Raw genomic sequence first — 144,179 nt, forward strand, 5'->3', positions numbered from 1 at the left:
TGGTCATGATCTCGGGTTCATGGGTTCAAGCCCCGCATCAGGCTCCTTGCTGACAGCTCAGAGCCTGGAGCCTGCTTTGGATTCTGTGTCTCCCTCTCTCTCTGCCTCTCCCCGGCCTTGCACTCTTTCTTTGTCTCTAAAAAAGTGAAACATTAAAAACAAATTTTAACAAAAAATGCAGGTTTTGATTTGGTGACTCCAAGGTGGGGCCACATTTCTAACAGGCTCCCAGGTGAAGTGATGCAGCTGGCCGCTGGACCAGAGCTCTGAACGCAAGACCCTAGACTCCAGAGCCTAGATCTCTAGAGCCTAAACTGCAAAATTTCTTGAGGTGGGAAATAGAAAGGAAAACTAGCTGATTTAGGAGACAGTCCACAGTTGCGATGCTACCTACTTCAAATGCTTGTCAATGATTAGCTTAGCTTTCTTTTTTTAAACATCCTTTCATTCAGGAAACATGCAGAGTGAGCCTACTGGGTGCCATGCTTTATTTCGGGTGAGGAATTGGATGGTGATGAACATTAACTGAAACGCCTAAAATTTATCCAGCCTCTCCCTTCCCCTAGGAGACTCCAGATATGCCTTAAAACTAGACAGTTTTTGGTTCAAACAAGTGAATGTAGCATCTAACCGTCTCAGTCAGTGTCACAGGCACAACAGGGAACATTGCAGGGAGGGGGGTGCTGGAAATAACAATTTCATCAAAGGCAAAAACAAAACATTTTTTTTAAAGGTAGAGTTGGTATCGTTTTAGTGATAAAAGGATCTTATAATGAATATTTGTGCAAAGGGTTTTGAGCTTTCAGCTCCGAGGGGGGAAAACATCTAACCTTAACATCACCAAAATCTTTCCTTAGTTTTAAAGAATTTTTCTTGGGAGACAACCTTGAGGCGGGTAATTAACTTTACCTGGGAAGAAAATTGCAGTTACTATTTTATTTTAAAGGGTTCAAGGATAAACAAGTGTCACCTTTTCAGAGGTGGAAACGCAGGATTTGAAGGAGAAGGGTGCTGTGAGCGCTTGAACAGCCCTTACCTCGCTTCTCCTTGGGAACCGGCTGTGTGAAGGATGTACGAAGCTGCTTCCAGTACTCAGCCTCCAAGAAAAGGTGTCCCCTCCTTGCTGTCCCCTCCTCCAAGAAAAGGTGCCCGGCAGAAGCTCCCACAACACCTGCCACTCAGATTTGTCTTTCTCTTGCGCCCATTGGCTGCGGCCACCTCTCCCCTCTGCTGTTTTCTCTTCCCCTTTCCTTTGCCTGGTGGACTTTCACTTCCCGGGCCCTTCTGACAAGCTGCACCCAGCTGCTGCGGATGAACTGTCCCCACGCTTCCTGCCCTCCGCCCCGTGCAGCCCACGCAAGGTCAGCCCCGTGCGGGAGCACTGCTGCCCATGGAGCCGCCTTCTGGGCCTGGCTACCTGGGCCTCCACACGCGCATCTTTCACCAGCAAGGAAGTGAGAAGTCAACACCCTCCCAGCCACACGCCCCGGGAGGCCACCAGCGGCGGCAGCTGTTTGCCTCCCGCCCGTTTTTCCGGGAAGCTGGTTCCCGGGTTGGCCCCCACCTGGTTCAGCGCTGACACCCATCCTCACTGAGAAAGGTGCCCTGGTTCCGCAGCACGTCTCCAGCCTGGACGCCCGGCCCGCCCTCCCCAGCATACACACACACCACTGGCGTGGCCCAGGAGCCGCAGTTGGTCTGAACTTGCCTGAGGCTCCATGGGTTAGTTAGAATACCAGGCCGACTCCGGTCTTAGCCACAGTCCACAAAGGCTCCTTGGCAGGGGTTCTTTGTGCAGGCTTTGACCCAAAGGCCCAGGAATGCAGGCTTATGCCATCCTCCCTTACAGCTGCCCTCCATTCCCACTGCTCCCCCAGGAGCAAGTCCCAACAGATTCTTCGGCCAAGGAAAAGGCCATGTGAACAATCCCAGGCCCAGGCCCAGCGTTTGCCTGCCGTCCTTCCCTCCCTGCCTCCCTCACCATGCCAAATCCCATCGGGAGGCCCAACTCTCCCCTACCAACGACTCCAGCCCAGCTGATCTCACCAGCCACTCCACTGACCCTTGATTTCCTAATGTCCTGTTTACTTTCGACTTTATTAACAGACAGTAGCATAGAAGTGGAGATTACAGATGGGCTTTGGAGTCAAATGGACATGTATTCAAATCCTGCTTCCATTGCTGTGTGTTCCTGGGCAAGTTACTGAACCTTTCTCAGCTTTAATTACTTCCTCTCTTAAAGTAGGTATCATCACACTTGTTAAAAAAATGTTCTCCTCCGAAGATTAAAGGCAAATTCTCTCATCCTACAAAAATATACCGAGTGTCTGGTGTTTGGCAGGCACTACTGTGGATGACAATACCGTGGTGTACAAGGCAAACTCCTTGTCCTCAAAGAACTTACGTTCTGGTGGATGACTGACGATACACCAATAAACCTGTAGCCAAACAAACAATACTAGTGATAATTACCATTAAAAAAAACACAACATACCAGAGAGAGTGATTAGATTTGGAGAGGGTGGGGAGTAGTATTTTAGATAGGATGATTAGGGAAGGATGTCTGAAGAGGGGACATTTGATCAGGGCCCTGAATGATACAAAGAAGTGAGCTATGCAAAAATCTGGGGAGTGCAGGTGTAAAGATTCTGAAGCAGAAACGAGGTCGATGTGTTCATGGAACAACAGTAACATCAGCGCAGCTAGGGCAGGGCAAGAGAGAGGAGCAAGGTAGGGGATAAGATCAGATAGGTAATATGTGGGGAGAAGCGTCAGCATGTGGTCAGTGCTCCATACATTCCAATTATTCTTAAAGGGGTCTTGTTTTCCTAACGAGGCTATATACTCTTTGAATGCACTCATTCATTGGAAAATACTGAGTGCCTACCAGGTGTCAGTCACTGTGCTACGAGATAGGAATATAAAAACGAACAACACAGATGTGGGAAAGGAAAATGAGAAAGTGAGCAGGGTGATTTGCAGGGTCAGAGACAGCTGAGCCTAGCCTACTGCAACCTTAGGGACTGAGCTTGGCTCAAGGGCGTCCTGATGCTTGCCATGCTGTTGTACAACATGCCCCAGAAAGTGCCCAGTGAAATCATTATCTGAATATTAAGGGATGGAAAAAGAGATACAGGTAAATATAAACCAAAACAGTTCCAGGGTAGTAACTTTCATATCATCTGAAAGAGACTGTAAGGTGGAAAACATCATGAGGGACAAAGAAGATTGTATATGCAGTGTAGGTCAACTGAATGACTCAATTAGTGAGCTCGATCTAATAGAGAACTTTGTACTCAACAAATAAAGAATATACATTTTTCAAGAATGTATGGAAGACTCCAAAGATCAGTCATGTACTAGTCATGCGCTTCAATAAATTCCAAAAAAATCCACATCATTCAGGCCATGTTCTCTATCATAATACAATAAATTTGGAAATCATTAACAAAAGAATACCTTCAAATTCCTAGAAGTCTGGAAATGAAAAATTCTATTAAATAATAGAATAAAGAAATGATCATACTGGAAATTACAAAATATAATAAAAGCACCGTGTGTCAAACTGTACATAGCTGGTACATAAAAAGGATTTGTAGAGTTATATACATTTAACAAATAAGAAATATTGAAATCAAATGAGCCAAGTGCCCCGTGCAAAAACCCCAGAGAAATAAGCAGAAAGGAATAAAGATGGGGCAAAAATCAATGATAACGAGGCATCAGGGGAGAGGGGAGAAAAGCAGTACACATGAATAACAAAACTAAAAGATGATTTTTTTCAAAAGACTCCTGAAAGTGACCATCGTGCCAAGATCAATAAAAAGCAGGAAGATATGCAAGTAAATAGAACACCAAATAAAAAGGAAAAAATAATTTACAGACAAAATAGGCATTTTTTAAAAGATTATTAACTACTATCTGCTAATAAATTTGAATACATTGATGAGAAGGGTATACAGCTGGAAAAACAGAAAATACCTGTTGACACAAAATTTTAAATAGAAAAATAACCGTTAAAAAATTTGAAATTGTCATGAGATTCCCCCTACTCCATCAGATATAAACATATACACACATTTGCTTATTTTAAAAATCAATGGAAAACTAAGTCATAAGAAATCGTAAAATCTACTTAGGAGGAAAGAGACAAGGAGAGAGAAACTAGAATTCTCTAAATATACCCGGTTGCGTGAATTTTACTGTAAAACTACGTAAATCTTTAACATAATTATGAAATAAAATTAAATTAAAGTTAAAAAGCAATCCCTAAAATGTGAAAACAAATTGAAACAGACGAACCTGATTCTGTTTCAAGTTGGTGGCACACAAAGGAGCTATTCCAAGTGACTTTATTTATTTATTTTTATTTTTTGTAGAGTTTATTTATTTTTGAGGGAGAGAGAGAGAGAGAGAGAGAGAGAGAGAGAGACAAAGGTGAACAGAGAGGGGCAGAGAGAGGGAGATACAGAATCTGAAACAGGCTCCAGGCTCTGAGCTGCCAGCACAGAGCCCAACACAGGGCTCGAACCCATGCACTGTGAGATCATGACCTGAGCTGAAGTCAGACACTTAACCGACTGAGCCACCCAGGTGCCCACCAAGTGACTTTAAAACAAATAACTTGACTCTATATCCCTAGCAGGACATAGCCTGAGGACGAAAGAACTGCAATACAAACATAAGCATACACATAAAAAATCTCTAAAAATTATTTTTGATAATCACATTGGTGGTAGAGGTTTGATATCATGGTTTCTTTTTATGTAGGCTTCATGCCCAGTCCAACACAGTGCTAGCCCAACATGGAGCTTGAACTCATAACTCTGAGATCAAGACCTAAGCTGAGATCAAGAGTCGGACCCATAACTGACTAAGCTACCTAGGTGCTAGGGAGTTTTAGTATTATTATTCTGAGAATGCTAGTATGTATTGCAGGATAAAGGAAATGAGTAATTTAGGTTGGTATTATTGAGAACTGAGATTTCTGACATGACAGAAAGGAGATATAGGGGTTACATAGATGAAGGTGTGGAGTCCTGGATTTGAACTGGAAGTATGTGGTAGGCAGAACTGTATAATGATCCTCACTGAGACAAGCCCTTGTGAAATCTCCTCCCCTTGGGTGCAGGCAGAACCTGGGAATATGATGAAGTGTCATTCCTGTGGTTAGGTTACGTTATAGGGCAAAGGGACATGATAAAAAAGGAAAATAAAGTATTGTACAGATATAATTAAAGTTCTGGGAGTGCCTGGGTTGCTCAGTTGGTTGGGCATCCGACTTTGACTCAAGTCATGATCTTGAAGTTCATGAGTTCGAGCCCCACGTCAGGCTCTGTGCTGACAGCTCAGAGCCTAAAGCCTGTTTCAGATTCTGTCTCTCTCTCTCTTTCTCTGCCCCTCTCCCGCCCATGATCTCTCTCTCTCTCTCTCTCTCTCTCTCTCTCAAAAATAAAAATAAAAATAAAACATAAAAAAAAATTTAAAAACATAATTAAAGTTCTGAAATCAGTTAACTTTAAATTAATCAGGAATATTATCCTTGGTGAGCCTGACTAACCAGATAGCCCTTTAAAAGAGGATCTACGGGGCACCTGGGTGGCTCAGTTGGTTGGGCGTCCAACTCTTGATTTCGGCTCGGTCACAATCTCACAGTTTGTGAGATCGAGCCCCGCATCAGGCTCTGCACTGACAGGGTGGGGCCTGCTTGAGATTCTCTCTCTCCCTCTCTCTCTACCCCTCCCCAGCTTGTGTGTGTGCTCTCTCTTTCTCACTCTCTCTCTCTCAAAATAAATAAATAAACATTAAAAAAATAAAAAGATAAAAGAGGATCTAGAATTCAAAGACTTTAGATGGCAACCCCTTAGATGTGATTACTTTTAATTCAGAAAGATAACAGACTTGCTAACCACCACTGCAATTTGATACAAATATAGAGGAATGACCAATTTAATGCCATGAGAAGAGAGTTCAAGGATTGGAAGGAAAGAGATAAATGTGTTATTGTCACTTATATGGAAAACCCAAGAGAATTAACAAGTTATCAGATCTCACACAAATTCACAAAGATTGCCACATAGCAGGGCAACATATAAAAATCAATAGTATTTCTGTACACCTTCAAATTCCAGTAAATAAGATACCATTTACAGAGTTATAAAACTATAAAATATGCAGAAATTAAATTACCCAGTAATGTACATAAACTATCTGGATAAAAATGTAAAACTCAATTAAAAGACATTAAAGAAAACCTGAATAAATGAGAACATATTGTATGTTCATTGCTAGAAGAGCTTAACGTCATAAAAATAGCAATTCTCTCAATTTTAACCTATAAATTAAATCTAATTGTATTATAATCCTACTTGAAGAGAATTTGACTCTAAAATATATAGAGAATTAAATATATATGGAAGAACACATATCTACAAAGAGTTAAGACACATCTCAAAAGAAGAGTAAAAGGGGGGATGCACCCTACCAAATAATGAGACATATTGCAAAGCTAGAATAATCAGCTGAATGTTGAATCTCACAACATATGCAAAAAAAAAAAAAAAAAAAAAAAAAAAAAAAAAATCCTCTAAGCAGATTAAGTCCTAAATTTGAAAGAAAAAAATTGTAAAGCCAATGGAAGGAAATGTGGAAGAATATCATTGGGACTTTAGGGGTGGGAAAATTTTCTTTTAAAAGATGCCAAATGTACAAATTTTAAGGGAGAAAGCCATAGATTTGATTAAATCATATTATTTCTGTCTTCTAGAGGCCACCATAAACACAACTAATAGGTGACCAAATGGGAAAGCTTATTTGTAATATTCAAAGTCAACACAAAATAAAGATTTATATTTTAAAAATCCTAAGATAGCTCCAAGGAAAATATAAGAAATCTAACAGAAAATAAAATGAGCATAGGATGTGATGAGGCAATTCACAGGAGAAATCTGAATGACTATCAAGTCTCCTAAGAGATGTTTAAACTCATTAGTAGTCAGTGAAATGTAAATTAGAGCTAAAATACCACTTTACACATCTCAGATTAGAAGAAAGAAAAAGGAGAATCAGATAGCATTAACTGCTGGCAGTGACTAGGGCACAGGACGTTTAAGGTGCTCTTGGTGGGAGTGTAAATTGGGCAGCCATTCAGGAGAGCACTTGGCATCACTGCTTGGAAACAGGAGTACGTAGCCTTCCAACCCCGCAGTTCTGCTCCTGGCCTTATCCTTTTTCCTTTATTTTATTCTATTCTATTTTATTTTTTATTTTTTAAAATTTACATCCAAATTAGTTAGCATACAGTGCAACAGTGATTTCAGGAGGAGATTCCTTAGTGCCCCTTCCCCATTTAGCCCATCCCCCCTCCCACCACCCCCTCCAGGAACCCTCTGTTTGTTCTCCATATTTATGAGTCTCTTCTGTTTTGTCCCCCTCCCTGTTTTTATATTATTTTTGCTTCCCTTCCCTTATGTTCATCTGTTTTGTCTCTTAAAGTCCTCATATGAGTGAAGTCATATGATTTTTGTCTTTCTCTGACTGACTAGTTTCACTTAGCATAATACCCTCCAGTTCCATCCACGTAGTTGCAAATGTCCTGGCCTTATCCTTAAAAGAAACTTAGGGCCATTGTAAGAATCAAGTGAGTAACACTCAGGAATCAAGTCAAATATTTGTTCTTTTGTTCCATCCTTCTTGGCAAACTCTTATTTCCAAGTGGCTCTTAGACAATTTTCACCTGGAAGTTGAAAAAGGTTGGCAAAAAGGATCTAGAAATGCAATTTCACAAGCCAACTGATTGTCAAAGCTAACCCTGTTGTCAATCACTTCCGCGTTAAAACTTCTAGGAGCAACAACACAGTATACCCTATGGGTATCTCACAATTTGCTAAGCATTTTTGGATGTGTGATCTCATTTCAGCTATTCGATAATTCTGTGAGGAAGGTGCCATAACTCATTTTCACAGATAAGAAAATAAAGGCTCAGCAGATACAAATCCAAAGAAGTTTCACAGTTACTACCCAGGAATGTCAGAATTTATATTGGATCAGATGACTAGGGAGCACAGTGCCTTCTTAGGCTATAGTTCTCTTTTGGTTGCAAAACAACACAATTCAGTAGGCACTACTGAGGGAGGAAAGCCCCAAGGTGATGAGGAAGGCTTTCATTTCTACCCAAACTGCAGCTGCTCTTGTCTTAACTTTCCTGATCCAAAGTCTCCCAGTTTTCCTCACCCTGTTCTCAGCATTGACCCCACCTGTCCCCACCTCCCTAACCTCATCTACCATCATCACTTCCTCCCTAGGCCTCACTTAGCAGAAACCACCACCTATGTAGGTACCACTGTTGCCTGAAGGGCATTTGCATTAACAGGATCTCAAAAAAATTCAAAAAGGGTGATGGAGTAAAATGGTACAAATAAAAAAGGAAAAAAAATGCCAAAAGAATATACAAATGGCCAAAAGCACAAGAAAAGAAGCTCGATAGTAATAGTCATCAGTGAAATGCAGGTTAAAACCACAATGAGGGGCATCGGCGGGCTCAGTCAGTGGAGCATGTGACTCTCAATCTTAGGGTCAAGGCTTCAAGCCCCACATTGGGCTTAGAGCTTATTAAAACACACACACACAATGAGCACTGGGTGTTGTATGGAAACCAATTTGACAATAAATTTCATATATTGAAAAAAAAATAAAATAAAATAAAACACACACACACACACACACACACACACACTGAGATAGAGCTTATTAACACACACACACACACACACACACACACACACTGAGATACCTCTTTGTGGCCACCAGGATAGCTAAAATTACAGAGGTTTGCTGTATAAAGTATTGGCAAGGATGTGGAGCACTTGGAATGTTAGTAGGAGAGTAAAATGGTACAGTCACTTTGGGAAACAGTTCAGCAGTGTCTTAAAAAATGTATATATGCATTCATCATATGACCCAGCAATTCGACTCATAGATATTTACCCCCACCCCCACATGAAAACATAGGTCTTCACAAAGACTTGTACACCAATGTTCATAAGTAGTTTTATTCAAAATAGAACAGGAAATAAGCCAAATATCCATGCATGGGTGAAAATACAAACAGATTGCAGTAAATTCATTCAATGGTCTCCTACACAAAATGGCAAGATTAATTGATGCATGCAAAGACATGGTATGTGGGCCACCCAGTTTGGGCATCTATATATTATATACAGTTAAATAATTAATGATGCTTGTATATTTGTGGTTTGGAATATTTACATTGCAGTTCTAGTATTAGCTAGCATTCCTTGTGGTATGTCTCAAATCTACCTAATAACAATTATGTGGTATGGTAGCATGAATAATGGCTCAACTATGTCCATGACCCAATCCATGGAACATATGAATATCACATTATATGGCAAGAGAGACTTTGTGGGCATGATTAAATTAAGGATTTTGAGGTGGGGAGATTATCCTGGATTATCCTGGTGGGCCTTGACGTAGTCACAATGGCCCTCTCCAAAGGGACACAGGAAAAGTCAGAGTAGAAAATGCTAAGAGGATGCAGGAATGGCCATAAGCTAAGGAACACCACTAGAAAGCCACTAGAAGCTGAAAAAGACAAACAGATTCTTCCTTCAGAGCCTCCCGAAGAAAGCAGTCCTATCAACTCCTTGATGTTGGTCCATTTGAATTGATTTTGGGCTTTTGGCCTCCAGAACTGTAAGACAATAATCTCATGTTGTTTTAAGCCACTAAGATTTTGGCAATTTGTTACAGTGGCAACAGGAAACTAACACACTTGGGTTACTCATTTACTATACAAGTTACCATCTGTCTCTCCTGTAAATTCTGCTTGCATTGGTTTGAGGGGGGAGCCTAGGCATCTGTTTTATAATGGGCCAAGGTGACTTTTTTTAGTTTATTTACTTATTTTGAGAGAGAGAGTAGGAGCAGAAGAAGGGCATAGAGGGAGAGAGAGAGAGAGAGAGAGAGAGAGAGAGAGAGAGAGAGAATCCCTCTAACAGCTAACAGTGCAGTACAGAATTTTTGAGAAAATTGCCCTGATGTGGGGCTCACAAACTGTGGGATCATGACCTGAGCCAAAAATAAGAGTTGGATGCTTAACCAACTGAGCCATCCAGGCACCACCACCCTTTTTTTTTTTTTTTTAATGTTTTATTTATTTTTGAGAGAGCACAAGCAGGGGAAGGGCAGGGAGAGAGACAGAGGATATGAAGTGGGCTCTACACTGACAACATCAAGCCCGGTGTGAGGCTTGAATTCAAGAACCATGAGATCATGACCTGAGCCAAAGGCAAACGCTCCACTGACTGAGCCACCCAGATACCCTAAGATGATTTTTATCTGCAGGTAAATTGGAGAACTACAGCTATAGTGGACTGTGATAGCCCAGCCAAATTTCTCACCACCAATTTCCTGATAATAAACTCCATGGGCTGTGATTTGGGTGTGAGCACAAGAGCAAGAATTGACCAGTTCTGGCACTCCATTGCCTTTGAGCCTTAGACTGGTCCACAGGCAGACATATGGCCTACACTAGCCAATCACAATCCTGTGTGAATTTATACACGGAAGCCATATTCCTTCTTTGTGCTGAGATTGCTATGCTAGGATGGAGCATCAGTTTGCCCTTCCTCCCTGACTAGGTAGAGGAAGTCCTTCTACATTAGCAAAGAGATAATAAACAGAGGGGAGCAGAGCTAAAAATTAGAAGGAGAGAGAGGAAAAAGCCCTGATCTCCTTTGAGCTCTGGATCCAGTTGTACCTGATGCTGGTAGCATGTCTGTTCTTTTGACTTAAAAGAAATCAATTAACTTCTGTTACTGTTTAGGCTCATTCAGTTTGGTTTTGGTCCTCTGAAACATAAACACTCCTATCATACTTGGGTGTTACATAAAATGGGTCCTTTACACTGGCTTTCTCTTCACCAGTTTCTATCCCCAACATCATATGCTTCATACCTGTCTATGCCAGTTTATACTTATCTGGTCAGGATTTATACACAACTTGCATTGAGATTTTAGTCATTCTGTCTCTACCACTCAAGCTAACTCCTTTACAGTATAAATACTTTCCATCAACCACATAGAAGCAGTCCCATTCAACTACAAGTTCAGGCTACTTCTCTTTCCACTTTAATCCTGCTCCCTCTCATCTATTCAATGACAAGAAATTCTGGGATGCTGGCTTTCTTCCAGGGAAAACAAACTGCAAAACTCCTATGATGGCTTTTATTAAATGTTCTGTCTACAGAACACCTTCTGCAGTCACATTACATGGGGTTTTATAGGCATCTTTAGCCTGACATGAGAAGCAAAGAGGTTGAGTGCTGACTAGAAGATTTTCCCTCATCATTCAAGTTATTTAATAGATGATTGCTTTTGATCTTTCAATTCCAAAGTTTCTCAGTTCCAGCAATGCAGTTAAACACTGTTATCTGCAACATTTCCCTAGTATAAATCCTCATTGTCAGGGGGATGAGCCTGTAGCATTTACAAAATGGGACTGACCAAGGGAGGCCTGGGCTTCACTGAAGGCTCACACACAGACCATCCTGGAAAATAATGTCTGGTCCTTAGTAGAGTCAGGCTGTAAAACTTGGTGGAAGAAAGTGGGAATTCCTAACTTTTTCCTCTGCCAACAGATGGAAAGGGCACTGGCTAACAGTCAGGAAACCTGAGGATAGCCTTGGCTCTGCCATTTAATACCAGTTAGTAAATTTAGGCAACTCAGTCAATACCTCTTGATTCCTTTTTTTTTTTTTTAAGTTTATTTATTTTTGAGAGAGAAAGAGAGAGAGAGAGAGAGGGAGGGAGGGGCAGAGAGAAAGGGAGAGAGAGAATCCCAAGCAGGCTTCATGCTGTCAGCGCAGAGCCTGATGCAGGGCTCAATTTCACGACGCTTAACCAACTGAGCCACCCAGGTGCTCCAACACCTCTTGATTCTAATTTCTTCATCTATAAAATGGAATTCATCATACTCCCCTGCATCAAACGACATATGCAGATGTTAGGGTGCCTAGGTGGCTCTGTCAGTTGAGCATCTGACTCTTGATTTTGACTCAGGTCATGATCCCAGGGTCGTGGGATTGAGCCCCACATTGGGCTTTGTGCTATCAGCGTGGAACCTACTTGGGATACTCTCTCTCTCTCTGCCCCTCCCCTGCTCATGCTGTCTTTCTCTCAAAATAAATAAATAAACATTGAAAAAAAAGATATACAGATGTAAGGTATTATTATGCACTATACAAATGTAAAGTTTAATTACACTGCCCTATTCTTAGACATCTTTATTCAAATCGGGGATTGTAAGATTCTGACTATTCTAATTACAAAGATTGAAAAAGTGAATTGCTTCTCATAAATCAATTTATTTAATATCTATATGTTATAATGAATTAGGAATTGCCATATACAGAGTACCATCAAATTTGGAACACCAGTTAGGATATTACTCTATGCAAATGACTGAAGATTCGAAGTATGGATGCACATGACAATGTAAATAGATGCTACACATTTCTGCAAATGCCTAAAAATGGTCTTCAGCAAATGCTTCTAAATTTTCTCTGGATTACAGCTTTCGAACAAAACAAAAACCCAGTGGATTTGGACCAGAGATCTCTAAACCTTCCTCCACCCCCACAACTGTCTTTATTTAGTCCTAAATTTAGAGCAGATGGAGAAACCAGCAAGCAAGACAATGCCTGCATCTGCTAATAAATTAATACTGCTGAGCCAAGCAAATGGATAAAACTTGAGCAGTCTCTACACGTTAGCTATAAAGAATGCAAGGGCCCCTGCTTTTGAGGCATTTATAATCTATATAACTTAGACATAATATTGTTTGCTAGCATTGATTGAGGACTTACTATGTGTTGGGCACTATGCTTAGTGTTACACTCATATCAACTCATTTAAGCCTCCCAATGACCCTGTGAGATGGATACTATTATATTACCCAGTGTACAGAAGAGGACAATGAATCAGAGATTAAGTGATTTTGCCCAGAATCACATGACTAATGATACAGTTGGAATTTAAAAGAACACTCTCTTAGCCATCATGCTAAACTGCTCTTCTAGAAAGACACAGATAGATAGAAGGAATAGATTATCCTATAACCTCATTTAATATTTACCATATACTCTTTATTATTCTATATTATATTATATTTTATTTACATATATCATTTATATTATATGACTGATGGGCTAGGATTATATTATATTATATTATATTATATTATATTATATTATTATATGACTGATGGGCTAGGGAGAGGGAGAATAGGGAGTTGTTGTTCAATAGGTATAAAGGTTCAGTCATACAAAGTGAAAAAATTCTAGAGGTCTGTTGTACAATAGTGTGTTATTGGTAATAGCAATACTGTAATGTACAGTTAAAAATTATTAGGGCAAGTTTATGTGTTTATTGGGTTTTTTTACTATTAAAAAAAAGAAAGAGGGGCGCTTGGATGGCTCAGTTCTTTAAGCGTCCAACTCTTGATTTCAGCTGAGGTCATGATCTCAGGGTTTGATGGATCAAGCCCCATGTCGGGCTTTGCACTGACATCATGGAGCCTGCTTGGGATTCTCTCTCTCCCTCTCTCTCTGTCACTCCCCTGCTTGTGTGCTCACTCATTCTCCCTCTCAAAATAAATTAATATGGGGCGCCTGGGTGGCGCAGTCGGTTAAGCGTCCGACTTCAGCCAGGTCACGATCTCGCGGTCCGTGAGTTCGAGCCCCGCGTCAGGCTCTGGGCTGATGGCTCGGAGCCTGGAGCCTGTTTCCGATTCTGTGTCTCCCTCTCTCTCTGCCCCTCCCCTGTTCATGCTCTGTCTCTCTCTGTCCCAAAAATAAATAAACGTTGAAAAAAAAAATTTAAAAAAAATAAAAAATAAAAAAAAAATAAATTAATAAACATTAGAAAATATATATCTTGCTCTGAGAAAGAGAGAGAGAGAGGAAGGAAGAAAGGGAGGGAAGGAGGGAGGGAGGGAGGGAGGGAGGGAGGGAGGGAGGAAGGAAGGAAGGAAGGAAGGAAGGAAGGAAGGAAGGAAGGAAGGAAGAATAAAGCCTGGTCCATCAACTGATGAATAGCTAAACAAAATATATATCCATACAAAATGTATGCATATATCCACAAAATGTGTATCCATACAATGGAATATTTGCTGTTCAGACATAAAAAGAAATGAAGTTCTGATACATGGATATAGCATGTGTGAAACTTGAAGCATGCTAAGTGAAAGAAATCAAGCACAAAAGATCACGCATCGTATGATTCCATTTATATGAAATGTCTAGAATAGACAAATCCAGAGAGACAGAAAGTAGATTGGTGGTTGCCTAGGGCTAGGGGATGGAAAACTAAGGGATGATAGCTAATGAGTAAGGAATTTCTTTTTGATGTGATGAAAATGTTCTAAAATTGATTGTGGTGATGCTTGTATAACCCTATGAATACAATGAAAGTCATTGAATTGTACACTTTAAATGAGTGAATTGTGGTATGTGAATTCTATCTTAATAAAACAAAAATATTTTTTTAATTACATAGTGATTGCATTAGTTTTCTATTGTATTATTATTGCATAACAAAATACCATAAAAGCAGCAGCTTAAAATAACACCCATTTATTATCTCACCATTTTGTAGATGAGAAGTCTGTGGTGGGTAGAGGGGTTAGGACTACTGGCTGAGTTTTCTGCTTAGGGTCTTGCAAGTCCAAAATTAAGATATTAGTAGGACTGGGTTCTTATCTGGAGGCTCTGGGGAAGAAAATGTTTCATTCATATTGTTGGCAGAATTAAGATACTTGCAGTTGTAGGACCAAAGTCCTGTTTCCCAGCTGGCTACTGGCAAAGCACCACTCTCAGGTCATTGAATGTTGCCCTTTCCATTTTCAAAGCCAGCAATGGACTCTCAAATATTTCTCATGCTTCAAACTTCTCTAACTTACCCTTCTACTACTAGCCAGAGAAAATTCCCTGCTTTCAAATAACACCCCTGATTGAATCAGATCCATCCAGATAATTTCCATATCTTTTTTTTAATGTTTATTTTTGAGAGAGAGACTGAGTGTGAGCAGGGGGAGGGCAGAGAGAGAGGGAGACACAGAATCCGAAACAGGCTCCAGGCTCTGAACTGTCAGCGCAGAGCCTGATGCGGGGCTCAAACTGATAATTTTCATGTCTTAAGGTCAATTGACTTGGGACTTTAATCATATTTGCAAAATTCATAGCAGTACCTAGATTGGTGCTTGATCAAATAACCAGGAAATAGGAATTAGAACTCTTCCTAGAATCTTTTCTTCAAAAAATATTCCCCCCTTTTTCAGCTTCATTGAGATATAATTGACATATAACTCAAAAATGTTCTTAAATTTTCATTGATGTATAACTACATATAGAAAAATACCTAAATCAGAACTGAAAAGCTTGATTATTTTCACACCATAAAGGCACCCATATAACTCTCACCTAGACCAAGAAACTAAAGATAAATTTAGGGATAAATGACATTTTTCTAACACTGAGTATTCCAAATTTATTAACATGGTATAAAGTTCCATGTATTTGAGTCTTCTTTAATATATCTCAATAATGTTTTGTAGTTTTCAATTAAGTTTTGCGTATCTTTCATTAGATCTTTTCCCAGGGTTTTGTTTTTGTTTTTTTGAAGATTTTTATTTTTAAGTAATCTCTACACCCAACATGGGGCTCAAACTCACAACCTCAAGATCAACAGTCACATGCTCCACCTACTGAGCCAGCCAACTGCCCCTATTCCAAGGTTTTTGATAGTTTTGATGCCCCTGTAAATGGCTTCAGTTAAAATATTTAAATCTGTTTATTGTTGGAATATAAAAACAAAATTGATTTTCCATACACTGATTGAGTATCCAGACATCTTGCTAAGCTCACTTACAATGGTAACATGTTATCTGCTTATTCTTTTGAATTTTTCTATGGACATAATCATATCATCAGCTAACAATAAGTTTTATTTCTTCCTTTCTACTCCTTATACCTTTCATTTATTTTTCTTGCCTTATTACACTGGCTAAGACCTTCAAGACAATGTTGTATAGAAGTGGTATTAAATGAGCACCCTTGGGGCGCCTGGGTGGCGCAGTCGGTTAAGCGTCCGACTTCAGCCAGGTCACGATCTCGCGGTCCGGGAGTTCGAGCCCCGCGTCAGGCTCTGGGCTGATGGCTCGGAGCCTGGAGCCTGTTTCCGATTCTGTGTCTCCCTCTCTCTCTGCCCCTCCCCCGTTCATGCTCTGTCTCTCTCTGTCCCAAAACTAAATAAACGTTGAAAAAAAAAAAAAAATGAGCACCCTTGTCCGTTTCTCACACCACAAGGGGAGCTTTCAATATTTTATTACTAAATGTATATAATATTTAGTCTATTATTTTGTGGATATATATCAGATTAAGGGCATTCCTTCCTGTTCTTAATATGCTAAGAGTTCTTATCATATGAGTATTAAATTTTATCAAAAAAATCTTGTATTTATGAAGATCATCTTACCACTTTTTCCCCCACTTATTTTATTAATGTTGTGAATAATATTGATTTCAAAATGTTAAATAAATCTTCCATTCCCTGAAGAACAAACTCCTTTTGTCAAGATGTCTTATTCCTTTTATGTAATACTGAATTCAATTAACTAATTATTTTCTTTAGGGTTTTCATGAGAGAGATTAGACTATAATTTTCCTTTCTTTTAATGTCCTTTAGTTTTGGCATCAAGGTTATGTTGACCTCATAAAATGAGTTGGGAAGTGTTCCCTCTTTTTCCATTTTCTGGAAGTATTTGTAGGAGAAAGGTATATTTCTTCCTTAATTGTTCAGAATGATTCACTAGTGAAACCATGTAAGCCTGGATTTTTTTGGGGGGGCAGGGGGGAGGCGGGCAGGGTTTGGAGGTTTTTTGTAAGAAGTGTTTCTTACCACAAATTCAATTTCTTTAAAAAACAGAAAATTTGAACAGTCCTATATTTTTTCTTATGTCAGTTCTAGAAAATTTTGTTTTTTAAGGAAGTTCTTTTAGCAATTTTATCTAAAATAGTATTTTAGATTTAGTATTAGTATTTAGTACTTAGTAAATAGTATTCTAATACTAATCTAATAGTATTCTTAGATTATTCACTAATCTAATAGTAATCTTAGTGAACAGTATTCTTTTCACTTTTTAATATTTGTAAGATCTGTAGCAATGTCTCCTTCTTCATTCCTGATATAGGCATATTGTAAAGAGTATTTTCAATAATCTATCATTGGATCAACTGATGAATGGATAAATAAAATGCAGTGTATCCAGGCAATGGAATATTATTATTTGGCTGATACAAGCTACAACATGGATACATCTTGAAAACATTATGCTAACTGAAAGAAGCCAATCACAAAGGACCACATATTGTATGATTCAATTTATATGAAATGTTAAGAATAGGCAAATCTATAGAGACAAAACAGATTAGTAGTTAGAAAGTAGATTAGTGGTAGAAAGTGGTTGAGGGCTATGAAGTTTGGGAGGAAAGTGGGAGTGACTGCCAAAGGGTACAGAGTTTCTTCAGGGGATAATGAAAATGTTCTACAATTGATAATGGTGGTATTTACACAACTCTCTGAATATAAGAAAAACCGCTGAATTTCATGGTATGTGAATTGTTATCTCAATTAAGCAATTTAAGAAATCTATCATTGGATAGGTCAGATACTCCTTGATCTAGACTTGATTAGATCCTCCTTCAATTTTGTTCAAAGCAACAAATTAGAAACTACTTACCCATTTTGCAAAAGAATTTGGTACCTAATCATTCATGTTTTAGCCCCAATGCCAATACTTCAATTTCCCCCTTTTTTGGTATCCTGGAGCATTGTGAAGTGGACCCAGAAAGATACTGTGCCTACACTAGTTATCAGCAAGATTGATTTTAGGAAATCCTTCACATGGAAGCTTGCCTGTGTATCCTTAGGAAAGTCTTTTCATGTCCCGAGGGGTACAAATATCCTAGTTTGAAGACCACTGCAGTAGGCTATGCTGCCTCTTAGTAGAGGCATGTGGGACAAAAAACTGTTTTCCAGTATCTACCAGCTGTATGAAGATGCGTTCCATAGCAAGGCCCTTTGTGGTCAATTAGGAACAGCATTTGGGTTGCTGACCCAGACATAGGTACTTCTACAAGGTCAGCTCCAGTCCAGGATGTTTGACAAAGATATGGTCTCATTCAGACAAACCTATGATCTCTGGAAGCCACAACAATGTCAAGTACAACCTAGACAAAATAACCTTGGCTTCATTTGGCAACAACAAACTAAATGTTGCTTAGCTCTAGCTGAGGTTGCCTGAACAGTTTCTGGCAGTTACAGGGGGATTTATATAGCTGGGAAACTTGATCTCTTGCCTTTCCCCTTTTACTTTTTTGTGGGCGAATTTAATCTTTGTACCTGCCATGTCTGCTGAGTGTATAATTAGCATGCTGACATCTGAGCAACAGTGTTTCTCAGCTTTATTTAGGAATGGAAATATTTTTTACTTTGGGTCAACTTAGGCACCCCCCTCTACTTCCTTATTATCCTGGAGATGACAGGTGTTTAATCCCTAGAATATTTCTGTCAAGGGCACAGAAATATGTGTCCAGACATTAGCCAAAGTTGCCCTCTCCTTTAAGATACACATGACATTGGCTCAATACCTCTCCTGCCTCCCCACCCCATGGGTTACATAAAGGTCAATGCCCTCCTTACAATTTTCTGAAAATTCCTGGGAGACTTAGGCTGTGTTCACCTCTGACTCCAGCTCCTGTCAACTGTGTTAGTTTGGGGTTGTCTCACTCTCACTTCTGCTGTCCCTTTTCCACCCAGGTCAACACAGTCAGGGAATTCAGAACCTGTTCTTATTTGGTGTGCAGAGTTGAGGAGAGATTACTCAAATCCTATGTGTCTATCAGACTTCAAAGATAGTCTGGGGGAATTGGAGGGGCTTACTCCAAGCAGTGCAGCCACCATAAAACTGAATTATCACCCATCTGTGTTTTTAAGGTTCTCCCCCAGTTTCCTTACCCTGAATGGGGCTTAGCCTTCTCTCATTCTTTATTACCTTTGTTCTGACTTTCCTATGCCTCGCAAAAGGCAACATCCCAATTTCTTAGGCACAAAAACTTTTTTCCAACCTTTTCTCTGACTCTAGGTATCTGTCTGCATATCTTAGGACACAAGCTAAAGCTTTAGAATTAGTATTTATAAGGATTTGCCTCATTAAGGTCACAGACAACCATTCTATTCCTCTCCAGTTTTAGTTCAGAGAGTAACGGTGGGGATTTTTCTTTGTTTTTAGTATTGATCAGGAAAAATCCCTAGGAGAATGAGGTGTTGCATCTTAATAGAACAGGATGGCAAGGAAAATTGAGCCAGTCACTATTATTTATTGAGCGCCTAGTATGCTCCAATGAGCTAGGAGCTAGGGCACAAAAGGCAACAAAATCAGACACAGTTCTGATTGCAGTGTTAGTGGGAAAAAGGAACGTTAATCAAACACTCAAATAAACAAAACGAAAATATGAGCGACAAGCACCAGAAAGGTGGGGGTGCAGGTGCTTCAAGAGTTAATATGCCTCCTGGTGGGAAGTCTGAGAGGGTCTCTCTGAGGATGTGACTGCAGAGCTGTGATCTGAAGGCCCACTAAAGGTTATCTTGTGGGGAGGAGAAAGAACTTTCCAAGTGGAGGTTGGAACAACAGAAGCCCCTAACAAAGCAAAAGAAGGACCCGTGGCTGGAGCTGCAAAAATGAATGGCACTTTGGAGAAAGATTAGGTTGGAAAGGGTGTTAAGGCAAGGCCATTAAAAAGTTTCAAGTAGGGGATGCTGGGCTCAGATTTGCATTTTGCAAAAAAAAAAAAAAAAATCACTTTTCAGTAGGGAGAATGGATTGGATGTTAAAAAAAGCTTGAGAGAAACTGTCGAATACCTGGAGCAGCCATGTGGAAACCAACAACTGATACGATTATTCTACTCTGAATATTTATGTGTTTCATATAATTTTTAAATGAAATGAATACATATACACATAAATCATTCAGAATAGCAAACAGTATTTTATTTTTTTTTTAATTTTTTTTTTCAACGTTTATTTATTTTCGGGACAGAGAGAGACAGAGCATGAACAGGGGAGGGGCAGAAGAGAGAGGGAGACACAGAATCGGAAACAGGCTCCAGGCTCTGAGCCATCAGCCCAGAGCCCGACGCGGGGCTCGAACTCACGGACCGCGAGATCGTGACCTGGCTGAAGTCGGACGCTTAACCGACTGCGCCACCCAGGCGCCCCCAAACAGTATTTTAAAAATAACAACTGATACTCGTACTATATTAGGTTATAAAAGTCAGTAGTCCTCTGATCATTCCTCCTCATACCCCTCTCACCTTCCACTCAAGATCCCTTCCTCCACTCCTAACTATTCATCTGGTATTGACTACACCCCCCCCTTTATTATTAGGAGACTATATTTTTTTACCTTTTAAAATGTTTACTTATTTATTTTGAGAGAGTGAGCAGGGAGGGGCAGAGAGAGAGAGAGAGAGAGAGAGAGAATCCCAAGCAGGCTCTGTGCTGATAGCTCAGAGCCTGACACAGGGTACGATCTGATGAACTGTGAGATCATGACCTGAGCTGGGATTAAGGGTTGGATGTTTAACTGACTGAGCTATCCAGGTGCCCCCTTTTTTCTTTTTTAATACAGCATGCTAAAAGCATTATTTATTTTTCAGTAGTTTTTAATTTTTATCTTAGAGGGAAAGAGGGAGAGAGTGTGAGCCAGGAAAAGTGCCCGAGGGGGAGAGAGAGGGTGAAGGGAGAAAGAGAACCTTAAGCAGGCTCCATGCTCAGCACAGAGCCTGACAGGGCTCAGTCCTGCAACCCTGGGATTGTGACTTGAGCCAAAATCAAGCGTAGGATGATCAATCAACTAAGCCACCTAGGCACCTCTATTTTCCAGTTTTAAACACTGTTTACTTTCTACTTTGGAAGAAAAGAATTTCTTGATTTTACCCCATGTCCCACCATGCCCAAACTCTATTCTTATCCTGCCAAGAGTGAATATTCAAAGCATTACCAACATTTTCTTTTTATTCTTCCCAAATAAGAAAAAATATTGACTCATTCATTACTTGAAAAATCCATCAATCAGTAAGGACAGAACAAGTACATTGCGAAGACAAAAGTACTTTCCCTGTACATCGGTCATGAACACACTTAAAGCAGTAAGGACTTATACCCCATTAAGTAAAAACTGTTCAATTTTTTTAAGTTGGCATAAGAATAGTCAAGGAAATTATAGTTGAATTATACATGCTAGTTGAAAGACATAATAAAGCTATTTGCACTAGGAGGCAAAAATAATCTTTACAAGACAAATATCTTGGAAGAGAAGTGTTAGAAAAGTCATTAACTGATGAACTGTATAATCCACCCACTGACTAGCAAAATAGGCCTCTCTCACACTGCTGTGAGCTAGAAAACAGGTGGGTGATTCCTATGCAGAGTCTAAAACAACACTCAGAGGTTTTGGCCTTCCAATAAGTCAATCAATCCTAAGGAAATATTCAGAGATACAAAGATTGACACCAAAGAATCTTCATGATGGTATTATTTATACATAATGGAAAAGAATCTCAATGCCCCCCAAATAGGAAATAGGTTAAATTATGTTACATCTATAGAATGGAATATTATAATCATTAAATTCATGCTTTCAAAGAACAGTTAACATCATGGGACAATGCTCGTAATGTGAAATTAGAAAAACAGTTGAAGTCAACCTACATGTAAAAACATACACACATACATAAACATAGTATGTTTAAATTTTTTTTTTAACGTTTATTTTTGAGACAGAGAGAGACAGAGCATGAACAGGGGAGGGTCAGAGAGAGGGAGACACAGAATCTGAAACAGGCTCCAGGCTCTGAACTGTCAGCACAGAGCCGGACGCGGGGCTCGAATTCACGGACCGTGAGATCATGACCTGAGCCGAAGTCAGCCGCTTAACCGACTGAGCCACCCAGGCGCCCCAAACATAATATGTTTAAATATATATAAAATATCTACACACGCTCCATTTTTCTTTCTTTCTTCTTTCTTTCTTTCTTTCTTTCTTTCTTTCTTTCTTTCTTTCTTTCTTTCTTTCTTTCTTTCTTTCTCTTTCTTTCTTTCTTTCTTTCTTTCTTTCTTTCTTTCTTTCTTTCAGTGCATAGAAAAAGAGCTTTTTCACCCACTATGGTCAGACATCCATGTGTCTTAGAGGGCTTGCTAGAAATGCAAATCCTTGGGTTCCACTCCAGACCTACTGAATTAGAGGCTTTGGCATCACAGCCCTAGGACTTCTGCCTACCTACACACCCTTGTCCACCCACGTACTACCTTGTCTGCCTATATCCTGCCTTGTCCACCTATGTACTGCCTTGTTCACCTACAGCCTACCTTGATTGATACTGATTCACACCTCCATTTGAACACCAGTGAATGAGAAGTAGGTGCTTTCTGGGTGACAGAATTATGAGTAATCTTCTTCCTGGAATTCTTAAAAAAAATTATCTGCCAAGCATATGCTGCTTTTGTAATTAAAAGCTCATTAAAAGTATATTAATGAAGCATGAGTATTAGAAAAACAGAACAGATTTGGGGTCTATTTGGGCAAGTCTAAACACCTTTTGAGAATTGGAAAGTGCATTTTTAAAATTTAAAGCAAGCAGGTACCTATAGATCCCTGACAGAATGTCAGTTTAGAGAGAACAAACTGAAGGTTGATGGAGAGGTTTTGGGTGGGTGGGAGATGGGCTAAATGGGCAAGGGGCATTGAGGAGGGTACTTTTTGGAATGAGCACTGGGTGTTATACATAGGGGATGAATCACTGGATTCTATTCCTGAAATCATTATTGCACTATATGCTAACTTGGATATAAATTAATAATAATAATAATAATAATAATAATAATAAATGAAAAAAATAAATAGTTTAGGACAAAAAAGATACTAAGTGTAAAAACGAAATTCATTAACTCAATAAATAGTGCAGGTAAAAAATATAAATATAATAATTTTGAAAAGTATTAAGAAACAGTATTTTCCTGTGCTCCAAGATGTTCCTTGGCAAAAAGGATTCAGTGATCAAATAACTTTGGGGCACGATACATATTCTAATCCTCTCTTAGAGTCATACAACCATGAGCATATTATAGGCTCTGGGAAGTCCAGTATAATCTTCATTCTTAATTCTAGCTCCACAAATTCTTAGGATGTGTCCTACCATTAAGAAAAAAACTAGGGGCACCAGGGTGGCTCAGTCAGTTAAGCGTCTGACTCTTGATTTCGGCTCATGATCTCGTGGTTCATGAGTTTGAGCCTTGCACTGGGCTCTGCACTGATAGTGCAGAGCCTGTTTGGGATTCTCTCTCCTCTCTCTCTCAAAATAAAAAAATAAATAAACTTAAAAAAAAATTCTAGGCCAGGAGAGAGCCCAAGAATTCTCACTATGGACTGACAGTCTATGTTTGATCAATCTTACATTCCCATGGTCTCTGATGACTTAGACCACATACATTAATAGGGTCTGATTCTAAGGGCACAGCTCAAATCAGTTACCAAATAACACTTAAGAAAAACAAAATTGAGTGCCAGGCTACCAAATTAGAATCTGAGAAGGATTTATATATTTACTTTTGTTTACTAGTAGTCTCTACCACCAGACATTGAGCCTGAAATTGTGTCTTATATTCACTTATGTAGTTCTAACACGGTAAAGCCCGGCACTTAGTTGGTACTCAGTTGAACAGAGCACAACCAAACAGGTGGCCAAATTTTTTTAGACAAATGCAATAATGAAATGGGCTCAGCACAGGTCCTCAATATTAGGCCATATAGTTTATGCAGTCATGATATCAAGGCCTCATTTCATTCAATAAACACTTTTGAGTGCTTATGATGAGTGGGTACTTCCAAAAATGCAGAGGTGATTGGGGCACCTGGGTGGCGCACTCGGTTAAGCGTCCGACTTCAGCCAGGTCACGATCTCGCGGTCCGTGAGTTCGAGCCCCGCGTCGGGCTCTGGGCTGATGGCTCAGAGCCTGGAGCCTGTTTCCGATTCTGTGTCTCCCTCTCTCTCTGCCCCTCGCCCATTCATGCTCTGTCTCTCTCTGTCCCAAAAATAAATAAACGTTGAAAAAATAAATAAATAAACAAAAATGCAGAGGTGATTAAGCTACAGTCTTTAACCTCAAGAGCCCCAGGAGTATTACCAACCAGTCCCTGGTGTACAGGGTTGGGCACACATTAGGTGTCTAATAAATGCTTGTTTTAACTGAGTTTGGAAACCAAGATATGCTAGGCTGGTCAAACTTTGGTGGCCCGGGAGCCTAGAGTAGGGTAGAATCAGCAGTCAAAAGTTTTTGTGAGAGAAGTCCCAGAAAGAACCTAAAGGGATTTAACAGTATATACCATGACAGAATTTGTAAATATGTGTACTATGAAATTCTCTAGGTTCCTGCATGTTCATAGATGGTATGTGGTGAAACAGGACTGAGAAAGGGGTCCAAAACAGATGACAGGCCCCTCTACTGCAGGACTTCTCAACCTTTAAGCCATGTGCTATGTTCCTTTTATGCACTGTCTTATTTAGTCTTCACAGCAATCCTACACAGTAGGTCTCATTAGTTTTCCTAGTGTAGAATGAGCAAGGGGTACCTGGGGGGCTCAGTCAGGCATCCAACTCTTGATTTTGGCTCAGGTTATGATCTAACAGTTCACGGGTTCGAGCCCTGCATCGGGCTCTGCGCTGGCAACAGGCAGCCTACGTGGGATTCTCTCTCTCCTCTCTCTCTGCCCCTTCCCTGTTCTCACAACACTCCCTCTCTCAAAATAAATGGAAAGGAAAGGAAAAGGAAAAGGAAAAGGAAAAGGAAAAGGAAAAGGAAAAGGCAAGGGCAAGCTGAAGCTGACAGGGAGTAAGTAATCTGCACCAGGCCACAAAGGTACCACCATAAGGTACAGAATTGGACTCTGAAATCAGTCTTTCTGGCACCAAAGACTGGTTTGTTATCACTCAAGCAGTACTGTTTTTGATATATTGATGAGAACTAGAACACCTCCAGAGGGACATACAACATAAAGTGTTCCCCAAACTAATGTGATTAGGAAATCCTTCTGAATGAATCTATGCTTGAGACTAGCTTTCCATGTAACCCATTTTGAGAAACTGTCAAATGAGTCAGAGATAACCCCATGGCAGATAGAAGGAAGAAGGAAGAAAAGCTAGCTTATTGAAACTGTGCTCAAAGAATTATTAATTAATAGGGACACAAAAATTAAACTTCGGTTTAATAGATATCATTTCTTTACCTCCAGATTCATAAGTTCCAGTTCATGGCTCATTTCTGTCAAATAATATTTGACATAACATTCCAATCCCCATACCTTCATGTAGCTAGGTTTTTAATGCTTGCTGCAGAATTTGACTTACCCAGTAGTTCAATTCACATCACTAATTTTGATAAAGTATATTTACATTGGGAGTATAGGTTTTAACTTGCTGTGTATTTCAAAAGGCCTGAGATTTGCATTTTGGGGGGAGATAATTTTTCACTGTACAGGACTCAAATTTTTTAGTATCTAGCATCCCTGGCCCCTACTGACTAAATTCTAGTAGTACCCCTCTCCAGCCCCCGAGTCATTTTGACAAGAAACATCCCCATAATTTCTAAGGGAGTGGTATCACCCCCAGCCGAGACCCACAGGTTTACAGCAAAGCAGAAAGTTCCATAAAACAATGACTGAAGACAAACACCTACCTTGATCCTGCATTCAGTATTCCAGCAAACAAATACAGATTTAATATGCTACCTTCAATCCTGCATGTCCAATGTCTCATTACATTTCTCTGTATTCTAATAATATGAACAGATTCAACAAACTGCCAAAATACCATTTTTAGCCCAAAGGGCCAATCCCTATATACTGTGCCAACAACAGCGATAAACCTGGGCAGAAGCTAAGCCCAGGATTGCATGGGGGTACTGGCTTACACCTGAGGCAGCAGCCACAGAACAAAAAGTATACCTGAACAGGTTATCGTTTTGTCAAATTTGGGCTTTAAGAAGGATGCTGGTTTTTTTCTTTTTAAAATGGTTTATTATCCAAAAGCTTGCTCCCTGTCACTGCTGAATCAGCTCAGCAATGCAGCTCTATCCTTTTTTAGGGTGGTTAGGACCCAAATAATTTCAGACCAAAACTAGAAGCACAACCTCCAACTACAACAACCAACTTGGCTGTTGGCTCAGGAACATATTCACAGATATGTCAGTATGTATTCCAGAACCCGGGTTTCATTTCTTGATCGGAATGCCAATCACCATAAAGTCTTCTGCTAGAGTCACTTCTTGGAGATCTAACACTGATTCGGCTTGCTTTTTCAGTTCTACAATCCCATCTGTTTCTCCTTCTCTGGCCAAGGCAACTGGCTTGTACCTCTGACTGAAGTGAGTCAGAACTAGCCTCTTTGCTTGGCACAACTTTGCAAATGCTGCTGCCATCTGTGGTGTGCTGTGGCCGTGCTCCTTGGCTTTGTCCATCTGGGCATCATCTAGGGTCGCTTCATGGATCAACAGGTCTGCTTCAAAGCACAGCTTCACTCCTCCGTCACCCACAACCCCAGAACAGTCACCCAAAATGCAGATTTTTCTTCCAACAATAGGCTTTTTTAAGACATCTTGGGGAGAAATTGTAACTCCATTTTCCAGAACAACAGAAATTCCATTTTTCAGCTTCCCATAGGCAGGACCTGGCGGCACACCTAATGATGGAGGCAGATAACATCACATCATGGGAATGGAATTTATGACTTGTTAAGAGAGTCTGTTTTAACAGCACCAAAATGGAAAAGGCATCCAATTCTTTTCATAATCGTTATAAATATTTTACTACTTGTGGAAAGCTGGAATATTTATACATTTTTAAAAGTTCAGTGTTGGCTATTGATGTTAGTGATGCCCTAGTACTTAAAACATTTCCCAAGCACACATGTCAGATGAGTTTTAAGCTTTTAAGTCCCACTAAGACCTTCTTAGGGTCAAGCTATCAGCTTTGATTCTCGGCTGTGAACAGGAGTAACAGTTTTTGAGGCCGCTTTACTTAACAAGCTCATCTTTTGAGTAAATTTAACGAGTCCATTTAAATAATGACAAAGTACCTACAAACTGACTAACTTAATAAAAAAAATTGTTTGAGGGGATTGTTTGGATCATAAGATCAAGGAGAACTTCTGGCAATCATACATAATCTTCTTCGTAGGCAGGGGCAGTTCCATGTTTACCAAATTAGGTTTGGTAAAACTTATATTAATTATCTTACGTTAATATAGAACAACACCTGATGATCATCACTCTGAACAACACCTATAAACAAATAGAATGTGTTCGCTAATTCCAGCATACATCATATTTAAAGTTTCCCAATATAATAGTATTTCCACAGCTTTTAGATAATAAAAATACCTTTGGCCTAAGTCACTTTTCCTCATTATTTAGCATTTTGTTTTAGTTGAGAAGGAAGGAAGAGTTTGCATAAAGAAACAAATCTAGGGGCACCTGGGTGGCTCAGTCGGTTAAGTGTCTGAATTCAGCTCAGGTCATGATCTCAGAGCTTATGAGTTCGAGCCCCATGTTGGGCTCCGTGCTGACAGCTCGGAGCCTGGAGCCTGCTTCAGATTCTGCGTCTCCCTCCCTGTCTCTTTCCCTCCCTGCTCGCACTCTGTCTCTCTCTCTCTCTCAAAAACAAGTAAATTTAAAAGAAAAAAGAAACAAATCTACGGAAGATACCATCATGCTTTTTATAGGGTCTACATGGCCATGACAAGGAAGGTGGTGATGCTGGAGGTATAAAGGACCTGGACACTGTTTCAAGAGAGGTGCTGAAGATCCTCTCATGCTTGATGGCCTGGCAGGGAGGAGGTACACAGCCTCAGATGGGGCCCAAGTCTATCTCTGTATGCTTGTTTCCACCTATGATGAACCCAGGCATGTAAAACAATTGAGACATAGTATTCTGAACATCAAATTAATTTAATCAAGGTTGAATGAGTAGGCAAAGTTGATAAAGAAAGAAAATCCTGAAAGAAAGAAAAGTAGCTGGTTGCAGTTGCAAGGTTAAGAACTCTGGCAAAAATTCTCAGGCCAAAGATGTCACTGAAAGCATATTTCAAAAGGAAGACATGAAAAAATAAAAGCCTAGACCTAGGACAACAACAACCACCCTCCCAAGCAAGATAGCATTAGCTGAAGATAAGAGAGACTAAAAATGTGGATCCAGGGAGCTGAAGAGAAAAGGATTCAAGTATATATTTGGATTTTGGTCTGAATAGCATCTTTTGGCCTCAAGAATTTCCCTTAATAAGCAGACTTTGGGCAAAAGAAATAAATGGAGAAATGTCAGTTTCGGGCCTGGGAGAGAGGAAAGGAAGGTTATTATGACACTTCTAACAGCTTCAGCTAACAACAGCTCAACTGATAAGAAGAAAAAGAAGAAGAAAGAAAACCACTTACCGAGGTCTTTCAGTTTCTGTGCATTGAGTTTACCTGGTCGTTTCTTCTCTACGACTGAAAACCCAAAGGAAGGAATTCGGTGAAAGAGGCGAAATGCTTTTACAACAAACTGTTCATCATCAACCAGAAGGTATGAGTTTTCTTCTGAGTCTAGTAGGATAGTTCTTCCTTGTCCCTCTTTGGGAAGACTGTCTGTTTTATTCACGTGCGTAAATTCTTTTAGTTCTTCTGTTGGACACTGATCTGCTGTAGGCACCAGCTCATGGACCACGTAAGGGAAGACCAGCTCTGTGTGAGAGAGTTCCATGGTTCTCCAGATAAAGTCCCGAAGCCCGGCAGGGCCATAGATTTCAATAGGCTGTTTGGTAACCACAGAGCCACTCTGCAGGCTGATTGTGCAGAGGAGGCCAGGAAGGCCAAAGAAATGGTCTCCATGAAGATGTGTGATGAAAATCTTGGTAATTCTCCCTTTTGATTGAGGCAGAGAAAAAAATTTGGGAGTTTTTCCAGAAATAAAAACCTATACAAAGCTACTTGAAACATGTGTAACAACTTACATAGAAAGCAGCAAAATGAATTTAGAATTCTATTTATTACCATAAACGTATTTCTTTATATTTTTCTACATGATTTCAGAAGCAAGACAGGCTTTATGTTTTAACAAGATCTAGATGTAACTTTTTTCATAAAGCATCTTCAATTTACATAGTATTGCAGTTTTAAGAGTATTTTCCTACATATCTTCTTACAGAAAGAAAGGAAATAGAAAAAGAAAAGGGAAGAAAAGGGAAACAAAGAGTGTGAAAGCAAAGCAAAGCAAAGCAAAGCAAAGCAAAGGGAAAGAGGGGCACCTGAGTGGCTCAGTCGGTTAAGCGTCTGACTTCAGCTCAGGTCATGATCTCATGGTCCGTGGATTCGAGCCCCGTGTCAGGCTCTGTGCTGACAGCTCAGACCATGGAGCCTGCTTCAGATTCTATGTCTCCCTCTCTCTCTGCCCCTCCCCCACTCATGCTTTGTCTATCTCTGAAAAATGAATAAACCTCAAAAAAAATTTAAAAGACAGAAAGCCAGAAAGCAAGCAAGCAAGCAAGAAAAGGGACACAAAAAGTGTACCAAAATAGTTCACTTAAACTAGATAGGCCTCAAACGTCAAAAGCATCTGACAGTTACAGTGCCCTCTACTGTTCCCTCTGAGAATAAAAAATACATACCTCCAGCAAAATAAATGTTCCCCAGGCTCCAACTGGACCAATGCCTGAACCCAAAACTGCCGTGTAAGGACCCTCTGCACTGGACAGAGATGAATTAACCAAGACAGAGCCTGCCTGTCTGAGTGAGGTTGAAGGGGGAGGAGGAAAAAGAAGATGATGAAACAGGAGGGGGAAAGGAGGACGCAGGAGAGGAAAAGGGTGAAGAACCCAGAGGGAAGGTGGGCAACAGATGCTAAAATGTAGATCAGAGGGCAGATCTCCTACGGTATTATGTCAACGTACATGTGCCCATGCCTTCTTTTCAACGTGAGCTAACACAATGGCTTTTTCAGTACATATTGGCTTAGGTCGTAACTTGAATTCATCAATGGTAAACTGAATCTACTGCTGGTATGTGGCATGATGCCACATTAGCATTTCTCTGAGATGCGCCACAAGGCATTTTAAAAGTAACAATCCCAATTAACACAATTTTAGTATAACAGAGGCTTCTGCTCCTAGCTCATGGCCCATCTATTTCAAGTATTTGATACCATAAAAGAACAGGAATAGTTTATTGTAATGTGATTTATCCTGTGACATCAAGGCGAAAGTGTTCTCCAAGTAAGTCTTTCCTGAGTTAATACATCAAACCCAGGCCCCATGGCAGAGAACAACAGTTGGGCAGAGGCTGATCTGAGATCTGGAGAACCCTGAGGCACTCCAGAAGTATCCTCAGTATGCTCCTTTTTGTTTTCTCTTTTTAGTCCCTGTTGTTGCTGTCTTTTGACTTCTTGGAACCCATTCATCACCCCCCTTCCTGCTGTCTGAGCTGCCAAGACACACATAAGTGTGACCTGAGGCCTCTGCAGACAAAAGAACTAGATAACTAGAATGGCTATTGAGTCATGATCTCCACGTTGACCTTAAAACTGCCAAGTGAGACTTTCTGGGCCCTCTCCCTATCTGGTGTAAAACAAAGCCAAAACTGAACACCAAAACAATCTGTGAGTCCAAAGCAAGTGAGACAAATTAAGTAAGTCAAAATTGCTTCCCACAGTTATCACAGGTTCAGGGAAGACAAACATTTCATTTCAAGAAACTTGATTTCAGAAGGAGAAGGAATAGCAACCTCAATTATCAAATTTAGGGGATGCTATCAAATGAAGAAAGCAAAGTGCATGAATTTCCTTTCACTTGCGAACAAGAAAATTACAGGGGAATATGCCATCCATAGAGAAGTGGAATTCTAAGGATCCCCTAAGCGATGACACAGTTATACTTACTGCCATAGGAAAATATCTGCAATATATTATTGTTCAGTTGAAAAAAAAAAGGTTACACCTAGTATGATACTGTTTATGCAAAATTGTACACACACACACACACACACACACACACCAAATATACCTGTACCTTTAACATATATACATCTATAAAATATTTACCTATAAGGGGGATTTTAGGCTTTTTAAATATTTTTCTGCTTTGTTTGAATTTTTACAATGAGAATGTACACTTTTTAAAATGTCTTTATTTATTTACTTAAGTAACCTCTACACCAAGCGTGGGGCTCGAACTCATGACCCCGAGATCAAGAAGTTGCATGTTCCTCTCAGTGAGCCAGCTAGGTGCTCCCTAAGTATACTTTTTATAAACATTTTTTCATCATACTTTTGTAATACTTTTTATAATCATTTAAAAAAATTGTTTAACGTTTATTTATTATTGAGAGACAGAGAGACACAGAGCGTGAGCAGGGCAGGGGTAGAGAGAGGGGGAGACATAGAATCTGAAGTAGGCTCCAGGCTCTGAGCTGTCAGCACAGAGCCCGACGCGGGGCTCGAACTCACAAACTGCGAGATCATGACCTGAGCCGAAGTCTGTTGCTTAACCAACTGAGCCACCCAGGCGCCCCCTTTTTATAATCATTTTTAAGGGAAAAAGAAGAAAAGCTTAAGCTCACTCTTTAAAATTATGAAAGAAGTAAGACATGACAAACCTATTACTTGTTAATCAGATGCTTGCACATTAGGGCCAAGGAAGCTTAAAAGAAGTGTGTTTAGATAAACAGAGAGCACTTCCTTACGAAACTCATAAGAGGAGGAGTATAAGCTGACAGGGTTTCAATGAATCAAATAACAGGTCCACATTGGGTTGAAAGTAACCGAGACGAATTGAGGGTGCTGCATTCCAGTTTGAGACTGAGGGCTTTTGAAATGCTAAAGAGTCATAGATAATATTCTAGGATTACCATCTCACCCTCCTCTCTGAAGCCAGTAATCTTTTTAGCCAATACGAATTTAGTAAACTAAAGATTCCCTTAGACTTTATTTATTTTTTATGAGGCTTAGCTTTGCAAAATGTTTACTTAAAACATATATAAAATAGGTACAAAATATAAAATATTAGAGAAAGGTACTGTAACAGATAGACGTGAGGTGGTACCCATGGCCCCTGGCTGATGTTCATATCCTTTCACAATTTCTTCTCCTTGAGTGTAGGTGGGACTTGCAAACTGTTTCTAACCAGTAAAATATGGCACAGGGATGCAGTGTAATTATGGTGATTATGTTATGTTATAAGACTCCACCTTGCTAGCAGACTTGCTCTGGAGTTTCTTTGCCCTTGGATGGCAGTAAGGAATCGAGCTACCACAAAGGAGAAACCCACATGATCAGGAACTGGAGACCTCTAAGGGCTGAGGCAGCCTTAGTCCTGCCAACAACCTATGTGAGCTCTGAAGCAGATTCTTCCCCAGATGAGCCTCTGATGAGACCTCAGCCCCAGCCAAATACAGAGTGCAACCCAGTGAGACCTTGACGCAGAGAAGCCAGCCAACCCAGGCCCAAACTCCCTGACCCACAGAAACTATGAGACAATAAAAGCAGTAAGACACTAAATTTGTAATCTGTGATACAGCATTGGTAACTGACACAGGTATTAAATAAAAAGTAATGACTAATCCCCACACCTACACCTCTAGTACCCACACTTAACAGTTTCTTGTTTCTGTTTTAATCATCCCACCACCTCAACCCCTACTCTCTAAAATGGGGTATTACTGCCTCCACGCCAGCCTGCTCCTCCCTGAGAGTTCTCATGAAAGGAACTTCTGTGTGACCCAAGGCAAATAAAGTATAGTACCTGCTATACTAAGACCTCAGGGTCTTAGGCTGAACTGTATACACCTCAAGGCCACGAGTCCTAAGTGAAATGCATTAGTTCCTTCCTCCAACAGCTCCTTTCCTGTCTCCCTGTTTAGGTCTCAGACACCATCCTTGTAACTTGGAATAATCCTTCACTTCTTCACATCCTAGACATTCAGTCAGTCACCCACTCCCTGCTAAGTCTACAAGTATTTCTTAAATTGAGTCTCGTCTTCATCCCTATCCCTACACCCTCATCCTCTCTCTCTTCTCTCAGATGAATGCAACTGCCTTAACACTGGTCTCTCCCAGTACATCTGCCACGAGAAAACTCTGTCCCTAACACATAAATCAGACCATATCATTCCCCTGCTTAAAAACTTTTAATGGTTTCTTACTGCCAACAGAATAAGAAGGTCCAAATACCTTAGCAAACCACAGAGAACTTCATAATCTGCCCTCACTTTTTCAGCGTTTTTACCTCTCATTTATCCTGGCCAAACATGTCACTTCTCTCCTAGAAACTCGATTACTTCTTGCTCACTTTTTCTGTTCCTTGAAAGTCCATCCCTACTTTTCTCCCCAGAGAAACTTCTAATCATCACTTAGATCCTAGCTGTACTGTTACCATCTCTGGGATGCTTTCTCTGAACACACAGTTAACATCCCCCTCTTTTGTGCTCCAAACGTATTTAGAAAACAGATCCATTATTCTCTTTATCACATTACATTATGACTACTTACACATCAGTTCCCACCACTAGACTAAGAGATCCCTGGACGCTAGAACTAACTTTCTTATAGCCATCAATGCCACACACTGTGATGAATCAGAGGAATAATTTCAATAACTTCCAGTTAACAAGATGCAGTAAGTGAGAGGGACCATACTAAGTGCTGAACACCTTATTCATGCGTTAACTGATCAGATATTTACTAGGCATCTACTAAGGATATAAATGATCCTTGGGCTTACTTTATCATACAGGGAAAATACAGCGAACACAGAAACAACTATTTAAATAACAATTTTAGATATCGATGGTAAGAAGTCAATAAAAATAGCACAAAGCAGTAAAATGCCTGAGAAGAACGAGGAATTACTGAACTCCAGGGGTTCAGGGAAAGTCTCTGAGGAGATGGCATCTGAGCTAAGCTTTAACTGATGAGAAAGAAACAACCACACAGAAAGGGGATTATTTTATGTAATTTTTACAACACCCCTTTTAAGCTGACTTGAGTTGAGTTTCTATCCACGTTTTAAGATAAGGGGCTCAGTCGGTTAAGTTTCGGACTTCGGCTCAGGTCATGATCTTGTAGCATGTGAGTTCGAGGCCCATGTCGGGCTCTATGCTGACAGCTCAGAGCCTGGAGCCTGCTTCAGATTCTATGTCTCCCTCTCTCTGTGCCCCTCCTTTGCTCGTGCGCGTTGTCTCTCTCTTTCTCTCTCAAAAATACATAACATTAAAAAAAAAAAAAGATAAGGAAAATAAGCCTTAAGTTTGTTGATCTGCTAAGGCCAAAAGCCAAGACACTGCTGGGACTGCAACCCAGGCTGGCCTGACTCTAGGCCAAGGCTTTGCGCCACTGTACTCCTCAGTCTCCCTGGTGCTGGGCCTTTGCATGTTCATCTCCCCAGCCCAGCAAATCCCTCTACCTCCTTCAACGACTCACAGGTCACCTTCTGTGAGAGGCCTACCCTGATAACCTCACATGAAAAAGAACACCTCACTCTTCTGAATGTCTATTACTCTTTGTATCTTCTCGTGATACTGACAACCATCTCCTGGTGGAATCATGTACACTGTTCCTTTGCTTGCGTAGTATCCATCTAATATGCCTCATGTATCCCAACCCATCCTCCACCCCTAACCCTATATAAATCCTTGCTCTCAACATTTACAGTACGAACAAGTAGATAAAGTTCAGTGGGGGAGGCTGGATGCCTGAGGGTCTTCCAAACCTTGCCAGGGCTCTAGCACTGAAGTGGGATGCAACTGTGAGGGCTGTTTATGAGCAAAAGCCTCAAGGAGAGCCAAGAAAATGAAGCAGAGTAAGAGATAGTCTTGGTGAGAGAGTTGAATGCACACTAACCTGCTTTAAGTTGGCTTTTCATCAGCTGTGTCTGAGTTCCCTCCCCACAGTCAAAGAGCCAGCACTCGCCCTCACACCGAAGGACCAGAGCAGAGGCACCCCGGGTTGGGGATGGGTATGCTGCACCCGTACCCAGAAATGTCACATCCATAGACATCTTCCACCCTGCAATGAAAAGATTACCCAGGGATTATTACACATCACTGCTCGATATCACCAAAAACAGGTCGTTGTGAGATTTACTGTTCATTTATCTTTTCGTTATTCAGAAGAGACTGGGTTCTTATACAGAAATCCCAAGTAAGATTTGAACAACTCTTAGTGAGTTAAAACCACAAGTTACCAAACCTTGGATGGCTGCTCACACGTACAAAAACAAACAAGTTAAAAAACTGCCAGATCCAGCCAATTAAAAACTGTAATTGAATCCCAACTATATAATGTTCTGGAAAAGGTAAAACTATGAAGACAGTAAAAGACCAGTGGTTGAGAGTGGTTTGGGGGGGAAGGGAACAATGAATAGGTAGAACACAGGGGGAAATGGGTATTCTCATATGTTACTACTGGCAGAGGTGTAAACTGCTTTTATGTTTGGGAGCGCAATTTGGCAATATATATTACCAATAATGATGATGCTATTAACAGTACATTTTAACTCAGCCACCCTATTTTGGGGAATCGACCCTATAGAAATAAAGGACCTATGTACAATGTTTCTGGTGGTACTTTTAAGGTGGCTAAAATTTGGACACGGTCTGAATATATTTCACCAGGACAATGACTGAATATTTTACTGTACATTCCTACCATCAACTATTTATTCTGCAGTTAAGTCAGCTCTGTAACTCTTGTCCTGGAGGGACGACAATGAGAAAAGTTACAGATTTTTACAACATCACTTTTACAACAATGCCCCAAACCTCTGCATTTATATGAGAGAGAAAGTCTGTGTGTTAAGGATACACAGCATATTGTTAATATTGGTTATCTCAGGAGTGATTAAAATGGTGATGGTGGGGAGTGGTCATTAAGTTTTCTTTTAAATCTTTGGATTGGTTTTCATTGCAATGAGCAGCATCTGATGACTTTATTTTCAATGTTTATTTCATTTATTTAATACTGATTATTAAAAAGAAATGGGTCACAAGGCCGAACATACTTTTCTAACTACACATCACCGAATCTTCCTTTCCGTTTGGGGACACAGTCAGCCCCCCCCCCCCCCCCCCCCCCCACACACACACACACCTCACCCACACAGATGGTACATCTCTCCAATTCATGCACAGGCTTTAGGTTATGCTACTGTCCCTTCCATGTGTTACTCCACACTTCTAATTCCAAAATCAAGCATTCCTCTGATAATTAGGTAATTTGCAGAGGCTTTCCTGTTGGATTGCAGTTTGCAACAGAGATGGGAATAACACAATATAGAAAGTCAAACATTTTAAAAGCTAGTAAATGCAGAAGGAATAACAAAATATAATCACTCTGCAATCCCTAACAAATAATGGATCTAGGCCAATGGTACAGAACTCGAGAGCATATTAGAATCACCTGGAGAGCTTTTGAGACATATCAATAATTGGGTTCCATCCCAGAACAATTAAAAAGGAAATTCCGCAAGTGAGACATGTGTTTTAGTATTTAAAAAAAAAATTCTTCCCCTGTGATTCTAATGTGCAGTCTGTTTGAGAATCACTTAGTGAAAGGCTCATGGAGAACTATAATGGATGGATCAGGCTGACCTGAATTCACTAGACAATTAGTCAAACTTAACAAAATAAAATTTTATTTTGAAAAATTTCAAACACATACAAAAGTAGAGAGATTAGTATAATGCATTACCACATGACCATCGCCAAGCTTCAACAAGTATCAACTCATGGCCAATCTTGGTTTATATCCACCACCCACATTCATATCCAAGAATATTTCATAAGTATTTATCCAAGAATGCTTGTTTACATGGTATTGGGTACTCCCATCAGGAAGCACATGCTGTCTGAATGTCTCTCTTCCTGATGTTTAACAACCACTAATCATTGCCTGGGTTATTTCACTAGAGGTTGCCAAAAGGTGATATTCTCTCATTCCTTCTGAAGTTATTAGTTGGCATCCTTCTGTAAATCTCTGGCCAATTATTTAGTTACCCTGCAGTGCGATTTGTACAGAAAAGGCCCACTGACCAATCTTAACACCACAAAAAGAAACAAGACCTTATGTAACTCCTGGTGGGCTGCAATAGGAGGTACACAATAACACTATGAGGTTTTCTTGCCAAAAAGTAGGACCTGAAATCTGAAAAAACCTGTAATCTAAATACCAGTTTATTAAAGGACAACACAGGGATGGAAGAAGCAAAATCCAGTACGTAGGAAATGTTACAAATGAATAGGTTGCTTCAACAAGTAAAATACAGAGGAAAAAAAATAAAGAGGGATGGCATAAGGAGATTAAATGAAATATAAGAGATGTCAACCAAATGTCATGTGTAGCTTGTTTGGATCTGGATTTGGGCAGACTGAAAAAGAGAACTGGGAGAAAAAAGAGACAACTGGGAAAATGTAAACACTGACTGGATAGATGGTAACATGAAATGCTTATTAAATTGATATTTTAAAAAGGAATTATTGTGTTTTATAAACGCAAACAAGTATTTAATAGACAAAACGGAACATTCAGATTTGCTTTCAAATAATCTAGTGAGGTGAGCGTAAGAGTCACCCAACAGAGTTGGGAATTCGGTACAGTATCTTGTTTCAATGTGTGGAAGTTTCCACAATAAAAAGTTAAAAAAATGAGCCAAATGATCAAAACCCACCCAGTAGGTCGGAAAGTAATCAGAAATTACTTTATTTAATCAATGGTTCATGTTTTGTGGCATGCACCATTCTATGCACCAGGAATTCAATGTGACCAGACCGGATTTGGTCCCTGTCTTCTTGAACATAAAACCAGCCACTTGCTTTCTCATGGCTATGATCCACCTTGGACCAAGTGCACATTCCAGTGGAGAACACAGCACACGACCACAGTACTGTCACCTGACACTCCCGGCCAGTGGTTCTCGTCCCGGCAGGATATCCCAATCACCTGGTGATTCTGGGGACTCAGCATTGGGAAGGCTTCCCAAACGATTCTAAAGGCTGACGGGTTGAGAACCAGTTTGCATACAGGCAGCGCCAACCCTGCAATCACCCTGTGATCTAGGTAGGGCGCATACTGCCTTCCTCCATTTTGGAAATGAAAGAACCGTGGCCCAGAGACAAATAGATGCCAACGCCGAGTCAGGGCCACAGGCCAGGTCTCCGACCACCAGCGAGCCCAGGCTCGCCCTCAAGTCAATGTCAATTTCCCAAAGGAGGGGTGGGCGGGGGCTCCCGCCTTGGGGTGGGGGTGGGGGGGTGGAGGACAGACTAGGCGCGTCCTCGTTCCCGGGCGCTCCCCGGGCCTGGGTCCTCCATTCCGGCCCGGCCCTCGAGTCCGGAGGAAGCGCGCCTGCCCGCGCGGCTCGGCCCACAAGGCGAACGCGGACAGACGGTGGCGCAGACCCTGGCCCGCCCCTCTCCGGCGCTCCCCGTCCCACTCACCCACTACCCGAGGCCCGCGGCAGGAGCCGAGGGAGGCGCAGGCCCGCGGCAAGGCCCAGCCGTCCACCGGGCGGCGCCGGCGCGGGCGGAAGTGCCCCGCGGGCTGTGGCCGCGTGTGGCCGCTCTAGGATGCGCCGGAGGTCTGCGCTCGGTGGTGCCGGGCCTGGCCTGGCCTGGCCGCGTGGGTGGGTTCCGCACAGATGGTAGGCGCCTTCTAGGTCCGCGTGGGTACCGGTCGGCCTTCATTCGCCCGCACAATTCTCTGGGTAAAGGTGGTAGCGGTCACCTGTGAGGACCACAGCGCCCAAAGGAGAAACGTGTAATGTTTTCCAGCGTGCTCCCAAATGAGTGTTGTCCCTAATGCTTTGTTGCTGCGTATGTTTGTGTAATTTCTAGTCTTGCGCTGAAATAAATCTTTCTTTTAATCACTAAATCTAAACGTTTAAGCCTACGATGCCTTAAGAGAAAGCAATGTGCCTTTGAATCAGAGTTCATAGCAGCATTACTATAGATCCTGAGAACTCCGTTCTATTCCACTTTATTTAGGGATACACAGGATATCTACTTTCACACAAACATTGCTGGTGTGTTCTCTTTGTGCACAGCATAGCCTGCTGGACACGACAGCGAAAAACCCAGACTTGCTCTGTGCAGAAACTGCACGTGGTGATTACCACAAGGGCAAAAAACTTGGCTTAAATTCCAACTTAAAAAAAAAAAAAAAAAAAGGTATCTTAAGCTCCTATGCAGTGCCAGATGGCCCTGAGTTTTGCTAGACATACTTGAGATGGTCAAAGTATCCAACAGTTTCATAACAGGAATAGAGGTGCTGGGACTGTGGGGGTTTTGGAACTACCAGGAGAGAGGACTCAAGAACCCTTTTGCCCCACCCCGACTGTTTTATCCAATAGACCATGGCATAATTTACTTTTTGGCTTCTTCAAAGCCTTTATTCAAGTATTAATTGAGTTCCAGCTCTGTGGATGGTATTATTTTTGATGCTGAAATAATTTTTTGAGTATGTCATAGTCCCTGGCTTTAGGAGCATACACTGAGGCTGGAAAAATATGTCTTGGGAAGCCACCAACTCACAATATGAGGGAACAAACAAGAAGACAAAATGAGTGACAAAAATATAGAAAAAGAGAGATGACTAGATATGCAGTTAGTTAAGAAAAGGAAGGGTTTGAGCTGGGTCCAGTAGGATGGTTGAGACTTGGATTGGTATTTTGGAAAAGGAAAAAAATAAGTTGGATTTGGTCATGTGGGGTCTGCCTTAGCAAAGTATTAAACACCAGAACTTGAACTTTATTTATCCTGATACTTGCTTAGCTCAGGAGGGCCCAGGAAGACACACATCATTCTACAGCGAGGTCTTGGTCACAACTCAGCTATGGGTTACTCACAGCAGTACCTTCCATGGACTTATCTGCCCCAGAACTTCCTGCCTACCCATCAAGGATTCCTACAACTCCTCTTCCCAACTCTTCTCTTTCCATTAGAGAATCATGGGTAGAACTTTTTGCTTATTTTTAAAACTTTCCATTATGGGAAATTTTAAACCTATAGAAAAGTTGGGAAAATGTCTAATGAACTTTAATGAATAGTGATCACTCACCTTCAATAGTAACATCTGGTCCATCTTGTTTCACCTACAACCAACCCCTCCCCCTTCAAAAGCAACAAAAACCTGGATTATTTTCAAGCAAATTCCAGATACAATATTACTTTATCCATAAATAGTTCTATAGGCATTTAAGAATCCTCTGTTGGGGGGCGCCTGGGGTGGCTCAGTCAGTTGAGCACCTGACTCTTGGTTTCCCCTCAGGTTATGATCTCACGGTTTGGTGAGTTTGAGCCTGGCATCAGACTCTGTGCTGACAGCATGGGGCCTGCTTGGGATTCTCTCCTTCTCTCTCTGCCCCTCCCCTGCTCACGCTGTCTCTGTATCTCTCAAAAATAAATAAATACACTTAAAAAAAAAAGAATCCTTTTTTTGGTAAAGTCTTATTACTACATAATGATGATAGGCAGTTGAGTATATAAATATAAAAGATAAATTTTTTGTTATATGATCATAATATTATCATAAGGAGACAATAATTCCTTAATTTCAAATATCCATTCATTATTTAAATTTTCCTGATCATCTCATAACTTTTTGAGGCTCATTTGTTCAAATCAGAAAATAAAAATACACAATAAAAACATTAAAAATCTCTTAATGTTATTGTCTCCCCTGAAAAAGTTAGCAATTCCTTCATCTAATTTGTTAAAATACCCAGTTACGTATTAATATTATCTAATAACTGTTCAATGTTCAATTTTCCCTAATTATTCCCAAAGAGTCTCATATGTAGTTGGTTTGTTTGAACCAGGATTCAAAAAAAATGTTTATACTGCATTTAGTATGAGTTTCTAAAGTTTCTGTTAAACTTTGATGGTTTCTTTTCCCTCTCCTTTTTTCTTGCCATTTATTTGTGGAAGAAATTGGGTCGCTTATACTCTAGAGTTTCCGAAATTCTGGACTTGGCTGATTCCATCTCCATGTAACATGTTTCTCTATCCCATGCATTTCCTATCACATGGGAGTTAGATCTAGAGGCTTGTTCTAGGCCTTTTAGTGGGCAGAGCTAATAAATACGTATTTTTAAAAGTAAAATAAATCGGGGCACCCGGGTGGCTCAGTTGGTTGAGCATCAGACTTCAGCTCAGGTCATGACCTCATGGTCTGTGAGTTCGAGCCCCGCATCAGGCTCTGTGCCAACAGCTCAGAGCCTGGAGCCCGCTTCGGATGCTCTATCTCTCTCTCTCTGTCAAAAATAAATAAACATTAAAAAAAAGTTTAAAATAAATCATGAATTCATACTGATTTTTTCAATTCAGTTACAAGATTACAGAGTTTTTACTTAATTTGTTTAGTTTTATACTGATGTCACTTAAATAAAAAATCTTGTTTCCTTGGGACCCCTGGGTGGCTCAGTCAATTGAGCATCCGGCTCTTGACTTCAGCTCAGGTCATAATTTCATTGTCATGAGATTGAGCCCTGCATGGGGCTCTGAGCTGGACGTGGAGCCTGTTTAAGATTCTCTCTCTTTCTTCCTCTGCCTTTCTCCAACTCACATGAGCGCTCTCTCTTGCTTGCTCTCTCAAAAAAAAAAAAAAAAAAAAAAAAATCTTGGTTCCTAATGACATTAACATAATTTGATTTGGCTCCAGGAGAGTAACTTTAGCAAACCACTGTATATATCACAGTAGGTATATACAGTCAAAAACCTATTTTTAGGTTTCTTAAGAATTGTTTTTTTCAGGGCACCTTGGTGGCTCATTTGGTTAAGCCTCTGACTTTGGCTTAGGTCTTGGTCTCATAGTTTGTGAGTTTAAGCCCCAAGTTGGGCTCTATGCTGACAGATCGGAGCCTGGAACCTGCTTCAGATTCTGTGTCTCCCCCTCTCTCTGCTCCTCCCCAGCTCACACTCTGTCCCTCTGTCTCTCTCAAAAATAAATATTTAGAAAAAAGAAAAAAGAATTATTTTTTCCATGTTGTTATGCCACCAACCTGATATACAGTTAGATTTTTTACTTATTTTCCATTTTTAGGTACTGCTTTTTAAAATTTGTTTTAAATTATGTACATTACTTACATGGGTTCCAAAGTCAAAATCATATTCAGAAAAATATTCCTTCCTTCCATAGGTGACACTTTACTTTAAAAAATATTTTTAATATATTTTCTTAATATTTTATTCATTTTTGAGAGAGAGGGAGAGAGAGAGCGTGGGAGGGGCAGAGACAGAGGGAGACACAGAATCCAAAGCAGGCTCCAGGCTCTGAGCTGTCAGCACAGAGCCCAACACAGGGCTTGAACCCACAAACTGTGAGGTCATGACCTGAGCCTAAGTCGGGCACTCAACTGACCGAGTCACCCAAGCGCCTTGACGCTTTACTTTTCTAAATTTATTTTTTATTTTTGTAAATGGGGGGTGGGGCAGAGGGAGAGGGAGAGAGAATCTTAAGTAGGCTCTATGACCAGTGCAGAGCCCAATGCGGGACTCCATCCCACAACCCTGGGATGACCTGAACCGAAATCAACAGTCAGATGCTCAACCAACTGAGCCACCCAGGTGCCCTGGTGACACTTTATTAAAATCAGTTTTAGAGGAACTTCTAGTATGACAACATGAGGTGCCATATGGGCCCATTCCCCAGGAAAACTGGTTAAAATGATAAAAAAAAAATCACTTCAAGTCTCTGGAAATTGTCCCAAGGACATTCAGCAAATGAAGAAACATTTATTCAAAAATTCTACCAAAATTCAGCAGAAACAGTGAGAGTTTATAGTATTTGAACTGAGACCTGTTTCCCCCCTTTTCTCTCCCAAATCAATGAGACTGAACCTCCGCGCCAGACTGGCACAACCAATTTCACAAGACTCCTTGTCCTCCCAGCTCACAGTCAGGGGGCTGTCTAGTATATCGGTGTTTCTCATGCTGCCCCCAGCTACTGGTTGGTGAAGCTAAATTCTAGGCAAGTGTAGCGAAGAGGCAGGATGGAGGCTTTGGCTTAGATGTGGCTTAGCGAGAGTACAAGGGTCCTGATTGCCCTTGGCCTGGCTCATAAAGTGGTGGTTCCATGAGGGAGAGGCCAACCAAGAAGACCTGAGGTCTCTACTCCACTCCTCAAGGGCCCAGTTCCTAAATTGGGGATGTCACTGAGTGAGTAGCATGCCATTGTCTCCAGTTCCAGAGCCTTGGCAAAGATGTTTTGCCTGGGGGGAGAAGCAGACCTAAAATCTACCTGTTAGGGGCATTAGGTGGCTCAATAGTTTGAGCGTCCAACTCTTGATATGGGCTCAGGTCAGAATCTTACGGTCATGGGATGGAGCCCTGTGTTGGGTTCCATGCTCAGCATGGAGCCTGCTTAAGATTCTTTCTCCCCCTCTCTCTCTGCCCCTCCCCTGCTTGCACTCGCTGTAAGAAGAAAAAAATAAAACGTGTATTTTGGGGCACCCGGGTGGCTTAGTTGTTTAATGTCTGACTTCGGCTCAGGTCGTGATCTCACAGTTTGTGAGTTCGAGCCCCACATCAGGCTCTCTGCTGTCAGCACAGAGCCCACTTCACATTCTCTGTCCCCCTCTCTGTGCCCCTCACCCAGTCATTCTCTCTCTCTCAAAATAAACTTTTTAAAAAATGTATCTTTTAATCTCTTCCACCGTGTTAGTTTCACTTGCAATGGAGTGTGGAGACATTCAAGCTTAAGGACACTTACAAAATGAATGGAAATGATGGTGAAAGGGAACTGGGAGGAGATTGGTATCATTAGACATACAGGCTAAATTGTCAGCAGCTAGTTTTCCTAATAAGGGACAGTGGGCACAAGACAATGGAAGGAGCCTACCTGAGGTCAGAACAAAATTCAAACAGTAAGAGAAACTGTCCCTTCAAAGGAACTCAAATTTGATTGCTTTAGTCTGTGGGGCAATCTATGCCCTGGATATTGTTGAAAATAATAAAGCAATCAGCTGGCAATCAGAAAGCTTAACAGATTGGTATAGTTAGGGAAAGAGACAAAGAGAGCCCTGTCAAAACCACTGTCAGCTCAGGATGACAGTGGGCCTAAAAAGACTATGTCTCCGAAGGGCAAATATCAGAGGCTTAACTCTGTAGGCAGACGGGGTTAGGGGAAATAGGCTCCAATAAAAGAATCCAGCAGTCATTAAACAAATAAGCAAGCAAATAACATTAACAAGTTTCAGAAGTGGTAGGTGGGCAATACCCAGACTTGCTACAATATATTATCTAAAATATGCATTCTCCAACAACAACAAAAACAATGTGGGAAATATAAAGAAAGTGGAAACTATGACCTGTATAATAGAAAGCAGGCAACAGAAACCGCCTGTGAGAGTGACCCAGGTGTTAGATTTATCAGACGAAGCTATCCAAGTAGCCGTTATAAATATGTTCAAAGAACTAAAAGAAATCATGATTAAAGAAGCAAAGGGGGCACCTGGGTGGCTCAGCCAGTTAAGCATCTGACTTCGGCTCAGGTCACGACCTCATGGTTCCTGGGTTTGAGCCCCGCATTGGGCTCTGTGCTGACAGCTCAGAGCCTGGAGCCTGCTTCAGAGTGTGTGTCTCCTTCTCTTTCTGCCCCTCCCCAACTCACATTGTCTGTCTGTCTGTCTCTCTCTCTCAAGAAGCAAATACATTGAAGCAAATACATGTGAAAAAGCAAAAAGCATCAGTAAAGATGCACTCCTTGCAGCAAGTTATTTTTGGAAGGAAGTTCCAAATAGCACATCTCCTTGGCTACCACAACCCTGTATCAGGATACAAATTTCTTCCTCATTCCTTTTTAGTTATCTAATACTGAATGGATTATACTATAGTTTATTCAGTCAGTCTTCTGGGTTGTTTACAGTCTTTTGCTATAATATGTGTATAAGTTATTTTTTTTTTATTTTTGCAAGTGTATCTTTGACATAGATTCCTACAAGTGGGATGGCTCAACTAGTAACTACATGTATAATTTTGCTAGACAATGCCAGAATTACTGCTCTGGGTGTTGTGTCATTTGCCTCGCATTAGCAACGTATCAGAGTACCTTTATCCTGAGAGCCTCACCACCATTAATGTTATCAAAGTTTGGGGGTTTTGCCAACCTAACATCTTAGTGTAGTTGAAATTTGCATTTATCTTTCATGAGCTATGTTGAGTATGTTTTCATAAGTTTAAGGGTCATTTGCATTTTTTTCTGTGAACATTTTGTGCATATCTTCTGTTCAGTTTTTTTTCATTTTAATGGTCTTTTTCTTCTGAATTTTTAGGTGCTTTCTATATATTAGGGATACTAACTTTTTAACTATGAATATGGTGCAAATATTTTCCAAATTTGTCATTTGTCTTTTTACATCGCTTAACAGCATGAACTTTTGAGTCAAAAGACAGTTTCAGCCTGGATTTTTTGTGTCTGCTCTTGCCTCAAACCTTTGTTACAAAGGCTAAATGGTGTTTGTTGAAAATGCTTTGTAAAGTGTTATTCAAATGTGAGTCATTCCAAAGTGATACCTAGCACATCTAATAATATGATTTATACACGTAGGAGAAAGGTGCCTTCTCTTTTTTCTCTCATTCTCTGGTTAGAGGTAACCTTGATGTAATATAATAGTGGTCTTCTCAAATCAGTAAACTAACCTACCTATCATTACATCTACAACTGTAACTGACCTGAAATTAAGGGGGAAGGTTAATGACTCTAATCACAAATTGGTAAAAGCAGTGGGCAAGTTTCAGAGCCCACAAAGTGATAACATGGCAGACTCCGTGACTTTATTTTTATCATTCAAATTATATTTAGAAACTTTTTTGCTCATCATTCAATTATTTGAAATCAAGCACTGCTTAAACCTATATAGAGAAGGAGCCCCGAACTGGGTGAGAAAGAGATTTTGAGACTGCAAAATACATACACGACATGACCCAGCTCTTGACTTCCTCAAAGTATTGTTGGATGGGCAAATATGAACATACTTATAAGTAGTTGACATCTTAATTGGATGTCAATCAGAATTATTGGTTACAAGCATAGAACCAATTTTGGCTAATTTAAATTACAGAATGAAAGCAGAGTGGAGAGCCCACAAAATTGACAGAAACCATGAACTAATGCAAGCAGCAGAAACCACATGCAAGGTCTTGCCTCAGTATCCTCTTAGGGCACTGCCATTGACCAACCATCATTTGATACTTGACCACTGTTCTTGGCAGCCATGAGGTAGGGCAATGGAAGACCTTCCCCGACCAGCTTTGGCTTCCATAGAGGAAGAAAGCACATTCTATCTACCCTGCAACACTATATATAGAGGGGAGGTGATAAGTTCCGTGGAGAAAAATAGGGAGGAGAGAGAATGCTGGGGAGTTTGGGCTGCAATTTTTAAAAGGGTAAGTTAGAGGGGTGCCTGGGAGGCTCAGTTGGTTAAGTGTCTGACTTCGGCTCAGGTCACGATCTTGTGGCTCATGAGTTCGAGCCCCGCGTCGGGGTCTGTGCTGACAGCTGGGAGCCTGGAGCCTGCTTCGGATTCTGTATCTCCCTCTCCTGCTCCTCCTCCGCCCACACTCTGTCTCTGTCTCTCAAAAATGAATAAACATTAAAAAGAAAAAAAAGGTGAGTTAGAGAAAGCCTCACTGAGAAGTGACATCTGAGCAAAGACCTAAAGAAGCAAGTAGAGCAAGTAGAGAAGAAGCAAGAAGCAGCAAGTAGAGAAGATGATGTCAAGAATGTTCTTGCAGAGGATGCAGCAAATGCCAAGTTCTGTCTGGAGTTTGCTTGGGTGCTCAAGACAAGTATGGCTGAATTAGAGCAAGAGAGCAGGGAGGGTAGCAGGTGAGGTCAGAGAAGTAGGAAGTGGTGGTGGAGGCAGTGGTGGGTGATCACGTGGGACCTTTTGTGGCACCGTAAGGACTTCGGCTTTGCCGTTTAGGGTTTTGAACAGAGAAGTGACTCCATTTTATGTTTAAAAAGGTCACTCGGGGGCGCCTGGGTGGCTCAGTCGGTTGAACGTCCGACTCTTGATTTCAGTTCAGGTCATAATCTCAAGGTTCATGAGTCTGAGCCCCGCATTGGGCTCTGTGCTCACAGCACGGAGCCTGCTTTGGATCCTCTGTCTCCCTCTCTCTCTCAAAAATAAACAAATGTTTAAAAAAAATTAAAAACAACCACCACAGAAAAAGAATATATTTAAGGATAGAGCCAACAAGAATCACTGATGGATTTGATATAAGGTATGAGAGAAAGAGATGGGAGTCCAGGATAACTCCAGGGCTTTTGGCTTGAGACACTTAGGTAAAATTGGAGACGGGGAAGAGAAGGCTTGGGGGAGGAAGAACAGAAGTTCTTGGCCTGACCATTGTGGTCAGAGTGGCCCTGCCTGACACTGACGTCCTGTGAGCTGGGTAACGTTCAACAGGAGAAGACGGAGGCCTAGCCATGAGCTCCTAGCCACAGCGAGGCCAGCCAACGAGGTGGGGCCAGCTTCTGGATGTCAGGAGCTGCTGTTTCTCTCACCTTCTCAAGGTACCTGGGGAGATGGGGGAAGGGGAACTTGGGACATTCCCTTCTGTTGGGTTTTTCTATGAGACAGGAAGCAAGGCTGTCTGCCGCGAGTGGGGATGCAGGAAGATGTCCGAGGTCTGATGCAGGGAAGGTGTCAGTCACTGGATGCCCATCTTAGAGTTAGTGATGATGACTGAGTGAGCCAGCACGACTGTAATTTTCTGCAGCCACGTTCTGCTGCGTGGGCTGTGCTCAGAGTAGGTGAAGAGTAGTTGGCATAGCGTCAGATGCAAGAGGTCTGAATCCTGCCTTTGCCATTTTGGTAGCTACGTGACCTGCAGGGCTCTGTACCTGAGAGTCTACATCTGCAAAACAGGAAAAATAGTAGTACCTACACCTCGGAAGGTTGTTTTGAAGGTTAAATGAGTAAATAGATATCAGGTACTTAGAACAGTGCCTGGCTTAAGGTAAGCACTCAGAACGTATTAGCTGTTCTACCATTTCCCCCCTTTATCACAAAATCAATGTACAATCTTTCCTGACTTGGTGTTCTAACATTTGGGTCTTGCAATGTGTATGTAGTGGGGGAGAAGGGATAAGGAACAATTCTGTTAGTGCTATGATTAAATAAGGAGATAAAGTAGGAAGCTGAACAAAAGGAAAAGTTGGTGAGCATGAGTAGTGCTCCACGTGTGAATCTAGAGCTAAGCCCAGAGCGCTCCCAAGGGAGGTGTTCTGGGGTGTGTGTGTTTTAAGGTTTAAGATAATACCGAGTTTTGAAAGTGCCTCTAAAAACAAGGTCATAACACATTTTTTATGCATGGGAAGTTTTACTAAGAAAATACACACATCTCATTACAATTTATGTACCTCAAAAGAGAAAAAACAATTCACATCATTATGGAGTGTTTACAGATTCCTGAAACCATCTGTAATAAGTCAGTCTGGTAGGACACTCTACACAAGGCTTTCCCCTTAAACTGGTAATTCCCTTAAGCAATTACCACAAGATTATCCCATCCTTTTATCTTAAATGCACAGGTGAGAAAGGCTAAGCGGTCACTTTTGTAATGCATGATTCCCTTGAAATTAGTAATTCATGCTTGGGATGTTATCAAAGGGAACACAGTATCAATTGCAAAAATATGGTTTTAATTTCAGTTAATTTTAAAGGTCATTAGGCAAAGTATAATAAAACATTAGGCAGAAATGCTACTTTGTCAAATATTTAGCTAAAATAGGTCTCAGAAATTCCTTATTCCACACATACATTTTTATATTTCTACTTTTTAACTCTTAGCTTTTTCTCCCCCTCACCTTTTTTTCTTTTTAAGCAAGCTCCACACCCAATTCTAGACTTGAACTCATGACCCAAGATCAAGAGTCACATGCTCTACTGACTGAGCCAGCCAAGCACCCCAACTGTTCTCAGTTTTTAATGGAAGAAGTTATGCATATTATAGGCATATATACATGCCTATAATACAATAGTTATCAGTGTATCAAAATGTCATTGCCTCAAGATATGGAAATATATCTCACAATTCAAATTCACATTGGCAGAGGCACCAAGTGTATAAGCATTATTGAAACTGGTTTGCATAGCAGTGATAGCAATTGGTGGTTCTGGAAAGATTATCAAATCAAAAGTGTTAGTGAACTAGCTCTTGAGAATCTTTGATATAAGTTATCCAATTCAAAACCAAATCTTTTATGGTTACATCCAGTACTTAAAATGCTGAAGACTAACACAACAGTGTTATATTGTATTTGAGTTATATACGGGAACAAAGTAAAAATCAAGTAAACTGATAAAACACATTTAAAAGGACCTAAGTCTAATCTTAGAAGAACACGTGAGGAGTTTTCATCTGAAATAACAGTTCTTGGAGACAACGTATTTAAGATCCAGATAAAATCACCCGTCACAGAGGCCCTTCTTCCTTGAGAGGAGCTGAGGTTAAGAGCCCTGACTCTGCTACTCAACCAGCTAGGACCTTGCGCAAGGCATTGAACCTCCCTGTGCCTGTGGCCTTTCTAAAACAGGTGCAGTGACAGGAGGTGATTTGCGAAATGAAGTACGCTGACGCCTATTAGATGCTTACAAGGAGACCAGGTGCTATCCATAAAATTGACTTTAGCATTATTTGCTAACTGTACATACCTAACATGTTGGTGACATTCAATGACTGTAGGAATCAATGACTTATTAGGATATACACTTACAATCAGAAAAATGTACACTTAAAATGTACTTTGTACATAAATATACAAAGCATCCAAAAGTCATCTGGCTTAATTTGTATGTTTTATGCAACTAAATTATGAACACATTTCCTCATCATGTATCATAATATATCGTGTTACTTTTCTGAGAGGCACCATTTTCCTTATCCAAGAAGGGAAATAATTATTGTTTTAAAATCTAATCACCAGTTTACCTGAGTAACTCCTGGCAAGAATTATGCACGAAGAGTCATGTCCTAATCAGGTCCAGCTGAATGTATTAAAATTTGAAACAAAGCATTGAGCTTTTACTCTGCTTCCATTAAAACATTCTCATTTCAGGGGCGCCTGGGTGGCGCAGTCGGTTAAGCGTCCGACCTTAGCCAGGTCACGATCTTGCAGTCCGTGAGTTCGAGCCCCGCGTCGGGCTCTGGGCTGATAGCCTGGAGCCTGTTTCCGATTCCGTGTCTCCCTCTCTCTCTGCCCCTCCCCCGTTCATGATCTGTCTCTCTGTCCCAAAAATAAACAAATGTTGAAAAAAAAAATTTTTTTTATAAAACATTCTCATTTCAGATGAGGGGGAAGTTGTCTATAGTCAAATTATCTTGGCTATTTTAAACATTAAATATGTTACTTTATTTAAGCTTGGCTGTAGAGGATTTATTTCATCTTAACATTTAGATGCACATTAAAGTACAAATCACAAATCAGTTGAGAGCCAACGTAGATAATGATTCTGTGTTCTCTCCTATAAAGTCAGCAATGTGCCAGTCCCTGAATATGTGTGGTCGTGTTTTGGATGGAAACACGATATTGGTGCTATTTCACTGTTTAGGGTAGTCCCTCTAAATGGAATCCCAGCAGAGAGCTTTGAGATTTCTATCAGTGTCCTTAAGTGTTATTTACACTCAACAGAGAGGATTCCATTTTGGCGAATTCAACAGAACCCTGGAGCTGTTCAAGAGTATGAAGTTCTTTTTGAAAGCTACTGAGTGGCTTGGGGAAAAAAGCTACAGGAGTATTTGGATGAAGTGTTCTTTCTAAGGCAAGACTTTTCTCACTCCTCTACCACCCGTTTGAGTTTTCTCAGTTATCTGAGGGCAGTAAATATATTATGCTCTGTGCCCCTTAATAATTATGCTTTGGTCTTAATTCATTAGCAACTTCTTTGCAAAAAGGAGAATGCAGAATCTTATTTCTGCAGAAGCTGAAAGAAAAGACAAAGGATAAGTCGTATCATAAGGCAACCAACAGAGAAGAAACAATTACCCATTTCATTGCTAATCTTAAAAAAAATTTTTTTTTAACATTTATTATTTTTGAGAGTGAGAGAGACAGAGCGTGAGCAGGGGAGGGGTAGAGAGAGAGGGAGACACAGAATCGGAAGCAGGCTCCAGGCTCTAAGCTGTCAGCACAGAGCCCGATGTGGGGCTCAAACTCACAAACCGTGAGATAATGACCTGAGCCGAAGTTGGATGCTTACCCGACTGAGCTACCTAGGGGCCCCAGATAGCTAATCTTCATAAGTGAAAACTGGCTGCTAGGTTTTACTTAACAAGTTCATTTAAAAACTATACTTCAGGGTTACCTGGGCGGGTCAGTTGGTTAAGCGTCTGACTTCAGCTCAGGTCATGATCTAACAGTTTGTAAGTTCAAGCCCTGTGTCGGGCTTTGCGGTGACAACGTTGAGCTTGCTTCACATTTTCTGTCTCCCTCTCTCTCTGCCCCTCCCCTGCTCGCTCTCACTCTCTCTCAAAAATAAACAAACATTAGGACTTTTTCTAAAACTTAGAAAAAAAAACTATACTTCAGAATTGAACAGTATTCTACTTATATATTTTCAGAAAAATCTGTTTAAAAGTTCTATATTAATTCCTGTCCTTATAAACATCCCACAAAAACTCTACGTAAGTGGATGAAAACAATTACATGGAAGGACACATGTTATCTTTTTTTATATAAAGTATGTACTATATGAGCACTAAACAAACTGCACATCACACTCAAAACTCTGGAAGAAAGCCACTCAATGCCTTCTCTGTGCCAGCAGCCTAGACATCACCTGGGAGATGGTAAGAAATACAGACTCTCAGGCCCCACCCCAGAGCCACTGCATCAGCGGGAGCCATCATTTAGCTCTCCAGATAATTCAGATGTACACTTGAAGACAACGGTTGGGAGGCAGGGCACATGTGTGCCAGAATCCCCTGGGGACCTGCTGAAAATACACCTGCCAAGGCTGTCCCTGGTGGTCCAGGGGACCTGGAAGGAAGGGGCAGAGGCATATGTATTGTAAAGAAGCTTCAGGGTGGAGGTGCCTGGCTGGCTTGGTCGGAGGAGTGTGCCACTCTTGATCTCAGGGCCATTAGTTCAAGCCCCACGTTGGGTGTAGCGATTACTTAAATAAAAACTTAAACACACAAACAAACAAACAAAAAAGCTTCAGGGTGATTCTGAAGCAGCTTCCTGGTTAAGATATCATCCTTTAAAAAGATTTTAACCAAATCTCGAACATGTTCATCATTATACCCCTACTATTTACGCAGGCTGTTTCATACCATGGGTGCTGGTGCCAGATTAGAGACTGTGTTCTCACTTTCCCCTACTAGGTAGTGTCTGACAGACTAAGCTTACAGAATTTCTTCTCTATTCAAAAGAATGAAAATGACTCTCCACTGAGGTTTTAAAAATAATTACCTTCTTGTTAGGTAACAGATTCCATAGAAGGTCTGAATGTTTGTTTCTTTTCCAATTTGATGCCATAATGCCACCAACCCCCTTCCACTATCCTAATAGCTCCTGCCTAGATTCTTAAAATTTTTTCTTCAAAGTACATCCAGTAATTGTTACTTTGTTGGTAAATACTACATGAGAATAGGTTGCTTTTAATATATATTCCAACGTGTATTTATTAAAAGCAACCTGTTCTCATGTGTTACCAACCGCTATTTTACTGGTTATATGTATATAATTTCTCTTTTAAATAAGCAGGCTATATACCAGTTGGCCTTGTTTTTTCCTTGAAGTATAATTTCCATGAAGACTATACTAGAAAAAAAAAAGACTATACTAGACATATTTACTAAGCTTCGTAAAATTACTTTAATTCGGCATATGGTCCTACCTTCAATAAGCACTAGGCAAAAAACAGGATTTGTAATTATTATGCTTGTAATGTTAAACTCAAGATAGTATTTTGGGGGGTGATTTTGTTTTGACAAAGGTAACAAGAAAAACATAAACCTTTCATCTTTAACTAACAGAAACCAATTGTGACCTGGTTGCTTATTTTAGAAAACAGATTTATTTAACACACTTCTGACTTCACTCACCTGTTAAATGGATTAATCAATTGCATTTTTCCATACTCCAAATGGCAATGCCATTTCAAGCATTCTTAAAATGTTGAATTATATTCAAAATTAGTATCAATCAATCTCTACCTATAGATAGAAGGAAATATGAGCATAATAATTAAGCCCTTTTTTCCAAGGACCGTGGAGAGAAATACCAAATAATGTCCAGCCTTATACAAAGCTATGAATAACTTTTTGTAGTTAATATTCTAGAATGAGCATTTAAAAGTTCCTTCAAAGCAACTATGTTAGGCACACATAAAGTAATACTACTAATTCTCAAAATGCTTTTGGGTTTTGCTTTAGATCTCTCCAATACAGGGGCACCTGGGTGGCTCAGTTGGTTAAGTGTCCAACTCTTGATTTCCACTCAGGTCATGATCTCAGGCTTCATGAGTTCGAGTCCCATGTCCGCACTGACAAAGCAGAGTCTGCTTGGAATTCCCTCTTTCTCCCTCCCTCTCTGACCCTACCCTGCTCACTGTCTCTCAAAATAAACAAACAAATTTAAAAAACCAAAAAACAACAAACACCTCTCCAATACGCCACGTAAGAAAACTGGCTTCACTAGCCAATTGTTACCCATTTTAATTGGGATTAAAAATGGCATTTCCTGGTAAGAACACCAACCTTATTTATCCCCACTTAGATCTAAACTAATTAAATTAATTAAAAAATTAATTCCATCTTCAGTAGAGAGAGCTGTCACTAACGGTATTCAAAGGAATGTATCACAGAAACATTCCAAAATTATCTAAGTGATAAAGAGCACCATACTGGAATAGGGGATACAGCTTCTCCAGTTAAGTATGCTTCCTTTGGATGTGAAACATATGACTAATTTGTTAAGGGTCACATGATGTCACTTATAATTTATGCATTATATCCCTTCCTTTCAATCATCTAGAAATAAATAAAATGAAAATAGGTATTTTTCATCATAAGCAAACCTAAATTTCTAGTGGGCAATAAAATCGCATCATTGAAGCAAATTAAATTTAGGGTATTACCTTTATTAAATAAAAAAGTTACACTATGATTTTTATACACTATTGAAAACAATGACTATTTTGTTTATTTGTCTAAAGGCAGCAATACTTCCCACTTCTCTCTTATGATGTTAAAGCTTCAAATTAGGTCCAGAAAATAAATAACAGGGTAGATTTTTCACATTTCTCTAGATTTATCAACTCGAAAGGATTTCAGAGCATAAAGATAAAATGAGGCAGACAAAAAGAAGACTTGCAGATACTGACAGTTTGTCCTCAGAATTTGGTTAAATTTGGCTTCTTAAAATTCTATACTCCTATCTACAGAAGTAAATTTCGATTCTAGGGCTGGGGAGAGAAGATCATTATTATAATAGTAAATAGCGAATACTTTGGCAAGCAAGAATAAGAGCACAAGTGAAGACATTGATAAATACATTTGGAACATCTCTTTGATGTGGTATGAGCTACAAATCAGAATGAAAGCATTATGGTTATTTGATTGCAGGGTCCTGGTGGGCATTAACAATATAGCCAACACATCTACCCTCTACAGAAGTATAAATTCATGAAAAGAGTAAGTCAAGCAAAGCGGTGGGGGAGAATAAAACACAGGAAAAAACCATAAATTTGAGAACATTCTCTCTTTTTGTCTGAAAAAAACAGGTTCCCTGAAGCATGGAAAGTATTTCTCAGTGGGTATGCTTCTATTCTGTTATCAGGGGAGGGCTTAATGCAGATTCTGGCCAATCATAAACATCTGGCAGCAACGAATCATATTCACTTCGCCATATTCTTTCTCTAATGTACTTGGCCTTGTCCTCAGGTTCTGGGTATCGAAAAGCCATTTTGTTAGCATACAGGTATTCTGTAACCTGAAAAATAAGTAAGATTACTGTGTAGGCTCTGAATATCAACCTGATTGAGAGAAAAGGTACTATTCAAACACAGAGAAATGAATTTAGAAGAGTGACGTTTTTCTTTTTTCAAAATACAAAACAACATTACTTTGACTCATTTCAAACATTTGGAAACTATTAAAAGCTTAAAAGATGAAATAAAAATTATCTCCAATCTCACTGTAAGTCTGATGTGTTTTAAAGTCACCCCCCTCCCCAATTATTGGCATTTCCTTCATACTTCAATCTAACAAATAGTTTTAAGCTCTACTCTGTGTCAGTCAAGTCAACCTACTTGGGTGGCCTGCCCAGCCCATGTCCTTCTCCCTATTTTCAAATCGGGTGTAGGAGACTCTATTTCCTACCCACAGGTGACTGGACTCCAGTGAAAACCTAACCCACAATGAGCCAGGTAGTTTTTGCTCTAGAATCTGGATTAAGAGACACAGAAATTATTATAAATCAGGTGTTGGGCACTGAACTGTAAGGTCAAGTAAAGTTAGGGCTGGGACTTACACATGGAAACTCACTACCACCATCATGGAGTGCCAACCATGTTCTATGTGCTTTACATGGACATTTCATTTAATCCTCACAAGAATCCTAGGAGGTAAGTACTGATAGTATTATTTTCATTTTACATATGAGGACACTGAAGTATGAGGAGTTTAAGTAACTTGCCCAAGACAGTTAAAAGAGAGCTGAGTTTTAAACCCAAAGCATTCTGATTACAGATCCCAGGTCCTATACGGTTAAGCTAGATTACCTCCCACGTCACTTGGCTTGAATGGATTTCTGGTATTTGTAACCAAGTCACACACCATGACTGGTGATGAGGATAAACGCTCTGAGCCTCAATTTTGATGTAAAATGAGGTAGTACAAAAAGCTTCCTCACAGGATATAGCACAGTGCCTGTGAAATAGTCAATTCTCAAGTCACGGTTTCATTTTAACTTAAAAAACAATGTAGTGGCAAAGAGTAAAAAAATACTTAAACAATTACGCCTTTCTCCTCCTAGTCTAGTTCCCATTCTAAATGGTGATCATTATTGAAGTTTATTTCAGCTCTCTAAGGAAAAAACTTAACAAAAACGGAAGGTTATTAAAAATAAGCTTTCATCCCAGGGGCTCAACCTTCCTGTATTTTGCGATGAAAATATGTTTCAATTATTTTCTGGTCTATTGTAAGAAACATATTTGTACCCACGGAAAAGACCGGGCAAGGCAGGAGATCAGAGTGAGTTCTCCTTGGTCAGGTAGGCATGCAGTAGGTGACTGGTAGCTATAAAGAGATGCTCAGTGGCTGTGGGTTGGGGTGGGGGACAGAAACAAAGCACTGCCTAGTCTCCTGATCCCTTGTTCTTAAAAAGGAAAGCCTCAGTGAAGGAGAAAATTCTCTACTCTAGGGAAGGGGAAGAGACATGATCTGGGGGCTGTACTCCTGTGCCAACTCCTAAACACAGGTATCTCCTATTTCATACGACCTTTCATCTGGGCACGACGGTAACCTCTTGACTGACTGATACGTTCCCAAATCTTTCCCACGTGTAATATCATTCTATAAATTCTAAAGCTGAACTCTTGCCATCCTAGTTCTGGGCTCTAAAATCCTCAGTTGTTTTGCAACAGTAAGGTATTCAGACTCTTTAGTCTGGCATTCATGTATCTGTACAAGCTGGCCTTAAGATAACTTTCAAATCCTGTCTTACGCCATTTTCCTACCTATACTTTAGATTCCAGCTCAACTGGAGTGGCTGTTTTTATTTTTTAGGATTTTATTTTTAAATAATTTCTACACACAACCATGGGGCTTGAACTCATGACTCTGAGACCAAGAGTCACACACTCTACCGAATGAGCCAGCCAGGTGCCCCTGGATTGGCTGTTATTTCTTAAACATATCATCCTTTACTCTAATTCCCAACCTTTGTTTAGTTTATGAGTACTAAAATAATGCAAAAATAACATTTATAGTCAAAGGGGTAAAAATCTTAGGATCATTAGTATATAGTCAAAAATGTGGTTGATAAATTCCGCATCTAATCTTGATGTTTAAGAAAATTTTAGTAATCTGGGAATGAAGCCTACTTCTTTAAAAGGATGAAAGAATATTTATTTCAACCAAAAGCTAGTATCACATTCAATATTAAAATATAAGGATGTTCTTATCAACTGAGTTGCTTAAAACTGATCTTAAGGGTAAAAAAAAAAAAAGAGCAATACATATAAATTAATAATACAATTGCTTGCAATTGATTTAAAACTCAAAATTCCAAAAGAGTTAATTAAGAGACCATTAAAAGAATAAAAACTGGGGACGCCTGGGTAGCTCGGTAGGTTAAACTTCTGACTCTTGATTTCAGCTCAAGTCATTATCTCCAGTTCGTGAGATGGAGCAGCACAGGGCCCATTTGGGATTCTCTCTCTTCCTCTCTCTGCCCTTCCCCGACTCAGACTCTCTCTCTCAGAATAAATAAACTTAAAAAAAAAAAAAGAATTAAGATTGTTCAACCGACTAGTTATCAAGTAAATTCATAAAAATTAATACCTCCCCTATATGGCAGAAATGACTAGCAAGGAAACAGATATGGAAAGAAAAACTTTGTTCGTTATAAAGAACCCAAAAATTTAAATATCCAGGAAAATAAGTATTCAGCAATGTACCACATTTATAGAAGAAAACAACAAAATGATATTGAAAGACTTAAAAAAAAGAAAAAGATTGTGGTGAGTGAAAAGAGACACTGATGGGGAAGAAGAGTCAATACTAAAAGACAACTGTACCAATTTAATTTATAAGTATGATAGTTTCATACGTAGTTGCAGGGTTTTCTTTGAACTCAAAAACTGATCGAAAAATTCATCCAAAAAATGCACAGTTTAAACAAATCCTAAAAAACCATAATGATGGGAAGGAACTATATAGTATAAAATAATACATATTATATATGCCACAATAACAATTTTTTTTCTTAAGGTTTTAAGACTGTTTTTAAGTAATCTCTACGCCCAACTCACAACTGCCAGCTCAAGAGTCTGTGGGGCTCAAACTCACAACCGCCAGATCTGGAGTCACATGCTCTATCGACTGAGCCAGCCAGGCACCCCACATACCACAATAATTTTAACAGTGCCTAGTAATAGGCCAATACAGTCAGCAACAGACTCTCAAGATATGAGGACTGTATGTTAATAAAAGGACCATTCTCCATTAATTGGTGCTGGGGCAACTGGTTAACTACTCCGAAAAAAATGTTTCTCTATCTCACATCATATTCTAAAATAATTCTGAGGGGTTAAAAAGTTTTATGTCATTAAAACACGCAGGTAGATATTTATATGATTTTGGGAGTGGGGGAAGGCATTAACACCCATAAAGGGTGAAGAAACAATCCACAGAGTAGACACATCATTCCATAAAAAAAACTTTTGAAATATGGCATTCCACAAGTTAAAATAAATGGCAAACGGGAAAATACCTGCACCACAGCCAAGAGGAGGATCACGACACTTAATATATACAGAGCCTTTATGAGTTAGTATTAGAAAGAAAACAACCAGTACAATATAAAAACAAGCAAAAGTCGAGGTGACTAGGTGGCTGAGTTGGTTAAGCGTCTGACTTTGGCTCAGGTTATGATCTCACAGTTCATGAGTTCGAGCCCTGTGTCAGGCTCTGTGCTGACAGGTTGGAGCCTGGAATCTGCTTCGGATTTTGTGTCTCCCTCTCTCTCTTCCTCTTCCTCCCTCCCTCCCTCTCTCAAAAATAAATAAACGTTAAAAAAGGTTTTTAAAAACAACGAGATATAATTCTCCACCTATTAAGTATCTATGATTAAAAAAACACTAAGTATTGGCAAAAGTGTGGGAAAACAGATGTATTTCATATCTAATATGTACAATGTAAACTGATACTTTTTTCCTGAAGATATATGATGGTAATTCATATCAGAAGCCTTAGCATAGTAATACTTTTTGTTCTTATGATTAGACATTTATCTTACACAAATCACAAATGTGTGCAAAAATTTATCTAAGGATGTTCATTACAATATTTCTAACAAAATGAGAAATGCTTAAAGTCCAAAAATACAGAAATGGTTAAACAAATTATGATATACCAACAAAGAGAACACCATGCAGCATTATTAACAGTCATATAGGAGAATTACTACTGATTTACATGGGAAAAGGTTTACAATATACTTAATGGAGAAAGTGCAGTGAAGAACCAATTATAAAAACAGTTACAGGTGACTGCATGTGTGTGCAGATGTATGCATGTGTTTGGGAAGAAGAAAGACTAGAAGATAACAAATCCAGAATAATAATGTGGGTTACATCCTGGCAGAAAGAATATGGGTCACCTAAAATTTCTTCTTTGTACTCTTGAAATGTTTCAAACTTGTCTCTGTAAACTTGTGCTACTTGCATAAGAATACGCCATTAAAATTTATGTGAGGAGGTATAAATTAATACTTACCTTAATAGCAATGTTAATAGAAACTTCCTGAATATCAGCAAGTGGTGGGTAAAGTCTCCCTTGAGCTAGCTCTTTATCTGTCAATTGATTTGCCAGTGCCTGAAGAGAAAGACAGCATTTTACTTTTGTTTAGTTTAAATAACACAGAATAAGGATCTAATAAAATGGGAAAGGGGTTTGGGGAGCAGTAAATCATACAGGTATCATAATTCTCCTTACTTTTATCAGGAATATGCTTAAAGCACTGCAGAAATTAAAACTGTTCACCACTAAACAATAAATAACCAGATTTAAAGGCTTATTGACAAATTCTTCTTAATACATACAAAGTTTGGCATAATTACAACAGCTGCTATGAAAACAGACATTAAAATTTGTATTAACACGAGTTCTTCAAAACTCATATTGCAGTCTGGCGCTCCAAAAGGCCAGCACACTCCAAATAAACCAGTATTTGTCCATTAAAAAAATGAAGGTGCCATAGTATATCACCTTCAGATGTATATACTACATATATATGTATATTCACTACACATACACACACACACATATACATACTATACATGTACTATACAGGTACAGTACATGTCATAAGTATGAAAGGATTCGTAACTTGCAATCAAACATCTAAAACATCATGATAAAAATGAATTTTATGCAAACGTAGATGGGCAAGTCACAAAATCAACAGATGAAGAACTTCCTTTCCATTCATAAGGCGGATTTGACCCATTCTCTATCTCTCTGATTTTAATTAGGATCCATTCATCTTTATAACTCATCCTTTATAAAACAGCCAAACAATATTTAGTATGTGTGCTGCCGAGGTGAGCACTGCCAAACACTATTTAAAGCATTTACCTTTGCAGCTTCTAGGAAAACATGGTCACTAATATGCCGGGTATTACAGAGAATAACAGCTAAAGCCACACCTAGAAAACATTATAAATAGTTTATTTAGTAAGGTCACTTTTCAAATTACGAAAGGAGCCAAATAAATTCCCACACTTAAAGCAAATTAATGGTAACCCACTTCCCCCAGACGGACCCCCAAAACAAAGCAGCCAAGAGAAAACAGAAATCTGAGAGTTAAAAATCAAGTGATCTTTGTTAACTGTTACAATTCTTATTTACCAGAACAATTTTAGAAATAGCAAATGGCTTTTCTCAATTTAAGTTAGCAAAATTACAACGCATACAATTCATCAACACTTGTTACAAGAAACATCAATCCCCAGCCCACCTCTAAACACCTTTCCACTTCTTAGACGTTACTATGGACTTCTATAGAGGCAATTACTTTCCATTCTTTTAGTTGATTATTTTAATGTTTCTCTCTCTCTCTCTTCAACAGCTTGCTTGAATTTCTCCTGACTGACTTCTGAGTTTTAGAGATCACTGATTCCTTCCTGCAGGAAATAAGTGTGTTGGCTTTCCTTCACATTTCCAGCCTCCTCCCTTCTTCCCACATGGTTAGGGCACAACTTTGGCTGAACCAATATTGTTTATGTTATTAGGACTTCATAAGTGTTACTTGCAGCTGAGCCATTATTAACACCCTGTCATGATTATTTCTCCTCTCCTGCATAACCTTTTGTTTTCCCTGAAGTTACTGTCCGGCTGTTCTCCTTGTTTTAGATTTTCTGTACTTAAAATCACTTCATCCTGAAACACTCATTCAACTGCCTAAATCATGAAGTGTTTCAGCTCCCGGACATAGTCTCTTCTTTCATCCTCTAGAAGAAACCTGTGCTGAAGCTCCCATCTGGTATGGCTGCTATGCATCCCAGACAGAGTTGGCATCCTGGAAAAACCCCGATTTTCATGGGGACTCCCTTTGCTTCTGAGTTCACTTCCTAAATCCCACTTCTTCCTAGTTGTTTGTTACTTCTCTTTTTGGTAGAATACATTCTCCTGTAGTTTTCTGAAGATGCTCCCTCTCCTCTCCCCTCCTTTTTTCTACTACTTTCTACTTATTTGATAGCTTCTTTGGGTTTACAATTCTAGTTTGGAAATAATTTCCTATCAGAATTGTAAGCATTATTCCAACACCTTCTAGCGGCCAGCTAGATTGAGCTGATTGAGAAATCAGTGCCAATTTGATTCTTGATCCTTTTCAGTAATTATCTTTTAGCTGCATCTCAGGAAGTATGAGGATCTTTTTTCATACCAAATGCTCTGTAATTTCCCAGCGATGTGCCTTGAGGTTCATGACTTTCACACACCACGTTTGGCACTCAGTGGGAGGGCCTTCCTATCTAGAAACTTGGATCTTTCAGTTTGGGGAACTGTTCATGAAGTTTTTCATAATTTTCTTCCCTCCATTTATCTGTTGTCTTTCTAAAATTTCTATTTTCTGATATTGTACTTCTGGGACTAGTCTGCTAATTATCTTCTTTTATTTTCCACCCCTTGTTCTTTGCTCTATTTCTAAGTGACTTCCTCAGCTTTTTCTTTCTTTCTTTTTTTTAATGTTTATTTATTTTTGAGAGCAAGTGGGAGAGAGGCAGAGAGAGACAGAGACCCAGAATCCTGAGCTGGTTCTGTCCTATCAGCACAGAGCCCAAAATGAGGCTTGAACTCATGAACTGTAAGATCATGACCTGAGCCGAAATCAAGAGTCAAACGCTTAACCAACTGAGCCACCCAGGAGCCCCCTTAGCTTTTTCTTATAATCCTTCTGCTATCAAACTTTTCATTTTCAAGCACTCATTTTTGTTTCTAATCAAAAAAAATAAAATTCTGTCTTGTTTCTGGAACATAATATTTTTGTCTCCATTGATAGTTTTTTAACTTTCCTTCTCCCCACCTAATCCCTGCTTCTTTCTAAAAGGCTTTTTTTTTTTCTTGTTTATTTGGTCTCTTTTATGAAATACATTGCTCATATAAGAGATTTTCCTCAGCTGATTAGTAATCTTTGAGTGTTTCTCATATGAGCGTTAGGCACTAGAATGATGGTAGCTCTGAGGCAAGGATGGGGTTTGCCCACTCCGAGAATCACTGCAGTGGCTCGGCTTTTAATCACCCTACTTTCTGGCACCTCTGTCCTCAACTGTGTCTGGCGTCTTCCAGTCTAGAAATTCTCAGTTTTATACTATTCAAAAGGTATCCCAACAGTCTTCACCAGAGTGGGGAAGCACAGTTATCTAATTACCCAAGGATGAGAAGAAAATCAGGTGGTTAATAGCTTCCTTATTTAATCCAGCCTCTAGATAATATATATATTTTAGAAAGTAGAGCATTTGTTCTATCTACAGTTAATGCTGTTACTTAAATATCTGGGGCAAGATCTATAGTCTTCTTATATTTTTCTTTTTGATTCCACATTCCTTTTTTTCCTCTTTATTCTGGACTTTCAGATTTTTAAAAAAATTTTTTAAAAATATTTTATTTAGAGAGGGAGAGTGCAAGCGGGGGAGGAACAGAGAGAGAGGGAGACTCAGAATCCGAAGCAGGCTCCAGGCTCTGAGCTGTCAGCACAGAGCCCCACGCGGAGCTCAAACTCATGAACTGCGAGATCATGACCTGAGCCAAAGTTGGACGCTTAACTGACTAAGCCACCTAGGCTCCCCTCAGATTTTTAAAAATCATTTCATTTCCTCCTCAAAGGTTGTCTCACCATAGCTGGGAAGTTTTTCTAGTCTTCTAGTGATTATCCTAAAATTTATAACATGCACCCGTATGAAAATTCTACGTCAATCTCTAATTTACCCTCCTGACACGAGGCAAGTCCCTCATAACAGTTTAACTCTACTTAACCGACAAGCTATGTATTATTGTTGCTCCTTTCAAGTAAATCTTTTTCCTCTGGCTGCATTCAGTCTTCACTTTGTTGTTGTCTGCTAAAGCCTCACAATGATGTTCCCGGATGTGGCCTTCTTTTTATTTATCCCACATGGGTTTCACGGAGCATCCTGAATATGTGTATTGACATCATTCGTCAGGTTCTAAGAAATTCTCAGCCATGAAGCCTACCAATATTGCCTCTGATTCATTCTCATGCCCATCTTCTAGGGCTTCAATAAACCACATCAATTAAAGATATGCATCTGTTTTTCTATATTTTCCTCTTTGTTTGGTCTCTGGATCATTTCTTCTGGCCTATCTTATCATTTAATTCTCTTTGCTCTAATCTGCTATAAGCCCCATTCACTGAGTTCTTAAAATTTATTTTTCAATGCTAGAATTTAGTGTTACTTGGCTGAATTTTTCGAATTTGGTTTTATCTCCATAAACTAATACTAAGCATATTTGCTTCAGAGCACCTGTTTGATATCTAGAATTCCAGAGTTTTCCTGTTGTTTCTGCTCCTTTTGCCTTGTGCTGTCTTATCTCTTTACATGAATTTTTAACTGGGAGTGTATTTCAAAATTTGTCAAAGGAACTTGAAGACTAGGGTGGTGTTATCTTGTTCCACAGAAGATTTCTGTTTGCTTCTGCCAGGCACGTGTGGATGCCGGTAGGCCAGAATAAAGGCCTGAGGTTTTCTAGATCATCCATGTGATAGTGCAAATATACCCCTATTCCAAGGTACAGCTTTAGGGTTTTGGCCCACTAGTGGTTCACTAGAATCCCTTCCTTGGCAGGTGCCGGATGCAAACGCTGGTCTTCCCTTTGTGGAAAGTACTGCTTTACTGCTCAGCCCCTTCTTGCTGATCAGAGAGTGCTTCCGGCGTAAGACTCCTTCACATGCTGGTTTTCTGAGCTCTAGTTCTCTCCCTAATCTTGACTCAGAATTCCCCTGAGATCAAGAGTTGCATGTTCTACTGACTGAGCTAGCCAGGTGCCCCACAAAAAAACAAAAACAAACAAAAAAAAACTTTTGAATGAATGAATGCCACAGAAATCCCTCACATTACAGTCAACATTTTGTTAGCCTTTTGACTATTTTCAGGTTTTATTTTTGTTGTTATTTCATCCAGTTATAATTACTGGACTAGGTAATTCAAATATTATTGGAGCCTTACATGTTTACTTGCTTTATAAACAGACTTTCGTCTTCTTTTTTTTTTTTAAATCATTTTATTTCTCATCCGTCCTCACCATTTCAAGTTTTGTTTTTTTTTTTTTAATGTTTGTTTATTATTTAGAGACAGAGATAGAGCATGAGCATGGGAAGGGCAGAGAGACAGGGAGACAGAGAATCCAAAGCAGGTTCCAGGCTGAGTGGTCTGCACAGAGCCCAACATGGGGCTCGAACTCACAAACCTTGAGATCGTGACCTGAGCCAAAGTCGGACGCTTAACCAACTAAGCCACCCAGGCTCCCGTCTTCTTGTTTTAAAGCCCGTTTTTACCACCACTACCAATTTATTTTTACATCTATATTTATAGTGCCAATAATGGTTATTAATAAAGTTAGGACTTTGTAGTGCTGTATAAAATAATCAATTGCCAAATTCCTTACTAGTTAAATAAGATACAGAAAATGACTTTGTTAAAATGAACAGAAAGGTATTCTTTTCCATGTTCTTATGCTTTTATGCCACAGAAACATTGTTGGATAGAACAGATTGATTTTGAATATTATCAAGTTCGAGAAAGAGATCACTGGTGATGGGAGAGTTTCTACTACAGATACTAGGTCTCCAGAGATAAGCAGGGTAGACCTCTAGACATAAAACTGCCACATGGAAGGAAAAGGAGGAAAAGCGCTGGGATATTCACAGGCTAAAAGTCTTTGACAACAGTTGTAACATGCTTGCTTGATGCCAGCCCATGTACACTAAAAACCTACCTGTCATGAAATCTTAGAGCCTGCTCTCAGCTCTTCAGGGAGAGGCCCACAAGGAGAAAGACACACGTACAAGGGAAATTCAGATCAAATCCCTATTTTACTAAACATAGTCTCTCATTAAAATGAATGAACTAAGGATCACCAGGAATTTATAGAAAATGAACAGCACAAAAGAAGAAATATTTAAAAGAATCTTAGCCCTTAGGAGACATTTGAAGGGATACTGCAACCTTTAAAAAAAAATAAAAGTGGATATTAAAAAAAAGAGTGATTTTAGGACAAGAAAAAGGTATTGGGAATAAAAAAGATATTTGAACCTACTAAACTGATGACATTTGCTATTAAACACTGTTAATTTCATGTGGTTATGATACTAGTACTATGGTGATATTTAAATTAAAAAATTACTTTTTCAGAGATATATACTGAAGTAGTTATGAACAAAATTATATAACATCTCTGATTTGCTTTAAAATAACCCAGTGAGGAACGCACGGGTGGGAATATATGGTTACCTGTTGATAACTGCTGAGGTGTGGGAGACTGGAGCATGGAACTTTGTTCTTCCCTCTGCTTTTGTGTATGTTTGAAAATTCTTATAATAAAAAAGATTTTGGGGTTTTTTGGTTATTTTTATTTTGTTATATATTTGGTTATATATAATATTTATTTTATATTGTTATCGTGTTATTTTATCTTAAGCAGGCTCCACACCCCATGTGGGGCTTGGACTCACGACCCTGAGACCAAGAGGTGCATGCTCTACTGACTGAGCCAGCCAGATGCCCCACAAAAAAAGACTTGAAACATACACTAAAAGTGCTAAAAACAGATGAATGAATGAATGCCACAGAAATCCCCCACATTACAGAATAAAAAAGGCAGAGGTGAATATGTGAAATAAAATTTACAACTCAAGAACAATAGAGGGATTTGACCCCGGTCTAACATAAGTTCTGTAAGAGGAAAACAGCAACAATGGAAGGGAAAAATGAGAAAGAAACAAAAAGTTACAAAAAATTCTTTGGAAAAGATATAGTGAACTGGCCCACACACATACATGCATAATAAATGGAAATTAAGCCTAAACCTGGATGCATCCTGGTAAGCTTTCAGAAATCCAAAGAGAAAATTTTAAATATTTTTAGGAAGAAAAAGCTAGTATTGCATGAAGAAATGAGAATCTTAATGACATCAAATTTCTCAACAGCAACACTGGCCACTAAAAGGAGAAATATTTTCAAAGATCTGAGAGAATGGACTTTCAGTCTACAAATCTCTACCCAACCAAACTATCAAGTGAGAAGACAAAATAAAGACATTTTAAGATATGTAAAAACTCGGGAACATTTCATCCATGCTCAATAAAAACACTCAAAAATGCATTCCAAAAAGTGAGACCAAGACAGAAATAGGACACATGCGTATGAGAGAGGACAATAACATGGGGCACAAGAAGTAGTCAACTGTGGAGTAGGATCTAGGAGAAACGAAGAAAGCTAACAGGAAATTAAAGAAAGATTCACTATACTTGACACCTGAAAGACTTTTGAGTTTCAAACATTTTGTAATATAGAATTATGTATTCAAATCATACTTGTTTAGACATAAATGATCTATAATCATGTAATTTTAGAATCAATCCATAGACAAAGCACAGAAAACAACAGAACACAATGTAAACGTCCAAAAACCCTCTCTACAGTGTAGAAATACTAACTGACCAAAATTGAGAGATGGAATAAGAACAGATAAGAAAGCTAAGTACCAGATTTTTCAACTGTGGCAAACTAATAAAAACGGTCTTGGGGTGGCTGGGTGGCTCAGTCAAAGTTAAATGTCCAACTTTGACTCAGGTCATGATCTAGTGATTCTTGAGTTCAAGCCCCACGTCAGGCTCTGTGCTGACAGCTCAGAGCCTGGAGCCTGCTTCAGATTCTCTGTCTCCTTCTCTCTCTGCCCCTTTCCCACCCACACTCCTGCCTCTCTCTAAGATAAACATTAAAAAATTAAAAAAAAAAAAGTCTTAAGTTGTTATCAAAAGGTCTTTAAATATGTTCTATAAAAATAAAGGTAACTACTCTAAAAACTAAAAATAGTAATACAAATTCAGAGGTATAGAGAAGCAGCAAGGTATTAGGAGGTATGTGGACACTACTATATTTTACAGTTGGGAAGTTCATACATACTGTCTATAGCTGGAATCAAGATAAGGGAAGAGAAGTGTATCAGTGATGATGGTAACCATCAGAAAAACTCAAAGCAAACCACTGACAGCGGTTATAGCTGAGAAGTATGATAACGAGGCACCAAGAGAACACATGGGCTCTTTCCATAATTTGGCTGTTGTTGATAATGCTGTTATAAACACCGGGGTGCACGAATCCCTTTGAATTAGTATTTTTGCATTCTTTGGGTAAATACTAGTAGTACAACTGCTGGACTGTAGGGTAGTTTTATTTTCTACTTTTTGAGGAACCTCCACAGTGCTTTCCAGAGTGGCTCTACCAGTTTGCATTCCTACCAGTAGTGCAATGGGGTTCCCTTTTCTCCATATTCTCACCAACATCTATTGTTTCTTGTGTTGTTGATTTCAGCCATTCTGACAGGTGTGAGGTGATATCTCATTGTGGTTTTGACTTGTCTTTTCCTGATGATCAGTGATGTTGAGCATCTTTTCATGTATACATTGGCCATCTTCTTTTGAAAAGTATCTATTCATGTCCATTTTTAAATTGGGTTGTTTTTTGGGTGTTGGGTTTTTATACATTCTTTACATATTTTGGATTCTAACCCTTTATCAGATATGTCATTTGCAAATATCTTCTCCTATTCCATAAGTTGCCTATTGACTGATGAATGGATAAAGATGATGTGATACACACACACACACACACACACACACACACACACACACACTGGAATATTACTCAGCCATAAAAAAGAAATGAAATCTTGCCATTTGCCAACAACATGGATGGAACTAGAATTATGCTAAGCAAAATAAGTCAGTTAGAGAAAGACAAACACCATATGATTTCACTCATTTGTGGAATTCAAGAAACAAAACAAATGAGCAAAGGGGAAAAAAGAGAGAGAGAGGCAAACCAAGAAACAGACTCTTAACCATAGAGAACAAACTGATGGTTACCAGAAGGGAGGTGAGTAGAGGGATGGGTTAAATAGGTGATGGGGATTAGGGAGGGCACATGTCATGATGGGTACCCGGTGTTGTATGGAAGTGTTCAATCACTATATTGCACACCTGAAACTAATATTACACTGCATGTTAAGTGCAATTTAGATAAAAACTTTAAAAAAAAAAAAAAAAAGGAGGTACCAAAGGGAGACAAAGAGGCTTAAATAATTTTAAAACATTCTGTTCCTTCTGCATTTTTATATACCATGTAGTACATTATTTCTGCAATAAAAACAAATTTAATGAACAATATGAATACATTTATAGGGTAAATAAAGCAAGTTGGATTTGCTGAATTCCTTGAGTTTACCTGTACAAACATACCAAAATTCTGTAAACACTATTGTTCATTTTATTCTTAAATTCTAAGGAATTTGGAGAACTAGTTAATGTAATTAACTATTGATCTTTAACATAAATAACGGTGGCATTTACCTGGAAAAATATATACATTGTTTCCTTGGCCTGGTGTAAATACTTGCCCGTCATTGAGTTTCACTGGCTCAAATGGACTGCCACTGGCAAACAAACACCTTCCCTGTTAAGAAATAAAACAACTTTAATTTGTAACTTCATTCGGACTAAAATATTGAGGTGAATCAAAACAACGAATCAAAACAAAGTTAAATCCTGTACTAAAACAGACCAATATATTCTTTGTGAACAGACATAATTTATTATATAACAAAATACTTCCACTAAAATTCTTATTAGATGGGTGCCTGGGTGGCTCAGCTGGTTAAGCGTCTGACTCTTGATTTTGGTTCAGGTCATGATCTCATAGTTCACGGGATCGCGCCCCGCATAGGGGTCTGTGATGACAGTGCAGAGGTTGCTTGGGATTGTCTCTTTCCCTTTCTCTCTGCCCCTCCTCCTGCTTGCTCTCTCTCTCTCTCTCTCTCTCTCAAAATAAATAAATAAATAAATAAATAAATAAATAAATAAATAAATATTTAAAAAATTCTTATTAGAATGATGTGTTTTTTTTTTTTTTTTAATGTTAGAGGCAGAGAGAGAAAGACCACAAGTAGGGGAGACGGCAGAGGGAGAGAGGGAATCTGAAGCAGGCTTGACATTGGGGTTTGATCCCATGACTCTGGGATCATGACCTGAGACAAAATCAAGAGTCAGACACTCAACCGACTGAGCCACCCAGGCGCCCCTAGAATGAGGTTTTATGCATCACACACATTCAAATAAAGTTGAAAACTGCCCATTAATAAACTAAAAATCCTGACACTTCTTTTCCCTTTTAAAATGTAGATGGGCCAACAAATGCTATCCTGAATAATAAAGATTGCTGTAAACACCTGTGAATGAAGTGGAGCACATCAAAAATTAAATTGTGACCACTGACTGTCCATCTGCTGTTTTTTGGCTCTGTTCCAGGTGCTTTCTATGAGTTAATTCAGTATAGCCCGTGTAAGAAACCTTCTGGGATTATCATCTCCATCTCACTGATATATAAAAAAAAAAATCTCATAGAACTATGGCTTAGATGTCCAAGTACTTTGTAAAAAGTCACGCATCACAACTGCAGCAGTTACATTTGAATCCAGACTTTTTTTTTTTTTATAACTCTAAAGCCCATGGTCTTTCCATTCTGCTGTAATGCCCGAATTATGCAGTTCACACAAAGGTGTATGGTATACCCACACTATTACCCCAGAAAAATATGGCATGTTGCCTTGTTGAAGAAAAATAAATCTCCAAATTTGTTGTGTCACTTCTAGTACTATGCTCAACAATGGTATATAATGTTACTAGCATATTCAATATTTCTTTAAAAAATTTTTTTAAATGTTTGTTTATTTTTGAGGGGGTGGGGAGGAGAAGGGGCAGGGAGTGAAAGGGAGACACAGAATCTGAAGCAGGCTCCAGGCTCTGAGCTGTCAGCACTCTAACGCAGGGCTCAAACCCACAAACCGTGAGATCATGACCTGAGCCAACATCAGACGCTCAACTGACTGGGCCACCCAGGCACCCTGAATATTCACTATTTCTTTTTTTTTTTTTAATTTTTTTTTTCAACGTTTATTTATTTTTGGGACAGAGAGAGACAGAGCATGAACGGGGGAGGGGCAGAGAGAGAGGGAGACACAGAATCGGAAACAGGCTCCAGGCTCTGAGCCATCAGCCCAGAGCCCGACGCGGGGCTCGAACTCACGGACCGCGAGATCGTGACCTGGCTGGAGTCGGACGCTTAACCGACTGCGCCACCCAGGCGCCCCTCGAATATTCACTATTTCTAAGAGAGAATTAGATGCCCATGAAATTGAAGAGCACCTGAAAGTAAATTTGTAAATCCTTTAAATATCATTTCCCTGTGCCAAATCTTACCTGCCCCACTCCTCCTTGGCAAAAAAACAAAACAAAACAAACAACGATAATCTATCTTGGAATACTTGAGGTATGACTAAAGTAGATCATGTTTAATCAGCTACTTGGATTAAAGAAAAGGAGATTTATAGAAAACTAAACTATCTCCACACAGTAGGATGGACAAACTGACATGGCACCTGAACACTGGGCAGAATAAGAAGCGTTTAGACAACGCTATTGTCTTCTTTTCTCTAGATCTAAAAATGTGTATTATACCGTTATACCAATGGTGTAATGATTATTCTTTGAAGTATAGTGGATCCTCAGATTTAACACTCAAGAATTTGACCCTTTGGATCATATGAGCAGATACTTGTAACTGGGAATATAACCGTGTGGCAGTGTTAAAGAATTCAAAAGAACTAAATCTTAAACAATTTGGATGAAAGTAAAAATTTGTTCCCGACAGCTGTCAGATGACTGAGAACAATGGCCCTCATAAAGACAAACACTGACAGTGAAGATGCGTTTGAAGAGGGTAAAAAGAATTGTTTTATGAAACGTGAGGGCAAGAAAGCAGAATTTATTTATGAATTGACTATTTCTATAATACATCTTTGTACGTCTGTGTCACTAAATAATTAGAAAAATAATCAAATAGAAATTCTACAAAGGAAAAATACAATAAAATTAAGAATCTAACAACAGATTAGCATAGCTAAAAAAAGAATATGCCAACTGGAAGATAAAGTCAAAGAAAATCACCAGATTAAAACACAGTATGCAGACAGGATGGTGTATAAACTAATGTAGTAGATATAAGAGATATGGTGAAAAGGTCTGACAATCACACAACTGGAGTCCCACAAGAAGAGAGAGAGAAGGCAGCCAAATCACAGAGATACTGCCAAAAGAGACCACAAGAGAGGGCAGCATCAAGATAAAGAGCTCATAGTCCCAGGGGGAATAAATACAAAGAAAAACACACCCATGCCCAATGTGGTAAAACCCAAGACCAAATGGTATATCAAAAGGAAAACAAATCAGAAAACAAGAGAATAATACCTTCAAAGTGCTAACATAAAGTCCCTGTCAACTTTTACTTCTATGCACAGTGAAAATATCCTTCAAAATGAAGGCAAAATAAAGCAATTATCAAGAGAATTCATCAGACCCACACTCAAGGGAAGTTCTTCTGGTAGAAGGAAAATGATCCAAGATAAAAGCACACACATACAGGAAGGACAAAATGGCAACAGAAGATATCAAAATGTATCGAAATGAATATTTTGTGTTTAGAATCATAATGTCTTTTGGGGTTTAAAACATAGAGAGAGTTAAAATGCACAACAATGGGGCCCCTGAATGGCTCAAGTTCGTTAAGCATCTGACTCTTAATATTGGCCCAGGTTGTGTACTCACCATTTTGAGATTGAGCCCTGCAACAGGCTCTGCATTCAGTTGGGCTCTGAACCTGCTTGGGATTCTCTTACTCCCTCTCTCTCAAAATAAATAAATAAACATTAAAAAAAATAATAAATAAAACACACAACAAGACCCACAAGACATGAGGGTATTAAAATGGAAATATAAGGTAATTGCTTTCAAGAATTCAAACAAGCAATAATATCAGAATTTGAAAATCCATGGGTGCATACTGGAATCTCTAGAGTAACCATGAAAAGAATTACACAAGAATATATAACTAATAGGCTACTAGGGGGAATATCATAGACAAGACCAATTCATGCAGTTGTCATCAGTACCTCTGTAAGTGTATATGCTTCTTCAGCTGTGCATTCAGCCTTTGCTGTAGGATTGCTCAATGCAAATATTACAGGCCTTTCGTTGATATCAGCCATGGCTTTGATTACATCAGGGGTGAAAAGCCGGCCAGCTCCTGCAACTCCTATGACATATAAGGGGGGGGGGGGGGGAAGCAATTTCATTATAGTTAAAATAAAACAATTCTTATCAACATCATTTCTACAATAGGTTTAATACAACAAAAGCACAGGTAAACTCCCATCACAAAGACAGATTTTGTATAGCTGAGAAAATGCCATGGGAACAAAATCTTGAATCTGAAAACAACAATAAAATTCTAAAAGCTTTCACTGAAATACTCAGTTTGCCCCAAAAATAGTGAATTGCAGGAAAAAAAAGAAGAGTATGAGAGTACCTCCAACTCTAATTAAGAAGATAAAACTTGCTACAACATGGAGGAACCCTGAGGACATTATGCTAAGTAAAATAAGCCAGTCACAAAAGGACAAACGCTGTAGGATTCCACTTACATGAGGTACCTAGAGTAGTCAAATTCATCAATACAAAAAGTAGAACGGTGATTGCCAGGGGCTGGGGGCAAGTATTTGTTTAATGGGTATGGAGTTTCAGTTTTGCAAGACGCAGAGTTCTGGAGCCTGGCTGCACAGCAACGTGAATGCACCTAACATATCCAACTGTACGTTTAAAAATGGTTATGATGGCAAATTTTACATTATGTGTATTTTACCGCAGTCACAAATGAATTTTAAAAAGATAAAAACTTGCATCTCAAATGTTAAACTTTCAAACTCCGGTATTCATTACAAAATACCAGAAATTCAGAAGGGATACCAAATCATCTTGACTAAAGCAATCTATTTTCCTGATGGAATTTAATGGCCTTTTTATTAAGCTCCTATACTGTATTAGGCCTCTGGGATATAAAAATGAGTATAACGCTGCTTATAATTGAGAAAAAAAACAAGTAAAGAGAAAATGAGAAAACCTGTAACAGGTGCCAACAAGTACGCAGTGTTAAGAGGAGGACCCGGCCCATGACAGGACGCTGGGGATGACCAAGCAGTGCCTCAGCTGAGTACTCTTCCGGTTCACCCCGTAAAGAGACTTCAATAGTCAAAATAATTAATTTTCAATTCTGTTTTATAAACTGATATGTAACAAAGATAAATACTGATCTGGAGACCAAAGTTTTAGCACCTGCTCTGTCACTCCTGGATATACGAAATATTCACAAATCTTGGGCAGGTTGTTTAACATCTCCGTGCTTGTTTTTCCTATGTACAATAGGAATTTATATTCAGTGTTTCTCCATGTGGAGGTGTGTGAACATATTTTTAGGAGTCCGTGAGTTCTAAAATAATTAAACCTTTAAAATTTTTGTTTTCTTGACCCTCCAGAGATAGACTGAATGGACAGATTCTTAGGTTTCCATATAGGGTTTTGAGAGAAGTTGGATGATCTTCAAGATGTCCTCTTGCTCTAAAACAATTATGAGTTCTAATCAATGAAGAAGCTAATGGCCATAGAAACTTACTGTTTGTGACTGGTTTACTATTTAAAATTCTACAGGGCCTCTTCAAGAAAGTGATAAAATTATTTAAAAATTATAGATTCAAATCTTACAGCTGTATACGAAATGAAATTGCTCCTCTTTTAAAAACTTTTACATTTTCGGGGCACCTGGGTGGTTCAGTCAGTTAAGTATCCGACTCTTGATCTTGGCTCAGGCCATGATCTCACAGTTCATGAGTTTGAGCCCCAAGTCAGGCTCTGCACAGATGGCGTGGAGCCTGCTTGGGATACTGTCAATCTCTCTCTCTCTCTCTGCCCCAACCCCTCGTGTTTTCTCTCTCTGTCTCTCTCTCAAAATAAATAAATAAACTTAAAAAAAAAAAAAGACTTTTACATTTTCTGCTATGAACTCAGTGCCATTCCGGCATAGTCGGATGTCAGCTATGCAATGCCTGACTTTCAAAACGTACCAAAGCTTTCTGCTTTGTTGCCAATGCAAAGCTTTGACTCTGCATAGGACTTTCTTGGTTCAGTCTGTCAGGTGACCTTGGTCTTTTTTCAGGTTTTGAGTGCAGCGGTCAGTCACACCAACTCTAAAAGCAAAGCATGATAAATCGCACAGCTTCGAGCACTTAAAAGTACAAGCAACATCTGTTAACTGAACTTTACACACTATGACCAAAAGGCTACCACAGAAAAAAAAACATTATATGCTGAAAGCTAAATAAAATGGGTCATTTCATTTTTAGTGCTCTTGCATGATAGTTAAGACCAGTAACATAGAGTTAAGTGATACAATGATTTGTCAACAACTCCACTTACCAATTATAGCTGAAGGCTTGAGTATGTTTACTGCATCTTCAAAAGTATCAGGTATATGCTCTGGGGCTGAGTGAGCAAAGGGCTCCTGATGACTCTCGATTTTAGCTTTTCGTCCCTAAATTTTTGGGAAAAATACAGTATTTTTTAGTAAATGCTTACCGAGAATTAATCGAAAAGACATCATTATGAGTCACATATTGTTTCTATAATACGAATGTCTTTTCATTCTCATTTACTTTCCTCTTCAACCTCTATCTTGCAATTCTATCTTTGCAGTGTCCGCAAAACCCACATATAAAACATAAATCCAATCTTGTCATAATCAGAAACTTTCTAGTCCCTCTCAAAAACTCATTTACTTTGTTAAGTGCTTCTAAATCCAATATGGCACAAAGGCTTATAATACCCTATCCGGGTTAGACGCATTTTGGAATTCAGAATTTTTCACATTTTAGAAACGTATTATGGTAATATAGCAAATATTACAAATCTTCCCACCGTGGACACCCCAAAGTGAACAACACTTATGAATAGTACTACCAATACCCTCTCTGGTTTTGCTACCAGGTAAGTTCAAGTCAGTCAGATCTGTTACCAATTTCAGAAAAAACTTTGGGGTTTCAGAGCTTTTAGGAATCTAGACATCATGGACTAGTTGTACTAACAAGAGTTCTGAAGCAAGAGGAACAGGGAATTCTGGCTCAGGACGGCTGAATTAAGAACATGCTTTCCTCCACGAATCCCAGGCCAAAAACTAGAACAATGAAATCCTTAGTAGTATTACAAGGCCACCAGAGGTACCACTGACAAACCAGAACATTGAAGAATTTCTCAGTATCGAAAGCAGGCAAAAACACATAGAACGCAAAAACCAACCAGGCTGAGAAATCCATACCCTTATTTTGGCAAAAGAGAAGACCCTGCCGCAGAGGTGAAACTTTGCATCAGAATTCCAGAATAGCCCCAGAGAAGAACTAGCAAGGTTTGGGAAAAGCAACACACCGCCATCGGTTGGCTGGGAAGTTAATTAAAGGACTGACATCTAGCCTCAACAGATCCAGGTTTTCAGAACAGTGGCTTCCTGTGCTTGCTCCCCACTATGGGGGTTCAACAGGAAACTCGCAAGGTCTCAATAAGGAGGGCGGTGTTTGGGTCACCAAGAGAGACTGGACACCTATGTGTTTTACACATAGGTCAAACTATCCACACACCCTAAAAGAAAAATAGACTTTGAACTTGTGGATATAGAGGGATTCTCACTGGTGCTAACCAATACCATATTCATTCTTGAGCTGACTTGTTTATTAAAGAGAATCACAAAACATCTGTGAAAACCAACACCACAAAAAGCATCAAACTGGGTACCAGTAAAAATATGTATTCTGCCAACAGCTTTCTAAAGGCACAAGGTTTATAATCCTTGTATTTGATATGTAAGCAAATACGGTGGCTACAGCTCACTTGGGAGGCAGCACAATCCAATGGTTAAGAGCACAGGCCTCACAGGCTGCTCGGATGCGACTCTTACACACAACTTAAATTGATGACCTTGGAAAAGTCACCTGCCCTTTCAAACCGCAGTTTCCTCATCTGTAAAATTTCACAGAATTTTTGAGAAGATTAAATGACATAATACCTGTAGAGTCTTACCCACAACGTCTGCTGCATTTTAAACTACTATTTAAAATTATGTATAATTTAAGCACTCAAAACTTTTCATTCATACACTTCTTCATTTTATTTTTTGTACAAATAGTTGTGAGCACTAATTAAGAAGGCAAGATTTCATACTAATAGTTGTGAGCACTAATTAAGAAGGCAAGATTTCAGAACTGAAACAAAGCACACGGAAATAAACTTGCTCCAAAGATATGTATTTCAAGTAACTGAGGTATGTCATTATATATAAGAAAAATACAATAGCATTGTGTACTGGACACAATGTACTGTGTTGTGTACTGGACAGCATTGTGTACTGGACACAAAGGTTCAACTATGAAACAGTTTACCTACATTATAATGTGTTACACAGTATAAGATACAAGGCATTTCTTAAGCTACTAAAAATGGCAATCAATGCTAGGAAGGCAGGCAGGTCCAAAGGATACTAAATTAATCTGGGATAGAAGCTTCTTATTATCCATGAACTGGCTTCAAGAAAACGTCCATGGACATCTGTTAGACTGCTACAAGGGATTATGATCTCCAAATGGTTAAAGAATTTCTGCTCAAATGTCAGATGTCCTGCTAACAATTTAATTAGAAACTTCTGAGTTCCCATATAAAGCCTAGTTTTAGAAAGGTCAAGTACAATCTTATTTGTATGGCTACTTGCTTTCTTAAGACTCAGAGAACAAAGCAAGAAAGAAAATGTCCGTGCCAACATGGAGATTATGATTTAAATAAAAAGCAAGAGTCTTTATAAAAGACAAAAAGTAGACTGGAGGCACCTGGGTGGCTCAGTCAAACATCCAAATCTTGATTTCAGCTTAGGTCACAATCTCACAGTTCCTGGGATCAAGCCCCACGTTGGGCTCCATGCTGACAGTGTAGAGCCTGCTTGGGATTCTCTCCCTCTCTCTCTCTCTCTCTGTACTCCCCCCACTCATGAGCATGCACTCTCTTTCCCTCTCTCAAAATAAATAAACTTAAAAACAAAAAAACATGGGAGGATTTCTGTTGAGAATATACTGGAAGGTCCCCAACTGGTACAATCTGGACAGTTCAGTGCAATACAGTATTTTAAGAATTGGTAATATTTTAAAAATCAAACTAAAAACACCATTGTAACAACATTCTTTTGCTTCTCCAAGATTTAATTACCTTACCTTAAATAATAAACCAAACTTGTCAACCATCCAAATTTTCTTTTGTGCCTCTTCTTCTGAGAGGCCATTTTCTACCATGGCCATAACGATGAGATTTGCAATTCCAAGAGCAGCCTGTCCAACAAAATATAAATTTTAAAATTAAAGATGAGGGTAAGGCACAATGCTTGAGTTACTTTATATATGAGGATTATGTGTTATGAGGAATATTTGGTTTATTCTTCTCTAATAAACCACACAAAAGTTGATTTGCTATAATATTCTCTCTAATCATATTTTAAATGATCTACTTTATAATAGAGATCTTCAATTCACACAAGATCTCAACAAAATGAAAAGTTCATTATGCCTCATTTGCCAATTCTAAAGGACGATGTTGATTTTAAACTCTAAAAGCTTACAAAAACTTACCTCTCCTGCTCCAAGAAATAAGATTTTGTGTTCTGAGAACGACTTCCCAATAACTTTTTGTGCTGCGAGAAGACCTGCTAAAGCTACTGCAGCTGTCCCTGTGCGGAAAAGAAAGATTTCTTAGAATAAAAAAGGGGCATGTTAAAAACCTTTAAAGAAAGTAGGGGGTCAAAAACCTAAAGTTTTCTTTTTTGCTTTACCTTGAATATCATCATTGAAGGTGCAATACTTTTCTCGATATTTTCTCAAGAATCTGAATGCATTATGATTTCCAAAGTCTTCAAACTGAATAAGTGTGTTCTGTCCATATCTAAAAACAGCGAAACCCATAATGGCTGTGTTGAAAATACCACCATTAGATAGCTTTTCTAATATTCTTTATCACCCATTTAAAAACAATGTATCCCTTAAATGGGCACCTGGCAATTTTCAGAGAGCCTGTGAAAAACTGGAGTCGAAATGTAGAAATCTACTACTCATTCAGAAAAATTTATGAGGTGGACCTATGGGATAGTCACTGGCATAAACTATATCCAAGTGTTACTAAGCACATACAAGCATGAAATAACTTCCTAAAAAGAAAGGGATTTTACCTCTGAGTCTCATAAAGTATCTATTTGACATGTATATTCTCACTGTACTAGCAGTTAAACAGCAACACAGGAGGGTATATTAAGGAACAGTTTATATTAAATAAGAAATTAAAAAATAATTTCTGTACGAGTTCACTGGCATTCAAAAAAAAAGACATCAATCATCTTGGTGAGGTGGGGTAAGGGAAGGCTTGAAGAGGCGAGGAGACTTCATTTGGGCCCTGAAAGAACAAAAAGTAAAGAAGTAGGAAGAAAAACAAGGTGTGTTTTGGTGAACCTGAATTGTCAACAATCAGGCTATATATTTCAGGGTTTATATGAAAGAATAAGGAGAAGTTGGTTAAGGTAGGCTGGGGCCAGATAAGGGAGAATCCTAAATGCACAATCAGAGAATGGGACTTTGTTGTGGATCCAAGGTAAAATCACGGAAGGCTGCAGGGAAGGGAAGACCCCTGTTAGGAAGGACAGACCTGCCAGTGACGTGTAACACACACTGGTGTGTGGAGACGCAGGAAGCAGCCAGGAGGCTACTATGGTATAAGGACAAGAGAATCTGAAGGAAAAACCACGGGAAGTTAAAGGGACAATTTTAAGACATTAGAATGAGCAAAAAGAACTTGATAAGGGCCACCTGGGAAGTCAGGGAAACGCCATTAAAATGCCAAAGCAATCTGGATGACTATGAAGGTACTATTTATTGTCCAAGGTAGGGAAGTGAGGAGACGGGGAGGAGGTGGCAATTTCCGGGAAGATGAAACGTTTAGTTTTAGATATGTCAACTTTGACTAGGGAAAGGCATTAATTTTTAGTATCTTCTATGTACTAGCAATTTAAAAGGTAGGGCAGGGCTAGTATCATAAAGAGTTTGAACTTTACCCCCAAACAACAGGAAACTACTGAGAGATTTCAAGCAAAAGAATGACATGATGAAGTGCACATTTTTAAAAGATTAGCAGAGGGAGCCTGGGTGGCTCAGTCAGTTAAGCGGCCAACTTCGGCTCAGGTTATGATCTCCAGGCTGGTGGGTTCGAGTCCCACGTTGGGCCCTATGCTGACAGCTCGGAGCCTGGAGCCTGCTTCAGATTCTGTGTCTCCCTCTCTCTCTGCCCCTCCCCTCCTTGTACTCTGTCTTTCTCTCTCTCAAAAATTAAAAAAAAAAAAAAAAAATTAAAAAAAAAAATAATAAAAGAGTAGCAGAGAGATAAGGTGGAGACGAAATGGAGAGGAGAGAAACTGAAGGAAGGTTTAGAAGCCTCCCGGAGAAAGATGAGGATGTGCAGAAAGGCTGTGGCAACGGAAAAGAGGAGACGTATCTCTGAGGCATTTACGTGGTAGTACCACCTGGGTCTGAGGACTGACAGACACTATAGAGGGCTGATGGAGAAGGAGGGAAGAGTCAAAGATAAGAGCAAAAGCTAAGTTTTCGCCAGAGGGTAAACGTTGCTGCCATTAATAGAAGCTGGCTAAAGAGAAGACAGGCAGCTTGCTAAGGGAAGGAGTGGTTTTGGACACAAATATGAAGTAGCAACAAAATGTCTAGATGGGATGTTAGAAATGCAGGCCTCAGAGAGAGGTGGGACTAGAGGTAAGTTCAGGAGTCACATGCCTGAAGGTCATGGCTTACATGACTCAAAGAGAAAAGAACTATGAATGTATCCCCACTTAATAGAAGAGAGCAAGAAGAACCAGGACAGATGACAAAAGACAGAAAGAGGTGAGAGAAAGACCAAGTTAGGAAAGCCTTTCAGTAATCGAGAGAAGAGAGAATTTCAAAGATGAAGGAGTAGAAAACCTGGTCAGATGCTGCAGAGGTGGAGAGACAGGAGGAGCAATGGTCAGCAAATTTATTACTCTTTTTTTAATGTTTATTTATTTGAGAGGGAAAGAGAGGGAGAGAGAGCGCGCAAGTAGGGGAGGGGCAGAGAGAGAGGCAGACAGAAGATCTGACAGCAGAGAGCCAGATGCTGGGCCCGAACTCATGAACCATGAGATCATGACTTGAGCTGAAGTCAAGTGCTTAACGGACTGAGCCACCCAGGAGCCCCAATTATCAGCAAATTATTTTTAAAATTTTTTTAACGTTTATTTATTTTTGAGAGAGAGAATGAGCAGGGTTGGGGCAGAGAGAGAGGGAGACACAGAATCCGAAGCAGGCTCCAGGTTCTGAGTTGTCAGCACAGAGCCCGACCCAGGGCTCAAACTCGTCAACCACGAGATCATGTCCTGAGCTGAAGTCTGATGCTCAACTGGCTGAGCCACCCGCACCCCAGATCAGCAAGTTTAAAACACAAAAGCTGCACGAGAGTCCCAGGAACGGTGCAAGTGAGCCCGGAGGCCAAGGGGTGGGAGAACTGGACAGGAGGGTCTGGCAGAAGCAGGGAATACAGACTTCCTACAGCAGGTCCAATAACTCAGGAAAGCAAGGCAGAGTATAAAGGGTGTCACCAGCATCAGAATCTAAGCAGGCAGAACAGAACCCAAAGTCTCAAATATTTAATCTCCTTGTACCCATCTTCAAAAGAGATAAAGGAAAAGAAAACTGTGGTTCCTTTCTTTTATTAATTAAAGATTCTTCCATTTACTCAACCTTTTAAAAAATACCTGTCAGTAATGGCTTTCATAAACTCATCAATCAGGTCATCATAGCGCTGTGATCGATCTCTTTTCTGATATAAGCCCATGTAAAACGGATCTTTTAAGAGTGCCTACAAAATAGACCAAATGTAAAAATAAAATCATTTTGTTACATCACCAGTTTAAACATACTCTATAAAGCAAAAATTGCAAAATAAAAAAATTACTATCGTAATTTTTAAAAATTCATTACATTTTCTTCAAGAATCTCTTAATAGGCTTAATTTACTGTTATCTGTATAAATATCAAAAGCACAGTTCAAGACAGACTAGCTTTAATCACAACATTTTCCCATCTTATATTATCTTCAAAAGAAGAATATAATAAAACTTTTGTTTTTTAAATATGAGAGAAAGATCAAAGGGGAAAAATTGTTTTACTCACTGGATTATCAGTTCCTACATCAATACACACAGGCAGGCATCTATCAGGCCGTATTCCAGCACAAGCTGTATACAAACAGAGCTTTCCTACTGGGATCCCCATTCCATACACACCCAGATCTCCAAGACCCAGAATTCTCTCTCCATCAGTCACCACAACGGCCTTAATTACAAAAAATACATATAAATTAAAAGTTGCCAAAAATGGGGTACTAAAGCATTTGAAAAAAAGAGTCTCTTCGTATATTTTCACTCTTTTAAAAACAAAATTGTTTCTTGATTAACTTCCAACATAAACCAACCAAGCATACTTAAAACTGTAGGACTTTAGAATCTAGGTATAAAAATGAGAATGAACTAGGTCTGATTTTCCTCTGTCTTTGGTTTAGGAACAGAATGCTTCTGACTGGAGAGTCAACTTATATATCTTCACAAAGACTAAACCAGGGACAGGCAGGCAAACTTCGGACAGAGATTAACCGGAAGAGAAAATCAAGTTTAGAAATGAACAACATGCTACTCCCACATAATAACATAGGCCAAACAAGAAAAACCTTAGCAACAGTGTGTGGGGGGCTGAGGGGAGATCCAGAATACAAAATATACCTACCAAGTTTTAAGATGATACTGTAATTATCTGACCAAATTTTTTCTAGATTACTACAACTAATAATTATTCATTAAAGATTATTTTGGTGAGGAAGACATGTTATAAAGGCAAGTAAGGTTACTGCCTATAATAAGCACTAAAGCCTACCAAAAGATCTTAATAAGTCATCAGATTTTGTTTTATGAAAGACAGCCAGACTGATGAAAATTTATATCTATTACAATTGAAACTCAAAGAGTTTTATATTTGCTACGGATCTAAATCTACCTGGGATTTAGAAGAAAACAGGCGTAATAAATCCTCTCACCACCCACCAAAATGAAAGTTTTTTATGGCATTTAATGTATTTTCTCTACCGGCAATAACATTAATTGAAACAGAAAAGGAATAAAAAGAAGGCAAGAAACACCAGTGGTAGTGACAGGTTCACAGTGTGAACTAGTTCCAATTTCTTTCCCAGGGTAAACTCCGTACTGGTCACCCATTTTGTAAGTATTACTATCCTGATCTCCTCAGGGCACTAAATCTGCATGTATGTAAATGCAAAGTAAATCAGAGCAACAATGAAAACTGTTCTTGGAAATTCAGATAACTTACAAAGAAAGAAAATACATTGTGAAGAGGAAGGTTGTGCTATTAGTACCTTAACATGATTTTCTGGCCAGTTATCCACAATTGATCTAACATGACCTCTGTCTGAGATTGAAATAAATAATCCCCTGCAACAGAACAAAAACACCTTTGCATTTCACAACAGTTTTTTGCTTTCTACTAAGTTTTTGTTCATAATTGGAATATTTAGATATTGTAATAAAACATCAAGACACAGTATCATTTCCAAGCAGATTTTGCTAAATCACACTGGATTATTTTCAAACATTTTCAACTATTTCAAACTATAATTGCATTGCTCACACAGTAGCTGCAACAAAGATGATTATTATACGATGTGATGGTGTTACCCAAGAAGGAATGTTTCCACATCTCATATTCAAATAAACTCCAGACACCTCCAGTAAAAGGCAGTACAAAAATAAACCACTAATGCAGGAGAGCATAATAAAGCTACATACACTCTGATTCAAACTCACTAAAACTGAAAATTTGAAATATGAAGCAGCAGGAAGGGAGAGAAGAAAACTACAGTAAATAACTTCACACAAAAGAGGATGTCCTTGAAGCATTAGGAAAAAGTGAAGTTATTTTAAACACACAGCGTATTGTTATCCAATTGAGATAAATAATCCAGATTTTTAAAAAGGAAGAGAGGTAGGGAGAAGGGGATGGGGGAGAAACATAGGTTGTAGAAAATGAGTCTGGCAGATGTGAGGGTCAACAGGTCCCCAGTGTCTTCAAACTGGTTCTTACACTTAACTTTCTCATTGGTACCTATCTCAGCTTTATTATGGCATTATTATCCCATCTCAAATCAGTTTAAACAGTTTCTCAACTACAGCTGCTTAACAGAGTTGTCTGATGAACTTTTTAAAAAAATGCCAGGGGTCCCACCTCCAGAGATCCTGATTTAACTGGCCTGGAGTTTAGGTCAATTAAACAACCAAGATTTACTGATGATCTTCAATGCAAAAACAAAAAACAAAAAAACACCCCTGCAGCACTATACTGCATAATGGACACACAGTACCTGTCCTCACCCAAAAACCATGCTCTTTATGCTTCGAGTCCATTCTGAGTGCTGGGTACACATCAGAACCACAGCAAGAGCTTTTATGAAATACCTACACAGAGGCCCAACTCCAGATTGAATGAATCAGAATCTCTAGGGTGGGGCCTAGGCATCAGTATTTTTTAACTTTATCTTAATCCTTTAATCTGGATTGAGAAACACTATTCTAAATGAAAAAGAAATGTAAAAGAGCTGAACAGCTGGGTTAACATAAGAAATGCTTAAGACTTGGGGCGCCTGGATGGCTCAGTCAGTTAAGCATCTGACTTCAGCTCGGGTCATGATCTCACGGTTTGTGAGTTTGAGCCCCGCGTTGGGCTCTGTGCTGACGGCTCAGAGCCTGGAGCCTGCTTCAGATTCTGTGTCTCCCTCTCTCTCTATCCCTCCCTGACTAGTGCTCTGTCTCTCTCGGTCTCTCAAAAATAATAAATGTAAAAAGAAAAAGAAAAAAAAGAAATGCTTAAGACTCATTAACTGATGGCAGCACATAGGACGGAACAGGACAATGTGTTTGTTCTCCAAGGGTCTTCCAGGGAATACCTGCAGCACCATCGCCAACCACGGTCATTAAAATCCAGACCTCCAGACCTTTCTCTTTGTCAGCAGAATCTTGGGAACGGCAAGGAGAGGAAGGTTGGCATGGATCAACATTTTAAGTCCCACAGGTGTTCTGTATGCACATTAAGGTCTGAACGCCACTAGGCTAGATGAGGGGAGAGTGAAGGTCAATGCTATCCTGCACTGTCTGAATTTGTACATTTGTATCAACGTGTAAGCAGGACATGGGAAAGGTGTGAGGACTGAAGAAAAGGACAGGTTAGAGGAACATGACAAGAAAACACAAATTAATCAAAAATTTGTAAAGAATTGTCCCATCAGTTCCTCATCTGACCTTCTCAGCTGCTCTCTGAGAGGTGCTAGGATCCCTATTTCAAATGAAAACAGATTCAGAAGGAGAAAGTGACTTATTGAAAGACTTAAGTAGATGCCCATTCCAGTACTCTTTCTACTTAAAATAGCTGAGGTGCCACAACTATTTGAAATTAAAATTCGTACAAATTCTAAAAGAAAAAACAAACACCACAAATTAAAAAAAAAAAGAGAGAGAGAGAAAGAATCTCTTAATTTGGGCAGATCATCAAAATGATATTCATGATAATTCTGGAGAATCTGCCACGAAAATTAAGATTACATCCCCCCTTTTTTGGTACAGAAATGCACAGTTCTAACAACCAAAATAAGTTACAGAAGGTTAGGAATGAATGTTGCTATTTCTACAAAAACAAAAGATATCAATATGCTGGATTTTTATTAATCCCTTTTTGTCCAGATTAAGCTTTTGTGAGGTGGGAAGGTGGTTGACCTAAGACTGCATATATAAAAGAGAAATGTAAGAGGGGTTAGGGGGTGCAATTTTCCCTATACAATAATCTTTGCAAATATAGTTATAAAAATAAGCCTTACTTAGGTCTTCTAAAGATGTGTCCATATTGGGAGCAGGCAAGACCGACTGTTGGTGTGTATACAATTGGCATCAGACTTTCGATATCATCTTGCAGAATTCTATAAAACAATTTTTCATTTCTTTCCTGTATTCCCATTATGTAGATGTATCTGAAATTAAGCACGGTAAATAACGTCTACATCAGTCAGCATTTATACTTAGAGTTCTGGCCTTTGAAAGTCATATGCAAACATCGAAAACTGAGGACTCCCTTCCCTGCCAGAAAACAAAACCCTGAATTATCACTGTTTAACACCCAGGACAAAGATTAACAAAAGTAAAAATGCACTTAAATTATAGATGCTGATGATGACAAAGGAGAAGAGGAGGAGAACAGCAGAAACAACAGCTAACATTTACTGAATGCTTACTGAGAGTCAGGCTCTATACCAGGAACTAGAAATGCAAAGACTATCCTTATGGAACTAATGTTCAAAGTGACTAACATGTAAATACGGAAGCAAAATAAAGTGGCATTCATTCAAATATTTACTAAATACTATGTGCCAGGCACTATTTTGGACTCCCAGGATGTAAGAAGTGACCTCTGTCCTTGTGGAGTTATAATCCAATAGGCTTAATGGCATTATCAGGTCTATATAAAGCATAGAGGTAGCATAAAGGCAATGGTCAACTCATATACACATATAAACAATGGCTTTTCAAGAATAAAGTTTAGAAAACTGGAAAATGTTGGCCTGGAAAAAAAAAAGAAACCAGCAATGGGGCATCTCGCTCAGTCAGAAGAGCATGCAACTCTTGATCTTGGGGTCATGAATTTGAGCCCCATGTTGGGTGTAGAGATTACTATAAAAAATAAACTTAAAAATATTAAGTCATAGATGCTTTTATTATTAAAAAAAAAAAAACAGTGGTCACCCTGAATTAAATATGTGTAAAACAGACGCATTACTTTTTACTCAAACTTGTTCCTCTTCCTGTTATCACCTGACCAAATGGGAATCCAAGATCCCATTCTTGATTTCTCCCTCTCTCACTCTACCTTACCCTAGTCTAATAAAGCAACAGTCCTACAGAGTCCACCTACTAAATAACTTTCAAATACATCTATTTCCCCCTCTCCACCCTCACCCCATCCAAGCTAGCATCATTTCTCACCTGGGCTACCTCAAGAACTTTCTTAACTGGTCTGTATACACACAGTTTTGCTCCCCTGCTCCAATCTAGTCTTCTCTTAAAAAAAAATAACTCTTATTATTTCTATTCTCTTTGAATGCTTTCCAAACACCCATTAAATAGGCTAATGCTTCTAAACTAGTTAGCAACACCTGCGCCTACTTTCCAGCCACATGTTCATACTGAACTTACTTCAGTTTCTCAAATACACCCATGTCTCACCTTGGTGTTGCTACATACAATGCAACTTCTGAACACCCCCTATGCAGGCATAGTCCCTACTTACTCTCCCCGAATGCAGCTCAGGTGGCACTCTCTCCCTTGGTGCCCGTTCCCCTCCCCCACCACACAGACACAGATTTTCCTCTTTTCAGATCCCTTAATACCCTACTCCCTCCTCTGCAACTCTCACTCTACTTCCTGACTCTGTCTTCCCTCCAGCCTGGATGGTATCATGAGTTAGGGACTATTGCTTTATATACCTCTGTATCTCCAGTAACTAGCAAAGTAGGTGGAATATAACTGGTGTGCAAATATTTGGTGAATAATCAGGGAGAAGTGATTCTATTTAGAAGAGGAATAGTATTTTCTATGCAGCTACCACAGGCAGAAATAATACCCATAGGGAGAAGTTAAAGGGAAGGAGATTGCTCCTCAGTCCAAGGGAGAAAACAGACAAGACTGAGTAGCTCTGTGAAACAGACAGCAGAGACCTATCAGGCACTTGTGATTCACTTTCACCTCCATCTAAGTTTGGTCCCTCCTCTGAGTGCTCCATGCTGGATCTTGTCCTCACCTAGGACTACTACAGCTCAGAAATTCTGATTACCACTAAGGCAACCCTCTCCCCTGTGGCTAGCTATCTATTGCCCCCACTTTCCAGTTCTTTGAGAGATCTCTGGCTCCTGGATCCCTCTGTTTTCTCCCGCTCTATTAGCTCCTCCTTGGCTCCTCTTCTTTCCCCACTCTGGATCCCATGATCAAGCCTCTCACTCTGAACAAATCTTCACCATTTTGGAACACCCCTGTACCTTTATCACTGCACTCCCCTTCCACAGTGTCTGTCTTTTCCAGCCATGGACTCCCTGAAGGAAAGGGTGGAATTTCTCATTCCTGTAGTTCTAGAGCTTAAAACAATGCCTGACACATAACAGCCCTGAATGAATACTAGCTGAATAAATTAATGTAGCATCTTTGCCAGCCCAGCAAACCCCAAACCTGAATTAAGTTACATTTCACCTTTTCCATGTAAAAATAACATTGCTGGGCAGAATGACATCAATACAAACAAGATTAAGCCACTAAGTCTTCAGGGCTTTCCCATCCCTTTAATCTGTCCTTGTTCAGCTACACTCTTTGGCTAAATGGCTATTCTAAACATTTATCACTTTCCTCACCAATTCTATTCAACCTTGGCCCTTTTAAATCTTAGCCACAACCTCCATATTTGACATCATAGAGAAAATCAAGGTCAACAAGGCAGGATGAGATCTCACAACCTCTGTCCTACCACCTGCATAGCTTATCTGTATTGTACCTGTATTTATCTTTGCTCTTGCCCCAGAAAATGACCTGTTCTTTTTTCTTGTTCAAGGCCAGCCTCTACCTCTGCCCTTGACCCTACACCCTCTACCTCTGCACTCAACCCACTGTTCTCTTTGTACTTGACCCTATTCCCTCTACCTCTGTACTTTTCTTGTGCAAGGTCAGCCTCCACCTCTGTCCTCGACCTTATGCCTTCTACCTCTGCACTCAGTCCCATGCTCTCCATCTTTGCACTTGACTCTATGCCCCTTTCAGTTCTCTGGGATCTTGTTCTATCAATTACCCTTTCTTCTGGGCTCATTCCTCACAGCGTGAGCACCTTCAACTTCCTTCTAGCTTGAAATATACCTGCTTAACCCCAAGTCCTGCTTTACTTACTGGTGAGAAACCACTCTCACCAGTCATCAAACAATAATCTCCTGTACTTAACAAACCCAGAAGATATTTTTAATTCAACATTCAGACTGATCCCTCTACCCATAATATTTTGCCCTTCTTTCTCATTTTGCCTGCCACGTGTAATATACTGTTTAAAACACAGCTCAGGAATCACTTCCTCCAGAAAACTTTAATGGATTCCCCAAATCCAGCTAGGAGTCCCTATTTTGTGCTTTCACAATGTTCTCTGCATGTACCTTTTTCTCACTGTCCTGCACACAGTAGTATAGAGTACAATGACCGTCACAGTATAATATCTATTGATGAGCTCCTAGAAGGCAGGGCTGTGTATTACTGGGGTGACAATACATTCTAGTTTTCCTGGGACAGTTTCAGTTACTCCTCTGGATTGGATGATATATTATATGGTCACCTACCTTTTACCTACTTTACACTCTCAGTGGCCAGTACCGTGGCAAACACAAAGTAGATGATTAATAAAAGTTGTTGAATAGAAAGGATACAAGTCAGATAACAGCTTTTGTTTCTAACATTCCATTCAAGTCTGAAATGCTCTGTGATTTTAAGCTTAAAAATAGATTTCTGCTAAATTTTACAATAGCAAACACAAACATTCAGTGAAATAAAGGAAACATAATCATTATAAAAATAATAGTTAACTGACTAAAATGCAAACTTCATCTTGAGACTACATATATTCCATATGCAATAATAACCATAATGCTCCCAATTTTTCTGATCAGGACATCAATAAAAAAGCCAAACATCTGAGGCACCTGGGTGGCTCAGTCAGTTAAGCATCCGACTTTGGCTCAGGTCATGATCTCACAGTTCGTGGGTTTGAGCCCCGCATCAGGCTCAGCACTGATGGTGTGGAACCTGCTTGGGATTCTCGCTCTCTCCTGGCTTTCTGCCCCTCCCCCACTTGTGCTTTCTCTCATAATAAAATAAACTTAAAACAATTATCTCCTTTAAAAAAAAAATGAAACATCTAATCAACTCTTACTTTTCCAAAGGACTATTCAATTTTTTCACGTTTTTATGAAATCGTAAAGCTTGAATATCTTGTGTCTCTATTTTGGGAGGTAGAAGTCCTTGGAGACCAAGCATTTGTCGTTCTTGTAATGTAAACGCCATTCCCTACAAAGGAGAAAAGGATTAAAAATTATTGCTTACTGAGGTTGCAATGGTGCTATCTATCCAACAAAATGTAATTTCAATGTAAATTTTTAAAAAATAAGTAAGATACCATTTTGCCCAGACTGTCATAAGTATTTAAGATTGATCATCTCTAGTATCAGTGAGGGTGTGGTAAAAGAGTTATTCTCACATACCATTGCTAGAAATGTAAACAGGTTTAAGCTTTTTAGAAGACAACTTAAAAACATTCTTAAATTTTAATGCACATACTCTACAAGAGAGCAATTCTACTTCTAGACAGCCATCGTAGAGAAATAGTCATACATAAAGAGACATATAAAAAAGATTAGTTATAGTACTGTTTCTAGTTCTCTTGACTATTACAAACTAACTAAAAGCCCATGAATTATGGAACGGTTAAGGAACTTATGGTATTTCCTGGTGTGGAAAACACAGATCTCCAATTATGTAGTACAAGTATCTCCCAGACCCAGAGTTAAGAAAAAAAAAAGCAAGTTTCAAATCAAACACATTTACTGTTAACTGTTATATTCAGAAACCCCCCATAAAATAAATCATATACACAGATCCATACATACATTAGAAATGAAATTAACAGAATACAGCTTAAAAGAACACAAACCAAACTGATAACAGAAGCTCCTTCCACTAGAAAGCAGTGAGGCTGAGTTGACAAAGAGCAAGCAGGGAATGATACTTAGGAAAAAATTAACCTATGTCATATGAAAATCTTTTTCAATTTCTGATATTCAGCTGTGTGTTAACTTCTTTTTATCAAAGTGATGTCTATAAAAACGCCAGAGTAAGGACTTCCAAAAATCTTTTCCTCCATAAAAGCAACAAGAATACTGGCCAAATGACCAGAATAAACTTTTTCAGAATTCTGGAAACTAACCAAAGGCCTCAGCAATCAGGGAACATTTTATTCAAGAGAAGCAGCTGAATTTTCATAAGAAAAGCAGGATTCGGGGCGCCTGGGTGGCGCAGTCGGTTAAGCGTCCGACTTCAGCCAGGTCACGATCTCGCGGTCCGTGAGTTCGAGCCCCGCGTCAGGCTCTGGGCTGATGGCTCAGAGCCTGGAGCCTGTTTCCGATTCTGTGTCTCCCTCTCTCTCTGCCCCTCCCCCGTTCATGCTGTCTCTCTCTGTCCCAAAAATAAATAAATGTTGAAAAAAAAAAAATTTAAAAAAAGAAAAGCAGGATTCATGACATTTTTATTTGCCTTATTCCTATGTTTCCCTCCCCAGCTCCACAGAAGCCTAGAAAACAGCAATCACTATGAAATAATCGCTTTGAAAAATAGAGTCTAGCGGTTGGAGATTTTTCTACAGCCCCATCCCCAGGAAAGCTGCCATTATTTCAGTGGAAGACCCCACTTGCAAATCTGTCTTTATTTAACCTTATATGGAGCTCACCCAGTGTGAACAGCTTTTTCTCCAGAAGAGTGTCCTGAAAACAATCTGAGGCAATTATTTAACATGGCGGCTGCCTAAGGCAGTAGATAACAGCTGAGGAAACAACAGGCTAACCAAAAAACTGAAAAGGAGAAGCTGAAGAACAAAATGTCCATGGGGTGGGAGTGGGGGCAGTGGTTGAAAAGCTTGACATATTCCTAAGAATCTAGAAGGTCATCATGCACAAACTGTAGGCAAGTCCAGGAAGGATCTGAGAAGGCCCTTAGCTCCCATCTCTGGCTAACCTGGAGGCTCCATGTAAGCAGGAAATAAAGGCTAATGTGTAGTTGTAACCTGCCTGAACAGTAAAGACACACTCCAACATGTACACTGAGCCCTTAGGTATTTAAGTCTCTGTCTAATCATGAGCTGACTACTTAGCTAATGATGCAGACTTTAGTGGGCCTAACAAACAAGAATAAGGACTTTAAAGAAGTAGTTCAATTATATTTCACACGCAGAAAAAAAATTAGTTCAGAAATGTCACTAAATAGACAACAGCAACATAACAAGCCCTGGGAGGAATATCTGGTTTCCAGAGCAGCCACATTCTTTAATATGTCCAGTTTTCAACAAAAATTATAAGGCATACACAAAGACAAAGTCTGGCTCATACACAGGAAAAAGGGTACCTAATAGAAACTGTCCCTGAGGAAGCTCAAACATTGTACTAGTTAAACAAAGACTCTAGTTATTTTGAATATATTCAAAGAACTAAAGGACACCACATCTAAAGAAGTAAAGGGAAGTAAGAGAATGATACCTCACTAACTACAGAATATCACTGAAAAAATAGAAACTATAAAAAAGAACCAAACATAGAAGTTCTGGAATTGGAAGTACAATAACTAAAATAAAGTTTAGAGGGGTTAAGCAGCAGATTTGAGCAGGTGGAAGAAAGAATCAGTCAACTTATAGATAAGTCAATTGAGATTCTCTAGTTGAGAAACAAAGAAAAATCAATGAGTAAATATGAACAGAGCTTCAGAGACTGGTGGGACACTATTAAGTGTGCCAACATATGCATAACAGGAGTCCCAGAAGGCAAGGAAAGAAAAGGACAAAAGGATATTTGAAGAAATAATGGCCAAAAGCTTCTCAAATTTGATGAGAAACACGAACCCTAGAAGAAACACATATCCTAGAAACTCAACAGCTCCAATCAGAAAAAACTCAAAGAGATCTATACCTAGCCACACATATTCAAACTGTTGAAAGACAAGGACAAAAGAAGAAACTTGAAAGCACAGAGAAGTGACTCATCATGTACAGGGGATCCTTAAAAAGAGGAACAGCTAATTTCTTATCAGAATCCACAGAGGCCATAAGGCAGTAGGATGACATATTCAAAGTGCTGAAAGAAAAAATACAAAACAAAAACGTGTCAACCAAGAATTTCTAAGTCTTTACAAAATTATCCAAAACTGAAGGAAAAATTAAGATATTTTCAAATAAAAATAGAGAACTCATTGCTAGCAGGCCTGTCTCACAAGAAATACCAAAGACAGTCCTTTAAGCTAAAATGAAGACACTAGACAGTAACTTAAATCTACTTGAAGAAATAAGGAACATGGGTAAGATAATCATACAGGTAAATATAAAAGTCAACATAGGGGCTCCTGGGTGGCTCAGTCAGTTGACCATCCAACTCTTGATTTCGGTTCAGGTCCTGATCTCATGGTCGTGGGACTGAGCCCCACACTGGGCTCTGCACTGAACTTGGAGCCTGCTTAGGACTCTCTCTCTCTCTCTCTCTCTCTCTCTCTCTCCCTCTCTGCCCCTCTTCCTCGTGCTCTCTAAAATAAAATTTTAAAAATGTTTTAAAAAAAGAAATAAATATAAATCTGTATTGATGATCACACAATGCATAAGCACATGCTTTGTATGACAAACCAGCACTGAAGGAAAGGACAGAACTATACAGCAACAGCTTTTGTGTACTATTAAAATTAAGTTGGAATCAAACTGAACTAAGTTGTTATAAAGATGATAATTGTGATCCCCAGGGCAAACCACTAAGAAAACAACTCAGGAAAAGGCAGTAGAAGAAATGACAAGGGAATTAGATTGGTATACTTGAAAATATCAATTTACCACAAAGGAAGGGAACAATGGCAGAATAGAGGAACAAAAAAGACATTTAGAAAACAAATAGCAAAATGGCAGACTAAACTGTATCTTATCAACCATCAGATAATGTAAATGGATTAAAATCTACAATAAAAAGGCAGGGATTGGCAACTTTATGCTGTCTATAGCAAAAATACAATTAGGTAGAAAGTAAAAAGATGGAACACGATATACCATGTAAACAATAACCCAAACAGATTTTGAAATAAACACTGTTACTAGAGAAGGACATTTTATAATGACAAAAGGGTCAATCCATTAAGAAGATATAACAATTACAAACATATATACATTTGTAAAAGAGGTCCAGAATACTTGAAGGAAAAACTGACAGGATCCAAGGAAGAAAGACAAGTTGGAGACTTTAATACCTCGCTTCCAATAATGGAGAAAACACCTACACAGAAAATCGGCCAAGAAAATATAAGACCTGAATAACACTATAAAGCAACTAGACCTGACAGATATGTATGGAACCCTCCACACAACAGCAGCAAGATACACATTCTTCAAAACAAGTGCACATGGAATATTCTCCAGGACTGTATGTTAAACTATAAGTCTCCATAAATTTTAAAGGATTTATGAAATCATCCAAAGTCTGATCTCCAACCATAATGCAATGAGATTAAAAATCAATAATAAAAGGAAATTTGGGGAATTCACAAATATTTGGATTTTAAACAACAAACTCATAAATGACTAACTGATCAAAGAAGAAATCACAAAGGAAATTAGAAGATATTCTGAGATGAATTAGAACACATATACCAAAGCAAACCAAACAACCACACACACCAAAACTTAGGACTTAGGGAATGCAGCAAAAGCAATGTTTAGAGGGAAATTTAGAGCTGTAAACACCCACATTAAAAAGGCAGAAAGATCTCAAATCCATCATCTAAGCTTCTACCTTAAGAAACTAGGGGGGAGAGAAAGAGCAAACTAAACCTGAAGCAAGGAGGAAGGAAGTATTAAAGATTAGAGCAAAAATAAGTGAAATAGAAAGTAGAAAAAACAACTGGAAAAATAAATCAGTTAACCCAAAGGTTGGCTCTTTAAAAAGATCTATAAAACTGACAAAGCTTCAGCTATATTGGAAAAAGAGAAAAGGGAGAAGACTTAAATCACTAAATCCTTTGCAACTCGTGTTTCTCCTTATAAGATTTCACCTAAGGCTGGGAAATATAAAAGATGTAAAACCCAAACTATCACTCTTACTTTCTTTTCCAACTCTAGTACAAGACAAAAGTGGTGGGGCGCCTGGGTGGCGCAGTCGGTTAAGCGTCCGACTTCAGCCAGGTCACGATCTCGCGGTCCGTGAGTTCGAGCCCCGCGTCGGGCTCTGGGCTGATGGCTCAGAGCCTGGAGCCTGTTTCCGATTCTGTGTCTCCCTCTCTCTCTGCCCCTCCCCGTTCATGCTCTGTCTCTCTCTGTCCCAAAAATAAATAAACGTTCAAAAAAAAAGAAAATTAAAAAAAAAAAAAGACAAAAGTGGAAAAGCTAAACTTTATTTTGAAAATTATTTATTTATTTAAGTAAGTAATCTGCACCCAGCATGAAGCTCGAACTCATGATCCCAAGATCAAGAGTCACATGCTCCACCGACTGAGCCAGCTAGTCGGCTCCCCTAAACTTTAGCCGACCCTAAACTTTAGATTTAAATGAATTAATGAGTTCACTTAAAAGTGCCTATCCTGGGGCGCCTGGGTGGCGCAGTCGGTTAAGCGTCCGACTTCAGCCAGGTCACGATCTCGCGGTCTGTGAGTTCGAGCCCCGCGTCAGGTTCTGGGCTGATGGCTCAGAGCCTGGAGCCTGTTTCCGATTCTGTGTCTCCCTCTCTCTCTGCCCCTCCCCCATTCATGCTCTGTCTCTCTCTGTCCCAAAAATAAATAAAACGTTGAAAAAAAAAAAGTGCCTATCCTAGTGCCAAAGACAAATGAGTTGGCTATACAAGGTGTCGCTGCCTATCTCCTATCTAGGTTTAAGGGACACTCAAAAGCATTTTATTTATAATGCAAGGTCGAAGTTAAAATGATTTAAAACATTTTTATATGTTGAGTATTTACGTTAATAGTTGATCAAATGCCTAAATTTTCTAGCCTGGTATTAATAAGTGAAGCAAGTCTGCAAAGATGACATTAGCTTAAAATGAATGCCTTGATTAGTTCTTTAACAGTCAGCCTCTCCCTCTCCATTCCTCAATGCCACCTGTTCCACCAAGTCTGCCCTTTTCTCATCTATGCAACAGCAATACCCTGCCAATTAACACAGTAGAAGTGTACCTCCTTTGACCAATCCTGAAAGATCCCCTGAGCTTTTTCCTTTAGACACACCTAGTTTTCTCACATAAGTCAATATTGATAAAAATCTGTTAACTAGACTTGAGTGTTGCAAGTAAACACTGGGGAGACATAAAAGGCCCCTTCTATATCTTTCCTTCCAAATACAATCAGAATAATCTGCTAGGGATTAGGAAATTACCAAATACCTACTTATAAAACTGATAACTAGTAACTAATGATTCATAATGTCAAAATTGAAAATTATATTCAATAATAGGGTCATGGCTAACTAAATTACAAAACATCCCCTGGAGGGGGTAACTCACACTTATAAAGCATTTACAGTGCCTAAAGTAGCTTTAGAATTTTCCTTTTTCTCCACAGCAGTCTAGATAAAGAAACTGTAGGTATAACCTTACACCGAAGGTAACACAGCATGTAAGAGTCAAGGGGGTCTCTCTTTAGTCTTAATGATTCCAAATCTATCTACTAAATTATGATGCAGCCATATATAAAAGGCTTACGAAGCATCATGGAGATTATTTATAATACACTCTTCCCAGTAGTAAAATGGCATACAAAATTGTATACTACAATCTTAAAGGTAAATATACTTTTAAGGGGATATGGCAAAATAAAAACAGATGATGTACTGGGGTAGTAAGAATGCAATTTTTCATTAGTCATAATATGATTATTATTTACACAAACAATAAAAATTTGAATTACTTTACCTATTAGACATATAGCCAGGGGAAGTTAAAATAAAAACAAACAAAAACCCTCACAGAACTAATAACCATAAAGCCAGAGCTCCAGGTACAAAACTGGGAAGTGCAAACTTCCTACAACAAAGGATACAGAGATGAGTTTCAAAAAATTATCTAGAAAGTTAGCCAATCAGTCAGTTAAGCATCTGACTCTTGCTTTTGGCTCAGATCATGAATTTGCAGTCTCTGGAATGAGCCGCCTGTCAGGCTCTGAGCTCACAGCATGAAATCTGCTTGGGATTCTCTCTCCTTCTCCCTCTGCCCCTCCCCTGCTTGTGAATCTCTCTCTCTCTCTCTCAAGTAAAATTTAAAAAATAAATAAGTAAATAAATAGCCAAATGAACATGAGGACGGAAGGAGACATCCAATCTTAAACTTGCACAACCTTTTGAACGTTTCAGGATATTGAACCAGCCCTGCATCCCAGGTATAAATCCCACTTGGTCATGGTGAAAAAAATTTGTAATGCTTTCTGAACATTTCAAAATGCTATATTACCTAATGATTTAAGGGTGAAGATTTGGGTCTGGAGAGGTTAAGTGAAGAGCCAAAGATTCATGGCTACCAAATTCAAATTAACACCTAAAGTCCTGCTTATAACCTAGCACAGTGACGTTCACTGTCCTTTAAAGTATAAGGACTTTGGGGCGCCCGGGTGGCGCAGTTGGTTGGGCTTCCAACTTCAGCTCAGGTCATGATCTCATGGCTTGTGAGTTCAAGCCCCACGTCGGGCTCTGCGCTGACAGCTCAGAGCCTGGAGCCTGCTTCCGATTCTGTGTCTCCCTCTTTCTCTCTACCCCTCCCCTGCTCATGCTCTGTCTCTCTCTTCTCAAAAATAAATAAAAACAGGGGCGCCTGGGTGGCGCAGTCGGTTAAGTGTCCGACTTCAGCCAGGTCACGATCTCGCAGTCCGTGAGTTCGAGCCCCGCGTCAGGCTCTGGGCTGATGGCTCAGAGCCTGGAGCCTGTTTCCGATTCTCTGTCTCCCTCTCTCTGCCCCTCCCCCGTTCATGCTCTGTCTCTCTCTGTCCCAAAAATAAATAAACGTTGAAATAAATAAATAAATAAATAAAACATAAAAAAATTGTTTTAAGTATAAGGACTTTAAAAAATTTCATAAAGAATTTCATATTCATACCAGAATAGGCAAATCTATAGGAAGAGAAAACAGATTAGTGGCTGCCGGGGCTGAGGAGGGGAAAGGGGAAATGGGGAGTGACTGCTGAATGGGTTCTGGGTTTCCATTTCCGGTGAAGGATGCATGACTCTGAACGTACTTAATGTGACTGACCTGTCAATTTTAAATGGTTAAAACTGTAAATTGTATACTATTTACCACAATGAAAAAGTCTTACAGACATAATAACAGGTATGCTTTTAGTAGACAGTGATTCCAGACATCTTAAAAGATTACAATCTTTTTTGATTTATTTTTTTAATTGTCCAATTCATTCTTTCAATTTCTGGGATGTGTTTTTTTTTTTTTTTTTTAAGTTTATTTATTTATTTTGAGAGAGAGAGAGAGATAGAGACAGAAAGAGAGAGAGAATTCAAAGCAGGCTCTGGACTTAGTGCAGGGCCCAATGCAGGATTCAAACCCATGAACCCTGATTTTGTGACCTGAGCTGAAGTTTGATGGTTAACTGAGTCACTCAGGCGCCCCGCTGGGATGTGTTAAAAGATTACAATCTTAAAAGAATTCAGTACTGCCTTATATTACTATTTTATTAATCGCAGCAGCAACATACTCTTAAGACGTTTAGTCTACAATGTTTGAAGCACATACCTGATTTCTTTTAAGTCCCCAAGGACTTCATGACCCTCAAATTGGGAATCACAGTCTATGTTCCTTCTTAAACACGCACGACAAAATAACTCTTACTGATGCTTACAGGGCTTCCAAAAGTGATCTTTCAATGAGATAACCATACAGATGCTATCCAACCTTAGAGATTTCAGAGGGCCAGAGCATTAGATTTTATTTTCTGTACAGAAGTACTGTAATGCATTTTAGACTACCCTCCTCCTTAAAATTAATTTGCCACTTAATGTATTTTATAAATTTCTTATAATCTCCTCACAGTACATTTTAAATAGTTTCTGTAAGGATAAAAATAAAATAAAACCAACATACTTAGCAACTGTTTACTGTATTCATGGCATTGTAAAAAATTTAAGAAATTTTGAATGGTCCCTATCCCCAAAGGAACCTGAAATATAGTTAGGAATATAAATTCATGAAAACGCAACTACCATCAACTACTTCAAGGACAGCTTAAGAGATGAAAGGAAGCACACAGCAACATATATTGATTACTTGCCACAGGAACAGGAAGATAAAAACCGCTACAGGGTTTCAGAGAAAGGAGAGATTATTCCAGTCTATGGTGGTATGAAAAGGCTCTACAGGAGAACTGGATTTGAGTGAGTTGCATCTTGGAGAGCAAGCAAGATTTGGGGAAGTGAGGCAAAAAAAAAAAAAAGAGAGAATCAGAACATCCCTCACTAAGCTTCATTTAATTCACCACTGCCTACAGAATTCTCATTTCTGTGCAAGGTACCAAAAATGCAAAGATAAGGCGCTCTGCGTGACCCTTGATCAAACTTCCTCTTGCAGGCCTGAAATCCTTCAAAACATATACTGTACAATTAATTATGCCCAACCCCCACCAGAGGAAATAAACAGGACTGGCAAATTTCTGATGACCATTGTTTTAAAATAAATCACAACTTAATCTGCATGCACCCTTCCCAAGAGGTAACTCTCCATATTACAATAAATCCAATGTATCCTCTTACAAGCTTTCTGTAAGAAATCTTTTTTCAGAACTATGTGTATCTCCTAATTAATATCACCACTAAAAAATAGAGAGGGACTTGCCCACTGAACACACTTTGGGTACAGAATTAAGGCAAGACTAGGTATCAATAATGCCTGCCACTTCTGCCCCAAGAGTTGTAAAGAGGGTCAGAAGTCTCCCCACTTTGAAGTAGCACTATGAGGGGCGCCTGGGTGGCGCAGTCGGTTAAGCGTCCGACTTCAGCCAGGTCACGATCTCACGGTCCGTGAGCTCGAGCCCCGCGTCAGGCTCTGGGCTGACGGCTCAGAGCCTGGAGCCTGCTTCGGATTCTGTGTCTCCCTCTCTCTCTGCCCCTCCCCCGTTCATGCTCTGTCTCTCTCTGTCCCAAAAATAAATAAACGTTGAAGTAGCACTATGAGATTACTGGGCAAAAGCACTCGTACACAATGATTTGTGTCCAAAAAGCTGGTTGGAGGTACGGTAGGGGTAGACATTAGATGAAATTTTATTTTACAATTTTGACTCCATCTTCCAAGGGCTCAATTAGATTGGTCCAGGGTAAGTACCTGATTTGAGCTGGGTAAATCTAAATATCCCACCCTGGCTAAAAATCCTGGCTACCTGCTATTCTAGGGATTTTTTTGAGCTGAAACTAAGAAATAAAGTCAATCTTTTTCTGGTGGTAGAAGTTGTGAGGGGTGAAACTGGGAGCCATAATGCAGCCACGATTCTTGCCACATGGAGAAAAGGGAAAAGTCATGCAGAAAAAGCAAATACCTCTGAATACTTTTAGGATAAAGCTACAAAATACGAAAAGTTCATGCTTTATCAGTCTGAAATATATCAAACCTTTTCCAGGAAGAGAGAAAATGTGATGTTAGTATTAAAGTTACTAGCCTTGTTTGTTCTTGGGTTCAACATGAGTGGCTTGCCTTTCTCTTTTATGTGCAAATGACGACATGCCCGAGTACAAGGAGCAGCAACTACTCTGATCCGGGACAACATCTTTCCTTTCACCTGGGAAAAAAGCAGCAAATAAACTTTTCAGAGAACTGCATGCACATCAGGTATCAGTTTTCAAAAGCAGATATAGAAAGCCTAATTTTCCACACTTGATAAAGCTTTTTCAAAGTACATTTATGTTTCTACAGGTTGCAACGGTTGTAAAAGAGTAATAGTTGGGTGAAGACAAAGACTGACCCTGGTTACTCATCATTGCCATTTTGTATATATGGCACACTACAAAATGTGCTAAACACTTATTCTTTTTCTAATCTACCCAAGTGTGACAAGGAATGTATCTCCCATTTATGGGACCAAAAAATGGAGAGATTAAGAAACAAGGTAACATCTAGTAAACATGTAAATGGGTGTGGGAGTCTAGGCTGAAGGTGGAAAAGTTAAGTAACAGAAAAGCCTGGAGCGTAAACATTTAGAGGAAGAGAAGCTATTCAAATTCTTAACCTAGGGGCACCTGGGTGGCTCTGTCGGTTACGAGGCCTACTTCTGCTAGGCTCAGGTCGTGATCTTGCAGTACGTGAGTTTGAGCCCCTCCTCGGGCTCTGTGCTGAAACCTCAGAGCCTGGAGTCTGCTTCGGATTCTGTGCCTCCCTTTCTCTCTGCCCCTCCCCTGCTCACACACACTCTCTCTCTAAAAAATAAACATTTAAAAAAACAAAAAAAATAAACCAAAAAACAAACAAATTCTTAACCTAGATGTAGGACTTTAATGTACTAATATAATATTAGTATAATACTATACTTATTTTTATGTAATAATTATATATTATGTGTTATGGATTATGTAATGTACTAAATATTTTGTTTTCAAAAACCCTGTTATTTAACATAGAAAAACATGCAAATTGGCTAGAAAACAGGCTTTTACCCTTTCCTGTCCATCACAAACACATAAGAATTTTTCAAAATGGAAAATTCTACATAATACATTAAACATTAAATGATAGGAATGTAATAGATTCTTCTGCATATCAATTCTCCCACCAAAAATCAAGCTGCAATGCCCATGTATCGTAATTATTACAAATCATTGCAATGATCCCGCAATAAGCTCTTAGTGGAATTTGTAGTTTTTGACAAATCAAGGGTTTGTATGGGGGGTGCAGCAAACCGTTTATATTGGGATTATTTTTTTTTTTTATTTTTTTTTTTTTCTCAAAGTTTATTTATTTTTGGGACAGAGAGAGACAGAGCATGAACGGGGGAGGGGCAGAGAGAGAGGGAGACACAGAATCGGAAACAGGCTCCAGGCTCTGAACCATCCGCCCAGAGCCCGACGCGGGGCTCGAACTCACGGACCGCGAGATCGTGACCTGGCTGAAGTCGGACGCTTAACCGACTGCGCCACCCAGGCGCCCCTATTGGGATTATTTTTTAAGTGAAGTGAAATTCACATAACAAAACTTGCCATTTTCAAGTGAATAATTTGGAGGGATTTAGAAAAGCTATAATGTTGTGCAACCCCACATCTAGTTCCAAAATATCATCACTATCCCAGCAAAAAACACTGTACCCATTAAGCAGCTTTTCCCCTCCCCCAGTGCCCATAAACCACCAATCTGTTTACTGTCTTTATGGATTTACCTATTCTGGGTATTTCATATAAATGTAGTGTATAAGTACGGCCACAAAAACAAGAAATCTATATGATTGTAAGAACATCAAAAATCATGAGAGATGGGGATGGGGGGATGGGAGGATAGGACAGATGTTTAAAGGTACAAACCTGCAGTGAGAGCCTTAAGAGATAGTAACTCCTAGAGATCTAATACATGATATAGTGAATATAGACAACAATGCTGTATTATAATCATCAAACTTGCTAGGAGACTACATCTTAATTGTTTCAACCACCAAAGAGAAATGATATAACATTAAAAGCAATAAATATCACTACAATGGCAATCATACTACAATATATAAATATATCAAATTAACATGTTGTACATCTTAACTTTATACAGTGTTTTATGTCAAATATACTTCAATAATAATAGTAATAAAGAATTACAAGAGATATACAACAAAATAATTGGGCCACTTTAAAAAGTTAATGTCCTGAAAGACAAACACTAAGGAATTACTGCAATTTAAAGAAGACTAAACATATGACAACTAGATGCAAAACCTAAATCAAAAAAAAAAAATGCTATAAAGGACATTTATTGGGACAACTGGCAAAACTGAAACATGTACCATAGCTTACATAAAAGTTTTGTAAAATTTTAAATTTCCTGAATTTGATAACCATATGTAAGAGACACCTGTGTTTCAAAAACACACAGTGAACTATTAAGGGGCCAAGAAGTATGATGTATGCAACCAAAGCCTTTCAAGTTATTTCAAAATAAATTTTAAAGAGACAGAAATTGAAATGGTAGCATTGATCATGTGTTTGTGTGGCTCTTCCAGGAGAGACAGCATTATGTGTCACGATTAAAATTTTAGTACCAGAAGACTGAACTAGTATTTGCAGTATATTGGTGAGGTAGGCACATCTAAAATAATACGGAATACTTTTTACTTTAAATCAAAGAAAATCTGAAAAAAAAAAAAAAAAGCATTTTGTAATCAGCACTTGTTGTATAATATGAAATGTATTTGGTTTTTGTCCCCAGTTTCTGGAACAGAGTTCCTAAAAGTCTTTGGAATTTCCTGCATGATAGGAGTATTTTCTGTTATTCATAAGCCACCCATTTTGAGGTGACCCAGGGTGGACCACTACAAAGCCTCAGGGAAGAGCTGGTCACCAGAAACACCAAGCGATTAGAGAGCAGGAATTTTCAGCCCCACTCCGGAACCTCCAGAAAAGGGAAGTGGGCAGGGGCTAGAGACTCGTGAAGAAGGAGATCTGCCAAGCTTTCAGGTTGGTGAACACACCTAGGTGCTGGGGGTTGGCACACTCAGGGAAGGCAGGGAAGCCCTACATCCTCCCCCGACTCCCATCGATACCCAGTTCTACGGATCTCCTTCCACCTGTTCCTGAGTTGCATCCTTCTATAATAAACCGGTACAGGCAAGTAAAGTATCTCTCTGAGTTCAATGTGCCATTATAAAATCATCCAATTTGAGGAGGGGTTTGTGGGAAGCCTCAGTTTATAGGTCAGAAGTACAGGCCACAACCTGGACTTCCAATTGGCATCTGAAGTAGGGACATCTTTTGCGACTGAACTCTTAACCTGTGGGATGTGACGCTATCTGCATTTGGACAGCGTCAGAATGAGGTTAAATTAAAGGACACCCAGTCAGCATCTGCTGAGAACTGGTGAAGTGCTGGGTGTGGGGGGAAAAAAATCCCATGTTTGGTGGCCAGAAGAATTGAGTCTGCAAGTAAGGAGAATTAGTTTTTCCTTTCAGAAGTTAAGATCAGCACTCTAATACATGAAATCTACTTTCAACTCCTGGTTAAAGTTTTGCTATCAAACACTGAATTTAGTCTGTTTAATAAAGATAATACCACCTGTCAAATCTACCTTACAGATAATTTTGATGATCAAATGAGAGAATATATCCAAAAAATATATAGATGTTATATCACTTACTTTATTAGTAAGTGATAGTAAAATAAAATATAAAAGTAATTTTAACAGCGTCTTTAAAACAGCAGGCATGAGTAAAAAACAAACAAACTTAAGGGGAAAAAATTCTGCCAAAATTAGAACCAAGGACTAAGAGACAGGTAGCCTTAATATCATCTGGGGAGGCAACAAGATAAAATGTTACGTTACGCAGATGTGATACAAGGAGAGTGAAGTAAAAAAAGGAACCAAAAGGCAGGGCTTCCAATTTTTAATCAACATGCAAAATCAAGCTGCCTGCTTATGTGAGTTTCTGGGATACTGAGATACGCCTGTGGTTTCTCCCCTGGTGTGTCATTCACATGGCCTTGCCCTGGAACTTACTCTCTGCTGTTTACAAACTGGACTGGGACAGAAACTGCTAGGTCACTGGCTGCGGGAGACTACTCACCTTAGCCTCTTACTTGGGGTCAAAGGAAGCAATGCAAAGGAGACCGAAATTAGACAGAGGTCATGACTGGGGGCAACGAGGACAAGTTTTGTAGTCAGACCCAAGTCTGAATCTGGACTCGGCTCATCACCATTTTGCAATCAGTGGTGTCACCCAGGCATTCCCAAATGGTCTCTGAATTGGTGTTCATCTGGGACACGTTTTTCACGGGTCTGTGGCCAAATGAGAAAAATTGGGACAATGCAATATAGTCTTTCATAAAACAAAACTTATGGTCTTTGTTTTTGTGTTCTAATTACGATCTTCATACCTTTTTAGTGATAAAAAAAAAATGTCCTTTCTTTTATGAAAAGACGGGCATTGTAGACTGTGGTAGTTTTTAAAAAGGTCCTTAACCTTGACAGAATTAAAAGTTGGCAGTCTATGTCTGGTCCCAACTGTCCCCCTGTGCATGCTTGCCCAAGAAGTCCCAAAGTCTGGGAACCACCGCCTTACAAGTCTTACTTCTCTTATCAATGAACTAGCGGAGGGCAAACTCTATTGGGCAGAGCTGTGTGTAGTAATCAGGTATTTATAAAGTGTCAAGCAATTAGAGCTTTATCATCATTATTAAGAGCCTGACTACTTGACGTGAAGGTTTATTCAATAAAATCCATATCCAGGCAGGTCAGCAGTAGTCAAAGACAAGCTCTGGGTTCAATTACCAGATTTAAATCCAGGGTTGGCCAGTGCTAGCTCTGTGATTTTGAGTAAGTCTGTTGCAGTCTTCTCATCACTCAAGTGGGGATGAAAAACAACAGCACCTACTAAACAGTACCATTTTAAGATTTAAATTAGGTAATCCATGTAAGATGCTTATCACAGTGCCCTCCAAGTGCTTCAATGTTAGTTACCTAAGCACTATTAGTGGTAGTAAGAGACTAAGGTGGTCAGAAGGTGCCTCCCGAATGCCTGTGAGTTTCTGCATCAACATCTTCTGGTGTGAAATCCTTACTAAGAGGCTGTAAGGATGATCATGGTTAGCATTTATTTATACGACTTCAAATGAAATCTCTAGGTCAATAATGAGAATGTGGATGGCATACACGTCCAGGCAACATCAAATGTCATCCTAAACAACATCTACAGAATCAATATAGTATTTTTCATTACTTTTGAAATTTGTACACGTTGATCAACAGAAATGATATGCAGCCATACAATCAAAATGGTGACTTTAAAATAAAAGTTAACTTTTAATAAAATAGGTTTTTAGAAAATCATATGTTAGAGTGATTTTGACATTTAGTATGAATTTTGTCCTCCCTCTAAAATTAATCCTCAGTAAACTATTACAGGTTTCAACATTACTTGTTTTAAAATATTAAGTTTGTCAAAAAATTCACCAACATAAATTAGAATTTTAGTTTAACTTAACATAAATTTTAATATAGTTGAGAAGAGCTTATTTTTATAGGAAATTAAATATAGTTTATGGCATTATAGAAATTAATTTACAAAAGAAATTCTCAAATGGTAAATGAGTTTTTCTTTTATGAATTTTTTAACATGTTTTCATAACAAATGTATGAAAGAAAAAACATTACACATAAACACCTTCTAAGGGTGAAATCTGTAAACGCTTCTTTCTCAGGAATAACTACTGAGCAAGGGTATATTTAATTCTCAAGAGAATGAAAAACTTCTACAAAAGCATAGCCCAATATTCCCGATTAACCTATGATAAAGGTTATAGCAGCATATCTGGCTGTTATGCCTAACTTCTCATTAAGTCTTTATAACTACCATAAAAGAGTCAGATACAGGTTACAAGTCAGAGTTCAAACCTAATTAAAGGTTCAATATTAGAAGCCAAGAGTTAAACTGTTTTTTTCTATATTTCTGCAAACCATGTAACATAGTAACATGTAACTCAATTAGTTTTAGTAATTACACAGTAGATTCTATACTTATCTATATTTTGTATAACTACTAGAATTAGTGTATATATATATATATATATATATACACACACACACACACACACACACACACACACTCATACAATACAAGGGCAGCTGAGGAGGGGTAAATGTGGGCAACCATTTCTTCTCTAACTTCCAGAATGCCTGGAAACTAAAGAATAAATTTATGAGTGAAGAATAAATTTTAAAATTAAAATTCATGAGTACAACTTTGCAACTAGCTCAACAACATGAACGATGCTTAAGAAGCATACAAGGCAAGGTTAAGAGGGGGCTGGAGCTGTTATGGTAAATTGCCTGATTCTGCTTGAGTTCAAATCCAGGCTTTGCTACCTAAAACCCAGGATCTTGCGCAAGTTACTTAACCTTCTTAAGCCTGAGTTTATTCATTTGTAAAGGGGAAATAACAGTACCAACCTCAAAGTTATTTTGAAATGACTCACGTAGAGAGTAGTGTCCAGACCGTAACTGACAATCAATAGTGCTTCCATTGCTACCAATAGCAACACTAAAAGAAACAACAATGCTATTATTTTGCCAGAAGTGATTGCCACAAGCATCAGGAAGGTAAATCTGATAGGAGGTAACACTACGTTTTGTAAGGAAGCACTACTGTTAAGATTTTTATTTTGAAAAAAAAAAAGTATTGTTTTGATTATGCTTCTCATTAAAAGGCAACAAGCTTTCTGGAATTATTTTCGTAAGAAAGAAAGTCAATTCCAGGATCGAAAATGTAACACCACCACACAAGCAGAAGTGGTTACCACCAGCGTCAAAGGAACACCTGCCAGTCCTGGTCTACTTATGACATTTTGCCTGACAGAACTGTTCCAGTCTTAGAACTTTCTAGCTCCTAACAAACTTCCTTTAAAGCGAGGAACGAACTAACACACACACACACACACACACACACACACACGAACGAGCGCGCGCGCGCACACACACACACACACACACACACACACACACAGCGCCTAACTCCTGTCATTAATTCATCCCTGCAGAAAGACATTGGTAATAGGTGTCTAGCCACAAAATCGGGTGTTCAAAGGGCGCGGAAGGGAGCGATGCTCGGGTTCTGGAGGCCACAGGATCTCACTCCGGGGCGCGAAGGGGGCCACCCTGGGACCAGCGAGTCTAGAAACGGGGAAGTCGCGCCCCAAAACCGTGTCCGGTGAAGAGCCGCGGACGCTGGAACTCGGGACAGCTTCAACCTGACCACTCCCCCGCCCTCAGCCCCGACCCCAAGAACCCCTTCCCATTGCCTCGCCCCGCCCATCCGCTAAACGGGTCCATGCCGGCCGCACACACGGAAGCCGGCCGCAGGTCCGCAAACGGCTTCACTGGCCGGACAGGAGGAGGCCGGCGCCCGCTCCCCTCTAGGAACTCCCGCCCTGGCCCCGCAGTGCCAAGCCTCCCGCGACGGCGCGCCACGCGAAGCCTTACCCCAAGTCTCGCCCCGCGACAGGTGGTGCTGCCGGCGGAGAGGCCGCGGCCCTGCCGCCCACCCAGGCGATGCTCAGCTGCGGCCGAGTCTGGCCCTCCCCTTCCCGAGCTTCGCGGAGCCGGCGCTAGCTCAGGCTCTGACTGGCATGGGCGGCCAACAGCCGGCAAGGCAGCCTAAGTACGGCGGCGTAATGAGCAAGGGAGTCGGGAGGCCGGCTGGCGCGGCCTGGAGAGGAAACTGACGGGCGCGCGGACCAATGCGGAGGCAGAAAGCCGGCCCCAGAGGGCGGAGCTGTGGCTGAGGCTTCGCGGCCCGCGCGCCGGGGTTCCTTCCCCTGGGCGCTTTCCTCGGTCTGTTTCTTTGAGGTTTCTGTTTTGAGGCCGGGCGCGCACCCGTGTGCACTCGATCCCGAGGAATGCGAGAGGGGCGGTGTGGAGTAGGAGTCCGGAGATACAGGCGACGCCCGTCGTTCCACGAAAGGAACGGAGGCTGGTTTACGGCGGACCTCGCATCCCTGGGGCTGCGGGGATACTCGAGTTGATGGCTGCGCGGATACTCGAGTTGATGGCTGCGCGTTCGCGCGAGAAGAGGCTTTGCGCAGGCGCGGGCGGGCCGGGGGATGTCGGCGGGTACCAGTCTTCCCAGTCCCCAGGAGGCGAGAGAAAGGCTGGGAGTTTGGGTCCATCCTGAACAGCCCATGGAGGCAGGCAGAGGATGAAGGAGAGATTAAGAGCTGGATACAGGTCAGGAGACTGGAGAAGCAGAAGAAGGGGAACCCAGGAAATGCGAGGCCTCCGTACTTTAGGGGCGACTTCTGTTTCTGAGCTATTTTTGTGTCTCCTCGCTCTTTTGCAGAATTCTTTGCTGCTCTCCACGCCTGTTAGCACAGTTACTGGCCCGCGAGGAATTTACCAATCCCTACCGTCACAGTCACCATAAATAGTTCAATGTTCTCTCAGAAGAGCACTGGAACCCTACATTGTCATCTTGAAAGCGGCAGGGACTGCACCTTAATACATGTTCACTCACTCACGGTTATGACATTGGAGGCTATTTCTTCACTTTTTTTCAGAAAGTCTTATAACCAAAACTTGTTGGCTGTGACTGAGTTTACTTTTGAAGTATGGTAATAATGATAATTTTAAAGTGAAAGTGTGAAGGGTAAAAAAAGTCAAGGAAGATGGAATAAGAAAACTGAGTGATGGAAATGTAAGGTAGAGAAAATTGAGCGGAAGTTGAGAAAAGTGAGTTATCCATTCTTAAACTTACAATTACGTGAAATCTGGAGCAGCCGGCCACTCTGAGATGGAAGGGTGGGGCATGCTTGGAAACGCCGTAGTTGATAAATGATAGATATGGCTGCTATAGTAACCATCTCAGTAAAAGAAGGACTATAAGTAACCATCACCTAAAAATAACCCTGCTCGCAAGGAATTGTCAAGAATATCAATCGGAATGAGAGAAACTTCAAAAATTACAAAAGTCATAAATGCTCCATTAATAGAGGTAAAATTGTTTTGTCTTTGAAAGACAGTTCGTCCTACATTAGAATAACCCATGGATGGGACTTATTTTTGTTAAATTGAGGTCATTTCATTCCTTAAATGAAATACTTGTTAATGTCAATGAGGCACACACTACTGTTTGGTGGCCCACCCCAATACATTTTTCCTCCCGAATCCCTTTGGTGACTGGTCTGAGGCTTCTTATTCAAGACAGCATATGGCTATTGAGTACCTGAAATGTGGCTAGTCTAAATTGAGATACACACTGAGTATGAAAACAGTACAAAAAAATGTAAAACCATGTATGTTGATTTTTTTAAATGTTTATTTCTTCTGAGGGAGATGAGGGATAGAGAGAAAGAGACGGTGTGAGAGAGAATCCCAAGCAGACTCTGTGCTGACAGCACATGGTCCTGGAACCCACGAACCACGAGATCATGACATGAGCTGAAACCAAGAGTCAGACGCTTAACTGACTGAGCCACCCAGGCACCCCTCTTGATTTTTTAAAATATTGATTACACGTCAAAATCTTTGGAGAGTTTTGGTTAAATGAAATTTATTATTAAAATTACTTTCCTCTCTTTACCTTTTTCATGTGACTACTAGAAAATGTAAAATTATATATGTAGGTCCCATTTGTGGCTTGCATATATTTCCATTGAATACTATTAGTCCAAGAGGACCCTGTTAGAGTCACATACATGGAAGCTGCTGGGTGAGACTTCTGGAAAGCCGTTTAAAAAATAAGCTCGACTGGTATATGCCTTTGGCTTTTTTGCTTCATTCCACTTCTTACCAGAAATGTTTGGAGGCATGGCAGCCATCATTGCACCATAAGATGACAAACGAATGGATGAAGGCTTACACTCTAAGGGTATTGGCAGGATTAAAGAACTTGGATCCCTGATAGTATTATTGAGCCACATTCCACCATGGTTCCTAGCCCCATATTTCTTACTTTGTGAAAAAATAAGCCTCTGTTTGTATAAATCAACTCAAATACGGTTTTCTGTTGTTTGGAGCTAAAAATAATTACTAACAATTACTATTAACATGCACGAAAATCGTGTTCCTTGCCATAGTATCTTAGTTATATACTTCTTTAGAATAGTTCATAACTCAAAAAAAATAGCTCATAACTCAAATTGAGGATATCAAATCTAAAGTAGTAGGAGCACTAGTAGTAGTAATGATAATAATAGATTTTCCACATATCTGTTTTCAGTCATATGGACTGAGTGCCCCAGATCTCACTGAAGGTAATATATAACTTATAGGATATGTTCCTTTAATGTCTTCTCAAATCCAGAATTTTCTAAGTTCTCAAGTTGGCTCCAAGGGCTTCATCTGTTTGTATGATCCAGAAGTGCAATCCTTATGGTACAATAAATTAGGGGAAGGCTATGTATAATCCTCAATTTCAATTTTGCTGGAATTAAGCAGATAATTTATTACTTAAATATTGCTTATTATAATACTCAAGCTAAATTTTACTTGGCGCTGTGAGCACAGAAATGACTGATAGGGTAAGTTATAAGAACTTAGCTTTTAAGGAGAAATTTTTGATGCTAGAAGTCAATAAAGTGGTTAGCTTTAATGGGGGGTTGGCTGAAAAGAGACAAGGGAACATTCTATATCTCAGTCTGGACGATGACTACATATGTGTACATATGTTAAAATTCATCACACTTGAGTGAGGTACTTATACACTTCAATGCATGAATTTTATCTCTACCCCAACCAATACAAAATAAACCTTTTGCATTGTGCATTGCTGTTTCTTTTGGAGTAAATGCCCCCTGTTGAAGATCCAGTACCTTCATTTTAGGCTTCTTCCTTGGTAACCTCCACTGGACCTCTTAGAAAAAGTGAGGGACCATTCCTGACTGTCCAGAGTGTAGCTCACTGGGCCCTGTAGAGTTGTCAAAATGACCGTGCAGACAGTACAAGCCTAGAAAGAAGGTACAAGCTCTTCCAGAAAGGAGGGATTACAAAGCAGGACATCTGGTAAAACAAAGTGCCAAGGCCCAAATTAACAGGAAAGTGGGAGGAAGAAATAGGTATAGGGCTTGGTCACTAAACTAAGGGAAGGGCATAGGTATGGATAAGTTTGTATAAGTCTTGCACTGTTGTGAGCTGAAGCTGCTATTTCAGTTTGTCTTCAGGTTGGCTAGTCCACTTGCGAAGTAGGAGGAGCCTTAAAGGGGCAGGCTTCCAGGGCACACTTGGCCAGGCGACTTCCCTAAAAACCCTTCAATAGGCAGCTTAAAGTGGAAGGTATGCCAGTTATCTCAAGATGGGCACACTCTTGCCCATCTTCCTAAAAATTAAAGGAAGATGCTTAGAGAAACTTCTGTACCAGTTGCCATGAAAATAGAGTAGCTTTATTTCATCTAAGCACCAAGTGTGTTTCCTTAAGGAAAATCCATATTATTGAGTTTTCAGAGAATTATGGACGGTTATTCTCCTTATAATGAGAATATATGTAGTAGGGTCATTGGTTTTAGGTTGGCACATCATCTATAGCAAAAGTAGATAGATTGTGCTAATCACGTGTTTAGATTTACACAACTCCATCTGCCTTAGAATAGAAAACATTAATAATGAATACTGACTGCACCACTGGGAATTATCCTTCAATAAATTAGGGTCATTAAAAATGCAAACTCTTTAAAAATGAAAGAGAAAGTAAACTGTATATCTAAAGGCATTTGTGTTCAGTCAGCCTGGTTTGGAAGTGAGACATAAAAGCATTTGAGGTTAAAAAGAGAAAGAAAGAAAAGAAAGAAAGAAAGAAAGAAAGAAAGAAAGAAAGAAAGAAGAAAGAAAGACAGACATTTGGTGTAGGTGCTATCATTAAAAAAAAAAATGTGTTTTTTTTTAATGTTTATTGATTCCTGAGAGAGAGAGAGAGAGAGAGAGAGAGAGAGAGCATGAGCAGGGGAGGGGCAAAGAGAGGGAGACACAGAATCCAAAGCAGGCTCCAGGCTCTGAGCTGTCAGCACACAGCCCGATGCAGGGCTCGAAACCATGAACCATGAGATATAACCTGAGCTGAAGTCGAAGGCTTAACTGACTGAGCTACCCAAGGGCCCCCAAAACAATGTGTTTTAAAGTACAATGAAGTGCCAGGGCACCTGGGTGGCTCATTCTGTTGGACGTCCTACAGATCAGGTCATGATCTTGCAGTTCACAGCTTGTGAGTTCCAGCCCCGCATTGGCGCCCACTTCACATCTTCTGCTGTCTCCCTCTTTGCCCCTTCCCTGCACGTGCTCTCTCTCTCTCAAAAATAAACATTAAATGTTTTTTAAATAAAATACAATGAAGTGCCAATGATGGTAATTGCCACTTAAAAAAGTACTAACCATTTTTTATATAATTAAAATAATGTAACTTTTCAGCATATCTAAAAGACTAAACTACTACTGTAACTAAGCAGTAATTAATACCATAATAAGCCATACCTTCATTACCAAAATATTCTTAAGGAGAGTTCTAGAAACTTTTGTGAAGCACAAAGAAGGTAATATCATAGGCTTATTAACAATAGAAGAACCTCTACTCCTTAAAGAAAAATAACACTTTGGTGTTTGTGGATAATATTTTACCTCTTGATTTTTATCTAGAACTTAGGTAACCTGAAGAGAGTAAAGTTAAATTTGCTAGCATCACGTCATTGTGGCACAACCTTCTTTCTTTCTCTTTTTTTCTTTCTTTCTTTCTTCCTTCCGTCAGCACAGAGCCTGACACGGGACTCAAACTCATGAACCACAAGATCATGACCTGAACTGAAGTCAGACACTTAACCGACTGAGCCACCCAGGTGCCCCAATATCTTCCTTCTTTTATGAAGGTGATTCCTTACTAATGCCACCTCTAAAATTTTCCTGGTTGTTTGGTGTTATTCATTCTAAATCCTAGTCTCTCTTCATGATTATCTAATAAGCCTTTAAGAGAGGACTGGAGGAGTGGCTAGATTGGCATCGAAAGATTTTTAGAAAAATGAAATCTATATCCCCACCCCAGACCTACTGCATCAGAATCCAACATGGTCATGCACATTAGCATTTGGGAAGCATGGAGGACCCCTGAAGTTCTAGATTCTGTGAACTCATGCTGCTGTGAATGAATTTTTATATCTAGATATGGGATAATGAGAAACCCATGACACTTTCTTTACCTTCAAGAAGTTGCTGTGCCAAGGCAAAAGCAGTTCTTTCCTTCCCACAATGAGAATATGTTATGCTTAAACCACAAGCAGTACGATTTTATTGTTCATTCATCAGATGGGTAGTTATGATCTAGGCACCAGGTAGAACGTTTGCACCAAATAGAATGTATGCAAAGTCTCTGGCTGATGTCAGGGAAAAAAATCCCAGAAATGTTTGCCTTTATTATTCAAAAAATGTTCCTGGTATCTTGAGCATAACTTTACATGCAGTCCTTAATAGACCCCACATGCTTCATGGTTCTTAGACTACGTGGGATGAAAAGATACCTCTGAGATTCTATCTCTTGGAGGCATTACAGGGACACTTTTCTATAAAGTTTTCAAGATTTCTGTGGCCAAAAGAGTAGCTATAATAGATAACAGTAATTTAAGAAAAAACATGAATTAATAACTTGGGCTTAAGTTATTTTACTCCTAATCCTAGTCAATGTATTTTACTACTAAGCAATAAATGGTGGGTTCTTTGGCACAAGGGATATCAGAATCCTAAAAACAGCTTTGATGTTGTTAAATTGAATATGTCATATCTGTTAGATCAATAAGATGTGGTCTAACCATAAAAGAAATCTCCTAGGCGTGCCTTTCCTTCCATTACTGTTTGCTTTAGACTTGTTAGCATTCTGAAATGTTTCTCAAAAGTGAGTCACCCTCCACACCAAGCTGCACTCCTGGGCTGGGAATTCTTCCAGATATCCTTACCATGGTCACTGGCTATCTCATGAATGTCTGGGGAACCCAACACCTCCCCGGAGGTTTGACTCAATACTGATGGTTCATATTAGAATTTGATCATCTTGGGGTCTGCACCAATTTCAGCAATTAATTGGAGCATTCTGGGTTTTTTTTTTAAATTAATTAGTGTATTTATTTTGAGAGAGAGCGACAGAGAGAGTGTGTGTGCGCGTAAGCAGGAGAGGGGCAGAAAGAGAGGGAGAGAGAGAGAATCCCAAGCAGGATCCACGTTGGCCCAGGGCCCGACTCAGGGCTAGATTTCATGAACTGTGAGATCACGACCTGAGCTGAAATCAAGAGTCAGACATTTAACCAACTGAGCCACCCAGGCGCCCTAGAGCATTCTGTTTTAATAGGCATCCAAAGTGAAGTAGAATGTCTTTCCTTCATTATACTTGAACCAAAATTATATTGCACAGAAGAATATAGAATAAGAGGTTAGTCCAGAATGACACAACCTTCCAAAAATTATACCTGGATTTTTTTAGAAATATTTATTTCTTTTTTAAAAAACATTTATTTTGAGAGAGAGCGAGCGAGGGAGGGGCAGAGAGGGAGAGAGAGAATCCCAAGCAGGTTCCGTGCTATCAGTGCAGAGCCTGAATTGGGGCTCAATGTCACCATGAGATCATGACCTGAGCCAGAATCAAGAGTCAGATACTTAACTGACTGAGTCACCTAAGTACCCCTCAAAATACTTTTTATCTCCAAATTTCTGGTATAATAATACATATGCTACTTTATAATACATTAAATAAAAATCTAATGGTGGGTCTAATAACTAGTAATGATGAATATAAATGATATTTCAAAGTATCTGCAACAGCTGTAAGGTGATATGAGAAATCTGTGGTTTCTGTTAATCCTGGCAGTTTGTCGTCTTCATCCACAAACAAAATGCTAAATTCCAGTGAAGAGATAGCGAAGATAAGTATACTTTTCTCAATCCAAGTTCACCTACCACCTGTGGCTAAGAACCCTGTGTACTGGGCTGTTTTGATCTCAGTTTAGCTAAGAACTTCCTTCTATCAGTCAGCAATTTAGGAGTTCAACTTCTGATACCGGGAAACAGTTTCCTGTAGCAGTTTCTTTTGTCAGATCTCCAGTTTCAAGGATATGTGGAGACATTCCCTGTCAACAGGTCTTTTGTGACTTTCAGTAAATTCTACTCCCTTTCAATTTATTGAGTGTTCCTTTGGACAGTGTTACCCGGGCATTCCTGTGGCCTGGTGAAACAAATGTGGGTTTGCCTGGTCAGCATTGCAGAGGGTGCCTTCAAGTTGAAAACTGGCCACATTTCCAGTTGGATTTCACCGAATCCAGTTTGGATTTCAGCATCCAAAGTTGATGACTTAGAAAACTCCCCTTATCATCTACTATCCCTTGTTAAGAGGAATTTGTTCACTTCTTTCCTTGTGCTAGAGGCACACATTGTGAGACACATTAAGGAAGTAATTTTATTACTGACATTCTTACTCTTGGAGTAATTGCTCTAGAATATATTTTTGAAAGCCTACCGTGATGACTTTTTTAAATGCATTTTACAATTTTTTTCTTGGTAGAAGAATGTATCCGAGTTCCTTTTGTGAAGAAAAATGACTTGTTCATTTTTTTAAACAAAAATACAAGAGAACAACTCTGCACCTTTATTAATTTATTTTTCAGTTAGTTTAAATCCTTAAGGTGTACAGCATCACACGGATTCTGTGGCCAGTGGCTTTAGCAGGAAGGTTGCTTCAGAACTGGGCTGGGACCATCCCACTGTTTCCATGAGCACTAGCTACTTTTCTCCAGATTACTCTGGTTTTATTCAGTTCGCCACCAGGAGTCACTGTGCTGTTCTTTGCTTTGTACACACAAGCCCATCTCTTGCCTAGATAGAATCCAGTGTCATTTAGAACATAAACACCTTCAATTTTAAGAAGAGCTGTGTGCTCCCTCTGGTTCCAGAGACTCCAACTTATAGCCAGCAAAAATGGCTTTGGACCACAGCCTTCCAGACATATTTGTCATTTCAGGAGTCCTGCCCCCCCGCACACCTCCACAGGTTCCAAGATGGCGGAGAGAGCGACGTGTCGTATTTTTATATTTCACTCACATTTTCTGAAGAAGATATGAAAAGCAACTGTCATCCTTACGTAAGTGTGGAAAAGGAATAGAATTTTATTTCATGCCAGCTGTGAAAATAACATTCAAAAAACATGCCAACAATGAGAAAAGGGAAATCAAACTGTTCAGTCATGAATTCAGTCCAGTGTGTACTTATTAGGGAGGAAAGGAGAAGTGAGAAGAAAATGTGAGAAGGAACATTCTGGAGCTCATTTTACTCTGTCCAAATGGGAGAGCTTGACTTGCCTCCAAGGTGGTAAGCCCTTTAACAAACAGCCTGCAGCTCTGCTCTCTCCTGTGAAACCAGTCCCTTCCTTATAGCCTATAGTCTGGCTTCCTTCTCCATAACTTTATTAAAACTGTGCAAAACATCCTCTTTTTTTTTTCGGTGAAATTCAAACTTTTTTTTTTTTTTTTTTTTTTTTTTTTTAGTCCTCAACTTCCTTATTGTTTTGGCAAAATTTGACCCAACTGGCCTTCCCTTCCTTCTTGAAACACTTCCTTTGGCTTCTTGGGCATAATACTCTGGATCGTTGGCCTCACCTTTGCTGTCTCTTCTTCCTGCTGCCGCGTTATGAAGGGTGATCCCTGAGGTTCAAAGCTAAACCAATCCACTGTGATGGTATCTGTGTCCTCTGCTGTGAATTTTCACCTTTGATCCTAGCCTTTCTTTCCCGAGCTTCCATTCACTCAGGAAACACTTTTAGAGGGCCTACTTGCTTTCAAATGAACACTTGATTAATTAATTGTCTCTACCCTGAGGGAGTGTTCAGGAGGCCGAGTGGGTAACAGGTGAAAGACTGAAGAATGAAGAGAGGTGGGAGCAGACGCCTGTACAGATACTTACTTATGTCAGTGCAATAATAGAAATGAGTATTACAGTGTATAACGGGGTTGCGGAGAAGAGACACCTACCCCATCTGGGATTGGGGTGAGGGAACTTATTCATTTTAATTCAACAAACATTCACATTCATTAAATCAACAAATAGTAGCAAGGGCCTACTATGCATCAGTAATAAAGCCAGGTACTAAGACTGTAAGAATGAGCAAGGCAAGCCTGGTCCTTGTCTTCATGGAGCCTACAGTCTTACCAAGTGGGAGAAAGAGACATTAAATGGGTCATGCAATTTTACAATTGCGACAGGTACTACTAAGAGGTAAGCACAAAATGCCAGAGAGCGTTTAATAGAGAGATCTAGTAAACTGAGAAATTGACGAGGGCTTTCCTGAGCTGACACTTAAGCTAGACTTCAATGAGGCTTGAAGCTGAGTAGAAAATAGGCAAAGTGAGGAAAGAGTAGTCAGGTATATGATGACTCAGAGGAAGGAGAATTTGCCAAAGGGCTTTGCCAAAGGGCTAAGATGATGCGCTGAGAGGGGTAGGCACACGGTGATTTGCAGGGCCTTGCAGTTAAATAGTTTAGTCTTTATCTTAAAAAAAAAAAAAAAAGGCCAATAATCCAACAGTTTTTAAATTGGTAGCTGACAAGATCAAATTTCCATTCAGAAAAGGTCAGTTTGGCTACAGAGGGATAATAGACTGGAGAGGGGGCAGGAGCCAATGAGGAGAGAATCTATAGCCACGTCCTAGATGGAAGTTAGGGATGGCTTGGTCTCGGGGGCCACAACAGAGATGGGGAGAAGCAGACGTATTTGAGAAATGTGTAGGAGGCAGAAACTATGGGGCCTGATGATTGGATGTCGGTGGTGAGGGAGAGGTATAGATAGAAACTTCACAGGAGGAGCTGCTTTTACAAGAAGGTAGAGGGACAATGGCCTAGAAGTGCTGGGATGTTGGGGGCCTAAGTGGCATGTGGCCAGGAAGCAGGACCGGGCCATTAAGGAGTCTAGTGGTAGCTGTGGCTATGACCCTGGTGCTGCCTGGAGATACCACTCTGCATGCCTCACAGCTTGCCATATCTTGTGACTTAAGTATTTTTTATCTCCGTGTTGGGGAGGATTATCAGGGCAGGAGGGGTGCATCTGACCTGGGTTTGAAAGGATGAGTAGGGTTAGCTCAGAGGTAGTGTGGAGGAGGAAAGCTTTTCCAGGCAGAGGGAACAGAATGGGAGAAATAGCATAGCTCAGGCAATTCAGAATTGCTAGAGTGGGCAACAGGGTGGAGAGGGGCAAGAGATGATGCTGGAGAGAAGGCAGGGCCAGACCAGGGAAGGACTATAGTGACTCAGCAAACAGTTTTATTTAATAGAGGGAGAGACGTGGCCATTTTGGGCTTTTGAGGCCATCACTTAGGCAGCTGTGTGTACGTCAGCCAAGCAAGAAGAAAACCCAGCTGAACACTGAGGAGGTTGTGGAGTGGACGGGTGGACTGAGTGAAGGCCTGAGCTGAGACAGTGGTGCAGATGGAGCAGAGGGCAGGGGGGCTAAGGAGCCAGCCAACTGAGGGGGACCCCCCCCCAGGCTTCTGGAGAAGCTCACTGGCATAGGTGGGGCCACCAGCTGAGACAGAGAACAGAGGAGTAGAAGCAGACCGAGGAGGAAAGACAGTAAGTCCAGTTTTTAGCCTGTTTAATTCAAAAGCCACAAGGGTGGAGATTTCTGGAAGGCCACTGAAGAAGCAATGCATCTGAAGTTCTGTACAGTATAGAGGTGAGCATCGGATGGGTGGGTCTGGATGTCCCTACACGCAAGTAGCCATGGCAACTGGGAGAGCTTACACCTAGAAAGCTTAGGCCACTTAGGAAGTATACTTAGTGAGTACAGTGGACCCAGGTTAGAGCCCCAGGCTGGTCATTTGTGCACCGTCTCTCAGCTCCCCGTTCACCCTTCTACTGTGCTTCCAGGCTACGGCCAGCCTTCCTTGCCAGATGAATTCCCACTGACTTCTGCCTGTAGAGCCACTAAAGGGAAACAGGAAGGCATGAAGAAGGCAGAATGGACTTTCTTCCTGCTTCTAATTGTTACCGCAGTCACCCAAGTCACAAAAGTCACAGAGGACGGCCACAGTGCCAGTTTCAGCCTTCTTCATTCACTCCCAGCCCCAGCCGAGGTGCCTCACTCAGAGCTCCTAGCATCAGTCAGCTGAGCAGCACAGACAAGGGTCTGAGTACCACGCCACAGAGCAGGGGTTTCCGAGAACTTCTGGCCCCCAGCCTTGATGGTGAAGGACAACCTCACCTCTTCCTTTTTCCTCAGCCATTTGGTGCAAGTGGGAATTACTGATCCCTCTGTTACTGACTTGGGCGGAATGCTGGACCCCACCATTCCCCTTCTTATTCTTTCAGCTTTCCAGTGTTTGTGGAACCAACAATCTGTATCGAACGCTCTGTCTTTGAAAGGTGGTTTTTGTTTTTCTAAATGGATACAGGGAGACCCTGAAAGGGTCTCAAAGGAGATGGGGAAGGAAGGAGAAGGAAGGCCACAAAAAGAATGGAGAGTGAGAGTGAGGACAGTGTCTCATGGAAACAGTGTAGCAGAGAGCTTCAGGAAGGAAGAAATGATAAACTTTAAAAAATGGAGGAGATGATATGATCCAGCAATACTGCTTCTGTGTAGGTATGTGAAAGAGATGAAAACAGGGTCCCAAAGAAGTATTTGTACACCTATGTCCATAGCACACAATTAGTCAAAGGTGGAAGCAACCCAGATGTCCATTAACATATGAATGGATAAACAAAATGTGGTCTGTCCATACAGTGGAATACGATTCAGCTTTAGCAAGGAAGGAAATTCGGACACCTGCGACAGCATGGATGAACCTTGAGGACATTATGCTCAGTGAAGTAAGCTAGTCACAAAAAGACAAGAGGCATCTAGAGTAGTCAAACTCATGGCAAGTGGAAGGTGTCTTCTAGGGACGGAGGAGAATGTAGACTTGTTCAGTGGGTACAGAGGTTCAATTTTGTAAGATGGTTACCTAACAATGTGAATATACTTAACACTCTTGAACTTACCCTTAAAAATGGTTAAGAAAGGGGCACCTGGGTGGCTCAGTTGAGCAGAGAGGTCCAGGAAGATTAAAATTATATGTACCAATTAGGAGGGCATTTAAGCTCTATAGGAATGTAGTTTTATTAGTTAGTTGGATGTGGAAGTCAGAATCCAGTGGGTTGAGGAGCAAGTGCGAGGTAAGGATGTAGAGACTGACTCCTCTGAGAAGTTTGGACAAGCAGGGGAAGAGAAGTTGGACAAAGGCTAAGACGATGGTGAGGTCAAGGAGGTCAAGGAGGAGAGAGGGAGAAGGTTTAGAAGCTGAAAGGGGCCAGCAGAGTTGGAGAAGTGACATATGGTGCTGTGAAGAAGCAGAGTCCTGAGGGAGCAGCAGAGGCTGGGGCCTGGCCTTGGGCAGAAGGGATGGCTGATTTTCTGTTGTGGGAGGACAAGTAGGGAGGAGGGGTATGTACTGATACATTTACAGATAGCAGGGCGATGGGGAGAGCATGCGTGGTGATCTGGGGGTTTTCTCTATGAGGTAGGAGGAAAAAGAGAGGGGCTCTAGGCAGGGAAAGGATTGAGCGGGGTACTGAGGGCCCAGTTGACGTTGGAGATCACAGTATTCTCTGCAAGACCGAGAAATTGTTTTCTGGCAATTAGGTCAGCATGAAGGTGGATTACAACATTAAGCTAAGCTTGGGGTGTTGTCAGAGAGATGCTACAGAGGGATGGGGTGCAAGGGAATCAAAGGTGCTGGTAAGAGCAGGATCTAGAGGATCGGCCATGGAGTCTAGGGTCATTTGGGGAGATGGAGAAACCTGGAGGAAGTAATAAAAGGTTGGAAGAAAAGAAACAGATCAAGAGGCCGATGTTTCCAAAAAGTCAAAGGCATTTGTAATGGGAGTAAGAGAACTGGAAACCTGGGGAACTGGGGAGTCACAGGCAGAAAGTGGGACATGTGGTGGAGCATTTGTCAGAGACGGTAGGATCAGCGCGATCCAGGAGGAGAAACGCACTAAAGGTCACAGGCCCATGGAGGGGACTGTGTTTATGAGTTAGGATGGAAGGCAAGACTGAACCAGGTCAGTACAGAACATCTCCAACTGGATGGATGTCTCACTATGACTCCTATTTGTGGGTCCAAAAATCAAACCCTCTGTGAGCCACTCCTTTCAACTGCAAATGCCACATCTCTAGTGCTGGCTTCAGCAGCACACATACTAAAATTGGAATGATACAGAGATTAGCACGGCCCCTGTGCAAATGTGACACACAGATGTAAATGCCACGTCTCTAGATCCATAATGTCATGAAGAAAACATGGGACTGGGAGTTAGGACAGCTGGATTCAAATTCCACACTAGCACCTGTTAGCCAGAGACCACAGGTGGTTCTCTCAATGACTCTTATAAAACATACCTCTGCATGGTTGTTCTAAAGTCCATATTAAATGGGCGTGTCAAAGCACCCAAGTATACAATTAGAAATCTAATAAATGCTCAATAGATAACAGTGGAATCTGAATACGATTTCTTCCTTCATCCCCCGTATTGAATGTATCACCAAGACCCTTCCCTGGCCCTTATGAATTGCTGCCCCTGCTAACTGTTCACATTTTTGTCTCCCTCCTCTTCCCAGTGCTCATCATTCTTACCAATGGCCGCCTGACTTCTCTTTCAAAAACAGCACTGTTTTCATATCATGCTCCTGTGTCAGGGTAGTGGAAAGAAGCAATGAACTTCAGGAACACCTGGGTGACTCAGGCAGTTGAGTGTCTGACTCTTGATTTCGGTTCAGGTCATGACCTCACACTGCGCTGACAGCTCTGAGCCTCCTTGGGATTCTCCCTCTCCCTCTGTGCTCACGCACATGCTCTCTTGCTCCTACCCTCTCAAAAATAAAATAGAACTTAAAAAATAAAGAGTCTAACAAGCATTTGATTCTCTCATTTTAGGTTCTTGATCTGCTGGAATCTGGGGAGGTGCAGTGTGAAACCAGCACTAGTGAAAAGTCAGGATGAGTTTCAGGATGGTCCAGAATGTCTAATGGTCCAGAAAGGGACCTAGAATCTATCCCCTATCAAGATTTGTAGCCAGGACATTATTGTTAGGGGCGAGGGGGGGGGTCCTAAAATATTTTATTCATGTCTAGATGAGCCTGCTCTGTCCCTGTATCTCATACAACTCTCAGGGTACTACGAGGCTCAGATGACAAAAGGGAGGTTCTATAAAATCCAAAGTCCAGGGGCGCCTGGGTGGCACAGTCGGTTAAGCGTCCGACTTCAGCCAGGGCATGATCTCGCGGTCCGTGAGTTCGAGCCCCGCGTCAGGCTCTGGGCTGATGGCTCAGAGCCTGGAGCCTGCTTCCGATTCTGTGTCTCCCTCTCTCTCTGCCCCTCCCCCGTTCATGCTCTGTCTCTCTCTGTCCCAAAAATAAATAAACGTTGAAAAATAAAAATAAAAAAAAAATTAAAAAAAATCCAAAGTCCAATATTCTCTGTTCTTTCTCCTTCCTCTTCTCCCTCTCCTGTGTCAAGGTGGTATTTCACAGCCTGACTCCCCAGACTCTCCATGAGTTGGCCTTATTTTATTCCTTCCCTATTCTACTCCCAACTTGGATGTTAATTTTTATTTTCAGATGTGTTAGTTTTTCCCTTCCCATTTGGGCTTCAAGCTCTTTTTTACTTCCTAGGGATGCAACAAAGGCACTTGCTCAGAAGGTCTACTCACTGAGTGAATGAATTTCTCCAAATCACAGCTTTAGAGCTAGAAAGGGCCTTATGGTTCCCTAAGTTTGATGTGCTTATCACTATTCGGAGGTGGCAATGAGGCTTAAACAGATGAGTGGATGAGTCCCTTGAGGATGCACAGTGGGCAGGACCAGCTAAAACCCAGCCATCCTGGCTGCTGGGCCATAACTCACCCTTCTGCATACCATACTAACAGGCCGGCCATCTGTCCACAAGATGGCTTTCTTTGGCATTGCGTGTGCGATGCTAGTCAAATCTCATTGTGTATTAATCAGCACCTTCATGGATGACTCACCAACTGCTCAGAGAACCATACCCCAGGGACTGAATACAAACATTTCCCTAAACCTTGCAATGTTCTAAATCTAATCTCTGCCCTCATTTGCTAGGGACCTTGAATACGTTCCTCACCCACCCAGTTTCCTTTCCTCCCCTGACTCACAAGGAATACAAAAGAGCCGGTTCTTATGTACAGTGTTGAGTAGGCATTACACAGTTTTCTGGAATAGAACTCACTTGGATTTGTAACTAAAGTTCATCCCCATATGGATTAACCTCTGGACTGAGAGCATGATTGCGTAAGAAATGATTCACATAATTTCCTGGCAGAACGTATATAAATTCAAAAAGGTTGCAAGTTGAAGTTGAAGCTATCTACCTGTAAAAAGTTGTTGACTAACATCACCACTAGCATATCAATGGATTTAACAAATCTTTTATTAAGTAAGTTTATGTAAGGGAATGTGTGAGGCACTGAAAAGGGTATAAAAATCAATGGCACTTTTCTTGACCTTGTAGAGTTTTATTGCGTTTGAAAGAGGAGATGGAATGTGTGCACCACTTACTAAGTGAGAGGTAAAAAGTGCCCGGGGACACGTGTATGGAAGTGTGGTGGACCCAGAGTCCAGGGAAGCATTTCAGGCAGGGAAAAGTTAGGGAGGTAGCAGGTGTAGCAGGTATCATTTTATCTGAGCCTTGAAAGATAGCCGGAGGGTTTTTTTTTCCTTGTTTCTTTTCATAGACTTTATTTTTTTAAGAGCAGAGTTAGGCTCACGGCAAAATTGAAAGGAAGGTACAAGGAGTTCCTATATATGCCTATCCCTTCACACGCACAGCTTGCCCCATTATCAACATTGCACCCCAGTGTGGTGCATTTGTTACAGTCAATGAATCTGCGTGTACATCGACACATCACAATCACCCGAAGTCCATAGTTTGCATTAGGGTTCATGCTTCGTGTGCACATTCTGTGGACTAGGAAACATGTGTAACATGTATCCACCATTATAGTGCCACACAGAGTACTTTTGCTGCCCTAAAAATCCTCCGTGCTCTGCCCATTCATCCCTCTCCTTCCCCGGCCACCTCGGCAACCACTGATCTTTTGATGGTTTCCAAAGTTTTGCCTTTTTGAGGATGCCGTATAATTGGAATCACACAGGGTGTAGTCTTTTCAGATTGGCTTCTTTCACTTAGTAACAGGCATTTGAGTTTCTCCCATGCTATTCATGGCTTGATAGCTTGTTTATTTTTAGTGCTGGATAATATTCCATTGTCTGGATGCACCAGTTTATTTATCCAGTCACCCACCGAAGAACGTCTCAGTTGCTTCCAAGTTTGGGCGATTATGAATAAAACTGCCAAAAGCATCTGTGTGCAGATTTTTGTGTGGATGACTGCCAGGATTTTAACAGGTGGACATGCATTGCAGACAGAGGTGAGTTTGAAGTCTTAGAGCCTGTTGCACTGGTAGGAATTTAGAGTCTGAGAACGTAAGACCAGACTGGCAGGTTGGGGAGCAAACGTGGAAGTCTTGAATACCATGCTAAGTAATTTTGTCTTTGTTCTGTGAGCAACAGAGAGTTATTAAAAATGTTGAGGGTAGGGGAGTAAGAGGGAACAGTAGTGACATGATCAAAATGTGCTTTACAAGTATCATTTATTTATTTTTTATTTTTTGATGTCTGATCTTATTTATTTGTTCCTCTTACAACCCTCTCATTTTTGACTGGACTCAGACTTTGAGGTAGAAGCTCTCAGAGAAGACAGCCTCTGTCTCTTGGAAATCTGTCCCTGGTGCTTTTCTTTGGCCTCCTTCATTCTTTTGGCCAAAAGCTCAGCATCTTCTGCAGCCTCTTCCTTTTCTTCATGTGCTGTTTCTTCAAAGCAATGCGCCGACGAAGTTTGTGTTGGAGGACACGTGGTGTAACTAGATGCTGAATCTTGGGTGCTTTGGTTCGAGGTTTCTTACCTTCTTTGTTTAGGGGCTTTCCCACAACATACTGGTGGACATCATCTTCCTCCGAGAGACTGAAAAGCTTGCGGATTCTGCTAGCTCTTTGGAGCCCCAGGCGACGAGGCACAGTAGTATCAGTGAGTCCAAGAATATCCTTCTCCCCTTTTTTCACGATGACCAAGTTGAGAACACTGAGACTGGCATCCACAATGCAACCTCAAACAGATTTGCACTTTCTTTCTCCAGTCCTCCATGGTCGGTAGCAGGAATGCCCCTTACTCCGCAGTAAGCGGACATGGCCATGGGTCAAGACACTGCTTCATGGGGAAGACTTGTCATTGCCACCACTGATGCGGACCCCGTAACCCTTCCATTCTTCCCCTAAAGCATCAGCAGCAACTTCTGTGGCCATTCGCTTCTCATAATGGCATGAAGTTTGCATTCATCGTCCACTGCAATGAGTTTCTGGCAGCCAGTAGCTGGGAAAGAGATGTTCAGCTTCATCGTGAGGCTGCCTACTGCCTCCGAGGCACCACGAAAAAGAGCTAGAGGTAAGTATCATTTAGAATGATATCAGAAACCGGCTGACCAGTTAAGAGGGTTGAGCAATAGCCTAGACTAATTAAACTATTAAGAGGGCCTAACCCAGGACAATGAGCTGGGAATGGAAAGGAAAGGGTAGAGGATAGAGTCTTGCAATTCTGAGAGGAAGAGGGAGGAGTTATTATAAAGTTTTAAGACTAGTTGGTTTTTTTAAAAAAAAAAGATGTTAAGAAAAAGGAAAGTTATCGGTTTTTTTGTGTGTGTGTGTGTCAAGCAGAGTCCCGGAAACAAGAGAGTCTTAGAAATACAAACCACCAGCTTGATGGAGAGCAGCTTAGCTGTTCTGTGAGCATTGCATGCTCCTGAGCTGAAGGCCAGGCCAGAAGGAAGGGAAGAGGTAAGGTGTGGGGAGCTCTGCCTTTGGAAACAGAGGCTGGAAGCCCCTTCAGTCTATGACCTTTTGAATTCTATAAACTATACGTTGTTTATTTATAGTGAACTAATGTTTCCTGTGCCATGGGAGTCACTATAAAACCCTTCCTCGGGGGGTGCCTGGTGGCTCAGTTGGTTAAGCGACCGACTTCAGCTCAGGTCACGATCTCACAGTTTGTGGGTTCGAGCCCCACATCAGGCTCTGTGTTGACAGCTTGGAGCCTGGAGTCTGCTTCGGATTCTGCGTCTCCCTTTCTCTCTACCCCTCCCCTGCTACATTCTGTCTCTCTCTCTCTCTCTCAAAAGAAAAAAAAAGAACCAGAAACGTTAAAAAAAATTAAAAACAAAAACCAAAAAACCCTACCTAGGAAAATGGATTCAGTTTTCTTTGAACCCTGGGATGAAGAGGGGACACGTGGCTTCATCTCTGGAGTTTGCAGCAACAATGGAAGGAGATTCCAGCATCGGAATCTCCTTCCATTGTTGCTGCAAATTGGCTCAGAAAAGAAAGAGCCTTGGGGGCTGGGTAGTAGAAAGGTCTGTGAGGCTTCCTGACCTGGGAGGTAGGTATGTTTAGCAAGCATTGAGAAACCATGAGGAAAAGCATACTTGGTGTGTGAAGAGGTGAAGGGTTCCATTATGGACGACTTGAGTTTGAGGTGCTGGCTCTGTGAGGCCAGTCTAGTCTTGTGGGGGGGGGGGCAGACCTGGACTGTTGGGCTCAGTGGTTGAAATCAAGCTAGGGACAAAGGAAAATAAGCGCGGAATTGGGAGGGGTAGTCTGAGTGTGTGAATGACATGACCTCTCATCCAATCAGAGACAGAGGGTTTGCCCAACGCCCTTGCTGACTCAGGCTAAGTTGATTTGTCAAGATGGTGTCCTGGGTTAGGGAGGAATAGCCTGGCATCCCGAGCACTGGCATAGGTTTCCTTGAAGAAGAAATGCTTTGGCTGAACAAGATGTTCCAGTGATTTAGTTGTAGGAACAAATCTCCACATTTGCAGTGGAGAAAAGCTTCAGAGTCAGTCAGTTGATTGCTCTCAGAGAGGTAGTGCTTACATTCTAGGGAATGAATTAATCTGTCTTGTTAGAGTTTAAGCTTGCCTGTGGCCATTGCATATGCCTACCTCTGACTTCTCTAAGGGTAGCAAATACTCATTCAGAAAGTGGACTTGAAAGCAACAGGTGAGGGAAGAGGCAAAGCAGCCTACGAAGTATCACCCATAAAGATAACATGTTCCCAGGCACCCCACCCCTCACCCCCTTCCCTGCCACTCCTTACTTGTTTAGACATAATCCCTTTCGTTGATGGGTTGACTTTTAATTTAGGTTACTCTTCTTTCCTGCTTCCTCCTGTTCTCTTGAATACTCCCTTAAAGGTCTTTTCTATGCAGGAAGGCCTCTCCTGTATGCAATAGACTTCTTTTTTCTCCTTCCATTGCTTCATTCTTCCCTCAATTTACCAAAAATCTGTTTCCTGCAGAATACTCTGCTAAATGCATTTGGCTTTACGTGAACGTTTAAAGACATAATTCTTGACACCAAGGACTTTGCAGTCAAATAAAGGAAACAAGATTTTCACATAGTTTACCCTACCACAAATGTGGAAGAAACTGGAAAGTACCATAATATATGGTGGAACAATATGGAGGAAGTTCAAAAGATTGCTTCTGCAGTAGAGATGGGGAAGACTTCTGGAGGAGGGGGCATTTGCATCGAGTCTTGGAAAGTGGAGACAATTTAAAATAAAATGGAGCATTTTATTTGTATTATGTCAAATGTATACACTTAACAACGATCCTGTTTCTCAGTCTCATTTCAGAGGACATAAATCACAGGAAAGGGATTTGTAAAAGGAAAGCCAGTGGTAAATAAGCAGACCACAGAGAACTGCCCAGTTGTCAGCTGTCCGTTTAGATAACTGTCTGGTGGTGGTGTAAGAGAAAGAATATAAATATCACTCTGAGGGATGGATGGACCCAATTACCCTTACTTTTATTTAATATACCTTCCAAAGCTGAAATTTTAGATTTTGTCATACTTATGGATGATAAAATGGTGGATTTCTCCTATCCCTATGGTGCAGAGGAGGAAGCTGGATTTATTACAACCGAGGTCACACAGAGGAATGAAAGTGGTAAGTCTGGATGACAACAGATAATCAATCTGTGACAAAGTTTTCACTGTCTGTGATGGAATGAGAAAAATAAGGAGGCTGCGATGAATTTTTTAATAAACTGAATGTATTAAGCACAAGGATTATCTTTTCTCCAGAGATTAAATTCCTGGTCTTAAAATGGCTTGTTAAAATGACGTGATGGTGATAGTTGGAAGGATGGGGGTATTAAGAATGAAAAACTCCTTCCTTGTCAAAATAAAAGGCTTCTAACCTCATGAAGATTCCACAGAAACACACTGGAGACACGGGAATTTTACTGGCCTAGGAAATCTTAAAACTAAATGCTCAAACTGATAACCTTGCTGCTTTAAGGAGCAGAAGGTGGTTTTTTTGTTGTTGTTGTTTGTTTTGTATACAGAATAAAATAAGAATGGAAAGGAACACAGAGATCATCTCCTTTGTGCAAGCTCCTCATTTTACACATGAGGAATCTGCAGCCCAGAAACATCAAGCAGTTTGCCCAAAGTCACTTGTCCTTGTATTTTTATATTTTCAAGTAGCCCTGTTTATAGTGTTTCTGATTTGTAAGTGCTCATGATAAAAAAAAAAAAAAGTCAATGAGCTCTCATCAGACAGGGTATTTATAATAATCTCAAATTACATATAGTAAATTTTAGGAAATTTTTGACACTGATTCCTCTGAATCTGTGCCACTATTTATAAGTACTCATGAAATAATTGTGTTTTATTGTTCTGCACTCAAGAAGGATCTTGAGAGCTTATAAGACTAGGCAAAGCATTGACCTGTCAAAATGCCCTCCCCGTGCTTTCTCATCTGTAGAAAAGCAAAGCATTCATGCCACTCATTAACTACTCTGCCCTCATAATTATTACACAAAGGGCGATATGACCTGCCCCATGGGCTTCAAAGTTTGTTGATTCATTTGATTGGAATTTACTCACTGCCCACCCTGTGTTACACACAGTGCCAGTTTACAATGGGGATCAGTAAGACCATCCTTGTCATCCAGGAGGTGAAAATCTAATGGAGGAGTCTCAGTAGCAGATTATAGATGATGTGGGAGGTTCCAGAGGCTGCCATTCTATGTGTTTGCACTGAGGAATGTGACTCCATGAAGATGACATTTCAGGGACATCTGTCAAAGGTGTACAAAGCAGATGGGATGGAGAGGACCCAAGAGTAAGGGTTGTCATAATCAGCATGTGATTACTGAACACCTGCCCTGGCTAAGCACAGAAGAAGGGGGGACGTGAGACTTTTCAAGGAAATGGTGTCTAGAAATTGATGACTTCTGGGATAAGGGATACAAAGAAGAAGAGTAAGTCAAAGATGCCCCAAGTTTTGGAATTTTGAGTGCCTGTGAAACTGGTGACAGCATTAGACAAGGCAGGAGTTAGGAAGGAAGCTTCTACCTTGAGGGTAGAGGGGAGGAAACTCTTTGGGTCCCAGTATTACTTGCTTCTTCTTAATGTGAATGTGTCTGTACTTTCAGGATTCTGTATGTCAGTGAATTCTTCCACTAGGCAATGCATGATGTTAACAGTAGCTTCTTATTTTATTAGTAATAGATCATTACATCATAGAGAAGCAAAATAATCTGTTGTAAATTCTGCATTTTTCTTTTTTGACTGCCTGCATCAGGAATAGGCAAGGTGTGCATTTGTTTTGGCTAGTGGGAGAGACATACAGCCTGAGTGGAGGCAGAAACCTTTGCAGCATCCCTGTCTTCTTCTAGAATGAGGGTAGTTCATGTCTCTAGTTCTATTCTTGGACACGAACAGCTGGAAATTTGGGTGAGGACTGCCTCGTCAAGCCGGAAGGCACATGAATTGGAACAGACCTCTAACAACAACTTTGACCGTGCTCTGACTTTTGACTGAAGAGGTATTGGGCCTGTTCCCAGATTTTAGGCCTGGAATATCATCACCCTGCAAAGTAAAGCCAAAATGTGACTATACTTCTATCTCACCAGCAGGTATTTGACCCTGATAATCGGGCTACATTCAGGCTTTAAACCATAGGCAATTCCTAGTTCACTATGCAATTCTACAACTCTTTTATGTGTCTTCAGTGTTCTAATATATAGAGAGGACGAACAATATAAACCTGCATTTATGACAATGCAGAATATATTGTTCCTAATTTTTGAGGCCCTTAAACCTAGTAAACACGGTTCCACAAAAAATACATTAGCTAAGCTGAAAGGTATTTGCTTTCACTTTTACCAGCATCTACTCCACTGCACTGAGCTGTGAACAGTGTTTTCAATATACTGTAACTTTTGTCTCCTATCATGCTTTCTTTTATGGGAAACCCTACCCTCAGGGAATAACTCTACGAATTTGTTCTGTCTATTTTATAAAACAGTGGTATACTGGATGGGTATCTTCAAACTGCACAGTGATAATGCTTGAAATTTATGGGGTGAGAAGTTTGAAGGTAGCTGCTGAACCCTGCTTGAAGTCACCGTAGGAAAAGTGAATGTCAGTAAAAAGTAAATGTAAAAAGCAACCAGCAACTTAGGGACCCACATAACTAGAAGAGAACCCCCACCTCTTTATGTTTTTGTTTTTCAACCCAAGAACCGCATAACCCATGACATAATTTGTCTTGACATTTCACGTTGCTTCTCTAAATAGTGTGTCAAAACAAATTGGTTTGTCTCTTCCAAGTTGGGGATATTGTAGAATCATTTCAGAACAATTAATACTGTAGTTATTTGGGGACATTCATGTTAGGAGCTAAACCTTCGGTATGTAGGTGAAAAGCTAATGTTTTTGACTTGGATAGGATCTTTAATCTCTGAGAAGGACATTCTGCACCTAGTACTTATGGGTAATAAACAGGATGCTAATTTACAAAGTAACATGCTGATAAACTAGAGTGGAAGAAGCAAATATCCAGCACCATGATCATACTGTTGGTATAGCCACGAGATTTACTGACAGATGGAAAAAATCTTGGAACTATTATTTGGCACTTAAAAAATTAGTATAATGGAGGGGTAGCTGGGAGGCTCAGTTGGTTAAGCATCTGACTTGATGCTCAGGTCATGATCTCCCAGTTTGTGAGTTTGAGCCCTGCGTCGGGCTTTGTGCTGACAGCTCAGAGCCTGGAGCCTGCTTCAGATTCTGTGTCTCCTTCTCTCTCTGCCGCTCCCCTGCTCACACTCTGTCTCTTTTCTCTCTCAAAAATAAATAAACGTTATAAAAAATTTTTTAATTAGTATAACTTAGCAAGTGACTGTCTAGCAGTATCTCAAATTCCTACCTGGAGGAAGCCCTTTGGTTTTTCTCAGCTACCTTCTAGCTTTGGACTAATCTCTGGGTCTCAATTTTCTTAACTATGAATAGAACTTTAGATCTTCCCTCTGCTGGAGAGTGGGAAGTGACTGTTAATGGTATGGGATGTCTTCTGGGGGTAATGAAAATGTTCTAAATTTGATTTTGGTGATGGCTTAGACTGTATTTAGAGATAGGACCTTTTTTTAAAAATATAATTTATTATCATGTTGTTTTTTAAAAATTTTTTTAATGTTTATTTTTGAGAAAGAGAGAGAGAGGAGAGCCACAGCGTGAGCAGGGGAGGGGCAGAGAAAATCTGTGGTACCTTGTTATGTATTGCAGCCTGCAATGGTCACTTCGATGTATCAAGTTCGTTGACCACAACACCCTTGTATTTGGTTAAACGTTATTTTGAACATTCCTGCGAAGGTGTTTTTTGGATGGGATTGCGCTCAAATCAGTAGACTTTGAGTACCCTCCCTAATGTGAGTGGGCCTCATCCAATCAAGAGAAGGCTTGAGTATGACAAAGCCTGACCTCCCCGCCCACGGAGGGAGAAGGAATTCTGCCAGACGACTGCCTTTTGGTTGTAATTCTTCCCTGGGTCTCCAGCCTGCTTGCCCACTCTGCAGATTTTCCACCTGCCCCTCCACGATCATGTACGCCAATTCCCTAAACTTAATCAATAAATCAGTCTCTCTGTCTCTCTCTCCTTCCTCTCCTCCACTCTTCACACACATGCGCGCGCACACACACACACACGCACACACACACGCACACACACTGTTGTTTCTTTGGAGAATCCTAACTAATACATTGCCCTAGCAAACTCGTACCATATGTTTATTGTATCTCAATAAGGCTATTAAAAAAAACTTAGAAGGCTACATTCAAAATATTAAGAATTATTTGGTGGTAGGATTTGGAGTGTTTTAGGTTTATTTTTTGTTTAGCTTATTCGGACCTGTGATTTTTTTGTGACCATGTTGTAGAGGCCACTTTTAGGCAACAGGCTTGAGTAATGGAAACTTGAGCAAGGTGGTAGGGGCCATAGTGATCACCGTGCTGAATGCAAATAGACTCATTAAGCTACCCACCTTGAAATAGCCATAGGCCCTAACTAACCAGTGGGCTACTTACGATTAGGCGCGGTTTCCAAAAAAGGGAAAATTTCATACATTCCTATACTTCCCTCATCCTGCCCGATAACTGTGGCCCCTCACCCCTGCCTCCCTGCAGACAGTCTCTCCTTAGCTGTCCTGTCGTGGCTGTCCTGTCTGCTGCTCCCTGGCAGTGTATTCAATGAACTTTCATCTCTTTTGTTCTGCCTTGGGTGAATTCTTTCACTCCTGCACCGCAGGCCTCCATACAATCAGAGCCCCCCACACATATTATGTGTATAATAATTTAAGAAAAGATTTCCATTAAGAAGAATGTTTAGAAGTAAGGTTAGGGGCGCCTGGGTGGCTCAGTTGGTTAAGCTCCCAACTTCGACTCAGGTCATGGTCTGGCAGTCCGTGAATTTGAACCCTGCTTCCGGCTCTGTGCTGAGAGCTCAGAGCCTGAAACCTGCTTCGGATTCTGTGTCTCCCTCTCTCTCTGCCTCTCTGTCACTCATGTTCTCTCTCTCTCTCAAAAATGAATAAACATTTAAAAATTTTTGAAAAAAAAGAAGCAAGGTTAGATAACACAGAACCCTGAGAACGTAAGGATATGGTGGGATGCATCATAATACCACTTACTATGAGGACTTGGATAAGAGCAAATCAAATTACATCTACTACAGTGAGAAAACCTCAGCATACAATAGAGTTAGCTTGCAATACAGCCGCTAAGGTTGCTCCCTGGAGTATGAGTAATAAAGGAATTGTATTTTTCCTACCAACTCTCTTTTTCTGTCTCTTTCGGTTATTCTTTCATTCAATCAGCTAGCAAGCCTTTACTGAAGACCAACTGTGTCCAAGGAGTGCATGAAAAACCAGAGATTGAAAACAAACAAAATAGACTCATTTTGCACTACTGTGGAGGAGACGACATGGTACAATGTGATAAGGGCTTCAATGGGGTTGGAGTCTGTGCACATGGGAGGGGCTGCTGGCTCCAGAGAGATGGGGACGAGATGAGGCCTTTCAATGTTAATTATTATTATTATTTAATACTTATTTATTTTTGAGAGAGAGAGAGAATGGAGGAGGGGCAGAGAGAAGGAGACACAGAATCCAAAGCAGGCTCCAGGCTCTGAGCTATCAGCTCAGAGCCTGACGCAGGGCTCTAACTCACAAACCGTGAGATCATGATCCGAGCCGAAGTCAGAGGCTTAACCGACTGAGCCACCCAGGCTCCCCTAAGGTTAATTATTCTTATTCCATTTTTTCGTTGAATGAATGCAGGTCTGATGAGGTTAAATAATTTGCCCACATCTCTCAGGAAGGAGAAGAAAGGGATATGAAGTCCATGTTCTTTCCACTGTGCAGTGTTCTGTGTCTCTAATGCGTTGTCATGTGGGCAAGGAACCAAGCAGAATACATTGGAATATAATCAATTTGTTTTTTACTTTGAAGGACCCAGCTTTATACATTTTAATGAGTCTCAGTCTTACTTACCCTGTCCTCCTCTTCCATCAATTCTCATAATTGCTAATAATGGGAACAACAGTTAACATATATTGTTTCCTATGTGTCAGATGCTATCATCAGTGCTTAGCATAGGTTCTCTTAATCACTCTGCATTACAGCCTGATGAGGCGGGCTGTGGTATTGTCCCTATTTAATAGAGGAACTGAGGCTTTGATGTGAAGTGGCAAAGCTGGGATGTGATCCCAGATCTGATTCTAAGGACAAGTTTTTAACCGTTTTCATGCAGTCCTCAAAACCAGACAACTGACAGCTTAAAAACTCCTTGCCAGTTGCCAAATTTTTGAATTAGAAGAAAATCCTGGAATGTAATTGATCTTCCAGATCACATAGGAATGATGGAGAATTTGTCTTCAGTTTCTGAAGAGGAGTTCCTGAGGGAGTTTCAGTGATTCTATTTCATCTAGAATATTATTGTGTTGCTGTATTCATCACTGGTCCACACTGAGGTTCTGGACTCTGGGTTGCTCTGAGAGACAGACATTGCTCTGCTATGGTGTTTGGATTTGGGACCAAGGGGACCAAAACGGACCCTTCTGCAGATGCTTTCCGGACAGCAGCTCTGGGGTTCCACTCCACAGAAGCCACCGCTGCTCTCACTCTCTGCTCTCTTCCCTTGAAGGCCTGGACTCTCTATGAAACAAACCAGGCAAGATCCACAAGGAGCCTCTGGAGGGAATTTGTAAGGGATGGAAGAAAAGACAAGCTGCACTTCCTAGGACAGTTCTGCCCTGGCTGCCTGTTGACTGGGATGCTCTTTTCCTGACTCAAGATGGAAGTGAGCTCATGCGAGAGGGAGGCACAGAGGTCCCTGTGGCTCTGGGGGTGTGGAGAAGTCAAGGCAGAGATGACTTTTGGAGTGGTGATTGCTTACTGTGAAAGCCTTCACCCCCTCCCCTGTGTGCCAGGGTGCCAGGGAACTCAGGAATGCAAGCCCAGGTGGACTGGGGCTAACTGACCCAAGCTTCAGAGCTCAAGATGATATGACCTCCAGAAGCAGGGTGGGGATGCGACGAGCCCTCCAAGAAGCACTCGCACAGGCTGCAGCAGAAGCCGTGGCAGAAGCTCCTCAGAGCCCTGGTCCCTTCTGGTGGAGCATGGGTATGTACCTCTTAGAGTGGGGACGGTGGGTGAGGAAGGGACCTCCTCTCTCAACCCCCTGGTTGCTCACATGTCTGTGGATCATCAGGGTACCATGCCCTCTGCCATGATTTGGCGCCCTTATCTAAGGGCAGGCAGAAGACTCAGGAATCCGTGGGAGGATATATCACATGCCGGCAGGGAGATGGAAGGGTAGATGGTGCCGGGCCCAGATCTAGCAAGCTGTAGTCGCCTGGGCACAGCATGGGACACTTGGGAGCTCATATTGAGCACCGAGAACTGTGATGGCTCTGGACAGTGGGGGCTCCACCCACAGAGGGACAGTGAGGATGTGGCTTCCAGGAAGACCAAAGCCTCTGGTGGGGGAGGTCATTATAACCAGAGAAGGTAAATGCTCAGCACCCAAGGCCTGAAAAAGGAGCACTAGAGAGAGCAGCCTATGACATCATCTGTGCCTGGGGCAAGGACACGGTGTAGACTTGCTCTGATTTGACTGTGAGAGAAGAGTTTGGACTGATAAGGATCTGAAGGCTCTGTTTGTTAATGACCCATGGCACCTCAGGCTTTCAAAAGATCTTTTTTGGCTATCATTTGGAGACTTTAGTGTCTATTTAATACAGCAGGTGGGGGTTAAACCAGATGAAAGATTATGAGGCAGTCCCAATAAATGGAATGATTTATCCCCAAAAAAGAACATTTATGGAATCTGATTAACCTTTGAGAGTCTGCTGCATTTTCACAAAATTTAAATGAGGGTTTGCAATGGTCAGTGTAGTGGACACATGTAGTCTTGGTACGCATTTGTTTAGTGAATCACCAATCAGTTCAATCCAAATCCAAATCCATACAAATCAGTTCAATTCAACAAATATTTGTTAGAGGGCTAACAAGTGCCTCCATGGGGATTAGAGTCTAGTTCTTTAACTTTCTCACTGTGACACAGTAAGATAATGTATTTTATGTTGTGACTCAATACACTCAATATAGCCCCCCAACAACTGCAACAAAAACTTGTCTTAACTGGGTGAAATGCATTCTGATATTTTCTATTATATATATATATATATATATATATATATATATATATATATTTGTTAATATATATATATATATTATATTTGTTATATATATATATGTATATATATATATACATATATATATACATATATATATATATTTGTTTCTTTGTTTTGTTTTGTTGTTGTTGTTGTTTTCCTATCCTACTTCTTTTAAAAAAGCTGTTTAAGACCCACTGAGTCGATTTTGTGACCTGTTAATGAGTCACAATCCGCAGTTTGGAAAAACATTAGTTGCTACATCAAGTTACTGAATTTCTAATTTCATGGTCATTGAGCTAAAGGTTGAGAGGGGGAATTCAGAAGCTGGTGATTATAAGAAGATGTCTCCTCACCTCCTAGTGTCACATAAAAGTGTTTGTCAGGGGAGACAAGTGGCCAACAGGCAAAAAAGTGAGTGATTTCCCAGGAAATTGGGAAATAAGATTTCTTTCCTTTGGCTATCTTCCCTTAAACTAGAGATCTTGATAGGATGAACAAATCTGTCATCCTTGAAAACAGAAAGATTTCCCCCTACTAACAAATCTTTAATTAAAAAGCTTATAACAGGGGCGCCTGTGTGGCTCAATTGGTTAGGCTTAGGCGGCTGACTCATGATTTCAGCCCAGGTCCTGATCTCATGGCTCTTGAGACTGAGCCCCGTGTGGGCTTGGCCTTCTCTCTCTCCCTCTCTCTCTTTCTCCCCACTAAAATAAATAAAGTTAGAAGAAAAAAAAAAAGCTTATAACCTATGCAGTTTTTGACATCTGAACGAACCCCCTGAAAATACTACCAATCCAGAAAATGCTGGTTCTGGACAAGGTCCCTGATTGATGTTAATGACTCGTAGTCATAGAATTTTGACTCTACCCCACCAAGAGCTGACTATTCCTGCATTTCTCTCCTCTTCACGTCTATCATTTCTTTTATAGAACCCGAGAAATCCTCTTCTTCTACATTATTGGCTTACAAATCTGTCTCTGTCCCAGATTATGCACTCTTGGTAGACAAAGATGGCTTCTTCTCCATCTTCGTATTCTCAGAATGGGGCACAAAGTAAGTGCTCTGCGTATGTTTGTGGAATGATTGTAGATGCTGGTTCAAAGTGGTTGAAAAGGTATTAATAGGGAAAAATACAGATTAGTTAATTTATTGAAGAAAAATAAGCTACAAAAAGAGACAGAGGGGACTTTCTGAAAAACAACTTGAAATTCTAAGTGATCAGGACTCAAATAAGGTCAGGATGAGGGCATGGTACAAGGATTCCTGCATAAGAAGCATACACAGTACACTTACACGTTCTCATTTGGAATTTTGAATCATAGGCCTCACATCTGTGAGCAATCCCAAGCAATCATCTAATCCAGCTTTCTACCTTTAAGGAGTTGTGGGGTTTTTTTAATAGATAGAGCAAACATAGCAAAAATTTGAGATTGATACAAGTTTCATCTTAATTATCATGATGCATCTGAGAGTTCTGTAACTGATGAAAGATAATGGGCAACAAAGGACAGAGAGCAATGCTTCACAGCCCTACAGATTACTTTTATCAAGTAGAAGGTCCATGCATCAGACCCTGTTACCAATGGCATATCCACTCCTCTCTTTACTTGCTAAAAAAAATTCTTGGTATTTTTCCTGGTAGTAACGTGCCTTGGTCCTGTTGATGATTCATTATTGGCCTAATTACGTAATCCATCTTTCCTTTGCCAGATACTTGATTTTCTTGCCTCTCTTGCAATTGAAAGGAAGTGTTCATGTGGCTAGTTTGGGCCAAAGAGGAAGTGTGCTGAGGGACTTCTGGTAAGGATTTTGCTTCTCCAATAAAAGAGAAAGATGCACGGCTGCTACCGCTCTTTCCCATTCATCCAGCCTTGAATGCTAATGATACCTGGAGATGTGGTCACAGTCCCAGACAAGCAGATGAGGCACCCATGTAATGACAATGGCAGAGTAAGTACAGAGGTTAAAGAGGACTGAGGTCCCTGGTGGCAGGCCAGAGCAGCTGAACCAATGCTAATAACCTCAATGTGAATGTTTGTGTTATGCAAACAAATGAAACAAAACAAAAATAACTCTTGTTTGTTTCCCACAAGTGGGTTGAATATCTTGTTACTTCAAGCTGAAAGCACTCCTAATTTCTGTGGCCTATTGATATGGGGTACATCAATGACTAGACCTTTTTAGTCCTATCACAATAAATAACAACAAACAAACAAAAACTTAGAACAAATAGAAAAAAAATTGTATTTATTTTAATGAAATGCTAATAAGGGAATTTGGGGTTTATAAAGGTCTTTCATTTATACTGATAGTGCCCACAGATCAATCTGAAAATATACACGGATCATCCTTTAAGGATCATTGAAATGCATGCTGAAAAAAATAAGAATCATGGAAAAAGGAACTGATGTTTACTGTGTTTGCCGCTGGCCTGGCCCTGCACCACATGTCTTCACATTTAATCCTCACAAATCTCACAAGAGGTATTATTTTTTCCATTTTATTAATGATCTACCTGAGCTTTACCTATGTTAAAATAGCTCACCCAAGTTCACACAGTGAATCTTAGAGCCAGGAATTAGGCATAGGGAATTATTTTAATGATCTCCAAATGACTAAAATTTTCTTCATTTGCACTAAATTGAAGAGGGTCTGAGTTAGAGGAAAAAGTTAAATAATATGTAAAGAAAATGGATTTTGATTACTTAGAAGTATGTATAGTACCTCAATGAAGGTAATAAAAATCTTAGCAGATTACCTTATGAACCTTGCTTTAATAAATAGATTAAGAGGGGCGCCTGAGCGGCTCAGTTAGTTAAGCATCTGATTTTGGCTCAGGTCATGATCTCACAGCTCTTGAGTTCGAGCCCTGCATCGGGTTCTGTGCTGACAGCTCAGAGCCTGGAACCTGCTTCGGATTCTGTGTCTCCCTCTCTCTGTGCCCCTTCCCTGCTTGTGTTCTGACCTTCTCTCTCTCTCAAAAATAAATAAGCATTAAAATATATATATATTTTAAAAAAATGAGTAGATTAAGACTTGTTTCTTAATAGTACCCCAGTTATTTTTTGGCAAAGGGTATACCTAACATACATGAAGGTGCTCAAAAAATATTTGAGCTTTTAAGATATTTAAAGTTTCCCCCCATTTGGGGCACCTGGGTGGCTCAGTTAGTTGGGCATCTGACTTTGGCTCAGGTCATGATCTCACGGTTTGTGAGTTCGAGTCCCACGTCGGGCTCTGTGCTGACAGCTCGGAGCCTGGAGCCTGCTTCAGATTCTGTGTCTCCCTCTCTCTCTGTTCCTTCCCTGCTCACACTCTGTCTCTTTCACTCAAAAATAAAGATTAAAAAAATTTTTTTTTAAGTTTTCCCCTCATTAAATTTGTTTGTATGTTAATTGATGCTTATTTGTCAGTTGTAAAAGTTGAATTTCAGATTAAACCTTGTCTCCACAAGTTCCAATAGTGAGCGTCAATTAAAGTTTTACTACATACAGAAATTTACTCTTTGGATAAAAATGAGCATATATACCACATTTTCTTAATGCGTTCATCTATTGACGGACCCTTAGGTTGTTTCCAATATCTTGGGTATTGTAAATAATGCTGCAATGAACGTGGGGTGTGGATATCTTATTGAGGTAGTGTTTCATTTCCTTCAGGTAAATACTCAGATGTGAAATTGTTGAATCACATGGTAGCTCTATTTTTAAGTTTTTGAGGAAACTCCATCCTTTTAGAAAGCCCTGAAGTCAAAACTTGGAAGCAGATAAAATGGACGATTTTTCACTCATATTTCCTTTCAAACAACCACCTTCCAATTAACTAATTTTAAAATCTCATTGACGTGGCAGGATTTCTGTCTTTGCACAGCTGTCCCGAAGCATGTACACTGAGCAGTATGAGTTTCTCTTCATTTAGCCTCCGGCCACAACACTGCTGCATTTCAAGACACATATCCTGAATGTGTGCAAGGACTTCTGAGTTTGAAACCTTTCCTGGTTGATCGTGACTATTTTTTTTTAATGTTTTTATTTATTTTTGAGGCAGAGGGAGATAGAGCATGAGCAGGGGAGGGGCAGAGAGAGGGGGAGACACAGAATCTGAAGCAGGGTCCAGGCTCTGAGCTGTCAGCACAGAGCCCGACGTGGGGCTCAAACTCAAAGGTGAGATCATGACCTAAGCTGAAGTCAGATGCTCAACCGACCGAGCAACCCAGGCGCCCCAATCGTGACTATTTCGATTGCAGTAGTAAAGTCACCATGCACTAGAAAACCTTGCTCTGTTCCACATTTAAGCATGTGGTGCTCATTCTGATTTTTACACATTTTAGGTGGAGGAGGGTGATGCTTGGACGTGCAGGGAGGAGGTAGGAGAAGCACTTCACCAAAGGCTTTTGCTAAGATCTCCCAAGAGAGATAAGGGCTTTCCACTCAGTATTTTGAATTTGCTTATTTGAGATATTTTATCAAAGCTGCTATAACTAAGCTGCTTTGTCAAGTCACACCATGAAGACAAACGTCTGATACAACAGGTCCTTGTGAGGCAACAGCAAGAAGAAGGAAAGGCTGCTTCCTGGTTCCAAAGATCAGGCAGATTCAAGCTTTGGCCATTAAATCAATCCCAGGATGGATTTCACAAAAGCTCAGGGTGGGGTTGATACTGGGATAGTTTTGATAGATCATCTCCTTCATGGCCTTGTATAAAGCAAATGCCGTAAATAAAATGATACTAAGGGTCCCAGGCCACTAACTCCTCCAGGACACCATCTCGGGAGGTATTCTAACTGTATGCTCAGACAGCCATCGTGTGGGTGTGAGGAGAGGTTGTGGCTTCCCACCATGATGAAGTGATGTGCCTTAGTAATACACAGGGAACACTGCTTATTACACATCCATCCACACTATCATCCTTGATAAAGAGAAGATCCTGCCAACATGAGGAGTTGCCCAACTTGAACAGGGTCCCCAGTGTCATCCACTATTAGAAGCCATTCAGAAGTGCTGTTGCCCTAGAAGTGGCTGTGTAGATATTTGCCCGGTAACCATCTTATACGGTGAAAGGAAAGCCTATTGTCGTAACACTTTAGTCCCCACCCGCACCCCCGCAACCTCCCTACACACAAATGAAACCAGTGCTAAATGAAATGTCTATTTACCTAAGCTACTATTGCATTTAATTAGCTTCTGGGAAATACAAAAAATAAATACAAAAAAAATTTGCCTTTTTTAGCAAGTTAACTCACTTAATTCCTATTTTGCTTCTGTAGAGTTACATTTGAGTGTTGTGAGTGCCTCAAACCAATGTTTGCTTTTGTTAAAGTGAAAGAAACACTGAAAATGTGCTGAAGATTGTAAAGATTCAGATAAATGGGGGAGTCATTTGCTAAAAGCCCACTCTGTGGACTGTTTGTGTCCCCCCAGAATTCATATGTTGAGACCCTATGCTCAAATGCCTTTGGGAGGTGATGAGGTCATGAGAGCCCTCAGGAATAGGATTAGTGCCTTTACAAGCAGAGACAGGAGAGAGCATGCTCTCTCCCTGCCCTCAGCCATGCGAGCACATGGCAAGAAGACGGGGTCTGCAAACCAGGAAGCAGGCCCTCACCAGACACTGCATCTGCTTGCACCTTGAGCTTGGACTTCCAGCCTCCAGAATTGTGAGAAATGTATGTTTCTTGTTAAGCCACTCCATCTATGGTAATTTGTTATGTCTGCTTGAAGGGATGAGGACACCCACCATTTGTAAAGCACTGTGCTGGGTGCCATGGGTTTGGAGTGAGTTCCAGCAAAGACTGGAAGCAGGCCTTGCTTTCCACAGGCTCACAACTCAGGGTTGGGGAGGTGGGTTCCTATAATAATTTGAATACAAATTGGCTAGTGATAAAGGCCATCATAGGAATGCAAGTGCATGGGGAGAAATGGATCGGGCTCTTAGGTCTGGGGCAGACTTTTGATATGATTTTTTTAAAATCTTTATTTATTTTTGAGAAAGAGAGAGAGAGAATGAACAAGCAGGGGAGGTGCAAAGAGAGAGAGAGAGAGAGAGGAAGACACAGGATCCAAAGCAGTCTGTCAGCACAGAGCCCGACGCGGGGCTCGATCCCACAAACCATGAGATCATGAAACTGAGCCGAAGTCAGATGTTTAACTGACTGAGCCACCCAGGCGCCCCAGTATGAAGTTTGATCAAGACCTGGAAGTCGTTAGATGGGGTGGCTACAGGGAGGGTTGCATAGCCCTGGGCATGAGAAACAGACATTGAGTGTAGATATTTTCAGGGAAGTGAAAGGAGCTGAGTTGAGGTTGACTGTGTCACTGAGTTGGGAGAAAAGTGGCAGAAGAGAAGACGAGGCCGTGTGGGAAGGTCAGACAGCCCGGTGGCCAGGTTATGATGCTGGCAAGCCAGGATGAGGGTGAAACCAGGAACCCTGGAGCTCAGAATGTGCTGAGACCCTTCCTCTCAGCCACCCTTCTGCACCTGCGTACAGGTGCAAGGGGGAGTCTGCTAAAATGTTGTCCTATGTCTCTCTTGTCTTACTTTAGCCCTGGCCCTGATTGTACTGAACAAACATCAGAATGGACATTGGACATAAGAGCCCATGGCCTGCCAACTTGTGACCTCTCTGAGGGTAGGGATCATATATTTTTATCTGTATGGTTGTCTTTATATTCCCTATGCCCTAGTGTTGGGCTGAGTGCCTGGCACTGAGGAGACTCTCAATAAATGTTTATTGAACGAATAAATATTTGTTTAATGACACAGTGAGGGCAACCAAGGCAAACGAGGTAGCCGTTAAATAAAGGAGCTCTAAATAATCAGTCTGCAAACAGAGATTCAGCAAGGTATAAAAGGGTATTTTTTTACAATAATATGAAAGAAAAGATCATGGAATGAATTCAGTATTTAAAATCTATGTCCCAATACGTAGAAGCACAGAACATGTGTAACTTATAATCAAAATATGTACAACTTGTAATCAGAATCAGGGTCCAGTACCCTTCACGCTGGAATAAATGCATGATTCAAATACGAAGCCCCAAAGTAGAAAACTATTCTGCAAAATCTGTAACATTCAGAGTGCTCTCCTCCTACATCCGTTCCTGAAAGGAATTTTCTTAAAGAACTACAAATAATTCTTTTTTTTTTTTTAAGATACAAAAGTCACTGTATTGTAAGATTTGCGATTGCTATGTTACTTAATTATACTAAGTTTTATTTCCACTCATCAAATAAACAAATCTTTCTTTTCATCCTCTTTCTTTCTTTCTTTCTTTCTTTCTTTCTTTCTTTTTGAATAATGTATGTGCAGTTTAAATAAATATTCATTTGGGGGAGTAAATTCTTGGCATAAAATTTGTAACAATGAATTCAGCTTTACTTTTATTCTAACAGAGGTTTAAATTTCAGGAACAAATAGAAAGCTAGAGTTCTCTTTCCTCTAGAGATCAAAACCAAAGAGAGAAAGACATGTAATCTCATTATTCTACACACACTTAGGACCGTATGATGAAGGAGACACATAATGAGTAGCTTTCTAACAGATCCCTGGGTTTTTAAATAATGGGCAGGTCTGAGCACTGAGTTGACACTCAGCTAGACCTGGATCAATGAAAGACAGTGAGAGAGTCACGAGACTCTTGTTCTGTGATCGAACATATTAGTTGTCTGATAGAAACAAATTTCAAACAAGGACTCAGAAGGGAACATGTCCTTACAGAGCAGGGGCACAGACAGGGCCCTGCTTTCCTGACTCTCCACCAGC

At 40.2% G+C, this 144,179-nt stretch overlaps 2 protein-coding genes and 3 pseudogenes across 4 annotated transcripts; 1 reads left to right on the forward strand and 4 right to left on the reverse strand.

Moving 5' to 3' along the window:
* Positions 1-25,385: 25,385 nt before the first annotated feature.
* Positions 25,386-38,713, reverse strand: ELAC1 (elaC ribonuclease Z 1). The gene is made up of 4 exons (XM_030335741.2): positions 38,644-38,713; positions 35,051-35,215; positions 28,618-29,085; positions 25,386-26,870 (listed from the first exon to the last, which is right to left on the reverse strand). The coding sequence occupies exons 2-4, from the start codon at positions 35,205-35,207 to the stop codon at positions 26,404-26,406; spliced, it is 1,092 nt and encodes a 363-aa protein (XP_030191601.1). The 5' UTR covers positions 35,208-35,215; positions 38,644-38,713; the 3' UTR covers positions 25,386-26,403.
* Positions 38,714-54,272: 15,559 nt separating this feature from the next.
* On the reverse strand, positions 54,273-108,274 carry ME2 (malic enzyme 2). 3 transcript variants are annotated; one of them, XM_030335737.1, is made up of 16 exons: positions 107,762-108,274; positions 100,260-100,379; positions 89,770-89,903; positions 85,643-85,792; positions 83,135-83,210; positions 81,883-82,044; positions 81,465-81,568; positions 78,471-78,580; positions 78,271-78,368; positions 77,860-77,973; positions 75,032-75,146; positions 72,676-72,818; positions 69,023-69,125; positions 60,514-60,584; positions 59,653-59,751; positions 54,273-55,144 (listed from the first exon to the last, which is right to left on the reverse strand). In XM_030335737.1, exons 2-16 carry the CDS (start codon positions 100,365-100,367, stop codon positions 54,977-54,979), a joined length of 1,755 nt encoding a protein of 584 aa, XP_030191597.1. In that variant the 5' UTR covers positions 100,368-100,379; positions 107,762-108,274; the 3' UTR covers positions 54,273-54,976. The 3 variants fall into 3 exon arrangements, with proteins under 3 accessions (XP_030191597.1, XP_030191598.1, XP_030191600.1); XM_030335738.1 differs by lacking the exon at positions 107,762-108,274 and adding an exon at positions 104,352-104,451; XM_030335740.1 differs by lacking the exons at positions 100,260-100,379; positions 107,762-108,274 and adding an exon at positions 98,348-98,561.
* A 7,585-nt stretch (positions 108,275-115,859) lies between these two features.
* LOC115498744 lies at positions 115,860-116,245 on the reverse strand (annotated as a pseudogene).
* A 5,190-nt stretch (positions 116,246-121,435) lies between these two features.
* On the forward strand, positions 121,436-121,534 carry LOC115498848 (annotated as a pseudogene).
* Positions 121,535-124,952: 3,418 nt separating this feature from the next.
* On the reverse strand, positions 124,953-125,768 carry LOC115528407 (annotated as a pseudogene).
* Between the last annotated feature and the right edge of the window lie 18,411 nt (positions 125,769-144,179).

The sequence above is a fragment of the Lynx canadensis genome, chromosome D3 (genome assembly GCF_007474595.2).
Source record: "Lynx canadensis isolate LIC74 chromosome D3, mLynCan4.pri.v2, whole genome shotgun sequence".
Taxonomy (NCBI): domain Eukaryota; kingdom Metazoa; phylum Chordata; class Mammalia; order Carnivora; family Felidae; genus Lynx; species Lynx canadensis.

Coding starts and splice junctions, on each gene's coding strand:
- ELAC1 (XM_030335741.2), bottom strand. CDS start 35,207: ATGTCTATGGATGTGACATTTCTGGGTACGGGTGCAGCATACCCATCC. Junction 29,086..35,050: donor GAAAAGCCAACTTAAAGCAG/GTTAGTGTGCAT, acceptor CTCAATCAAAAG/GGAGAATTACCAAGATTTTC. Junction 26,871..28,617: donor ACAGAAACTGAAAGACCTCG/GTAAGTGGTTTT, acceptor CTCCATCATTAG/GTGTGCCGCCAGGTCCTGCC.
- ME2 (XM_030335737.1), bottom strand. CDS start 100,367: ATGTTGTCCCGGATCAGAGTAGTTGCTGCTCCTTGTACTCGGGCATGT. Junction 77,974..78,270: donor TATTTCTTGGAGCAGGAGAG/GTAAGTTTTTGT, acceptor TTTGTTGGACAG/GCTGCTCTTGGAATTGCAAA. Junction 59,752..60,513: donor TTTTCCTAGAAGCTGCAAAG/GTAAATGCTTTA, acceptor CTTTCTCTTCAG/GCACTGGCAAATCAATTGAC.